Consider the following 119,638-nt stretch of genomic DNA (forward strand, 5'->3'; position numbering starts at 1 on the left):
GACCTGGGCGGAGAACCTGGCAGAGAACAACAGGAGGGGCCACCTGGGCACAGAACTTGGAGGAGAACCTGGAGGAGAACGACAGGAGGAGCGACCTGGGCACAGAACGTGGAGGAGAACCTGGAGGAGAACGAAAGGAGGAGCGACCTGGGCACAGAACGTGGAGGAGAACCAGGAAGAGAACGACAAGAGGGGCCACCTCGGGGCAGAACTTCGAGGAGATCCTGGAGAACGACAGGAGGGGCCACCTGGGCAGAGAACTTGGAGAACCTGGAGGAAAACGACAGGAGGAGCAACCTGGGCACAGAACGTGGAGGAGAACCAGGAAGAGAACGACAGGAGGGGACACCTGGGCGGAGAACTTGGAGAACCTGGAGGAGAACGACAGGAGGAGCGACCTGGGCGGAGAACCTGGCGGAGAACAACAGGAGGGGCCACCTGGGCACAGAACTTGGAGGAGAACCTGGAGGAGAACGACAGGAGGAGCAACCTGGGCGCAGAACGTGGAGGAGAACCTGGAGGAGAACGACATGAGGAGCGACCTGGGCACAGAACGTGGAGGAGATCCTGGAGGAGAACGACAGGAGGGGCCACCTGGGCGGAAAACTTGGAGAACCTGGAGGAGAACGACAGCAGGAGCGACCTGGGCGGAGAACCTGGCAGAGAACAACAGGAGGGGCCACCTGGGCACAGAACTTGGAGGAGAACCTGGAGGAGAACGACAGGAGGAGCGACCTGGGCACAGAACGGGGAGGAGAACCTGGAGGAGAACCTGGAGGAGAACAAAAGGTGGAGCGACCTGGGCACAGAACGTGGAGGAGAACCTGGAGGAGAACGACACGAAGAGCAACCTGGGCGCAGAACGTGGAGGAAAACCTGGAGGAGAACGACAGGAGGAGCCACCTGGGGGCAGAACTTGGAGAACCTGGAGGAGAACGACAGGAGGAGCCACCTGAGGGCAGAACGACAGGAGGGGCCAACTGGGCGGAGAACTTGGAGAACCTGGAGAAGAACGACAGGAGGAGAAACCTGGGCACAGAACGTGGAGGAGAACCTGGAGGAGAACGTCAGGAGGGGCCACCTGGGCGGAGAACTTGGAGAACCTGGAGGAGAACGACAGGAGGAGCGGCCTGGGCGGAGAACGTGGAGGAGAACGATAGGAGGGGCAACCTGTGCGCAGCATCTGGAAGAGAACCTGGAGGACAACGACAGGAGGCGCGACCTGGGCACAGAACGTGGAGGAGATCCTGGAGGAGAACGACAGGAGGGGCCACCTGGGCGGAGAACTTGGAGAACCTGGAGGAGAACGACAGGAGGAGCCACCTGGGCGGAGAACCTGGCAGAGAACCTGAAGGAGAACCTGGAGGAGAATGAAAGGAGGAGCGACCTGGGCACAAAACGTGGAGGAGAACCAGGAAGAGAACGACAGGAGGGGCCACCTCGGGGCAGAACTTGGAGGAGATCCTGGAGAACGACAAGAGGGGACACCTGGGCGGAGAACTTGGAGAACCTGGAGGAGAACGACAGGAGGAGCGACCTGGGCACAGAACGTGGAGGAGAACCAGGAAGAGAACGACAGGAGGGGCCACCTCGGGGCAGAACTTGGAGGAGATCCTGGAGGAGAACGACAGGAGGGGCCACCTGGGCGGAGAACTTGGAGAACCTGGAGGAGAATGAAAGGAGGAGCGACCTGGGCGGAGAACCTGGCGGAGAACGACAGGAGGGGCCACCTGGGCACAGAACTCTGAGGAGAACCGGGAGGAGAACGACAGGTGGAGAAACCTGTGCGCAAAACGTGGAGGAGAACCTGGAGGAGAACGACAGGAGGAGCCACCTGGGGGCAGAAGTTGGAGGAGAACCTGGAGGAGAACGACAGGAGGAGCGATCTAGGCACAGAACGTGGAGGAGAACCTGGAGGAGAACGACAGGAGGAGCGACCTGGGCACAGATCTTGGAGGAGAACCTGGAGGAGAACGACAGGAGGGGCAAACGGGGCGGAGAACTTGGAGAACCTGGAGGAGAACGACAGGAGGAGCAACCTGGGCGGAGAACCTGGCAGAGAATAACAGGAGGGGCCACCTGGGCGCAGAACTTGGAGGAGAACCTGGAGGAGAACGACAGGAGGGGCCATGTGGGTGGAGAACTTGGAGAACCTGGAGGAGAACGACAGGAGGAGCGACCTGGGCGGAGAACCTGGCAGAGAACAACAGGAGGGGCCACCTGGGCGCAGAACTTGGAGGAGAACCTGGAGAAGAACGACAGGAGGAGCGACCTGGGCACAGAACGTGGAGGAGAACCAGGAAGAGAACGACAGGAGGGGCCACCTGGGCGGAGAACTTGGAGAACTTGGAGGAGAACGACAGGAGGAGCGACCTGGGCGGAGAATCTGGCGGAGAACAACAGGAGGGGCCACCTGGGCACAGAACTTTGAGGAGAACCTGGAGAAGAAGGAATGGAGGAGCGACCTGGGCACAGAACGTGGAGGAGAACCTGGAGGAGAACGACAGGAGGAGACACCTGAGGGCAGAACTTGGAGAAGATCCTGGAGAACGACAGGAGGGCCACCTGAGCGGAGAACTTGGAGAACCTGGAGGAGAACGACAGGAGAAGCGACCTGGGCGGAGAACCTGGAGGAGAACGATAGGAGGGGCCACCTGGGCACAGAACGTGGAGGAGAACCTGGAGGAGAACCTGGAGGAGAACGAAAGGTGGAGCGACCTGGGCACAGAACGTGGAGGAGAACCAGGAAGAGAACGACAAGAGGAGCCACCTGGGGGTAGAACTTGGAGAACCTGGAGAAGAACGACAGGAGGAGCGACCTGGGCACAGAACGTGGAGGAGAACCAGGAAGAGAACGACAGGAGGGGCCACCTGGGCGGAGAACTTGGAGAACTTGGAGGAGAACGACAGGAGGAGCGACCTGGGCGGAGAATCTGGCGGAGAACGACAGGAGGGGCCACCCGGGCAAAGAACTTTGAGGAGAACCTGGAGGAGAACGACAGGAGGAGCAACCTGGGCACAGAACGTGGAGGAGAACCTGGAGGAGAACGACAGGAGGAGCCACCTGGAGGCAGAACTTGGAGGAGAACCTGGAGGAGAACGACAGGAGGAGCGACATAGGCACAGAACGTGGAGGAGAACCTGGAGGAGAACGACAGGAGGAGCGACCTGGGCAAAGAACTTGGAGGAGAACTTGGAGGAGAACGACAGGAGGGGCCACCGGGGTGGAGAACTTGGAGAACTTGGAGGAGAACGACAGGAGGAGAAACCTGGGCGGAGAACCTGGCGGAGAACAACAGGAGGGGCCACCTGGGCACAGAACTTGGAGGAGAACCTGGAGGAGAACGACAGGAGGAGCAACCTGGGCGCAGAACGTGGAGGAGAACCTGGAGGAGAACGAAAGGAGGAGCAATCTGGGCGCAGAACATGGAGGAGAACCTGGAGGAGAACGACAGGAGGAGCCACCTGGGGGCAGAACTTGGAGGAGAACCTGGAGGAGAACGACAGGAGGAGCAACCTGGGCACAGAACGTGGAGGAGAACCTGGAGGAGAACGACAGGAGGGGAGACCTGGGCACAGAACGTGGAGGAGAACCTGGAGGAGAACGACAGAAGGAGCCACCTGGGGGCAGAACTTGGAGAAGATCCTGGAGAACGACAGGAGGGGCCACCTGGGCGGAGAATTTGTAGAACCTGGAGGAGAACGACAGGAGGAGCGACCTGGGCGGAGAACGTGGAGGAGAACGATAGGAGGGGCAACCTGTGCGCAGCATCTGGAGGAGAACCTGGAGGAGAACGACAGGAGGGGCCACCTGGGCGCAGAACGTGGAGGAGAACCTGGAGGAGAACGACAGGAGGAGCCACCTGGGGGCAGAACTTGGGGAACCTGGAGGAGAACGAAAGGAGGAGCCACCTGGGGGCAGAACGACAGGAGGGGCCACCTGGGTGGAGAACTTGGAGAACCTGGAGGAGAACGACAGGAGGAGCCACCTGGGGGCAGAACTTGGAGGAGGTCCTGGAGAACGACAGCAGGGGCCACCTGGGCGGAGAACTTGGAGAACCTGGAGGAGAACGACAGGAGGAGCGACCTGGGCACAGAACGTGGAGGAGAACCAGGAAGAGAACGACAGGAGGGGCCACCTGGGCGGAGAACTTGGAGAACTTGGAGGAGAACGACAGGAGGAGCGACCTGGGCGGAGAATCTGGCGGAGAACGACAGGAGGGGCCACCTGGGCACAGAACTTTGAGGAGAACCTGGAGGAGAACGACAGGAGGAGCAACCTGTGCGCAGAACGTGAAGGAGAACCTGGAGGAGAACGACAGGAGGAGGCACCTGGGGGCAGAACTTGGAGGAGAACCTGGAGGAGAACGACAGGAGGGGCCACCGGGGCAGAGAACTTGGAGAACCTGGAGGAGAACGACAGGAGGAGCAACCTGGGCGGAGAACCTGGCGGAGAAAGACAGGAGGGGCCACCTGGGCACAGAACTTGGAGGACACCCTGGAGGAGAACGACAGGAGGAGCAACCTGGGCACAGAACGTGGAGGAGAACCTGGAAAAGAACGACAAGAGGAGCCACCTGGGGGTAGAACTTGGAGAACCTGGAGAAGAACGACAGGAGGAGCCACCTGGGGGCAGAACTTGGAGGAGGTCCTGGAGAACGACAGCAGGGGCCACCTGGGCGGAGAACTTGGAGAACCTGGAAGAGAACCACAGGAGGAGCGACCTGGGCGGAGAACGTGGAGGAGAACCAGGAAGAGAACGACAGGAGCGGCCACCTGGGCGGAGAACTTGGAGAACCTGGAGGAGAACGACAGTTGGAGCGACCTGGGCACAGAACGTGGAGGAGAACCAGGAAGAGAATGACAGGAGGGGCCACCTGGGCGGAGAACTTGGAGAACTTGGAGGAGAACGACAGGAGGAGCGACCTGAGCGGAGAATCTGGCGGAGAACGACAGGAGGAGCAACCTGGGCACAGAACGTGGAGGAGAACCTGGAAAAGAACGACAAGAGGAGCCACCTGGGGGTAGAACTTGGAGAACCTGGAGAAGAACGACAAGAGGAGCGACCTGGGCACAGAACGTGGAGGAGAACCTGGAGGAGAACGACATGAGGAGCGACCTGGGCACAGAACGTGGCAGAGAACAACAGGAGGGGCCACCTGGGCACAGAACTTGGAGGAGAACCTGGAGGAGAACGACAGGAGGGGCCACCTGGGCAGAGAACTTGGCGGAGAACGACAGGAGGAGCCACCTGGGAACAGAACGTGGAGGAGAACGTGGAGGAGAACGACAGGAGGAGCAACCTGGGCACAGAACGTGGAGGAGAACCTGGAGGAGAACGACAGTAGGAGCAACCTGGGCACAGAACGTGGAGGAGAACCTGGAGAAGAACGACAGGAGGAGCCACCTGGGGGCAGAACTTGGAGAACCTGGAGGAGAACGACAGGAGGAGCCACCTGGGGGCAGAACGACAGGAAGGGCCAACTGGGCGGAGAACTTGGAGAACCTGGAGGAGAACAACAGGAGGAGCAACCTGGGCACAGAACGTGGAGGAGAACCTGGAGGAGAACGACAGGAGGGGCCACCTGGGGGCAGAACTTGGAGGAGATCCTGGAGAATGACAGGAGGGGCCACCTGGGCGGAGAACTTGGAGAACCTGGAGGAGAACGACAGGAGGAGCGACCTGGGCGGAGAACGTGGAGGAGAACGATAGGAGGGGCAACCTGTGCGCAGCATCTGGAGGAGAACCTGGAGGAGAACGACAGGAGGAGCGACCTGGGCACAGAACGTGGAGGAGATCCTGGAGGAGAACGACAGGAGGGGCCACCTGGGCGGAGAACTTGGAGAACCTGGAGGAGAACGACAGGAGGAGCGACCTGGGCGGAGAACCTGGCAGAGAGCAACAGGAGGGGCCATCTGGGCACAGAACTTGGAGGAGAACCTGGAGGAGAACGACAGGAGGAGCCACATGGGCACAGAACTTGGAGGAGCGACCTGGGCACAGAACGTGGAGGAGAACCAGGAAGAGAACGACAGAAGGGGCCACCTCGGGGCAGAACTTGCAGGAGATCCTGGAGAACGACAGGAGGGGACACCTGGGCGGAGAACTTGGAGAACCTGGAGGAGGACGACAGGAGGAGCGACCTGGGCACAGAAGGTGGAGGAGAACCAGGAAGAGAACGACAGGAGGGGCCACCTCGGGGCACAACTTGGAGGAGATCCTGGAGGAGAACGACAGGAGGAGCGACCTGGGCACAGAACGTGGAGGAGAACCTGGAGGAGAACGACAGGAGGAGCCACCTGGGGGCAGAACTTGGAGGAGAACCTGGAGGAGAACGACAGGAGGAGCGACCTGGGCACAGAACGTGGAGGAGAACCTGGAGGAGAACGACAGGAGGAGCCACCTGGGGGAAGAACTTGGAGTAGAACCTGGAGGAGAACGACAGGAGGAGCGACCTGGGCACAGAACTTGGAGGAGAACCTGGAGGAGAACGACAGGAGGAGCGACCTGGGCAGAGAACTTGGAGGAGAATGACAGGAGGGGCCACCTGGGCGGAGAACTTGGAGAACCTGGAGGAGAACGACAGGAGGAGCAACCTGGGCACAGAACTTGGAGGAGAACCTGGAGGAGAACGACAGGAGGAGCCAACTGGGGGCAGAACTTGGAGGAGATCCTGGAGAACGACAGGAGGGGCCACCTGGGCGGAGAAATTGGAGAACCTGGAGGAGAACGACAGGAGGAGCGACCTGGGCGGAGAACGTGGAGGAGAACGATAGGAGGGGCAACCTGTGCGCAGCATCTGGAGGAGAACCTGGAGGAGAACGACAGGAGGAGAGACCTGGGCACAGAACGTGGAAGAGATCCTGGAGGAGAACGACAGGAGGAGCCACCTGGGGGCAGAACTTGGAGAACCTGGAGGAGAACGACAGGAGGAGCGACCTGAGCACAGAACATGGAGGAGAACCTGGAGGAGAACGACAGGAGGAGCCACCCTGGCACAGAACGTGGAGGACAACCTGGAGAAGAACCTGTAGGAGAACGAAAAGACGAGCGATCTGGGCACACGTGGGCGGAGAACTTGGAGAACCTGGAGAAGAACGACAGGAGGAGCGACCTGGGCACAGAACTTAGAGGAGAACCTGGAGGAGAACGATAGGAGGGGCCACCTGGGCACAGAACGTGGAGGAGAACCAGGAAGAGAACGACAGGAGGGGCCACCTCGGGGCAGAACTTGGAGGAGATCCTGGAGGAGAACGACAGGAGGGGCCACCTGGGCGGAGAACTTGGAGAACCTGGACGAGAAGGACAGGAGGAGCTACCTGGGCAGAGAACGTGGAGGAGATCCTGGAGGAGAACGACACGAGGGGCCACCTGGGCGGAAAACTTGGAGAACCTGGAGGAGAACGACAGGAGGAGCGACCTGGGCAGAGAACCTGGCAGAAAACAACAGGAGGGGCCACCTGGGCACAGAACTTGGAGGAGAACCTGGAGGAGAACGACAGGAGGAGCGACCTGGGCACAGAACGTGGAGGAGAACCTGGAGGAGAACGAAAGGAGGAGCGACCTGGGCACAGAACGTGGATGAGAACCAGGAAGAGAACGACACGAGGGACCACCTCTGGGCAGAACTTGGAGAAGATCCTGGAGAACGAAAGGAGGGGCCACCTGGGCGGAGAACTTGGAAAACCAGGAGGAGAACGATAGCAGGAGCGACCTGGGCACAGAACGTGGAGGAGAACCAGGAAGAGAACGACAGGAGGGACCACCTCGGGGCAGAACTCGGAGAAGATCCTGGAGGAGAACGACAGGAGGGGCCATCTGGGCGGAGAACTTGGAGAACCTGGAGGAGAACGACAGGAGGAGCAACCTGGGCGCAGAACGTGGAGGAGAACCTGGAGCAGAACGACAGGAGGAGCAACCTGGGCGCAGAACGTGGAGGAGAACCTGGAGGAGAACGACAGGAGGAGCCACCTGGGGGCAGAACTTGGAGGAGAACCTGGAGGAGAACGACAGGAGGAGCGACCTGGGCACAGAACGTGGAGGAGAACCTGGAGGAGAACGACAGGAGGAGCCACCTGGGGGAAGAACTTGGAGTAGAACCTGGAGGAGAACGACAGGAGGAGCCACCTGGGCACAGAACTTGGAGGAGAACCTGGAGGAGAACGACAGGAGGAGCGACCTGGGCAGAGAACTTGGAGGAGAATGACAGGAGGGGCCACCTGGGCGGAGAACTTGGAGAACCTGGAGGAGAACGACAGGAGGAGCAACCTGGGCACAGAACTTGGAGGAGAACCTGGAGGAGAACGACAGGAGGAGCCAACTGGGGGCAGAACTTGGAGGAGATCCTGGAGAACGACAGGAGGGGCCACCTGGGCGGAGAAATTGGAGAACCTGGAGGAGAACGACAGGAGGAGCGACCTGGGCGGAGAACGTGGAGGAGAACGATAGGAGGGGCAACCTGTGCGCAGCATCTGGAGGAGAACCTGGAGGAGAACGACAGGAGGAGCGACCTGGGCACAGAACGTGGAAGAGATCCTGGAGGAGAACGACAGGAGGAGCCACCTGGGGGCAGAACTTGGAGAACCTGGAGGAGAACGACAGGAGGAGCCACCTGGTCAGAGAACGTGGAGGAAAACCTGGAGGAGAACCTGGAGGAGAACGAAAGGAGGAGCAACCTGGGCACAGAACGTGGAAGAGAACCTGGAGGAGAACGACAGGAGGAGCCACCTGGGGGCAGAACTTGGAGGAGAACCTGGAGGAGAACGACAGGAGGAGCGACCTGGGCACAGAACGTGGAGGAGAACCTGGAGGAGAACGACAGGAGGAGCGACCTGGGCATAGAACTTGGAGGAGAACCTGGAGGAAAACGACAGGAGGAGCCACCTGGGGGCAGAACGACAGGAGGGGCCAACTGGGCGGAGAACTTGGAGAACCTGGAGGAGAACAACAGGAGGAGCAACCTGGGCACAGAACGTGGAGAAGAACCTGGAGGAGAACGACAGGAGAGGCCACCTGGGCGGAGAACTTGGAGAACCTGGAGGAGAACGACAGGAGGAGCGACCTGGGCGGAGAACCTGGCAGAGAACAACAGGAGGGGCCACCTGGGCACAGAACTTGGAGGAGAACCTGGAGGAGAACGACAGGAGGAGCCACCTGGGAACAGAACGTGGAGGAGAACCTGGAGGAGAATGAAAGGAGGAGCGACCTGGGCACAGAACGTGGAGGAGAACCAGGAAGAGAACGACAGGAGGGGCCACCTCGGGGCAGCACTTAGAGGAGATCTTGGAGAACGACAGGAGGGGACACCTGGGCGGAGAACTTGGAGAACCTGGAGGAGAACGACAGGAGGAGCGACCTGGGCACAGAACTTGGAGGAGAACCTGGAGGAGAACGACAGGAGGAGCGACCTGGGCGGAGAACCTGGCAGAGAACAACAGGAGGGGCCACCTGGGCACAGAACTTGGAGGGGAACCTGGAGGAGAACGACAGGAGGAGCGACCTGGGCACAGAACGTGGAGGAGAACCAGGAAGAGAACGACAGGAGGGGCCACCGCGGGGCAGAACTTGGAGGAGATCCTGGAGAACAACAGGAGGGGACACCTGGGTGGAGAACTTGGAGAACCTGGAGGAGAACGACAGGAGGAGCGACCTGGGCACAGAACTTGGAGGAGAACCTGGAGGAGAACGACAGGAGGAGCGACCTGGGCGGAGAACCTGGCAGAGAACAACAGGAGGGGCCACCTGGGCACAGAACGTGGAGGAGAACCTGGAGGAGAACGAAAGGAGGAGCGACCTGGGCACAGAACGTGGAGGAGAACCAGGAAGAGAACGACAGGAGGGGCCACCTCGGGGCAGAACTTGGAGGAGATCCTGGAGAACGACAGGAGGGGACACCTGGGTGGAGAACTTGGAGAACCTGGAGGAGAACGACAGGAGGAGCGACCTGGGCACAGAAGGTGGAGGAGAACCAGGAAGAGAACGACAGGAGGGGCCACCTCGGGGCAGAACTTGGAGGAGATCCTGGAGGAGAACGACAGGAGGGGCCACCTGGGCGGAAACTTGGAGAACCTGGAGGAGAACGACAGGAGGAGCAACCTGTGCACAGAACGTGGAGGAGAACCTGGAGGAGAACGACAGGAGGAGCCACCTGGGTGAAGAACTTTGAGGAGAACGACAGGAGGAGGGACCTGGACACAGAACGTGGAGGAGATCCTGGAGGACAACGATAGGAGGAGACACCTTGGTGCAGAACTTGGAGAACATGGAGGAGAATGACAGGAGGAGCGACCTGGGCGGAGAACCTGGCAGAGAACAACAGGAGGGGCCACCTGGGCACAGAACTTGGAGGAGAACCTGGAGGAGAACGACAGGAGGGGCCACCTGGGCGGAGAACTTGGAGAACATGGAGGAGAACGACAGGAGGAGCAACCTGGGCAGAGAACCTGGCGGAGAACGACAGGAGGAGCCACCTGGGCACAGAACGTGGAGGAGAACGTGGAGGAGAACGACAGGAGGAGCAACCTGGGCACAGAACGTGGAGGAGAACCTGGAGGAGAACGACAGTAGGAGCAACCTGGGCACAGAACGTGGAGGAGAACCTGGAGAAGAACGACAGGAGGAGCCACCTGGGGGCAGAACTTGGAGAACCTGGAGGAGAACGACAGGAGGAGCCACCTGGGGGAAGAACGACAGGAAGGGCCAACTGGGCGGAGAACTTGGAGAACCTGGAGGAGAACAACAGGAGGAGCAACCTGGGCACAGAACGTGGAGGAGAACCTGGAGGAGAACAACAGGAGGGGCCACCTGGGGGCAGAACTTGGAGGAGATCCTGGAGAATTACAGGAGGGACCACCTGGGCGGAGAACTTGGAGAACCTGGAGGAGAACGACAGAAGGAGCGACCTGGGCGGAGAACGTCGAGGAGAACGATAGGAGGGGCAACCTGTGCGCAGCATTTGGAGGAGAACCTGGAGGAGAACGACAGGAGGAGCGACCTGGGCACAGAACGCGGAGGAGATCCTGGAGGAGAACGTCAGGAAGGGCCACCTGGGCGGAGAACTTGGAGAACCTGGAGGAGAACGACAGGAGGAGCGACCTGGGCGGAGAACCTGGCAGAGAACAACAGGAGGGGCCACCTGGGCACAGAACTTGGAGGAGAACCTGGAGGAGAACGACAGGAGGAGCGACCTGGGCACAGATCATGGTGGAGAACCTGGAGGAGAACCTGGAAGAGAACGAAAGGAGGAGCGACCTGGGCACAGAACGTGGAGGAGAACCAGGAAGAGAAAGACAGGAGGGGCCACCTCGGGGCAGAACTTGGAGGAGATCCTGGAGAACGACAGGAGGGGACACCTGGGCGGAGAACTTGGAGAACCTGGAGGAGGACGACAGGAGGAGCGACCTGGGCACAGAACGTGGAGGAGAACCAGGAAGAGAACGACAGGAGGGGCCACCTGGGCGGAGAACTTGGAGAACCTGGAGGAGAACGACAGGAGGAGCGACCTGGGCGGAGAACCTGGCGGAGAACGACAGGAGGAGTCACCTCGGGGCAGAACTTGGAGGAGAACCTGGAGAAGAACGACAGGAGGAGCCACCTGGGGGCAGAACTTGGAGGAGAACCTGGAGGAGAACGACAGGAGGAGCGACCTGAGAACAGAACGTGGAGGAGAACCTGGAGGAGAACGACAGGAGGAGCGACCTGGGCACAGAACGTGGAGGAGAACCTGGAGAAGAACCTGTAGGAGAACGAAAGGAGGAGCGACCTGGGCACACGTGGGCGGAGAACTGGGAGAACCTGGAGAAGAACGACAGGAGGAGCGACCTGGGCACAGAACTTAGAGGAGAACCTGGAGGAGAACGACAGGAGGAGCCACCTGGGCACAGAACGTGGAGGAGAACGTGGAGGAGAACGACAGGAGGACCAACCTGGGCACAGAACGTGGAGGAGAACCTGGAGGAGAACGACAGTAGGAGCAACCTGGGCACAGAACGTGGAGGAGAACCTGGAGAAGAACGACAGGAGGAGCCACCTGGGGGCAGAACTTGGAGAACCTGGAGGAGAACGACAGGAGGAGCCACCTGGGGGAAGAACGACAGGAAGGGCCAACTGGGCGGAGAACTTGGAGAACCTGGAGGAGAACAACAGGAGGAGCAACCTGGGCACAGAACGTGGAGGAGAACCTGGAGGAGAACGACAGGAGGGGCCACCTGGGGGCAGAACTTGGAGGAGATCCTGGAGAATTACAGGAGGGACCACCTGGGCGGAGAACTTGGAGAACCTGGAGGAGAACGTCAGAAGGAGCGACCTGGGCGGAGAACGTCGAGGAGAACGATAGGAGGGGCAACCTGTGCGCAGCATCTGGAGGAGAACCTGGAGGAGAATGACAGGAGGAGCGACCTGGGCACAGAACGCGGAGGAGATCCTGGAGGAGAACGACAGGAAGGGCCACCTGGGCGGAGAACTTGGAGAACCTGGAGGAGAACGACAGGAGGAGCGACCTGGGCGGAGAACCTGGCAGAGAACAACAGGAGGGGCCACCTGGGCACAGAACTTGGAGGAGAACCTGGAGGAGAACGACAGGAGGAGCGACCTGGGCACAGAACATGGTGGAGAACCTGGAGGAGAACCTGGAAGAGAACGAAAGGAGGAGCGACCTGGGCACAGAACGTGGAGGAGAACCAGGAAGAGAAAGACAGGAGGGGCCACCTCGGGGCAGAACTTGGAGGAGATCCTGGAGAACGACAGGAGGGGACACCTGGGCGGAGAACTTGGAGAACCTGGAGGAGGACGACAGGAGGAGCGACCTGGGCACAGAACGTGGAGGAGAACCAGGAAGAGAACGACAGGAGGGGCCACCTGGGCGGAGAACTTGGAGAACCTGGAGGAGAACGACAGGAGGAGCGACCTGGGCGGAGAACCTGGCGGAGAACGACAGGAGGAGTCACCTCGGGGCAGAACTTGGAGGAGAACCAGGAGGAGAACGACAGGAGGAGCCACATGGGGGCAGAACTTGGAGGAGAACCTGGAGGAGAACGACAGGAGGAGCGACCTGAGAACAGAACGTGGAGGAGAACCTGGAGGAGAACGACAGGAGGAGCGACCTGGGCACAGAACGTGGAGGAGAACCTGGAAAAGAACCTGTAGGAGAACGAAAGGAGGAGCGACCTGGGCACACGTGGGCGGAGAACTTGGAGAACCTGGAGAAGAACGACAGGAGGAGCGACCTGGGCACAGAACTTACAGGAGAACCTGGAGGAGAACGATAGGAGGGGCCACCTGGGCACAGAACGTGGAGGAGAACCAGGAAGAGAACGACAGGAGGGGCCACCTCGGGGCAGAACTTGGAGGAGATCCTGGAGGAGAACGACAGGAGGGGCCACCTGGGCGGAGAACTTGGAGAACCTGGACGAGAAGAACAGGAGGAGCTACCTGGGCAGAGAACGTGGAGGAGATCCTGGAGGAGAACGACAGGAGGGGCCACCTGGGCACAGAACTTGGAGGAGAACCTGGAGGAGAACGACAGGAGGAGCGACCTAGGCACAGAACGTGGAGGAGAACCTGGAGGAGAACCTGGAGGAGAACGAAAGGAGGAGCGACCTGGGCACAGAACGTGGAGGAGAACCAGGAAGAGAACGACAGGAGGGACCACCTCGGGGCAGAACTTGGAGGAGATCCTGGAGAACGAAAGGAGGGGCCACCTGGGCGGAGAACTTGGAGAACCAGGAGGAGAACGATAGGAGGAGCGACCTGGGCACAGAACGTGGAGGAGAACCAGGAAGAGAACGACAGGAGGGGCTACCTCGGGGCAGAAATCGGAGAAGATCCTGGAGGAGAACGACAGGAGGGGCCACCTGGGCGGAGAACTTGGAGAACCTGGAGGAGAAAGACAGGAGGAGCAACCTGGGCGCAGAACGTGGAGGAGAACCTGGAGCAGAACGACAGGAGGAGCAACCTGGGCGCAGAACGTGGAGGAGAACCTGGAGGAGAACGACAGGAGGAGCCACCTGGGGGCAGAACTTGGAGGAGATCCTGGAGAACGACAGGAGGGGCCACCTGGGCGGAGAACTTGGAGAACCTGGAGGAGAACGACAGGAGGAGCGACCTGGTCATAGAACGTGGAGGAGAACCTGGAGGAGAACGAAAGGAGGAGCAACCTGGGCACAGAACGTGGAGGAGAACGACAGGAGGAGCGACCTGGGTACAGAACGTGGAGGAGAACCTGGAGGAGAACGACAGGAGGAGAGACCTGGGCACAGAACTTGGAGGAGAACCTGGAGGAGAACGACAGGAGGAGCGACCTGGGCAGAGAACTTGGAGGAGAACGACAGGAGGGGCCACCTGGGCGGAGAACTTGGAGAACCTGGAGGAGAACGACAGGAGGAGCAACCTGGGCACAGAACTTGGAGGAGAACCTGGAGGAGAACGACAGGAGGAGCCAACTGGGGGCAGAACTTGGAGGAGATCCTGGAGAACGACAGGAGGGGCCACCTGGGCGGAGAACTTGGAGAACCTGGAGGAGAAAAACAGGACGAGCGACCTGGGCACAGAACGTGGAGGAGATCCTGGAGGAGAACGACAGGAGGAGCCACCTGGGGGCAGAACTTGGAGAATCTGGAGGAGAACGAAAGGAGGAGCCACCTGGTCACAGAACGTGGAGGAAAACCTGGAGGAGAACCTGGAGGAGAACGACAGGAGGAGCGACCTGGGCACAGAACGTGGAGGAGAACCTGGAGGAGAACGACAGGAGGAGCGACCTGGGCACAGAACTTGGAGGAGAACGTGGAGGAGAACGACAGGAGGAGCCACCTGGGGGCAGAACGACAGGAGGGGCCAACTGGGCGGAGAACTTGGAGAACCTGGAGGAGAACGACAGGAGTAGGAACCTGGGCACAGAACGTGGAGGAGAACCTGGAGGAGAACGACAGGAGGAGCCACCTGGGGGCAGAACTTGGAGGAGATCCTGGAGAACGACAGGAGGGGCCACCTGGGTGTGGAACTTGGAGAACCTGGAGGAGAACGACAGGAGGAGCGACCTGGGCGGAGAACCTGGCAGAGAACAATAGGAGGGGCCACCTGGGCACAGAACTTGGAGGAGAACCTGGAGGAGAACGACAGGAGGAGCGACCTGGGCACAGAACGTGGAGGAGAACCTGGAGGAGAACAAAAGGAGGAGCGACCTGGGCACAGAACGTGGAGGAGAACCAGGAAGAGAACGACAGGAGGGGCCACCTCAGGGCAGAACTTGGAGGAGATCCTGGAGGAGAACGACAGGAGGGGACACCTGGGCGGAGAACTTGGAGAACCTGGAGGAGAACGACAGGAGGAGCGACCTGGGCGGAGAACCTGGCGGAGAACGACAGGAGGAGTCACCTCGGGGCAGAACTTGGAGGAGATCCTGGAGAACGACAGGAGGGGCCACCTGGGCGGAGAACTTGGAGAACCTGGAGGAGAACGACAGGAGGAGCGACCTGGGCACAGAACGTGGAGGAGAACCAGGAAGAGAACGACAGGAGGGGCCATCTGGGCGGAGAACTTGGAGAACCTGGAGGAGAACGACAGGAGGAGCGACCTGAGCACAGAACGTGGAGGAGAACCTGGAGGAGAACGACAGGAGGAGCGACCTGGGCACAGAATGTGGAGGAGATCCTGGAGGAGAACGACAGGAGGGGCCACCTGGGCGGAGAACTTGGAGAACATGGAGAAGAACGACAGGAGGAGCGACCTGGGCGGAGAACCTGGAGGAGAACAACAAGAGGGGCCACCTGTGCACAGAACTTGGAGGAGAACCTGGAGGAGAACAACAGGAAGAGTGACCTTGGCACAGAACGTGGAGGAGAACCTGGAGAAGAACCTGTAGGAGAACGAAAGGAGGAGCGACCTTGGCACACGTGGGCGGAGAACTTGGAGAACCTGGAGAAGAACGACAGGAAGAGCGACCTGGGCACAGAACTTGGAGGAGAACCTGTAGGAGAACGACAGGAGGGGCCACCTGGGCACAGAACGTGGAGGAGAACCAGGAAGAGAACGACATGAGGGGCCACCTCGGGGCAGAACTTGGAGGAGATCCTGGAGGAGAACGACAGGAGGGGCCACCTGGGCGGAGAACTTGGAGAACCTGGACGAGAAGGACAGGAGGAGCGACCTGGGCGGAGAACGTGGAGGAGATCCTGGAGGAGAACGACAGGAGGGGCCACCTGGGCGGAAAACTTGGAGAACCTGGAGGAGAACGACAGGAGGAGCGACCTGGGCGGAGAACCTGGCAGAGAACAACAGGAGGGGCCACCTGGGCACAGAACTTGGAGGAGAACCTGGAGGAGAAAGACAAGAGGAGCGACCTGGGCACAGAACGTGGAGGAGAACCTGGAGGAGAACCTGGAGGAGAACGAAAGGAGGAGCGACCTGGGCACAGAACGTGGAGGAGAACCAGGAAGAGAATGACAGGAGGGACCACCTCGGGGCAGAACTTGGAGGAGATCCTGGAGAACGACAGGAGGGGCCACCTGGGCGGAGAACTTGGAGAACCTGGAGGAGAACGACAGGAGGAGCGACCTGGGCACAGAACGTGGAGGAGAACCAGGAAGAGAACGACAGGAGGGGCCATCTGGGTGGAGAACTTGGAGAACCTGGAGGAGAACGACAGGAGGAGCGACCTGAGCACAGAACGTGGAGGAGAACCTGGAGGAGAACGACAGGAGGAGCGACCTGGGCACAGAACGTGGAGGAGATCCTGGAGGAGAACGACAGGAGGGGCCACCTGGGCGGAGAACTTGGAGAACCTGGAGAAGAACGACAGGAGGAGCGACCTGGGCGGAGAACCTGGAGGAGAACAACAGGAGGGGCCACCTGTGCACAGAACTTGGAGGAGAACCTGGAGGAGAACGAAAGGAGGAGCGACCTGGGCACACGTGGGCGGAGAACTTGGAGAACCTGGAGGAGAACGACAGGAGGAGCGAGCTGGGCACAGAACTTGGAGGAGAACCTGGAGGAGAACGACAGGAGGGGCCACCTGGGCACAGAACGTGGAGGAGAACCAGGAAGAGAACGACAGGAGGGGCCACCTCAGGGCAGAACTTGGAGGAGATCCTGGAGAACGAAAGGAGGAGCGACCTGGGCGGAGAACTTGGAGAACCTGGACGAGAAGGACAGGAGAAGCGACCTGGGCGGAGAACATGGAGGAGATCCTGGAGGAGAACGACAGGAGGGGCCACCTGGGGGGAAAACTTGGAGAACCCGGAGGAGAACGACAGGAGGAGCGACCTGGGCGGAGAACCTGGCAGAGAACAACAGGAGGGGCCACCTGGGCACAGAACTTGGAGGAGAACCTGGAGAAGAACCTGGAGGAGAACGAAAGGAGGAGCGACCTGGGCACAGAACGTGGAGGAGAACCAGGAAGAGAACGACAGGAGGGGCCACCTGGGCGGAGAACTTGGAGAACCTGGAGGAGAACGACAGGAGGAGCGACCTGGGCACAGAACGTAGAGGAGAACCAGGAAAAGAACGACAGGAGGGGCCATCTGGGCGGAGAACTTGGAGAACCTGGAGGAGAACGACAGGAGGAGCGACCTGGGCACAGAACGTGGAGGAGAACCTGGAGGAGAACGACAGGAGGAGCCACCTAGGGGCAGAACTTGGAGGAGATCCTGGAGAACGACAGGAGGGGCCACCTGGGCGGAGAACTTGGAGAACCTGGAGGAGAACAACAGGAGGAGCGACCTGGGCAGAGAACGTGGAGGAGAACGATAGGAGGGGCAACCTGTGCGCAGCATCTGGAGGAGAACCTGGAGGAGAACGACAGGAGGAGCCACCTGAGGGCAGAACGACAGGAGGGGCCAACTGGGCGGAGAACTTGGAGAACCTGGAGGAGAACGACAGGAGGAGCAACCTCGGCACAGAACGTGGAGGAGAACCTGGAGGAGAACGACAGGAGGAGCCACCTGGGGGTAGAATTTGGAGAACCTGGAGGAGAACGACAGGAGGAGCCACCTGGGGGCAGAACGACAGGAGGGGCCACCTGGGCGGAGAACTTGGAGAACCTGGAGGAGAACGACAGGAGGAGCCACCTGGGCGCAGAATGCGGAGGAGAACCTGGAGGAGAACGACAGGAGGGGCCACCTGGGGGCAGAACTTGGAGGAGAACCTGGAGGAGAACGAAAGGAGGAGCGACCTGGGCGGAGAACGTGGAGGAGAACGATAGGAGGGGCAACCTGTGCGCAGCATCTGGAGGAGAATGACAGGAGGAGCGACCTGGGCACAGAACGTGGAGGAGAACCAGGAAGAGAACGACAGGAGGGGCCACCTCGGGGCAGAACTTGGAGGAGATCCTGGAGGAGAACGACAGGAGGAGCGACCTGGGCGGAAAACCTGGCGGAGAACAACAGGAGGGGCCACCTGGGCAAAGAACTTGGAAGAGAACCTGGAGGAGAACGACAGGAGGAGCAACCTGGGCGCAGAACGTGGAGGAGAACCTGGAGGAGAACGACAGGAGGAGCAACCTGGGCGCAGAACGTGGAGGAGAACCTGGAGGAGAACGAAAGGAGGAGCGACCTGGGCACAGAACGTGGAGGAGATCCTGGAGGAGAACGACAGGACGAGCCACCTGGGCGGAGAACTTGGAGAAACTTGGAGGAGAACGGCAGAAGGAACGACCCGTGCGCAGAAACTGGAGAAGAACCTGGAGGAGAACAACAGGAGGGGCCACCTGGGCAGAGAACGTGGAGGAGAACGATAGGAAGGACCACCTGTGCGCAGAACCTGGAGGAGAACCTGGAGGAGAACGACAGGAGGGGCCACCCGGGGGCAGAACTTGGAGGAGAACCTGGAGGAGAACGACAGGAGGAGCGACCTGGGCGGAGAACCTGGCGGAGAACGATAGGAAGGGCCACCTGTGCGCAGATCCTGGAGGAGAACCTGGAGGAGAACGACAGGAGGAGCGACCTGGGCGGAGAACCTGGCGGAGAACAACAGGAGGGGCGACCCGTGTGCAGAAACTGGAGAAGAACCTGGAGGAGAACGACAGGAGGAGCGACCTGGGTGGAGAACCTGGCGGAGAACAACAGGAGGGGCGACCCGTGCACAGAAACTGGAGAAGAACCTGGAGGAGAACGACAGGAGGAGCGACCTGGGCACAGAACTTGGAGGAGAACGACAGGAGGGGCCACCTGGGCACAGAACTTGGAGGAGAACCTGGAAGAGAACGACAGGAGGGGCCACCCGTGCGCAGAACCTGGAGGAGAACCTGGAGGAGAATGACAGGAGGAGTATCTGGGCGCAGAACGACAACAGGAGGTAGGGCTAATGCAACTTTTGGTTGTTATTGATGGTGAACCAAGATGGACAGCGAGCGGGTGATGTTTTGCCCGTTTTGTGGGGAACATATGAACCGATTGACGCGGTTTTGTTTTTCGTGTGGTCGGTCTTTAGAGTGTTTAAATGGCGCAGATCAGACCGACAGAGTGCATTAGCCGCTCCTCGTTGTCACTTCCGGTTCAATCCCGGAGTTGGAACATTCCCTTTCCGGTTAAATTTAATTTGTAAATTTGTTTTTGGATTTGTAAAAGAGTTTTGTCGCTTGTAAATTTGTCTTGGAGGTTGTAAAAGTGGTTTGCATCTTGTGAAATTGTTTTTCTAAAATGTAAATTTGTTACAGAACTTGTCATTTTGTTTTATGATATGTAAAAATGTTTTTCTAAATGTAAATTTGTCTCAAGCTTTGTAAAAGTGTTTTGCATTATGTAAATTTGGTTTGCACCTCTCGGCCACCGTATTGTCCTCTATCCTCGATGAATAATATCGGGGATAGAGGACAACCCTAGAGCAATATTCTGCTTTAAGCCTTCCATTAATGATGTATTTACATTCGGCTGACCCAAAGAACCTGAAAAGAATGACCAAGAATCCTTTCCTGAAAAACTCCATTGATAATTGGTATAAAGTGCACAAGCATATTGGAGACACTTCATCTACTTCCCGCTTTGCCCCGATATGGGGTAATATACAATTCAGTGCAGGAAGGGCAGATGGTGGCTTTAAAATCTGGAAAAATGAAGGTGTGCAGAAAATAGAAGCTGTGTGTTGATAATATTCTCTAAGGGCAGCCTCCTTACATCTGAACATTTGCGCCAGGTGCACGATATTCCGAAAAAACATTTCTTCAAATATTTACAGCTACTGGAGAAACTCACTCACATGATCAAAACATAAAAATGTAATGACTGAACCACCACTATCATATTGAAAATGTCATTATTTAAAAGGACAGAAGCAGGTTTCTTTGTTTTACGAGGCCTTGAAGTGTCATGATAAAGAGTCTGCCACTGATAGGCTGGAAGCATGGCAATCAGATATGCAAGAATTGTATATCTGATTGCCTCTGAATGGGAGGCAGCATGTATCAAAGCCCAGAAACAAACTATTAATACCAGAATGAACTTATTACAAAACAAATGGTTAATGAGAACCTGTATCACACCAGTGAAATTGAACCGTTGGTCCCCTGACGTTCTAGATACCTGCATTAAGTGCTCAGAAGAAAAAGGAACTCTGATTCACTGTGCTTGGGAATGTCCAAAAATCTCCAAGCCAAACTGTGTACTTTAGGTATATATCCAGAAAACTTTAAAACAATCGACTCTGATTTTGGACTCCTGCCGGCCAGGAGGACGATATCTTTATCTAGGAAGAAAATGGACATTCCTCCGATAAGCGTATGGGTGAAGGAGATGGCATACTGTACTGTATTGGAGAAGCTCACTCACATGATCAGAGGTAGAACGGAGGAGTCTGAAAATGTATGGAAACAGCTGTTGGAATATCTTGAACAACAAGGTGCTGTGGGATGAACTGCTGAATGTTGAGCGTTGTGTCTGTTGTACTATTTTTTTTTTTTCCAAATGTATTCATTCTAGTTTACTTGTCTTTCTGTTTTGCCTTTTGACACCATATTGTCTGAATGTTTGTATAATGTTAAAATTTCAATAAAAATAGTGTTTAAATTTTTTTTTATCAAGATCTTAATTTCTAGGGCATCAAGGTTACAATTACTATAGATAAGGGAGATAAACTTTGCCAAATGTGAAACCCTGGGGCCTGGACCCTTCCATCCACAAAGTGTATTGGATTCTACCATATCTGGATAGGGTTCTGGACAGCCTGAGATCTTTGGAATTTGTAATTAATTTAGGTCCTTGACTTTGTTTCAGGTGACCTAATAAGAACCGAAAGTGGTAATAAATTGTGGTTGCATTAAAATACACCCCATACTCGGCTATGCATTTATTGGGATTAACTTGTCAGTTCAGCAGTCTATATCATCATCATCATATCACACAGTCTCTTTTTAAAACTGCCTACCAGTTTTAAATGTTCATACAATCAGACAATGTTTGAATTGCCAGTTAGTTTTGAATGGTGTACTAAACGTACAACTGCAATGTTGTGGAAAAAAGAAATGTTTACTTTTGTTTAAAATGAATATCAGTAAATCTAGTCAATGATTAATATAAACACGTTAATTTTCTTACATCACACATCCTGACATTGGTCTTCCACGTTTCTTATCCTCCGAGAAGAAACGTGGAAAACCAAGAAGGGCAGCTGTCCTCCTGTTCTGATTTGTGTCCTACACAAAGTTAGACAAAAGTGAGCTCATGCAATACTACAGTTCTTATGGAAGCTCACATTGACAAATTCACACTATACATACCTCTTTATCCAGGTACTGCATAACACTTTGAAGGGTCAACCTCCTGCTTGAAGAAATGGCTGCTTTATACAACTGCAAGAGAAAAAAAAAACAAAATGAGCTGCATGTTTTGAAAAAGATAATGTGAATCAATTTTTAACCTATCTGCATCATCTTATATCGCATGAGTGAGTAAGAGTGAGAGAAAGAGATATTTTGGGTCCTTCTACATGAAACTGCATTTACGTTATCAAGTATTTCTACAAAGAACCAAAAAATCTAGTACAACATTTAAAAAAAGACACAGGGATTGGATCTAACAAATATTTGATATTGTAAGTTGTATAGAAAATAAATTCCAGAATTTCAATCAATAAAAATAAATTAATTTCCCCAAATTTGCCTTTTACAAGCTCCCAAATTGAAAAAAAAAATGCTCCATTGTTTTGTTTAATGTGACAGTGAAAATAATCTATTTGGGACAAATTTGAGGGTGTCAATATGAGCTTAATGAAGCTGTCATTAGGAATAAGAATTACATCAAACCAGATTTTTCTGACCTTTTATGGAATAATCAATTTAATGACCACCAGATTAACAGTAGACTGTAGGGTAAGTAGTAAAAGTAGAGAAAGATAAACTAGACAAGCCACACAGTTCAGACAGTGCTGCACCCTGACAGAGATCTTCATCCCCAGAGCAGCTGCGGTAGAGGAGCTCTGTTGTGATAGAGCGAGCAAGAGGATGAATAGAGAGAGAGAGCGATGGTAGATAAACAGCGTGAATGCAAGAAATTCACAGTATTTCAGCTCGTTTCATTACTATACGCCGTACAAACACAAATGCCTCCCCTCAAACACTCGGACCATCGACAAATACGTTGACTATATGCAGTAAATATAAGCGTCCAAGTCTTTAGACTTCATTAACTTGTTATTTCACAAGTTAAAACTTACCGTGCAGATGTACAAATAGACAAATAGCGGCCCTTTTGATCCGGGGAGGGGAGGGGGGCTCAGTTTCGCGGGCATACCGGCACAACTTTAACTGTGTGCAAACTAGCTAGCTAACAAAAGGGTAACGTTAGCCAGAAGTTGCTTGCAGGCAAATGTTGAATTCCAAAGTTTTTTTAATTGCTCCTGTCACGTCGGAAGCATTTCTAACCTAAATGAACGCCCCTCAACTAAAATGTCCGCCATTGACAACAGTGGTGTAGTTTACTAATGCGCCATTTCAAACCATGATTAACGCGATGGATTAGCATAGAGAAAAACACGGAAATGTAGTCATATTCGCAAAGCTCTGTCAATGTGCTGATTTTATTCCATTTTATCACAGAAGAAACTGCCATTGTTATTAAATTTTATCAACAAAAACTCAAAAGCACTTTCAGAAGATAACTTACCTCCTCACGGTGTCTCTTCTCCCAGCAGAATGACGTATCCCTCCGCCCTGGTCAGTTGCACTCTGCTGCGTCACTTCGTCAGATTGCAGCTAGCTGGAAAAGGGTGTCCCTCCGCAGCTGGAAGTAGTCCGCCGCTGTTTTCTATATTGTTTTGTCAATAATTAAGTTGGGGTTGAAATACTGTGGTTTGTCCAGTTTAGACAACATGTGAGGTCGACAGTTCTTGTATATCATAGAGTTAGGGTTTTATTTTTGATTAATCCCAAGATTATGGTATTTCTTCAGCAGGGGAGGTGGAGGCGGAGGGGGCCGAAGCACCTGCCCCTTTGCTCCTTGATGCCCAAAGTGCCCTGTTGTCAAAGTTGTTTTTTTAAAATTCTATTTAATTTTGTTTTTATTTGTAAGTGTGTGTGTGTGTGTGTGTGTGTGTGTGTGTGTGTAAAAGTCTCTGAGGACCAAAATAATAAATAAAACTAAACTAAAAATAATTCAGATCTACCGTCGGTCGGTCACGTGATCTACGTAGACGTCCCCCACTGCTCTGAGGGGTCCAGATGTTCCCTGTAGCTCTGCGCTAGCGCCGCTAGTCTAGAAACCGGAGACCCGATGGAGGACATCAACAACCGATGGTCCTGATGGAGAGGAGGTTCTGCAGCGGGATTCGTTTATGTACGGTGTATTTTTGCAAGATGACTGATGAAGTGAGCATCCTGTGTGTGTGTGTCTGACTCTGCACACACACCTGTCATCAGTTCTAGCCGCTAGTTAACCACACAGCTTGTGAGAGGATAAAGTCTGCCAGGCTTCTTTTTGTTTCTGTATGTTTCTGTTGTCATGGGCAAAGTGCATCAGAGAGATGTATTATTTTACTGTCAGTGAGTTGCAGTGTGTTTCCTGTTTCTAGAGGCAATGAGACAGAGGTTATGTTATTTCACTGAAACTACATACATGCATTTTCACATAATTTTGGACTATTGCAGTATAAATACAATAACAATAATAATTAGAAGAATTTGAATTGTGATTTTCTCAACTTCTCATTTAAAGATATCAGTACTTGTTTATAACATTTGTATATATAGACAAATTAAATATAATATGCATAAATATAAAATATAAAACTTTTAGAACGTTGCTGTCTTGCGCAAAGTGGATAGTCAAACTGAATAAAAGTACAAATACATTTAAATACATGATTTCTATATCATTTAATTATTTTTTAAACTTATTATTAGCACTACGAATAATAAAGGGCAGATTATGAATCAGCACCATGGAGCAAATCCGTGGCTCTACAGTACATGTCTGGAAAAGGTATGAAATTTAAAAGCAAGGACTCCAGGAAGAGTAGCCACAGTTAAACAGTCCAGTGTCTAATGGTGATGTAAATTCAACTTCAAAATAATAAATTGTAGGGCCCAATGGTGACCACATCAGGGTTTGAACCACTGACCTTCTGATCAGTAGTCCAGAAATTTAACCATTGCATCACCACTTCCATGTTCGTGGATATGGGTTGCTACAGTTCAGCCAGTTATATTGTCAGGTATGTTTCTGGATGGTGTTTCAAATTGGTGCTCCATGTGCCCCCTTTAACTTTGAGCACCTGCCCCTCCAAAGGTCTCTGCACAGCCCTGATGAATTTATAAATTTATGTAAATGAAAAGTGACGCACAAATTACCAAATGGTTGTTTAAAGAATGGTGAAAGTGACAGCTCATTTAAGAATTAAATGAGACATGATTTATATAAAATTGTCCAGGGTGACATGTCTTCTCAGGAAACATCTACTGACTGGCCTCCTGCTAAATGTCTTCAATGTTCTGCACCAAACAGGACTAACTGCTTTGATGTTCTGCCTAAAAAAAACGTCCCAGTATTTAAAATACAGACAGTTGACAGAGAAAAACCCTAAATTAAGAATGGAGTGATGTTTTAAGATGGATATTCCCACCAAATGACGGAATATTTTTGGAGAGAATTATTTTCCGTAGGAGAAGTAAACAAGGAGAAGTAATGCATGCTTTGTTGGTTTTTCCTTCCTTCGTTGCATATTTGTAAGGATGGAGCAACATCCAACAAGTAAACAAGGAGAAATAATGCGTGCTTTGTTGGTTAATAACAGACATCTGGATGTTTTGTTGCATTCAGGCATATGGGTTCTGTAAAGCATCTTGAGACAATTTGACTGTAATTGGCACTATATAAATAAAACTGAATTAAGGTTTATTCATGAAGTGGAAGTTTTGGATCTTTTTTACATCTTCGAGAACAGAAAGACCCAAAGATCAAAGAAGTGTTGTTTAAAGCGCCTTTTATGTAGAATTTGACTGAACAAATGTACAAATCTGCAGTTAATACAACAAGTGTGAACAGATCAAAGTCATTCAACAAACTCCACATCATCTGTAGCAGCTGTTAAGATTCCCTCCTCCCTGTAAGCTCTTAAATCAGTGGAGTGGGAGTACAAGGACCACAGCATCTGTACGAGAAACTCCTTTTCAGACTGTTTCTAAAGTCCGGTACATGTGTGTCTGGATTAGTTTAAGGCAAAGACATCAGTGTTGAGAACAGACTGTTGTTGAAATCTAACACAGAAAGTGCTGCTGCAGTGAAATGTGTCTTCAGGTTCGTCAGTCTCGTGTCTGAATGAACTCACTTTCCTTTAGTCAGAGCAGTGATCTTCCTATAAGCTGGAGGTAAAACTTTAGCTACATCGCAGCCGTCCTCAGGTGATCAGCTGCTTTTCTGTCCTATGTAGAATACATACCTGACTAACATCACAGTGGTCTGAACGACGAACATTCGTGGAAAAGGAACCCAAATGCTGTGACTGATTAAGCAGCAACCTCAGGTAGATTTAGTCGCTGATTCCATGCTTCTCTGCTACCTGGACTCACAGATACAGATATTCTTTGAACGGTTAAATTTACACAAACTTGAAATAAGGCACTTGGTTTTTAAGGATTACGCGGCCATTTGAAAGCTATTCAACATGATAAATATGAAGCAGCAGATAATAAATATTGGTCTGCTTCAACAGTTTGTACAGCAGTGATTTCTCAGGTCTGTGAGCTCCAACAAACAGCGTTAGACTGTTTGGCTCAGATGTTCACTGAGGCTGCAGCCTCCCTGTAGGTCCTGAGATGCGTCTCCTCACCGTCTGTCTGGTGGACCGGTGGACGAGCCCAGCAGCTCTCTGAGGCTTCTGGCAGAGCAGAGACTCTTCTTCGGCTTACAGAGCCGTCTCAAAGATTACGATGTTACCGTCTGCCGTTTCTGCGTGTCCGTTTGGAACGTTAGCACGGCTTCGGTTGGAGTAAACCTGAAAAGATCATTTAAAAATTTAGTTTGACCGGAGATGGTGACAAAAGCTTATCACTTTTCAACATGTTTAGGAATCTCTGAGTCTGAAACTCACCTGCTCAGCTGCCGACTGCAGAGCTGCAGCCTCCTGTTTGCCCGTCTGCTGGACCATCTTATAAAAGGTCCCGTTTGGATCTTGAAGCAAGCTGTAAGGCTCGTCGTAGGCGTGGATCTCCCCGGCATCCAGAACCTGGAAACAAAGTCAGTTTTGATTGTATGCATGTTTTAAGTTGTAGTATTTAGCATTGACTTTTAGCAGAACAAGACGAGACCTCAGATAGTCAGGTCCATAAATGTTTGACTCTGTTCACCAGAGTGGATTAAAAATGAAACAATCCATATGTGCTTTAATTGCAGACTTTAGTTTGAGGGTATCAGGTGAACGGTGGAGGAACTACGACACATTTTATATGTAGCCTCCACCTTTTTAAAGGACCAACAGTAACTGGACAAACTGCTTCACAGTCTACAACAGCCTGAAGTGTCTGGGTTTGTCCTGGTGATGCTCTACTGCTGCTGTCTTCACTTCCTGCTGGTTCTTGAGCAGTTTTCTCTTCAGTTTAGTCTTCAGCTGGTGAACTGCAGCTCAACTGGATTCAGGTCAGGTGACTGACTTTGTTATCTTTGGTCACTCTGGCAGTAAGGATACACTTGACAAACAACTCATTAGGCTAAAACCCCGTCAGTTATTTATGATGAGTTGCACAATTAATGACTCGGCATCACTTCATCCTCTTTCAACACAAGAGCAGAGGCACTATGTTAACTTTATTTGGACAAATGTAGATATAATGTGCTGTGAAAAACTATTTGCCCCCAAGATTCCTCCATGGCACATGGTACCTTCCTCCAAAGACTGATCACAAACAGTTTACTGCAGTTGTTTCTGCCAAGAGACCAACCACTTATCAGGTTTAGAGGATCAATTACTTTTTCACAGGAGTGATGAATGAGAATCGCTTCCCTAAACTTCCTCAACTCTGGTATTTCATACAAGGACATAAGATTAATGCTTTTGGCAATAATCACTGAATTACCTACTAATATCTCTGTGGCCACAAGGGGGCGCTATTCCAACAGGATTGGTCATGCTGTGAATGTGGACAAAACAAGCATTTCTGGTCTTCTGTATTTCATTTCAGGTTCTGTTCAAGGTTTCTTCCTGTTAAAAGTGAGCTTTTTCTTGCCTCTGTCACCTTAGAGCTGCTCTGCAGGTTCATATGGGGTCTTGAAAGTGTCTTGAGAGAATCTGACCTGTAATTGACGCTATATAAATAAAACTGAATTGAAGTGATAAAGGTTTTCAATAAATTGCCACTTAAAAAACTTTATTTTGCGTTCTATGGGTTACCTCTGTTTAAAATTAAATACATCTAAATATTAGTTTGATGTGGAACATTTAAGCGTGAGAAATAAAATAAAAGCACTGTATGTTTATTCACCCTGCTGGAGAGGAACCTTCACACCTGTTGATCTTCAATAAATGTTCTTGTGTAACATCTGGGTGTGGTCTCCTAAAAGTCCTTCAGTAAACTAACATCAGATTACTATCAGAGTAACTCACCAGAATGCGGTCGCTGTCTATGATGGTGTTGAGGCACGGGTAAGAGGGTTAGTTTGAGCACGGTGCATTCTCTGAACTTGTCCCGTATCGTTTTCTGGATCAGCTCGTCGGTCCTGCAGCCACAGAGGTTTAACAATGAAGAAATGGATTTTCTTTGCATGTTAAGAAGCTAAGTATTCAATAAGAAGCTGACATGTTTGTTGCCCAACAACCCTCTTAAAGCAGGGTTGTTGGGATGTTTTGGTACAAAGTAGATCAAATATGTGGAGTATTCTGAGATGACGTGTTGTGAAGTGGTGCTCGAGAAATTAAATTGAAATGAATTATGTAAAACCACATTTATAATTCATTATCTAGCCAACAAAATCACCAGCACACCACTCTAGGTGGTGAAACTAAACATTTCACCTGGGAATCCATTTTAAAGGTTTAATACCTCCAGAATATCAAACCAGCAGCACATATACTGTTGGAAACCATCGGATGGAGGTCACACAAACAGTTCTGTCATCCATCACTTCATCCAACTACAGAGTCAATCTGACATTAGGACCAACAAAGACATTGAAAAGGCAGTTTGGAATTTCCTTTCTGCAAAAGATTGAAATGGAAATCCACTAACAAATGAGGACCCTGCAGCATTGTTTTCTTTGGATGCTTTTAGGACAGCACTGATCTGACAAAATAAGCCTCGTATGTTGTTCAGTTTCAACACGAAGACAACATGGAGGCAGCTTGTAACAACGATACTAAATATGCCCAATGATGTATAGACGTACATGTTTTTTCTTCATTCATTTACAGTTACAGGAATGTTTCAGCCCAAATACCACACTCATCTGAAGATTTTACACTTCTGAGTCTACAATTCTGAGTGACCAGTGTTTACATTTGAGCCATCTGATCTTTTGAGACTGCTGGAAAAGTTTTTCTCTGTGTCTTCATTAAATGTCTGTGGGAGTTTCATTTCAGGAGATACTGAATCCCTAAAACAGCTACTCAGGTAAAACACTTCATTGAGACTGAAAATACAAAAATTCTCACATCTGAAAACATGCTAATTACCAAAAAATCTGCCAAATTATTCTACAGAACTTAGTTTGCAAACAACAAACAAGTAAATTCTCAAGAGATTTCCTGAATTCAGTGTGAATTAACATGGACTGAATCTGTAGAATTCATTTTTCTTGTCTTCCGCGCTTGTTTGTTTCACGTTTTTTCTTTAAACCCGTGTTTGATGACATTGTAAACTGGAGGTAATAATAATAATGTTGCACACTTAGCAAAAACACACTTCAACATCTGTCAGGCCAGAATCTACAAACACTTTCATTTTCCGAACAGTTTGTGTGAGTCATCGTGGTTCGGTATGTATTGTGCTGTAACTGGTAAAATCATGTCCCTTTGACGCCCTCGTTAACTTGCAGTACCTGGGGTCCACGTTGGCCGTGGCCTCGTCGATGATGAGGATGCGGTTCTTCCTCAGGATGGCTCTGGCCAAACACACCAGCTGCCTCTGACCCACGCTGAAGTTGGAGCCCGACTCAGCCAGAACCGTCTCCAACTTACCGGGCAGCTCCTCCACCGCCGACTTCAGCTGCACCTGCAGGAAACGTCTCAGGGACTCAGTGACAAATAAACTCTGAGTGGTCTACATAGCAGAAAATAAACGTCTACACCGCTGTGTCTGGAGGAGTAAAACTCAATCCTACAACAAAGAAAAACACAATGGGCCTAATCTGTTTACAATTTGGGAAATTAAATCAAGTGAATTAGCAAACAACAGTTTCGTTATAATTGTTGTAGTTTAATATTTTTTAGGTACGATGTGCTAAAAGTAAAAGTTGATATAATTATGGCAAATGCTGTTAGACTGAAGACCAGAGTTACTTGTAAAAATGTACTTAAGGTATTCAAACTTTTACAAAAGCTTAGAAACATAACGATACATAATGGTGTAATATGCATGAAATCTTTTCCAGAGTCTGGGCAGAGAATAAATTATATTTACTGTTGATGACACGCAACAGAATTATACTGTAGAAGTTAGCAGCTATAATTTGACTAAAACATAAATACGTGGCAAAAGAAAATGATAGATACCCAACAAATGTGAACACTGTTTTTACCCCTGTCCCATAAAGCAGCTGAACCAGTGCAATAACTCTGGAACCTGTACATTTAGCATGGCCAGTGCAGTCTTGGGTGGGTTTGTGCAATATTTATTTATATATTTATTTTCAAACATATATAATAGATAATTGGCATAGTATATATCTATATATTTTTGATCTACATATTTTATCTTTATCTGTTGCTATCGTTTTATCCTACGAAGGAGATGCACTCAAAATTTCATTGTACATATGTCCAATGACAATAAAGGCATTTCATTTCATTGATTTGATTTAAACAATAAAATCTTTCAAGCATTTATGGAAATGAGTCAGATCCAGACATGTTTATAGATCCAGTAAGTATCACTTCATCCTACAGTATGTTCTAATAGGAGCAAAGACAACACCAGTACCTTACCATGTTCTCCACCTCGGCACTCTGCCTGACACCCCACTGAAACATGCCGGTCAGAGTGACGGCGTAGCTCAGAGCCAAACCAACGGAGCCGGCATCCAGCTCTAACAAGACCAGGAAAAAGAATTAAATCTTTCACTGAAAACATCAAATCACACCAGAATTCACTCTCCTCAGAAAGAATCTGCTGCCTCTTACATATTACATGTTTTAATTCAACGTGGAGCATTACAAAGTATCAGACACTGGCGACCCCTGGTGGTGGAACGCCAGTAAAGACACCGTGGAGGACAGCCATCAAAGTCTAGTGTTTGAAGTTCAAAGCTTAAAACTCTTCCTTACGGTCTCGGAGCAGCACGCAGCCGAAAGTGGTGATGGTGACGAAAACGGCGCAGATGAAATCGAGGCGGACGGCAAACCAGTGAGAAGTGGTCAGGAACAGGAACCACGCTTCTGCTCAGGAGGGAAAAAAAAGTCAGTGACGCTATAGGAACACAGAGCATTAAAGTTCAGAAAGACCTCAAAGTGCTGAGACTGAAGGGAACCTGAGTGTAGATCCTGATGGGCGTCAAACGTATTCTGGAATCTCTCCTCAGCCCCGAAGGCTCGGATCGTCCACAGGCCCTGAAGAGACGAAGACAGGTGGGAGAAGACGGGACTCCGAGCTGCAGGACAAGCAGTGAAGAGACAGATGTGTCAGAAGATACGACTTTTCATACAGCCTTAAAAACATACAAAGTCTTTTATCCCTCTGAACTCCCAACAGTTTTCTGTGTTTTTTACTCCTGTCCTGTTTTTACTCACTGTGGGTTAATTTTCACTGCAATACAAAGTCCTGCATCGCTATGGAAACAGAAAAAAACACATGACTGGATGTAGAAAGAATTAAAAATGTGACAACAGAGACAGAGACTGAGGTGGAGATAGATATTCACCATGACAGCACCTGTGTCACAGACAGCTTACTGTCATCAGCTCAGAAGATTATTAACAGCAGTCCCAACAGTGCCGGCCATATTAATGTGATTGTAGATCGCCTTTCTATGTACGTGTGTGTGTGTGTATATATATATATATATATATATATATATATATATATATATATATATATATATATATATATATATATATATATATACATATATATACACACACACACATATATATATATATATACACACACACACACACACACACACACACACACGTACATATATAAAAATATCTACTTGAACTTTGAAGTAAAAACAACATGCACCTCATTTCCCTCCATGTTTGTTTTACTTTGTGCCTTCACACGGACACTGACAAGTAAAAGTAAGTGAAGCTGGATAGACTCCGACCAGAAATTCATGTCTCCTCTTAGAAAAATGATTAACTGTCAGTAAAAGGACTGCCACTGTTTTGTTGATGAGCAGCAATCCCTTTCTTCTGTTACATTCATGCAACAATATGTGCAGAGGATTTATTAAGACCTCGTCTAACCTGAATGAAGTCCACAAAAGTCACACTCTGAGGCAAAAGCTGGTCCATCCCAAGGACAAAATTCCAAGGGAGAAACAGAGCAATGTGGTGTACGCAGTGCAGTGCAATGAGGAATGCTCTGACCTGTACATTGGAGAGACTAAGCAGCCATTACACAAGCGCATGGCACAACACAGGAGGGCCACGACCACAGGCCAGGACTCAGCAGTCCACCTCCACCTCAAGGAGAAGGGGCACTCCTTTGATGACCACAAGGTGCGCATTCTAGCCAGAGAGGACAGATGGTTTGAGAGAGGGGTAAAAGAAGCCATTCATGTCAACTAGAACGGCCATCTTTGAACAGAGGAGGGGGCCTCAGACACCACTTGTTCTCCCACTTACAACGCCGTTCTTAGAGCCCTCCCAAGGTGGTGCAGCCATCTGTCCCACTTGCAGTCAGGTGACCCCCAACCACCCTCCTAGAGGGCTGGGAGGGGTAACGACCGCCCATCAAAGGCTAACGACTCACATTAACACCTAACGAGTCTGTTGGTTTCGGGTCTTTGTCCACTTGTTTTTGCCACCACCCTCCTGGTGGATAAATATCTGGTACTCCCCACCAGGCTTTCAGAACTGAAGAAGCCTCTTGGATGAGAGGTGAAACGTTTTCGACTCACACGAGGTTAGTCCAGTTGCCATAACTTATGCTTGCTTGAGACTCCACAAAAGTCCATGGCATGTTGGAGTCCAGCTGGCCGATGTCCTTTGAAAATCTGTTTAAGATTCTTCCTGCAGCAAGACAAGAAAAAACACACTGTCAGAATATGAAAAGAGTAAGTTTAGCTAAAATATAACCTTATCTGGTCTTTAGAGAACATTTTAATTCATGATTGTGTATTGTTCCCTCATATTTTTGACTAATTAAAAATTCTTTGAAGAAAATCAACATTAACAGAACAACACAGAACAAACAAAAGGAAAAATACATCCAAAATTCCCAACTTCAAATGAATACTGACTGATAACTATGACTAAACATTTTCTCTAAACGCTTTTACAACCTCTAGCTTACCGATGGGGTTGACGTCAAAGAAGCGCACGGGGGTTCTGAGTATGGTGTTGAACATGCCGTTGTGCAGGGACTGTGCACACCTCACCAGCACGTTGAACAGAACCAGATTCCTCATGAAGCCAAAAATGATGGTGGCTCCGGTCAAACCTGGCGAGCAGAACATTCTGTTACAAACAAGTCAAAAACCAAACCCTGCAAGAAGAAAGCAACTGTTTACAGATTACCTGCGTAGATTCCCAGGTAGAAATCTCTGTCCAGCTCTTGGGTAGCGTTTTGTGCATTTGTGATGGTGGTGTTGAGAGCATCAAGCTTTTCTTGCTCGTCAGCCCTAAAATGGTACAAGGTTATAAACAAGTGTGGAAAAAACACTATCCAGTATGTGAAGTACACGGCGGTTCCTCGTCTATGGCGGGGGTTACGTTACACACACCCCACCATAGATGAAGATCCACAAAGTAGCCACCATATTTATTTTATCATTCATGTATATTTTAAGGATTTACAAACCCTCCCCACACACCACAGAGCAACACCATCAGCATTCAGATGTCGATGTAAAATGGGCAAGATGCTGAATGCTGCTGAACACGGGAGACAGAGGAGACTGATGCTACGGTCTCTGAGCCAATCAGAGCCCAGCGCTGTACGCAACGCATTTTATTTACATTAAAAATTCTTTTAATATGTTTGAATTATTATTTTTATCATTTTTATATTGTTTTACTTTTTTTTAGGTTAGAAAATGCTTATTTGACTGAAAAAATGATTAAAATAATCCAGGGTTTGTATGTCATTATTGTGGTTTATGTTAGTTTTACAGTGTTAGTAGTGCTTGTGTTTTATTGTGTTTTTGTGGTTTAGACAGCCTAGACAGTTTGGTGAAATGTTATGTAGTCAGGACCGTGAGTTTGATCACTTCCTGACACATTTTGTTGCTGTGGTTTTCATGCTTACCAGTAGGCCAGCCACCAGTCCTGCATGATGTATGCTCCCTAGAAAATAAATACACGGTTTCTGTATTTGATCACATTTATCAATTTATCTTCATCATGTCACTCCTGTTCTACATGTCCTCACTGAGGGAGTCCAGCGCCCTCCAGTGGACTTGCTGCGTACCTGAGCCAGCAGGTTGAGCACAATGGCAGCCAGCAGAGTCACAATGCTGGCTCCAGCTCTCAGGTATTTGACGTACAGCCTCACTCCAATGGTTCCCTGAGCTCGACTCTCCTCCGCTAATGTTTGCACCGGCTCTGCCTGTGAGGAATACATGAACAAGCGCTGTGATCAATCTGCAGCATGTCTGTCGTGCCACAAACTTAGAGGGACGGAGAGCAGAAATAGCTGGAGGAAGAGGGGAAAAATGTCAATCTTCTATTGCTGTTCTGTGTAATCATCTTCTTTTTCAATTATCAAAATGTTCATAATCTGTTTTAAAGTGAAAAATAAACAGATTTCAAACACGAAATTATGGACAAAAATAGAATACAAACAAGAACACAAATGATTATTCAGAACCAAGATGACCAAAAGGGCTTAAAATCACACTGATTCTTAGGGTTCAATCACTCGTCGTCTAAGAGTTAAGTAAAAAAAAATGCAGGCTTCGGAATCAAGGTTTTCTGAAACACTCATGTTTTATGTCTCGTGAGTCTATAGGAACAATAAGCTTGTATCTTTATCAGCATGGCTATCTGCACCACCGCCTTGTTTAGAGGCTGTAAATGCAGTTTTCCTCCTTTTTGCAAACATAACTACAGCCTTTGTGTATGAGGCTCTAGACTGTGGGTGGGCTATGCTCAGCAATACACCTGAACACCTCCTGAATAGACATTAGGCCCATTTCTGGTGAACAAGAAGACACTAATTTAATTCTGAACGTATCTCAGCTTCAACGTGTCTCTTGAGTCGGTGTCGTTTCTGATATCTGCAGCCGATGGGCTAATTTATTTTTTTTGAGATACCAACCAGCAAACTGTCTCCATCCATGACTGACTGGACGGAGGAGGTCTGGGAGAGCACAGAATTCTGGGACAGAGTTCTGCTCCTGGCAGGGATGTCTTGGGCAGGCTGCTGTTGCTCGTCCTCCTCGTCCTTCTTCAGCAGGGAGGTGAAGTCCACTCCAGACTGCTGCAGCTCTGTGTATGTTCCCTTTGCCACCATGTGACCCTGACATAAATACAAACACAGCGTTAGGACACACTGTACAGCAGTTAAGTGTTTACAGACCACAGCCAACACCTGAACACTGTCTCATCATGTATACACAAACTGAGACAGGTTTATGGTCACCACATGTAATTATGCAGGGATGCTAATTTCCTGAAACACAACATTCAGTGTATATTACAGTGGAAAGTACAAGAATTTGTGCATTTCCACTAATCTACAAACAGAAGTACGATTGAATTCTCTGCCAAAAAACCCCAAAATCAGGCATCCACTGATGGATTTAACCCCGGTGTCGTCCTGCGGGTCAAAATTAACCCATTTTAAAGGTTGAAAATGTGGGAAAAAAAAATATTTTCACAGTGAAACTTCTGATGTCCACATTTTCAACATTTTTGGGAAATCTCTGAATATTTTTTGGTGGAAAAAAGAAACGTTAAAAATGTTTCTTAAGAACATTGACGCATAAAAATCTACCAAAATCCAGGGAAATTTGCTGGATTTTGGTTGATTTTTATGTGAATGTTCTTTAATAAAATATTACAAATTTTACTGATATATATGGAATCACTTTAGATATTTTTATTAGATATTTTATTTTTTGAAAGATTTTTACTCATTTATTGACAATATTTACACATTTTTTTCTGGGGGATTTTTTTAAAAATAAAACTTTTAAGGAATTATTGGAATTTTCTTTCTGAAGGTTTTGCAAATTTTCAGAAATTTGGGGAATTTTTTTGCTGAATTTCTGGATTTTTTCCAGACAAGAAAACAATATTTTTTGGTGCCCATAAATGAGGACAACAAGAGGCTCAAGACCGACTGGTTTACTGTTACATGAGTCTTAAATTGTTTGTTTTCCTGATGACCTTTATATTGTTTTGTTTTTATTGTTTTTATCTATTATTATTGTTTTTATCTCTATGTACAGCACTTTGACTGAAAGCACTTTATAAATTTTTTTATTATTATTATTATTATTATTATTATTATTATTATTATTATTATTATTATCATTATTATTATTGTTGTTATAATTATTATTATATTACCCATATAGAATTTTATATGTTGTTAAAATGACGTAAGTTTAAGAGCGTAGGAAGTGTTTCTAAGAGTGTGGGGAGGGTGTATAAAGCCTTAAAATACATATAAATAATACAATAAATATGGTTGCTACGGTGAGGAACGTAACCCCCGAGATAGACGAGGGACCACTGTAAAGCTACATCTTCCTCTCCGTCTGTAGGCAAAATGCATTGACAAAAATGAGTAAAAAGAAGACTGGTGCCATCACAAGTCTGCACAAACACTCACGTAACCAAAATTTGTCTTCCTTGTTAAAGTGAAGTTGTGTACACAGCTTTACTTGAAGGTTGGACACACAAAGATTTCTACACAGACACCGACCTCCTTGAGGACAACGATCTGGTCTGCTGCCTTCAGGTACTGCAGCTGGTGGGTGACCAAGATACGAGGTTTGTTCTTCAGCAGCCCACAGATGCACCTGACACATGCAAGCAGAACAAGTCAAGATGTTATCAGCTTTCTTCTTTAGTCTGCACATCTAAACATGAACAGAGCAGCAAGTTATGGTAGAATGAGAGATAAAAGTGAGATAAAAATCAACAAATATCCTACATCTCTGCTTGCCTCCGTCTTCCCTATCGTAATTGTTATGTAATGCTCAGAGCTGCTGCATTACTCAAGAGGAAGAGTATCACAGGAAGACTGGGGCCAAGTTCAATGGTCTTCCGGACACTGGCAGCACCACACCTCTTCCTGGCTTAGTTCAACTCATGTAAACATTCTCTTGATCTTTGTCTGTTTTCACGTGAGATGCACACATGACAATGCAACGACAACACTATTAAATAACCAAGCACCGCTGATATCCATCGCTCAGGTTGAATAAATGTGGGAGACCAGCATAAAGCGGAATACAAAGTTAAAAGCTTACATCATGTCCAGTAACACTACAGACACATCTCCACCCTGGTTTTACTAGAACTGTCTCCTACTGTGATCAGAAGCTGGAAGATTTTCTACATTTTTCCTTTGTTTTAGTGCAAAAAAATGTTCGTTCTGAAAATGTTCACATTTAAGGAATTATCGTTTTACAAAACCTTATGAACAACCTGAAATTTATTTAGAAAAATTAATTCATTTTCAGCAACATTCAGCCTCAGTTTATCATTTCCACATTACAACTTCCAGATCACAGAGTGTCTACAAAGGAACACAACATTTAGTCACAGCTATCTGGAACTGAATGAGATAGTATTTCACTTTATGATCAAATGACAAAAGTCAGGCAAAAAAAGACAAAAAAAACCCCAACAAAAACAAGACAAAATATTACAAAAATGATACACAAAATGACAAAAACAAGAAACAAAATGACAAAAAATGAGACAAACATGAAACAAGAGACAAAAAAATTTGACAGAAAGCAACAAAAAAATGGACAAACGACAAAAATAAGACAAAAAATGACAAAAGCGAAAAACAAAACAACCAAAAAATAGACTAACAACATAAGACAAAAAAAACAACAAAAACAAGACAAAATATTACAAAACAAGACATGAAACGACAAAACAGCAATGAGCAATCTGGTATTTTATTTTATGATTAAAAGTTGTCAAGGTCTAGAAATTATTTTAAATGTAAAGTTTCACAAATTGACAGTTTTCAATTAATGTCTTGTCTGTAATTTTTACACTTTATAAAGTCATCTTGCGGGCCGGCTTTGACCCTCTGGAGGGCTGGTTTTGGCCCGTGGGCCGCATGTTTGACACCCCTGGTTTAGATGTATGAAGGGAATAGAACCAGTCGGACTGAACGGGTCACATGGAGAGAGACGGAGAGTTTGTGTAACTCTAAAATCACTCACTGTTCAAAGAGGTGTCTTCCAACCTCGGCGTCGACAGCACTTAAAGGATCATCCAGGAGGTAGATGTCTGCATCCTGATACACGGCTCTGAAAACAAGCACATCATCTTTTAGACATTTACTGGCAACATGTGGCTACCATATTATGTGAACTAGGGATGGTAACTGGTTCATTTCCATCAATAAATTAATTGACTTAACCCTCCTGCTGTCCTCATTTACAGACACCAAAAAATATTGTTTCCTTGTCAGAAAAAAAACCCCCAAAATTCAGCAAAAAAAATTCCCCAAATTTCTGAAAATGTGCAAAACCTTCAGGAAGGAAGTTCCAATAATTCCTGAAAAGTTTCCCTTAAAAGTTTTATTTAAAAAAAAAAAAAAAATCCCCCAAATTTGGCAAGAAAATTCCTGTAAATATTTTCAAAAAATGAGCAAAAATCTTCCAAAACAACTTCTAATATTCTCTTAATATTACTCCAACAGCACCGGTGTGTTTCCTCTTCGTGTAAACCTTTGTCTTTTGGTTTACCATGTTAGTAAGAATTGTCCTTCAGGGAGGAAAAAGTAACACCTGATACGCTACTGATCTGAATCAACTGGTTTCAGTGGAGCTTGCAGCCACATGTTGCTTTAAATCAGCACTCGGCCGCCTTTAGGATGATTTGTTTACACTCAGTCTATGGTAAATATTGTATTTAAATGCAGCAGCCTTGTTTCCTGGAGTCCTAAAGCTTTAGAAATGGCTTTGTAACCGTTTCCAGACTGATACATGTAAATTGTTCCTGAATTTCTTTGGATTGTGGCATTTTGTTGCAGCTTTTTGAGATCTTTTGGCTGAATTCATTTAGTCAGACTGGTTCTATCTCTTCATTGAACAGGTCTGGAGGTGATCAGGCTTGGGTGTGGTCAGTGAAATTAAACTCAGTTTCAAAAAAATGTGATTGGTCACAATTAATTCATGATTTAACAAGGGGGGCAATTATTTTTTCCCCACAGGGCCAGGTAGGTTTGGAGAGGTTTTTTTACCCTTAAAACATTAAATCATCTTTTAAAAACTGCATTTTACATTTACTTTGGTTATCGTTGTCTAATATTTAAATTTATTTGATGGTCTGAAACATTAAGTAGGGGAAATGTTCAAAAAATCATTCAAAAAAACAAGAATTCGAGAAGGGGGCAATACTTTCACGGTACTGTAGGTGCAAGCATGACAAATGTGCAGTATGGAAATAAAGGCGTTAATTTTTTTGGCCGTTTCTCCTTTATTACAGTTCACAGTGGAGAAAGAGACAGGAAACGTGGGGAGAAGAGCGTGGGAAGACATGCAGTAAATGGCCATGGGTCGGACTCGAACCCATGACCGTAAACAATAGCCCTTGTTTAAAGTCGCTCGCTCAACCTGTTGAGCTACAGGGGCGCCCAAAGGCTAGATTTTTAGCATTTTTTTTAAACAGTTCCTCATGAGTCCCACAATGTCAGAGAAATGCAGTGCTAAATTGGTGTACTGGTACTCTTTAAAACTCCATGCAGCACTGGATTTTAAACCATCCAGTCCAGGAAGTGTCCTATCAGGGAAATAACAGCAGCAAAGCTCTTAAGCTTTGGCAAGTAAGATCCTCTAAACATGACAGCCTTTAAGATAACTAGGAAAAGTTTAATACTTTAAGACTTTTTGGAAACATTTCTATGCCTGTCATAGAGACACTCATTAAAGAAAGGCAAAGAAGGACACCCAGGGTATATTCACCACTGCTGTTTGCACCCTACCGACTCAACTATTGCTTTATTTAATGTTCACTGAAATGACTCCTTCTTAACCCTAACTTTTGATCTTAATGCTGTTCAGTATATAATTACATCCTCCTTTAACGACCATAAATAAAGGTGGAACATTTATCTCTTCATATAGTAAAACTCATCCGGCTTTCTTTACACTCGTCCTCGTACCTCGCCAGGTTGACTCGAGCTTTCTGTCCCCCGCTGAGCGTGGCTCCTCTGTCCCCGATCAGCATCTGGTCTCCATCAGGGAGCAGCTGCAAGTCCTGCAAAGACAGAGATCAGAGCATTATTACTGCAGAACCCACAGGCACTAATACTCGAGAAGTTGTAGGTATGACAATGTGAGGCCTTTTCCTCCCAGAGTGTCAGCATCACAGTGACTTTTCTTTATACAGTCTAAGTATTTTTGCTAATATCTGACAGTAGGAAGGCGACAAAAATGGGATGAAAAACAAGCTGCAGAAAAATGATGCCACAACCTCATGGTTTGGAAAACAGTTTGATTGGTCATGATTTATATACTTGAGTCACATATTATCATTCTTTCTAATTAAGCATCAGTACAACAGCACAAACTAAAGTGTGTGTGTGTGTGTGGGGGGGGGGGGACACATTATTTAACTAAAATCAAGACGTAATTGTCATGTTTTCAATCACGCTAGTGTGCTCCTACTGTCGAAAAAGGCTACTCTGCATCTGCTACAGAATATTCTAAGTATAGAAACTTGACATGAGGTTTAATCGATTATAATTTAGGTGAAATGTTTAGTCAATTATTCATTTAGCTCACTGACTGACAGCTGAAAGTATTTTACTAAGTGACTGTTTTAGCTACTGTTCAAGCAAAAGCTTCTTAAATGTGTGTATTTTCTGTTTTCACTGTATCATTTCTTTTCCACATTTCCTATCTCTGGATTTTAGACTGCTAATAGAATAGTAAGACGTGGAATCCTGGGGCCAGTAACCTCCTAAATCAATCAAATTAATTAATTAACTATCAGAGAATTACTGGACCAGCTCTCCATCTAACGGGTCCGGTTCCCGTAGCCCATATGGTACAACCCAGATGGGATCTGAGGAACGTTTTTAAGCTGGTAAGCGAGAAAATTCGCCTAGCTTCTAACTGCCTCCATCCAGACGCCTATCCTGCTTCCTCTGATAACTAACTCAACTGAGTAGCCACTTTCCAATGGTCAAATTAATTACCAGTCACGTCTGTTAACGGCAGCTTTTCTCTCATCGGATTCTGCACTTGGTAAGTTGCTAGGTTTAAATTTAGAGGTTAAGGAATGGATAACCCCAAGGATAAGTTTAAAAAAGGCCACCCCCGGCCCCAACGACTAGGCAACCTGACAGAACCAGTTTTAGATGTAATGCACACAGTAACCTGACTTTTTACAAACTGAGAAGATATATGTGGTTAATTCATCATCATGATAAAAATAAATAGAATTTCCAATCTGTTAACTCTAATTGCAGGATAAATGCTTTATTATAAAATTTCAGCAGGAAAATAGCAATAGCCCATAAATCATCAGACAACCAATTAAACATTAATTCTTATAACAATCCTCTAATATGACTCCTAACTGGAACTATGCTTTTATCTAAGAAGAGCAATAATCACCCAAACTATGTAATTTGGAGGGGGAGAGCAGACGGGGTGCACAAACCGGCTGCTCACCTGAAGACCGACGCCCCGCTGGGCTCTGCTCCAGGGAGGAGGTGGAGAGAGAGTTAGATAAGATAAAGATAAAGTTCTTTATTTCTCCCCACTCCAGGGGAAATTTACATTGTTACAGCAGCTTATGTAACAGTAGACATAGTGATAAGAATAAAATAATAATAGAACAATAGTAATAATATTTACAATATATACAAGGGTGACAGATGAGGGTAAAGTGGCTTAACAGAAAAAATAAAAATAAAAATAAAGTTTAAAAGTGCAGAGATGTGCAGTGCAAGAATGTCAGTGCAAATTTTATGGTTTGGGGTGGTAATGATATAGTCCAGTTTATGTTAACATCAGCCAGTGATGCTGATGTTGTAAAGTCTTATAGCAGATGGGATGAAGGACCTGCGATAGCGTTCCTTCTTGCAGGGTGGATGTCTCAGTCTGCTGCTGAAGGAGCTGCTTAAAGACCCCACAGTGTCATGCAGTGGGTGAGAGGGATTGTCCATGATGGATGTGAGCTTTGCCAACATCCTCCTCTCACCCACCTCCTCTATGGAGTCCAGGGAACAGTCCAGGACAGAACCGGCCCTCCTGACCAGTCTGTTTAGTCTCTTTCTGTCCCTTTCAGTGCTCCCTGCTCCCCAGCAGACCACTGCATAGAAAATAGCAGACGCTACCACAGAGTCGTAGAATGTCCTGAGCAGAGTCCTGCACACTCCAAAGGACCTCAGTCTCCTCAGCAGGTGGAGACGACTTTGGCCCTTCTTGTACAGGACCTCTGTATTGTGTGTCCAGTCCAGTTTATTATTGAGGTGAACACCCAGATATTTGTATGTGTCCACCATGTCAATGTCCAAACCCCGGATGTTCACCGGTGCAGTCCGGGGTGTCCTCCTCCTGCTGAAGTCCACGATCATCTCCTTCGTCTTACTGGCATTGAGCTGCAGATGGTTTCGCTCACACCAGTCCACAAAGTCAGAGATGACCGTCCTGTACTCCTGCTCGTCCCCCTCAGATACACACCCAACAATGGCTGTATCATCGGAGAACTTCTGGAGGTGACAGCTCCCAGAGTTGTAGTGGAAGTCCGATGTGTACAGGGTGAAGAGAAAGGGGGAGAGCACTGTCCCCTGTGGGGCCCCCATGCTGCTGATTACCACATCAGACACACAGTCCTGAAGCCTCACGTACTGTGGTCTGTTGGTGAGGTAGTCGATGGTCCAAGCAGCCAGGTGACAGTCTACTCCCGCTCCTTCAAGCTTCACCCTAAGCAGAGAAGGCTGGATGGTGTTGAAAGCACTGGAGAAGTCAAAGAACATGACCCTCACAGTGCTGCTGGGTTTCTCCAGATGAGTCAGTGATCTGTGCAGCAGGTAGATCACTGCATCATCCACTCCAATGTTCGGTTGGTAGGCGAACTGCAGTGGATCCAGATACTGGCTCACCTGGGGACGGAGGTTCTTGAGGACGATCCTCTCCATGGTCTTCATCAGGTGAGAAGTGAGGGCCACAGGTCTGAAGTGGTTAGGCTCCCTGGGGTTCCTGGTCTTAGAGACAGGAACCAGGCAGGAAGTCTTCCATAACAGAGGAACCCTCTCCAGACTCAGGCTCAGGTTAAAGATGTGCAGCAGCACCTGACAGAGCTGGTCTGCACAGTCTCTAAGGAGTCTGGAGCTGATTCCATCAGGACCTGCAGCTTTCCTGGTCTTGATCTTTTTAAGTTCACTTCTCACCTGATCAGCTGTTATGGAGAGGCAGGGGGAGGGTGGCAGGGGGAGGGGTGATGGTGGGGGGTGAGACGAGGAGGGGTGATGGGGCTGTATGCGGAGTCCGGAGGTGGTAGAAGACGGGGATGGGAGGAGGGGTGCTGTTGGTGGTGTTGGTGGTAGAGAGCTGAGGTGTGAAGAAGGAGCTGGCTGGTCGGTGCTTTGATGAGAGGGGGGAGGAGTGGGAGCAGAGTCAGATCTGTTAAAGAACAGATTCAGCTCATTGGTCCACTCCTGGCCTCCTGCTGCAGCTCCCCTCTCATGGCCTCTGCTGTAACCAGAGATGGATCTCAGGTCTCTCCAGACCTCCCTTGTGTTATTGTCCTGCAGGTGAGATTCCATCTTGGTCCTGTAGCTGGCCTTGTCCGCCTTGATCTTCTTCTTTATCTCCTTCTGCACCCTCCTCAGCTCCTCTTTGTCCCCAGATCCAAAAACCCTCCTCTTCTCCTTCAGCAGGGCCTTCAGTTCCAGGGACACCCAGGGTTTGCTGTTAGAGAAACACCGTACTTTCCTGGTCGGTACGATGTTCTCTGCACAGAAGTTAATGTAGTCCGTAATAGTGTCTGTCAGTGAATCAATGTCCTCCCCGTGTGGACCAAACAGCACATCCCAGTCTGTGGTCTCAAAGCAGTCCTGCAGCGCCTCAGTGGCCTCGTCAGACCACTTCTTCACATACCTGGTGGTGGGGGGTTGTTTCTTCACCATAGGTATGTAAATGGACTGCAGTCTCACCAGATTGTGATCTGATTGGCCCAGCGGGGGGAGGGGTGAGGAGCTGTATGCATCCTTGATGTTTGCATACAGCAGGTCCAGGGTTTTACTGTGTCTGGTATGGCAGGTCACGTACTGGGTGAACGTGGGGAGAGTGGCAGAGAGCGATGCATGATTAAAGTCTCCTGAGATGATAATAAGAGACTGAGGGTGAGATGTTTGCAGCTGGGACACTACACTGTGGATGAGTTCACAGGCTGCAGCCGCATCAGCCGAGGGAGGGATGTACACAGTAATGGCTATTACATGTGAATACTCCCGGGGCAGATAGAACGGACGCAGACTGACCGCCAGTAATTCTACATCCTTAGTGCAGAGCTGCTCTTTAACGCTAATGTGTCCAGCATTACACCATCTCTCATTCACATACATCGCGAGGCCCCCACCCTTTCTCTTACCACTCTCCCTCACGTTCCGGTCCGCTCTGACCAGATGGAATCCGTCCAGAGTTAAAAGTGAGTCCGGAGTGAGTTCGTTCAGCCATGACTCCGTGAACATCATGAGGCTGCTCTCCCTATACTCCCACTGCAGCCTGGTCAGCGCCGTCAGTTCTTCCATCTTATTCGGGAGAGACCTCACATTCCCCATAATCACAGATGGAACGGACGGCTTGTAGCGTCTCCTCTTCTCCCGACGCTTCAGTCCTGCCCGGCATCCTCTCCTCCTTCTGCGGAGCTCAGCTGGGATGTCTGGTCTCTCCCACGACGGCAGCCTGGCCTGGCTCAGCGCCAACAGCTGTTCCCGACTGTAAACAATGGAGCCGTGGCTGAACGGTTCACCAGATGCGGATTTAAAAAGTTCCGAAAACAGTAGTAAACAAAGTAGGGAAAACGCTATTTGCACATCCATGTCTGTCCCGTACAAAAGCGTCACCCTACTTGCTGAAAAGAAAAACTTAAAAAGAGAAGAAAACTACAAAAATAACTAAACAGACCTAAAGTTAACCGGAGCTGCTGTAACTAGCTGCCGCTGGCACGGCGCCATCTTGAAAAAAAAAAAAAAAAAAGTTCAGTCCCCATTTAGATCTGCTTGTATCCTTTATGTTGTTTGGCCCAATAAAAGCTTTGTTATAATCCACTCTGGTGTTAATCCTTTGGAAATAATACAGTTCAGTATGTTCCTTCAGTCAGTGTTATTTTTAGATCACAGTCTTTCGTAATCCTCCAACAGTGCAGAAGGATCAGTCCTTAAATCCATAATTCCCGTGGAAAAGTTATTCCTTTACAGATCATGATGAATTCTCTTCCAAGTTACGTGGTAAGATCCCCCATGCTCAGAACATTGCTGCCTGGCTTGCATCCAGCGACTACCTCGTAACTCTCCCAACTCGTGTCTTGATCCAGTGCATTTTATAGCAAACTTCTCTCTCCAGAATTTACATATGCGATGTCAGTATCCAGTTTGCATACGTGATGACAGTACACTTTTAATTTACATACGTGATGACAGCATTCATCCCCCTCCTCACTCGTGCACTGCTCCCACCCACCGACCTCATGGTCTCTGCGTGCTCTGGAGGAACCAAAACCTTGGACTGTTTTGCCCTTTCACCCAGTCTCAACTTTCTATTACTGTATTTGTTCCATCCACAGCTAAGAGCAGACCTCCGGTCAGGGAACAGGAGCAGCTAATGTCAGCGCCTAATAATCACTGACACCACACTGTACATCTCTGCACAGTGCGCACAGACTTACGCTAAAACCCCCAAAATATATTCAGTTCATTAACTTTTAAGGTGACCCAAGTTTGTCTTGTCTCCCAACTTCTCGCTTCACCTCCAAGTCAACAACCTCCCAATTTCACAGGGTGATCAAACTCTTCTGTAAACATCTCTATTTCGTAGTAATCAAAACCTTAAAAGCATTTCCATTCTCACAGTAATAAAAACCTTAACACATCATCTCTCTTGGCAACCCCAGACCTCACTTCCTACAGTGAGTTGCTGCCCCCATGTGGTTACTCCCTATACCAACATTATAAAAGACAAGTATTAAAATAATCAACTCCCCACTCCTCTGATTTTTACACTATTCAAAATAAAGATTGTATAAAAGAGACATATTCAAAAATAATCAACTCACCACCGTTCCCGGTGAGGTACGCTTCTGATTTCTACACTGTTTCAAATAAAGATTGTATATATTTAACAAATATAGGCATTTGGTTAGTTTACACACATTTATTACGTTAGAGCATGAATTAATGGTAAATCACAGGTTATAATATCATACTGTGCCCCCTCATTTATCTGTTATTCTGCCAGAAGCCAGCACCTATGGCTGACTCGGGGATCTCATACCGCTATGATCTTTGACAGACATTATATAGACAAAACAATCAGCTTAATTAATATGATAACAGACTATTATTAATTAACCATTATTTCCATTCCTGAAATTGTACCACTATTTCTAAGCCACTAAGATCAAATATGACAGGTGTGCCTAAAAATACTTGATATTACTGACAGCAGCACCTGTTTCAAAAAGAAAAGGAGCTTTTTCTGAAACTGAATCCTCTGAACAGAGTTACATTTACAATGATTCAGCAACCAGTGTCCCGCTGAAAGCAAACTGACAATAACGGAGTTGCTCAAGAGCCACTTAGTGAGTCAGCACAATCAGTAAACTGTGTGACTGCATGTATAAACATTGACTTGGATTACTGTACACAGGTAAGACAGTACACATTAAATGAGAAGAGCGTCTGCATCACACCAGAATACAGAACGAGTCCAATCATTAAGAGAGTTTGATCTCATAACAGCAGATCAATATGTGTATTTATTATTTGGATAAATCTGCACAGTCACAGGACTAGTGACTCATTAACTGAACACAGCTTCAGTAACCTCTCCTCCTGACAGGCTGCCAGCGAAACACTGACAGCTGAGTGCAATCGTAGCTCAACGTAAGCAATAAATGACCCATAAAACATTAAAAAAAGATTTAGATTAAATTAATACAAGTCTCTTCAGAAGAAGATGGACATTTTGTGAGCTCTCAATCATTCAAAAAAGCAAAAAAGACAACCAAGACAATATTTAAAGTTGAACCATTTACCAGCGTCTTGAGAAAGGCCTCTGCTGTGGAACATCTAGTCCACAGCACTCTGGTCACGTTTCCAGAAAAGTTGCATCGGCAATCTTACTTGTTCAAAACATTTTCGTATCATTCTCTGAATTGGACTGTCACGTTAACAGATAGACCCACAAAGCAGTGCTTTGAGTTGTGTTAAGTGATTTAGAGAACATCACAGAGAGCATTTAATATGTAGCTGGTGTGCCAAAACCACAACACACCTGTCTCACCAACTTCGCTCTACGATTACAAATCCATTTCCATCAAAACTATGAAGCTCTACCTCATGAAGCTCATCCAGAGAAATGCCAAGAGTGAGCAAAGCAGGAATCAAAGCTAAGGTTGGCTATCTGGAAGAATCTAAAATATAAAACATGTTTTCACTTAATTCACACTTTTGCTTACTACATAATCCAATGTGTTCATTCGTAGTTTTGATGCCTTCAGTGAGAATCTACAATTTAACAGTCATGAAAATAAATAAAAAACATTAAATGAGAAGGTGTGTCCAAACGTTTGACTAATCAATTGTCAGACATGTATACAACACAAACACTGAGTGTTTTTAGCAAATGGTGACGTTAGTATTTCTAAATCCTAATATGATGTCACACACATAAGCTAGAGTTAACAGAGGCCGTTAGTATTCAGCTTTATGAGCCTAAATATCCATAACCGTTATTTCAGTGCAGCCAGGTACTTCAGAGAGAGTCTGAACAAAGTGTAATGGCTTTGGGCCCCAATTCTCTGGATGTACAGCCAACTGTCTTTGAGCTTTTTCAATATTTACTTAATCCTTTATCATAAAGTTTTAACTCTAAATCGATTTAATGACTCAATCTGCATCCCTCTAATCTGTAATGTGTATTTGGTGTACAGTGAATGAAATTGAAATCAATCTGAAGTAGGAAATAAATGAAATCTCACCCTCTTTAGAGCGCAGGCCCTGATGGTTCTTTCATACTTCTGGGGGTTCAGCTCTTTTCCAAACAGGATGTTGCTGCGAATGCTTCTGGGAAAAACCCAGGGCTGCTGGGCAGCATAGGTCAGCTGACCTTTCACTTTCAGCACCCCCTTCTCAGCTGGAAGCTCTCCCAGGATGGAGCTCAGTAGGGATGACTGCAGGATGGAACAGGCAGAGGAGAGGTGTGACATGACATGAGCTGTCTGATGAAGAGAGGAAATCTACACATAACTAACTGAATAATTAGCAGATCTCTGACCTTTCCAGCTCCCACTGGTCCGATTACAGCCACCGGCTGATTTGACTTCAGAGAGAAGGAGACGTTCTGCAGAGACGGAGCATCCAAACTCTGAAAAGGGAGCAAAAATATTTAAAGATTCAATTAATAATCCAGAAATTATTCACCATCAAGACTTAAAAATGAGCAAACTTTACACCAAGAGTGTCCAACATAAGGCACGTGGGCCAAAAAATGGCCCTCCAGAGGGTCCAATTCGGTCCTCAAAGTGTAAAAATTCCAGAGAAGACATTAACTGCAGATTGTAAATTAGTAAAACTATAAATCTAAAATAATTTCTAGACTATGACAAGTTGTTTTGATCATAAAGTAAAATACTAGATTGTTCATTGTTCTTTTGTCATTCTGTGTCTCATTTTTGTAATATTTTGTCGTGTTTTTATTGTGTTTTTGTCTTTTTTGTCTCACTTTTGTCGCTTGTCAAATGTTGTTTTGTGTTTCCTTTTAGTCTCGCTTAGGTTTTTTGTCTTATTTTTGTCATTTTGTGTTTTGCTTTTTCTTTTGTTTTGGGTCTGTCTCATTTTTTGTCATTGTGTGTCTCATTTTTGTCATATTTTGGTTTTTTTTGCATTTTTTTGTCTGACTTTTGTCATTTTGATCATAAAGTAAAATCCTGTATCGTTCAGTTCCAGATAGCTATGACTAAATGTTGTGTTCCTTTGTAGACACTCTGATCTGGAAGTTGTAATGTGGAAATGATAAATTGAGGCATAATACCATTGAAATTTCACTTATTTGAAAGATAAATTTCAGGTTGTTCATACTGTTTTGTAAAAAAATATAGTTCATTAGATGTGAATTTTTAAGCACTAAAACAAAGGAAACATTGTGGTTATTTATAGGTTTTTATGCTGTGATTTTACTGTTCCGTTCCACTGGAGATCAAATTGGGCTGAATGTGGAACCTGAACTAAGATGAGTTTGACACCCCTGCTTTACACAACCTTAAATTTTCTTGTTAGCCATAGGGATGGGATTGCTGTTTGTTGAATGGTCCCCCAGTCTGAAATACCTCATCAAATATAGGATGGACTGTTGTGGAATTCACTCATTCTACAGTCACCATGACATCGGCACTTTTGTCAAGTCTAATCGTTGCTTGTTAATGTTTGTGTAACTTGTTATAGTGCTAGCTGTTCTGTTAAAGTTTTACATCATGCTGTCATCCCTCTAGCGAACAATGCATGGCCAATCAGCTTGGGACTTTTCCTAATCTAGATCCCAGTTAGTGCAGGGTGTCTGACCTTGTCCCAGTAGCAGGTCAGATCCTGGACCTCCACGCCTGCGTCCTTCTTCTCATCCTTTGGCAGATTAGCGCTGCTTTTAGTGATCTGACCCAGCAGCAAGAACTCCTTACCAGTGGGGAAAAAACATTGTCATTGCCAAGGGTTATCCAAAAACCCAGCCAGTCATATAGCATTAAAAACATTACAGGTGTTATGTAACAAGCACATGTAAGTTATCCTGGTATGTATATAGAGGAAGTCTTGCTGTGGTAGTCATGTAAATCATTTGTTTTATAACTGCCTGTTCCAACCGGTCAAGGCAGACGGCCGCCCTCCCTGAGTCTTGTCTTAGTCTGTCAGAGGTTATTCTTCATAACTTTGGATTTGTTGGGCTTCTATAATTAAAATTCATATGGTGGTCTGACTATGTGCACTGAGATCACATATATTGTGACTATACATAGAATTAAATAGATTATTTTGGTTTAAAGCTGCATTTAACACCTTATGAGGGGAAGACATAAAAATAGAAATTGCTTTACAGAACTGGACCTTAATGATAAGACTGTGCAAGATCAGCAGTGCTCGAACTGATGAAGTCGTGACATCAGCAGTATAACTGGGTATAGTCACTATAAGCTTTTATGTGCTTTTATACCAGTCATTTCACTGAGAAGCAAACATCCAGACTTAAGATCACACTAAAGTAAGAACAGTCACCTAAAACCTCCAGACAAACATGGAGAGGCAACTTTAGTTCTGCGCTGATCTGCACACAATCAGCTTCACACTGACCAAAGATAAGAGTAATTTCATTCGGGAGGCTGTATCTTTTTATAAATGAATGAGGTGAATTTGTATTTTTAGTAAAGTGGTCTCACCTGAATCCTTCGGATGCCGACACGGCTCTCAAACAGCTTCTCAATGGCATTGGGGAAGAAGAGTGTGACGGTGAGTCGCACAGCTGTGCACAACGACACCGTCACAAAGACACGGCTGGCCGAGATCTTGTTTCCCAAAAGGACATAGAGGGTGAAGGTGACGAAGACGATAATCTTGCTGGCACAGAAAAAGGAGGCCATGTTGAGACCTCACAGGTAGGAGCTCTTCATGATCTTGGAGATCTCCTTCCTAAGACAACACAGAGTTCCAACATCAGCAGCAGTAGGAAACGACAGAAAGAACAAGTATGAGTCCTTCGGGCGTCCCGGGAGCTCTACTGGTTGAGCTGGCGACCCATAAACAGGAGCTATAGTCCCCGATGCAGTGGGTTTGAGTCCAGCTCATCCCCCGTCCTCCCTGCTCTCCTGTCTCTCTCCACCGTCCTATAGGATAAAGACTAAAAAGAATGAGGCGTTTGGCAGGCTGCCTGGTCAGATGTGATGGGGGACATGGAGTAGTGGACGACACATTCTGTTGACCTTCCAGACATTTAGCAGGAATTAAACTGGTTAAAATTCCCACTACTATCATCATAACCTGTCTGTCTGATTAAACTAATTACAGTGACATACACTACCAGTCAACAGTTTGAACACACCTTCTCCTTCACTGGTTTTTATATAATTATTTTCTACATTGTAGATTAATACTGAAGACATCAAAACTATAAAAGAACACATGTGGAATTATGTTGTAAACATAAAAGTGTTCATCTTCAGTATTAATCTATAATGTAGAAAATAAAGTATTGAATGAGAAGCGGCGTCCAAACTTTTGACTGGTCGTGTACAAAAAACACAAATAATTTACATAGAATCTCGCCTCCCAAAAAGCAGTTATTTTGAGTGATGCTTCTTACATATATTCTGTATGTAGGTCTGCATGTGATGCACTGTACGCAGCTTTTCATATTACCAAAAACAGACAACATAAATCTGGTAACTCTAGCTGGGGTTTTTTTGTTTGCTTTTTTAATTTATTCTACCCGAGCATTACAATTAAATTCAATAAAATCGAGAGGATAGTAGAACAAACCCAAGTGGGAAATACAGCGACAGACAAACGGTTAAGGAGACAGAGGAATCTCACAACCTTAAACTGTTTTTTTTGACTAAGATAAACTGCTCACAGCAACGAGAGCTGTAATTTCTTTTTCTCTTTCAGCCGATTTGTGAAGATATGAGCTACTGTAAATATCCAGGTTTTATTCTGTACAGTAGTCATTCCCCACTAATTAGACAAGAGGCCATGAACAAGTCAGGATCACTGGATGTGATTTAAAAACCTGGCTCCACTGTCCTTTAAATCTAGCACACGAAATGGCACTAACTCTGGACTTCTTTTTGGAAACAAACAAAAACTGTTTACATTCTGTTACTCACCAAAACACTTCCCCTTAAAGGTCTAACAAACCTGTCAGGTGCATCTTCTTCCACGTAAAACATTTAGGAAACCATTTATTAAACCTGGTATTGTTTACATCTGTGTTTACTATCCTGAAATGTTCCTCTTCTTGCCTTTGCTGGTGAAATGCACATCTTAGCATGTTAACACGCCTGTACATCACTGTCATAATGTACATCTTCCATCATGAACGCATCAACATTTTTGAAAAGCTCCTCGTCCTGTAAGTGATCTTAAACTTTAGTCACGCAGCAGCGATTTGTCTTCGCAACAAAATGAATGCTGTGAATTTGTAACCTGATGGATACCCAGTAAAACAACATAGCTCACTAAATAAAATCAATAAACAGTAACAGAAATACTTGTGAATAATGAAAAGCTAACTAGGATACACTCTAGACCAGAGGTGTCCAACATGCGGTCCGTGGGCCAAAAGCGGCCCTCCAGAGGGTCCAATCCGGCCCTCAAAATGTAAAAATTCCAGAGAAGACATTAACTGCAGATTGGAAATTAGTAAAACTATACATTTAAAATAATTTCTAGACCATGACAAGCTGTTTTGATTATAAAAGAAAATACTAGATTGTTGTTTTTTTTGGCATTTGTCTCACCTTTTTGTCATTTTGTGACTCATTTTTGTAATATTTTGTCTTTTTTTGTCTGACTTTTGTCGTTTATCTCATGTTTTTGTCATTTTGCCTCATGTTTTTGTCGTTTTGTGTCTTTTTTTGTCTTGCTTGTGTCATTTGTCCATTTTTTTGTTGCTTTGTATCTCGTTTTTTAATATTTTGTCTTGATTTTGTCATTTTTTGCATGATTTTGTCGTTTTGTTTCTTGCTTTTGTTGTTTTGTGTTTCCTTTTTGTCACGCTTGCGTTTTTTTGTCTTATCTTTGTCGTTTTCGGTTTTGCTTTATTTATTGCTTTGTGTATCGTTTTTGGCGTCTGTGAATTTTTTTGTTTTGTAATTGTTTTTTGTCTCTTTTCTGTTTCATGTCTAATTTTTGGTCCTTTTCTGTCTCATTTTTGTCATACTTTGTCTTGTGTTTGTTGTTTTTTAAAGTAAAATACTATACCATTCAGTTCCAGACAGCTGTGACTAAATGTGTTCCTTTGTCGATACTCTGATCTGGAAGATGTAATGTCTAAATGATAAACTGATACATAATATTGCTGAAACTGAATTTATTTTATTTCAGAAATTTCAGTTTGTGCATGTTTTGTAAAAAGACAATTCTTGAAATGTGATCATTTTCAGAATTGTACTTTTTAGCACCAAAACAAAGGAAATATTAGGAGTTGTGATTATTTATAGGTTATGCTGTGATTTTACTGGTCACTGGAGATCAAACTGGGCTGAATGTGGAACCTGAACTAAGATGAGTTTGACACCCCTGATCTAGACACTCTGAACACATTGAAGAACATAGGAACAAGAATATAAAAAACACATGACAACATCTCCTGAAAGAATTACGTTGAACTATTTTTAAAATACTCCTCATGTGGAGAAAATTCCTGAGTATAAGTATCCTTTCATGTTTTTACCTTCTGATGTCAGAGACCAGAGCAGCAAAGGGTTTCTCCCAGGCATACATCTTTATTATCCTGATTCCGGACACCACTTCGTTCATTGTGTGGATTCTGCTGTCGGTGAGAACAGCCGTGTGACTCCTATGAAAGAAAGCAGAAATCTGAAGTGACTACAATGTTGTTCAACAGAAATGGAATACTCACAAGGAAAGTCAAAATAAGATTCCTACACATTTCCTTTTCACAATCTTTTTTCTTTTAACAAGCCCATGATTACACACAGTAACAGAAATGAGTACATCCCTGTGCTTTTACACTTTTTTTTCCAGATGCTCTTCCTTGGAGTTGTGTTGTTTTACCACCACGGTTTACAGCATTACCGGGCCGTCTTTGTGGAAGTCAGCTCAACAAAAATTAAAGCCCCAGTCAGAGACAATGGGTATCATAAAAGTGTTTTTTAGCTTTCTTTGTTAACTCAAACTTTGTTTTAGATTCACTTGAAAGGTGGACTTCAACACGTCATGTAGAGCAACAAGATTCTAAAAATTTATGACATTATAAAGTGCTGCTACTTTGAATGATGCAGGAAAAAAATGCTGTAGAATACTGCTGAACATGTGATAATATATGTATTTTACCAATCCGTGTAGCAGCTTATTTCTCACTGACAGGAGCACATTAAACTTCATATATTCAACCATATTTTACTGAAGTGCATGTAGGTCTGACACTGACTCATAGCAGTGGAAACGGACTTGGACCTCAAATTAGGTCCAAACATAAAATCATATTTTTGTGGTTTCTCCATCACCAGCCGAATACTGTGTCGGGTTCTGTGGCAATGCATATACTGGGTATGATACTGGAAATGTACAGCTTCATTTAATGGTATTAGTAACACACAACTCAACAGGTTTACAGATTTAAATCTCAGGCTCTGAACAAAACCTGTTTTAGATCAGGTAAACTCCACAGTAGGGCTGCAGCTATCGAATATTTTAATAATCGAGTATTCTATCGATTATTCGAGTGATCAGATTCTGCAATTGGCAAGCACATTACAGCATCAAAAGTGGAAGTGAGTACGCTGTGCAACAGAAATAACCATCCTGGTGGAACACGGGTGGACATCTGTGGTGTACTGTACATATATAGTATAGTACAGGAGTATTGTACATATATAGTATAGTACAGGAGTATCGTGTATATATAGTATAGTACAGGAGTATTGTACATATATAGTATTGTACAGGAGTATCGTGTATATATAGTATAGTACAGGAGTATTGTACATATATAGTATAGTACAGGAGTATCATGTATATATAGTACAGGGGTATTCAACTAAAATCCAAAGCCATGGGAACCAGACATATGTTTAGCTGATGATGCAGAAATCACATAAATATGTTATTTATTATGATTTATTACAGAGAATATTCAATCGGTAACATTAATTTCACGTTGATTTGGCCACAAAGTACTCACACAAAGAAAGCCTAAATATGTCAAACTGCCATCGGAGTTCAGCCTCTGTTCTGCTCAACGCCGTAAACACTAGAACAGCTGCACCAATTAAAATAGACGTGCCCTGTCACATATAAAACCCCCTTATAATTTATTGATTATAGGTCCTAGTTTTTACAGGATGAAGTCTGGGTCCAGTTAGTGACCTGGGGTCTAGTATGTTGTGGAATTAAACGAAGCCTCGATTCAAAGAATTTTGCCTCGAGAGATTCTAGCAATCGAATAACTCGAGGAATCATTTCAGCCCCACTCCTCAGCATCAGTTACCATGGAGATCTTTAGGTTCTTGCATCGTAGTACAGCACTTAGGAGGCATCTTGTCAACCACTATTTTGGTGTATCTACAGTCATTCAAGGTCCCGTCTATAAAAGTCACCGATACAACACCTTTCCATTTATGTAGCACCAACACTCTCCAACTCCCTGGTCAGGTTTGTACAAAACACACTGGACTCCACCTGAACCAAGCAGTTTTATTACATGACAAACAGAATACGTGTCAGTAGCTATCAAAGTGCAGTTTTGTACCAAACAGCAAGCACAGGTATTTTTCTTGGATGCTGTCCATAGAGGTTGATGTTGAACCTTCAACTGTCCCATAAACTCTGATTTCCACTGATAACCCCTGTGCCAAGTCTGAAGAACTTGACCGTCTGTTTATAGACCTAGACTGGAAACAGGTGGGAACAGTTAGCCTAGTTTAGCATAAAGACTGGAAACAGGTGGGAAGCTTAGCTTCACGCAAAGGCTGGAAACAGGTGGGAACTGTTAGCCTAGCTTAGCTCAAAGACGAAACAGGTTAGAACTGTTAGCCTAGCTTAGCACAAAGACTGGAATCAGGTGGGAACTGTTAGCCTAGCTTAGCAGAAAAACTGATAGCAGGTTAGAACTGTTAGCCTAGCTTACAACACAGACTGGAAACAGGTGGAACTGTTAGCCTAGCTTAGCACAAAGACTGGAAACAGGTTAGAACTGTTAGCCTAGTTTTGCAAAGACTGGAAACAGGTGGAACTGTTTGCCTAGCTTACCACACAGACTGGAAACAGGTGGAACTGTTAGCCTAGCTTACCACACAGACTGGAAACAGGTTAGAACTGTTAGCCTAGTTTCGCAAAGACTGCAAACAGGTGGAACTGTTACCCGAGCTTAGCACAAAGACTGGAAACAGGTTAGAACCAATGTTCCCTCTAAGCTGCGCACTTGCGCAATCGCGCACTGCTTGCACATACTCAGCGCACAAGAAAATCTATGCAGCGCATAAAATAAAATTCAACAGAAATGTATTAATTAATATCTAATTTTAGACCTCACCTGATATAATCTAATTAATTCGACCAATAATATTGTTTCCTGTACCATTTTGCAATGTAACTCAGTGAGCGACAGGTGTCCAGCCAATGATACGATACGGTTCACTTACGCTACGCAGCCAATCATAGCATTGACAATGCTTGCATATGTGCCCTGCCCATACGCGCCGTGCAGGTTAGCTAGCTAACAACAGTGCGGCGGAGTCAAAAGACGCAAATGCTAACCCCTTATCATGGCGAAACGAACGGGCAGTGACACATCCACTCATCAAGCCAAAGTAAAAAAGAAATGCGGTTCTTTTAAGATGGAATGGCTGTCGGAGCATGTACAAATAGAAGAACAAGCGGTGAAACTGGGTGAGATTTTTTCCTTTTCGAGTGAGAAAGGTGTACTCTGCAAAACATGCAGCGAAGCCAAAGTAGCAAGTGAGTTTTCGGAGGGAAAAATGTGGACTGAATGGAAGTTGGACTACCTCAAGCGTTATATTCAGCAGAAATATCATTTGAAAGCTGTTGGAATTGTACGAAGACTCAAAATGGGACAGGGAATCGGTACATTATTGCGAGAGAGTGCAAAAGACTGAGAGAAAAAGAATGAGCTGTCACACAAAACAAACTCTGACCCCGAGCAAGTTAAAGTTCTTATTGACAATATTTTACTTGCTATCAAAATGAATGTATCAATGCTGTCATTTAAACAAATCCATGATCACATGGCAAAGTATGTGAGTATACCAGAAAGCTGGCGAAGCAAAAACTATGCCTTTGAATTTGTGAACTCAATCAATGAAATAATGCAGAATGAGACTATGTGCAGTGTTAAAAATGCACCCTGGCATACCCTGATAGTAGATGAGAGCACAGACATATCAGTACACAAAATGCTAGTCCTATATATTAAATACAGGGAGGAAAATGATGTTAACTATAAAACTGTGTTTGGTGGCATCGTCCAGCTGACAGCATGCACTGCTCAGGATATTGTGCAGGCAATAACTCAGTTTTACTCCAAACAAGGACTGGACATGCAGAGAATGGTGATGCTGACCTCCGATGGTGCCTCAGTAATGCTAGGAAAACACAACGGAGTTGCAGCTTTGTTAAAGCGCCAAATACCACACCTAACTGAACAACATTGTGTGGCCCATAGAGAGGACTTGGGCATTGATGATGCCTGGAAAAATGTACCTTTGGTGCGAGATGTGGAAACTCTTCTTAGAACTGTGTATTCCACTTTGTCTCGGTCCACTGTGAAGAGGGGCAAAATGGAGGACCTAGCAAAGATTCTTGATGAAGAAGATACACTGTCATTCAGGCCTCTGAACGAAGTGCGATGGCTGTCACGGCACCAAGCTGTCAATGCTGTTCTGAGGAACTACACTGTGCTTCAAGAATTCTGCAAAAGAGAATTCACCGATAACCGAGATCCCCAAAAAGCTGAGTGATTCAAAGTTCAAGGTTACTGTCACTGCTCTGGGAGATGTTTTGGGTGAGCTGGCACAACTCTGCCTCACTTTACAAAGACGCAACATGACTGTGATGGAAGGACACTGCTTTGCTAGAGCAAAGATTGAGAAGTTGCGTTCCCAATACTTGAGGGAGAAGGATGTACAGTGGAGTGACCGTGTCAAAGAGGCAATGGGGACCTCATCAGCTGATTGTCTAAATACTGGTGAGATTACTCTTTTCATTACTAAGCTCTGTGATCACATGGATGCTCGTTTTCCAGAGAATGAATTAAAGGAGTGATCTGCATTTGACATTGAAGCATTGAGCTCAGACATCAGTTTTGACTATGGATCAGCAGACATTGCCACACTGGCAAAGAAGTATGAGGCCATTCTCCACCACCCACAGTCTATGGAGGCCATTAACAGTCAATATGCTGAATTCAAGTACATAATGAAGCAAAAACTTAAACAGGGGTCAATCAGCACATTCTCAGATATGGTTGCTGCAGCACTTAGATGTGAGAAGCTAAAGGAGATCTCACAGCTTGTGGATATTTGTGCTACATTTCAAGCTTCCAGTGCAGATTGTGAAAGAGGATTTAGTTTAATGAATCATATCAAAACAGCATCCAGAAATCGTCTTGAAGTGGCACATTTGGACCAGCTGATGCGCATAAAGTCAAAGCAAGAAGCAGAGGAAGTCATCGACCTGGACAAAGTGTACAAGCATTGGAGAAGCGAGAAGGACAGACGTGAACAATAAGGTAAAATTTAAGTCAGATTTGTGCATATTTTAGCGACATTTATTAAGACGTCATTGTCCAAAATGTGAATGTTTCAATGTGAACAAAATTTTATGTCTGAAAGGTGTATATGTGTCATTTCTTCCAGAACATGACCGTCACCCAGGCCACAACTGGACCTCACCCAGGCCAAAGCAGGACTCTTCCTATGGTTAAAGCAGGACTCTCACATATAACATACTACACATCTCATGAACAACAAGATTTTTGTCTTTTTCATTTCAAGTGGGCCAAATCAATTATATTAAAAGTAAACTAATGAAAATTGCTGCTGTAATTTGATTCTTTTAATAAGCCATGTAACTTGCTATGATCCAAGGTTTTGAACAGGTGTGATACTGGTGTGTGGCCACAGCGTGCACATCTGATGTTGCTCACAGTGGTCCTCAGTGTGCTCAAGGAGCTTGTGTGTCTGCCCAGACACATGAAAAATTAGAGGGAACATTGGTTAGAACTGTTAGCCTAGGTTAGCAAAGACTGGAAACAGGTGGAACTGTGAGCCTAGCTTGGCACAAAGACTGGAAACAGGTGGGAACGGTTAGCTTAACTTAGCACAACGACTGGAAATAGGTTAGAACTGTTAGCCTAGGTTAGCACAAAGACTGGAAACAGGTTAGAACTGTTAGCCTAGTTTAGCAAAGACCGGTAAACAGGTGGGAACGGTAAGCTTCTCTTAGCACAAAGACTGGAAACAGGTTAGAACTGTTAGCCTAGTTTAGGAAACACTGGAAATAGGTGGGAACTATTAGCTTACCTTCGCACAAAGGCTGGCAACAGGTGGGAACTGTTAGCCTAGGTTAGCAGAAAGACACAACAGGTCAGAACTGTTAGCCTAGTTTAGCAAAGACTGGAAAAAGGTGGAACTGTTAGCCTAGCTAGGCACAAAGACTGGAAACAGGTGGGAACGGTAAGCTTCGCTTAGCACAAAGACTGGAAACAGGTTAGAACTGTTAGCCTAGTTTAGGAAAGACTGGAAATAGGTGGGAACTGTTAGCCTAACTTAGCACAAAGACTGGAAACAGGTTAGAACTGTTAGCCTAGTTTAGGAAAGACTGGAAATAGGTGGGAACTGTTAGCTTACCTTCGCACAAAGGCTGGCAACAGGTGAGAACTGTTAGCCTAGGTTAGAAGAAAGACACAACAGGTCAGAACTGTTAGCCTAGGTTAGCAGAAAGACAAAACAGGTTAGACTTGTTAGCCTAGCTTACCACACAGACTGGAAACAAGTGGAACTGTTAGCCTAGCTTAGCACAAAGACTAGAAACAGGTTAGAACTGTTAGCCTAGTTTCACAAAGACTGGAAACAGGTGGAACTGGTAGCCTAGCTTAGCACAAAGACTGGAAACAGGTTAGAACTGTTAGCCTAGTTTAACAAAGACTGGAAGCAGGTGGAACTGTTAGCCTAGCTTAGCACAAAGACTGGAAACAGGTGAGAACTGTTAGCCAAGTTTAGCAAAGACTGGAAAAAGGTGGAACTGTTAGCCTAGTTTCACAAAGACTGGAAACAGGTGGAACTGGTAGCCTAGCTTAGCACAAAGACTGGAAACAGGTTAGAACTGTTAGCCTAGTTTAGCAAAGACTGGAAACAGGTGGAACTGTTAGCCTAGCTTAGCACAAAGACTGGAAACAGGTTAGAACTGTTAGCCAAGTTTAGCAAAGACTGGAAAAAGGTGGAACTGTTAGCCTAGCTTACCACACAGACGGGAAACAGGTGGGAACGGTTAGCTTAGCTTAGCACAAAGACTGGAAACAGGTTAGAACTGTTAGCCTAGTTTAGCAAAGACTGGAAAAAGGTGGAACTGTTAGCCTAGCTTACCACACAGACTGGAAACAGGTGGAACTGCTAGCCTAGCTTAGCACAAAGACTGGAAAAAGGTTAGAACTGTTAGCCTAGTTTAGCAAAGACTGGAACAGGTGGGAATGGTTAGCTGAGCTTAGCACAAAGACTGGAAACAGGTTAGAACTGTTAGCCTAGTTTAGCAAAGACTGGAAATAGGTGGGAACTGTTAGCTTACCTTCACACAAAGGCTGGAAACAGGTGAGAACTGTTAGCCTAGGTTAGCAGAAAGACACAACAGGTCAGAACTGTTAGCCTAGTTTAGCAAAGACTGGAAAAAGGTGGAACTGTTAGCCTAGCTTAGCACAAAGACTGGAAACAGGTTAGAACTGTTAGCCTAGTTTAGGAAAGACTGGAAATAGGTGGGAACTATTAGCTTACCTTCGCACAAAGGCTGGCAACAGGTGGGAACTGTTAGCCTAGGTTAGCAGAAAGACACAACAGGTCAGAACTGTTAGCCTAGTTTAGCAAAGACTGGAAAAAGGTGGAAGTGTTAGCCTAGCTAGGCACAAAGACTGGAAACAGGTGGGAACGGTAAGCTTCGTTTAGCACAAAGACTGGAAACAGGTTAGAACTGTTAGCCTAGTTTAGGAAAGACTGGAAATAGGTGGGAACTGTTAGCTTACCTTCGCACAAAGGCTGGCAACAGGTGAGAACTGTTAGCCTAGGTTAGAAGAAAGACACAACAGGTCAGAACTGCTAGCCTAGGTTAGCAGAAAGACAAAACAGGTTAGACTTGTTAGCCTAGCTTACCACATAGACTGGAAACAAGTGGAACTGTTAGCCTAGCTTAGCACAAAGACTAGAAACAGGTTAGAACTGTTAGCCTAGTTTCACAAAGACTGGAAACAGGTGGAACTGGTAGCCTAGCTTAGCACAAAGACTGGAAACAGGTTAGAACTGTTAGCCAAGTTTAGCAAAGACTGGAAAAAGGTGGAACTGTTAGCCTAGCTTACCACACAGACGGGAAACAGGTGGGAACGGTTAGCTTAGCTTAGCACAAAGACTGGAAACAGGTTAGAACTGTTAGCCAAGTTTAGCAAAGACTGGAAAAAGGTGGAACTGTTAGCCTAGCTTACCACACAGACGGGAAACAGGTGGGAACGGTTAGCTTAGCTTAGCACAAAGACTGGAAACAGATTAGAACTGTTAGCCTAGTTTAGCAAAGACTGGAAACAGGTGGAACTGTTAGCCTAGCTTAGCACAAAGACTGGAAACAGGTTAGAACTGTTAGCCAAGTTTAGCAAAGACTGGAAAAAGGTGGAACTGTTAGCCTAGCTTACCACACAGACGGGAAACAGGTGGGAACGGTTAGCTTAGCTTAGCACAAAGACTGGAAACAGGTTAGAACTGTTAGCCTAGTTTAGCAAAGACTGGAAAAAGGTGGAACTGTTAGCCTAGCTTACCACACAGACTGGAAACAGGTGGAACTGTTAGCCTAGCTTAGCACAAAGACTGGAAAAAGGTTAGAACTGTTAGCCTAGTTTAGCAAAGACTGGAACAGGTGGGAATGGTTAGCTGAGCTTAGCACAAAGGCTGGAAACGTTAGAACTGTTAGCCTAGTTTAGGAAAGACTGGAAATAGGTGGGAACTGTTAGCTTACCTTCGCACAAAGACTGGCAAAAGGTGGGAACTGTTAGCCTAGCTTAGCACAAAGACTGGAAACAGGTTAGAACTGTTAGCCTAGTTTAGCAAAGACTGGAAACAGGTGGGAACTGTTAGCTTAGCTTCGCACAAAGGCTGGAAACAGGTTAGAACTGTTAGCCTAGTTTAGCAAAGACTGGAAATAGGTGGGAACTGTAAGCTTATCTTCGCACAAAGGCTGGCAACAGGTGGGAACTGTTAGCATAGGTTAGCAGAAAGACAAAACAGGTTAGAATTGTTAGCCTAGCTTACCACACAGACTGGAAACAAGTGGAACTGTTAGCCTAGCTTAGCAGAAAGACTGGAAACAGGTTAGAACTGTTAGCCTAGTTTCGCAAAGACTGGAAACAGGTGGAACTGTTAGCCTAGCATAGCACAAAGAGTGGAAACATGTTAGAACTGTTAGCCTAGCTTAGCAAAGACTGGAAACAGGTGGAACTGTTTGCCTAACATAGCACAAAGAGTAGAAACAGGTTAGAACTGTTAGCCTAGTTTAGCAAATACTGGAAACAGGTTAGAACTGTTAGCCTAGCTTACCAAACAGACGGGAAACAGGTGGAACTGTTAGCCTAGCTTAGCACAAAGACTGGAAACAGGTTAGAACTGTTAGCCTAGTTTAGCAAAGACTGGAAACAGGTGGGAACTGTTAGTTTAGCTTCGCACAAAGGCTGGAAACAGGTTAGAACTGTTAGCCTAGTTTAGCAAAGACTGGAAATAGGTGGGAACTGTTAGCTTACCTTCGCACAAAGGCTGGCAACAGGTGGGAACTGTTAGCCGAGGTTAGCAGAAAGACACAACAGGTTAGAACTGTTAGCCTAGGTTAGCAGAAAGACAAAACAGGTTAGAACTGTTAGCCTAGCTTAGCATAAAGACTGGAAACAGAGGAAAACAGCTATCCTAGCTTAGCATAAAGACTGGAAAGAGGTTAGAACTGTTAGCCTAGCTTAGCATAAAGACTGGAAACAGAGGACCATGTTACCCATGAGCCTCTGCTCCTGGCTGGCTCAGAGACACGTTACCCATGAGCCTCTGCTCCTGGCTGCCTCAGAACCACGTTACCCATGAGCCTCTACTATGATAATAATATGAGACAAAAAATGAACAAACTGAATAATAAAATAGCCATTAAAACATGCAAGATGACCCCTAAAGTAACTAAAGTAACAATGTGAGACCAAAAATGAACAAACTGAATCAAAAATAGCCATAAAAACATGCAAAATGACCCCTAAAGTCACTAACATAATAATATGAGACAAAAAATGAACAAACTGAATCAAAAATATCCATAAAAACATGCAAATTGACCCCTAAAGTCACTAAAGTAACAATACGAGGCACAAAATGAACAAACTGAAGCAAAAATAACCATAAAAACATGCAAAAGGATCCCTAAAGTCACTAAAGTAACAATATGAGACAAAACATGAACAAACTGAAGCAAAAATAGCCATAAAAACATTCAAAATGACCCCTAAAGTCACTAAATCTTTACTGTACACATTACTGCCCTCTGGCGGACACAGCCGGTAACGACACTATTATTATTTGAGGCAAAGCTGGCGACATTACAGAGGAGCAACACTTCCTGTTTCAACGTAAAACTATCGTAATGCTATTATGCTAAAACGTGGTTTTGTGAGACTCAGAAGAATCTGCAGTATGAAACAAAATCTATTTAAGGACCACTAGCTTGTCGACAGTCTCAAATTGTGTTTGTTGTCACTATACGTTCAAAAATGAACACGTTATAGCTAATGTACAAATGCATTCGTGACCGGAAGTGTTAGCCGAGCTAGCGGAAGTGCTAACGAGGGTTTGCTATGACACGGACTAATACCTTAATATGCGTAGTTCTAAAATAAATCCTCTGCAAGACACAGCGCTCTAGCTCCTTTTCCTGTCCCAGGTCTAATGTTTCAGCCTGATATCGTGATCAGCACCTTTTAAAGAGACGCTGCTGGTAGCGCTGGAGTTAGCTTGTCACTAACTTCTGATTAGCTGCTAGCTCGCTAACGCTGCCATCACGGAGATGCAGCTATAGATTGTCATTAGCTACATTGTGGATTCATTTCCTGTTTGGACGTGACTCGGACTACAACAAAAGTAATTGGAGCAAGTGGAGAAGCTAGCTGTCGTCAAATACGACTTGGTTTACACCAGAGATCCTTCTGAATCGACCAAAATCGCTTAGTAAAACTTTTGACATAAAATGTACAATAAAGGAAGATGCTTTTACGTTGAAGATTAACAGGAAGTGCTGCGCATCTGTAATGTCGCCAGCTATACAGTTTGTAATAATGTCGTGTCGTTACCGCCTGTGTCCACAAGAGGCCAGTAGCGCCCCCTCCTGTGACATGATCTTACATGAGAGATTAGATGACAGCAGACTCATAAAATACAGTAAAGATACAGTAAAAATACAGCAAAAATATACTAAAAAATACAGTAAACTACTGTAAAATATATAGTAAAAATACACCAAAAATATAGCAAAAAAATCTCATAAAAATAAAGTAACAATATAGTAAAGACAGTGAAAAATATAGTACAAATACAGTAAAAATATAGGAAAAATACAGTAAAAAATATAGGAAAAATACAGTAAAATATAGTAAAAATATTGCAAAAATACAGTAACAATTAAAAATACCTTCAATTATTACAATATCACTGTGATTCTTCACTGTGTATTATGCAGAATTGTAATATGATAGCAATTTATTTGTGTTGTGTTCATTATTGATGCCTTTAACCCTTCCATGCATAGAGGTCATGACAGTGTGCAGCTCTTCTAAAGCTGTTTTCTTGTATGTGCATAAGTTTTGATGGCATAGTTGGACATCAGCCACTACAGCGGATCCTATTGCATCATTTCTTCCACTGCCAGTGATTGGCTAGCCATTGCAAATTCTTTAAAAAAAAAAGAGTCAAACCAAGATGGCCGACAGGCAGCCAGAAACACCAAGTAGCTCATTTTCTTTTGTTCAAACCTTCTATAAAAAAGAGACCTTTGCAGGAAAGAAAAATATGGTGAATGAGGCTGAAATAATTTGTACCCCCCTATAACTTTAGCTGTGATTAATGAAATTAGTCCTAATTCACAGGTGTTGCTAAGCCTGTGGAAAGTGAGTTACAGCAACAACTATTGCTGGCAGTGCTGCAGCAAATGCAGTGTGTTAAAATGCTCACAGTGGTGTTGATTTTACTGTATCAGAAGTTGGACAGATTGATCTAAAGAGTGAATTACAGCGCGTTTGAATCTAGTACCCACCCAAAGAGTATTGAGCCTACGTTTAGTCAGCAGGGTGATCGCTTACACTTTATTACAACAAGGAGAAGGAAAAGACATTATTAGGCAGCGCTATCAATATTATTAATTAGGCAACACGCGATGTATAGCAAAAGCATTTATTTAGGTTGAACTGTCATGTGCTAAATTACCAAACATGGTTGACAGTCAAAGCATGATCGTAACAATCCACATTTTGTTTTATTCATAAACTACGCTGATATCTAAACACAGAATTATAGCTCCACCCTTCCGAATGCATGCGCGCTCCCGCGGCAGGGGATACACTTTCTGACGGGGGTAACTACTTTGGCACGACACCTGTCAGCGTCGGCAACACAGACCCGCGTCTGCGAGACAAACCCACGGAGACAAAACAGCAGCATCTCCTACGTTTGGGACCCCGTGTAGCCAGCACAGCTCCAGACAAACGGCGGCCCGCCAATCAGTAAATTTTGTCCACCACGAGAGAACGGGGAGCAACCGGCAGCCACGGTAACAGCCTAAAATGACAAGCTGTTACACACATGCAACAAAAACACATTATGGGATCGCAAGCAAAGGAAACCTACCAGTAACGGCTCGCGAGCGGCTCACGGCTCGAACTGGACGTACAGCAGCCAGCGAGCGGCTCAGCTTTCTGGCTATGGACACCCAACAGTGACCCTATAAAAATAAACGGCCTCTATAACCACTAGAAATGAACACAGCCTTAAAGAAAGGGCAAACAATGCAGCAACTGCTACCATGCCTGTTAGCAACGGTAAACAGGAAGTGAGGCAAACGGGAAGCGGGGCGTGCCCCTGACGTCGCAGCAAGAGAACGGTGAGGAACCCTTGCCCAGCTTTATAGTGCATCCTCCTGTCATGATTGGTCAAAGCAAGGCATGGTCATTCTGTCACAGGAGCATAACACAGCCAACCCAAAGAGAGTGCAGCATTCATCCTGCTACACATGTTTCAGTCCAATATTTTACTAAAACATTTCACAAATACTCCAAACACTGATAGGACCATTTCATATAAATCATCCATGAAAAAACCTCCAATCTCCAATTATTCTTTATAAATTTATATATTTTTACTGATATATTTGAAAAACATCAAAAAAAGGAAAACATACAGTAGAATTTTTTTAAATAAGTAAAAAACTAAACAAAACACATTTTCACATCTGAGCTCAGAAACTAAAATCATAGTATTTTAAACATAAATCTCACGTTTAGGTCAGATATTGTCCATTTATAAAGGAAACACAGAAAAGTGGGAAATATAAAATAGAAATAGTTTTAAAGAAGTGATAAAAAGCCCTCATTTCACACACATACACACTTATAACGGCCAGAATTACCACCAGAAGGACTCAGATTATCAGCCAGAAACGTTAAAAACAGAAAGAATTCATTAGTTTTCTTTCCATCAGAGAAAATTAAGCATATTTAGGCTTAAAGTCTTGTGAAATTAGTCGTCTGTTACGTAGCTGAGCTGACGATTGTGGGTAAAAATAATTGAATCTAGAGGAACAAAAAAGTTTTTCTCTCTTATTTGATTTTAATGTTGAATTATGGTCAATTTAATTTGGGTTTTTAGACCAAAATGTACCAAAAGGGGACTCTTTGACAATAGAGTCTTTGTTGTTTGCATCAAACATTTATTTTCCTGTCAGTCTTAAATTGTCCAAAACAATCTTTCACTGGAAGTGATTCAAAATGTTATTGAGTTCAAGTTGTATTTGTAGTGGAGGTGTGTATAGATCCAAACTAGTTCCTCCACAAGTGCAGATCAGAACATGTGAGGTTGAATCTGACAGAGGTTTTACAAATCTTTTTAAATCAAATGTCTCTTCAGCTAGAACTAAACTGAACATCCATCCATCATCCAGCTCCTCTTTCTTTTTGTCTTTTTTAATCTCCTTCAAATAATGTATCTGAACTTCCTTCTCCTCCTGCTGTTCCTACTTTTAAACCAATAACCCTCTGATCTCAGTTCCTCCATCAGTGTCCAGCTAAAAACTACATTTAGGAGACATCTAGAATCTGACCTACGTGCCTGTTCGTGTTTCCTTCAGTAGAGCAGACAGTGTTTCACCCAGAGCTTTATATCCTGCTCAGTCGGCATGTGCTGCCAGCGGTTGTATAAAAGGCAAACAATGACTCACACACAATCCCAGATTTTGATTATTGAAAACCAGGACACTCGGCCTGGCAATGAGATCCTCAGATGATGCTGGAAGTTTACCTGGGTTAGTGGCCCAAAGAGAAACAATGAGAACCAGGACATTTTCATCCTTTTCTAAAGAACAACCAGGAGGTTTGGTTGCCCTGCTGTTAAAACTGAAGCACTGTTTAGCGTCCTGGTGCAGGTCTGGACGCTCACAATGATGCAGAGTCCAGTTTAATGGTTTATATATCAGAGATTGATTGTTGAACATCAAAAACAGAACAAAGAAGACAGAAACACTGTTTTTACCACATTCAAGTAGGTCAGATTGTAATATTTTATCTGTTTTTTAACTGGAGCAGCATCCAAACAACCAACCAGACCTTCTGTATGTCTACAGATGATCCCATCACTCTGGATCCAGTGGTCAGGGCAATACGAGTCTCTACCATTGTGGTAGCTGTACAAAACTGTCACGGCATAGAGAATGGAACCCAAGTGAAGGTGCACAGAACATGAGACTGATGAAGGTGAAAAAAATATTGATTTATTCAAAATAATTTAAGCTAAACAAAACCAGATGGGAGAGAATTATTGAACACAACTATGGGAACAAATGGGATTAATTAAGAATTCAATAAACAACTAAGGGAATAAACTAACTTACAAACAGGGAAGGAAGGAAGGAAGGACGGGGAGGGGGGGAGGGGGGGCAGACTTCCAGGAACCGGCAGTCCGGGAGGACGCTCTGCGACGCTGCGGGCAGGCGGCAGAGAGCGGCGGAGGCGTCTGGAGGACGAGCCGGGAGGAAAGCCGATCCTCTTCGCGGGAGGGAGATGCGGAGGTCCGGCAGGCGGCTGGCAAGACAGAGACGGGCAGGGAGATCCAGAGGCAGAGGCAGGATTTCCACTGATGATGCAGTGGGCAGGAGCAGAGCCGGGCACAGCAGCCAGCAGAACTGCGGCGAGAGAAACAGAGATTAGATAGGGTTCACAAAAAACACTGAGCAGAACGTGTGTGTGTGTGTGTTACACATGCCTTATACATGCCTTATACATGCCTTACACGTCTTATACATGCCTTCATATATATATATATATATGTGTGTGTGTGTGTGTGTGTGTGTGTGTGTGTGTGTGTGTGTCTTACACATGGCTTATACATGCCTTATACATGTCTTACACATGCCTTATACATGCCTGTGGTTTAACCCAACTGACACCCGGACCCTTGACAGGTGGACAGTTCCTACCCGGACTTTTAATGAGATGCACACCAAAACATGGCGGCCAATATAGAGCAAATTTTCCAAGATTTTATTTTGAATAAAATCCGAGAGATTGAAGACCAGAATGAAGACAGAGCGAAGTATGTTGGGCTTGTTTCCGTCCGTGTTTTAGCCGCTCACAGTTCTGAGGATTGTTCAGAGAAACGATCAGAAAATATGAGCTCCGGGTTAGAGTTAGCACCGAGCTAACCTGTTTACCCTCATAGTTACCTATTATAGTTATCTGTTAGTTATCCATCATAATTATCTATTATAGTTATCTGTCAGCTAGAGGACAACCTGGAGGAGAGAAATGATCAGAAAATATGAGCTCCGGAGCTGCAGTTAGCAGCGAGCTAAACCCTCATAGTTATCTATTATAGTTATCTATTAGTTATCTATTATTGTTATCCATCAGCTGGAGTATAGAGACATTAGATCAGTCTGGAGAACAGAAACGATCAGAAAATCTAATAATCATCAGTGTGGGTTAGGGTTAGCCCTGCAGCTAGCAGCGAGCTAACCTATTTACCCTTATAGTTATCTATTATAGTTACCTATTAGTTATCGATTATGGTTATCTATTATTGTTATCCATCAGCTGGAGTATAGAGACATTAGATCAGTCTGGAGAACAGAAACGATCAGAAAATCTGAGCTCCGGGTTAGAGTTAGCACCGAGCTAACGTTAGCCGCTAGTTAAACATGAGATTTACCATCAGCTGAAGAGAAACCTGGAATATAGGGGCACTAGATCAGCAGGAGTATAGAGACATTAGATCAGCTGGAACAGAGACATTAGATCAGCTGGGACTGGACAGCCTGAAGTGGGGACATTAGTGGGACTAATAGAGGTGGAAACACAGAAACGGCTGGAAATATTTGGTTAAAGATGAAGCAGTTCTTCTGTGTTTCAAGTGGAAGGGTGGAGACTGTTTTAAAAATATAATATTAGATGTTTTCTGCTTTGTGTGCTTTGTGTCGTTTAGAAGAAGCCAGAGTCCTCCTAGATCTGTATTTTCTGAACATTACTGTCCAATAACAGGTCCAGCAGCAGGTTTATTGTGTTCTACCAGCAGTATTAATGTGTGTTTCTGGATGTTTCTGTGTTCTACCAGCAGTAATGGTGTGTTTCTCTGTCTGATGGTCTTCCAGCGGTGCTGAGGTGGTTCCTTCTGGGGAAATGAAGGCAGCAGCAGCAGAAAAAAGCACCTCAGACAAGCACGAAGACTTCAGAGGCTCACAGAAGAAACACAAGAAGCACAAAAAGCACAAAAGCAAGAAGAAAAAGAGGAATCGAGACAAGGAGAGCAGCTGTGAGTCTGAAGCTGAAGTGGAGAGAGGAAGCAAACATCAGAGCAGGTGAAGCTTCAGAGCATCCATCAGATTCCCATCTACACTTACAGAGTTCCACTGTATCTTCTCCTGTCCCACAGAGAAAACACATTATTTATCTGTAGAATATTAACAGAAATACAGGCCAGTAAGGAATAAAGCTGCTAAATTACAATTGACCACATATTTCGTACAGTTCTGGATAATAACTTGTTTATTATGTGCAGCCAGAAGTGATTCATCTTCGTCGGAGCGATGACTTTGAACAGGACAGAGTTTGTGTCATTGTCATGTCACTTCGTCACTTCGTCACTTCAACCCAAAGGAGGCCCATTTGATGCCTTTTCTTTTCCATCTTTGTCAGTAAACATTAGAAAATGTTCTGTTGTAGCTTTAATGTTCTGTTGAGCTTCATTCAGCTCCACCCTGTAGGTTATTGTTTAAAATTTCATCCTTTCAGCATTTTGTGTTTGAAGCAGATAAACTGCAGCACCAACTTCATTAGTCTGGTCAGCATTTATGCCCACAAATATATTTATGTTCTAAAATCAGAGTTCCAGATACACTTATCTGTTGTTTGTCATCAGATTCCTGCTGGTCCTGAACTTTAGCAGCCTTCAGGCCTAGTCCTGGTTTCTGTCGACTCAAAACTCTGCATTTGCAGCAAATTCTTCTATAAAAACACCAACAGGGTATGAAGACACACCAGGAGACCGACCTGCTGGCAGTCAGAAGAAGAGCTGATTAAAAACAGGAATCTGTGACTAACTAGCTCTTTACCATTAAAGTAGGATTTCAGCTTGTTTCAGTCTGCATATTCCCGTCTATGTGGCTGCTAAGTCTCGCTAACTTTACTCTCTGCTGTTCTGTCAGAGATTCAAGGAAACGAAGAGAACAGTCTTTAGCAGAAGGATCAGCATGAACTTCCTAAAGAGATTAGGGTTATCATCATCATCATCTATCATTTTAAGGATTAGTTTCCAGTTTGACTGAAGGAAAGCACATCAGAAACATAGAATGAGCTAACGTGCTAACCCGATCATCGGCTGATTTATCTGCTTTGTTTAGATCAGACTGAGTAATTAAATGCAGCTGTGGATCATACAGTGGACATTCTGAGGAGGACAGAGGGTCCTTTCAGTGAATTTATGAGGAGATAAACCAAACTGAAGTCAGGATGGAGCCAAGCCAGAGAGACGACAGTAAGTCCTCAGAGATATCGTACCTCTGGAAGCTCATCATGTTTCTGTGCTCTGTTGTTGATGCCTGACTTTAATATCTCCACGTGTCCAGAGAGAAATCCAGCAGTGGAAGTCCAGTTAATGAATCTACAGCTGTAGGAATCACTTTCGTTGTCCCAACACCCAAGAAAAGCAGAGACTGTTCAGACTGAACGCTCAGCTCTCTTTAATAATAATGGATTAGATTTCTATAGCGCTATATAACCCACTAACTAACTAACCCACTCATAGGCACTCAAAGCGCTTCACAATGAATCCATTATTCATTCACTCACACATTCTCACTCAGCGGTGGTAAACTACATTTGTAGCCACAGCTGCCCTGGGGCAGACTGACGGAAGCGTGGCTGACATTCTGCGCCTACGGCCCCTCCGACCACCACCAACATTCACACGCATTCATACTCCAATGTGAGTAGCAGCACTGGAGGCCAGGCGGGTAAAATGTCTTAAAGGACACAACAGCACATGACTAGGACAGAGCGGGAATCGAACCGCCGACCCTTTGATCATTGGACGACTCGCTCTACCACCTGAGCCACAGCAGCCCCAGTCAAAAATCATCTAAAATCTGTTTCTATGGAATCAGACTGACAACAGACGTTTGGGAGTTTGAGCTAAACTTCTCCACTGAACTGTTCTCAGGCAGTTTTATGAAACTCTTCATTTCCCTGAATCTCTGAAGTAAAGAGATCAAAGTTAGCATCAAACTTAGAGTCGCATTAATGGGAAATATGAAAGACTGAAACAAACTGGAATTCTCCTTTAACTCCTACTTTTCAAATGTGCCTAACTCAGGTTTTATCTTTGCCTCATAGAAGAGGAACACCGACAGAAGCCAGAAAGGAGCGAGGTAAGTCTGTTATTATACCGTGAAATATTGAGCTTTCATGTCGGAAAAACTACTTCAGTGAAGTAGCTGTACTACTCTGCAATTTTATTTTGTTTTTAAAGTCAGAGAAATCTGTTGAGTCAAAAGTCTAGTGTGTGTTAGAGCTAATGTGTTCTTTATTAGACTACTTTTCCTGCTTCCGTCACTATAATCATCATCCGAGCCTGTTCCAGCTTTCAGATCAGCTCTGTAGATCCTCTTTCAGAGCAGAAAAAAGCCTCATCAGGGTTATGGACCTCTGAGCAGCACTAAAACTCTCCTGAGCAGCACTAAAACTCTCCTGAGCAGGTCTCAGTGCTGACTGATTAAAACTGGTGAAGACAGATGCTGATTGGTTAAACTAGGAGAGGATAATGATTAATTATGAGCTCCACCTTTCTGCTCGATGGTCCTCACTGATCTTCTCTTCAACATCATCATCTTTACCATAAAGTTCACCAGATAGTCTAAATAATAAACCTAGACTCTTGTACCTCTGGACCACTGACTTATTTGTTGTTTTGACTCACTGTTGGACCAAACAGACTGAAAAGGCCGATTAGCCTCCTGAGCGCCACCTATCTGTGTATTTAATGCTGTTATGAACCTGTTAAACTGATCTGATTAATCTGATCTCATGATTCATTCATGATCATCTGTCTAGGCGCTGATCATGAGAGTAAATCCAGATGCCACAAGCAGCACTCAACAGGAAAGAAGAAGAAGAAGAAGAAAAGGAGGAAAGGTGAAGAAAACTCATCAGATTCCGACTCGGCATTCGTGTCAAAGCAGAGAGAAAGTAAATGTGGTCAAAGCTTACCTCTGAGACGACAGGAGGAGCTTCCAGATATCATCCCCAAACAGGTAAAACTGGCAGCTGTCTTCAGGATGTTCCTCAGATACACTCCTCCATGTTTAGAGGGTTAACCCTAACCCTAGTGTTATATAGTACATACAACATAGTACATAAACACACACATCTAGGATCTGACTCGTAAGTAGATGAAGAGTGAGAACATCGAGGAGCTCATCTGGATGTCTGGATCAGTTTAGTAGAAAGTCTTTCTGTCTTTCCCTAACAGGACAGCTCCAGTCAAGGAAGAGCAGATGAGGAAAGACTCGGTCGTCACTCTCCGTCACATTCCAACCCTCACTCACATTCCGACTCGGTGAGGAGGACTTCTAAACACCTCCACCGAAGGTCCAGGACTCGGTCCAGAACCGGGTCTCCAGGCCGCAGGACTCGCTCCAGGTAGAGAGATTTCTGAGAGAAATGAGGAATATTAAATGGAACCATTTAATATTCCTCATTTGGTCTTGAAGTTTTATTCCATGTGGTCACTCGGGTTCCTGTAGGATGTTCAGATATTTACACAATGCTTTCATGGTGATGATCTCAGCTTGATCTCAGCTTGTCATCCAGGAAATTTAAACCTTCTTCATGTCTAACCTTGTTCTGATGTTTCATCCTGATGTCATGCTGCTGCTGGTAGCTCCTCGGAGAAGAGGAGGGATCTGGATGAAGCTCTCCGGTCCACCAAGAGTCCCTCAGAGCATCTTCAGCCTCAGCTGGACCTCAGATTCACTGAAGCAAACATCAGGCTGGAGGAGATGACCGAGTCCAGAACAGAAGATCAGCCAGAAAAACCAGGAGAGAGCAAAGGAGAAGCAGCAGAACAGCCAGGTAGGACTTGGTTTGTAGCCGATGTTCTTAAAGTAGTTTGTAATGTCTGTTTACACCCTGCTGCTTCTGGATTATTTAGTAAATAATATTTTCCTTTACAGCATTGGATGAATATAGCAGTAGCTATAGTTAGTTATAGTTATAAATGGTTTCCATGTTTATAATGTTCTACATTTCTGCCATAATGTGAACAAAGGGCTCTATTTTTGGTATTTTTCCCTGAAAAAATGTTGTTTTTGTGATGTTTTTACTGAAAAAAAAATATAAATAAATAATAACACAAACTAAAGGATGTCATAAATCAGTAAAACAGACTTTTTAAGTGTGTAACATTTTTCTAAAATGTCCAAAATGACACCATTTATCATAGGCAGAAACTGAAAATTGAAAAGATTCATCTGATTTCCACCTTTCCAACGGTCGTTGAACTAGCTTTGCATTGTGATATTTTATTCTATTTTACATTACAATCTTTAAAACTGCCAAAGAAAATGTGTTTGCACCAAAGAAAAGAAAACCTCTGCAGCACTCAGAGCAGCTGAGAGTTTTCAGATGAACTGCAGGCAGTGTTTATAAAAAACACACAGTAAACAAGGAGACAAATTAAAAATCTAAGTAGTAAAATATCTGTAGCATGTTCAGTCCTGGGAACACATTCTACCTGCTGATTCCAGCTTTTTCAGTTCTTGTAAAATTAATCATGAACTTTTTCATGATTTCTAACATTCTAAATAAGTTTTAATGCAGGACTTTATATTGCAGTAAAACTGAGGAGACAAAAGCACCAGAAACTGAGTTCAGAGGATTAATGGAGTTGAAGGATTAAACAATAATCAGTTATTAAAGATGATTCATCTACTGTGGGTCTTTACTAAAGCAATAGAGCTGATTTTTGTCCACCAACATTTATTATTCTAGTAATATGACTAATATGACTAATATGACTAATATGACTGTAGATTAGATTAAAACTGTGAAATCAGAAGGATGAAACCGAGAAAACAGCTGAGAAACATTCATTCAGAAAATCAGAACAGCCTGAATATGTTGAACACATTTTACAAAAAGTCACATGAAAAACTCACGACACATCCTTCTATCTTTATTATTTTCTGTTGTTTAGTTGAACTGAGGGAAACATTTCCTGATTCATTAACAACCATCTCTGAACAATCCTGATATTTACTGTTGGAAAAACTATTAATGAATGATTTGATGTTCCCAACTAATTCCAGGTTATAAGACCTGACTCTTGTTTTGTGTTCAGACTGTTCACCTTAATGATTATTTTATGGTTTTATAGGTTTAGATGTGCAGACGTTGTGCAGACGTTCTGTAGTAAAAATGTGACAAATATGACTTAAATGTTTTCTGCTGCAGAAACATGGAGGTTTGAACCTTTTATGAGCCTCAGGAACTCCTGGAGAACCTCTATAAGGATAGAAAATAGTATGAGAACACAACAAGCAGCATTTTCTGCCCTGATGAGGTCCTTCTTTTCTCTAACATCTTCAACGTTAATCTTTTCCAAACAGGAACCATATCAAACCCCCAGTGGTCCGTAAAGCTGCCTGAATGTGATCTTTTAGAGGATGTTGTTTACCTCCCAGTTTTTCTAATGTGTTCATGGTGTTTCTGAAGCCTCAGGTTGTGGAACCTCTCAGTCCACCTCCATGGAGCCCAGCTTCCTCCAGAGTAAACCTGCAGAAGGTCCAAAGTGTCCTCCAGCCGGAGTTAAAGCAGTAGCCAAGAAGAAGAGGAAACAGTCCAGGTCTCCACAGAGGAACAGGAAGTCCTCAAAGAAACAGAAGAGGTCCAGATCTCCATGTTGGAGCTACAGGAGGGGATCCAGATCCAGGAGCTCCTCTCTGAAGAAGAGATCCCGGTCCAGGTGGAGTGACTTAGAACTGAATATTAATAATAATAGAAATGAATCTCTGATCTTCCAACAGCAGTGAAGTTCTCTCACATAAATCAAACATCACTTCCTGTTTCCTACGTCGTGTCTAAACGGTGGAAACCAGCAGAGGAACGACTCAAATGCTGTAGTTCTGTAGAATTCAGAGATTTCTGTCCAGCTCTATTTCAGTTAGACTTTTTGTAGTTTTACACATTTCTAAAAGCTACAACGGAGTTAATATTATGTTGAATAACTGAAAAACTTGTCTGATTCAAAGGATGTCGGCTGCAGGAATCAGGTTTCTCCTGTTTTATCCTGCAGGAATCAGGTTTCTGCTGGTTTCTCCTGTTTTACCTGCTATCTGCGTGTTTCCAAATCCAGCAGACAGTAGCCTCAAGACAAAAGACCACTAACCCACTAACCCTGTTTAACCACAGTTTTAGATCCTGCAGGAAGGCAGCTCTGCTTTAATCTCAGTTCTCTTCTCCTTCCTGCAGTAATTCCACCCGTTGCTGTTTAGAGGAAACACTGAAGATTCATCCTTTGATTAGTCAGAAATGATTGATTAGAAGAAATACAGAAAAGACAGATAGTGAGATGTAGTCAGACCTTTAGAACGTTCTGAGAGACTATTAAACAGTCAGCAGGTTTTAAACCTTTCTGAGTTTTTTTCTCCTTTTCGTTATACAAGTCATCATCACAACACATCAGTAGAGATGCACTGTGGAGATGTCCTGCCCAAATAAATCATTTTAGAAGAGCTAATTAGAGGAGCTAATTCTTTCTAAGTAGTTATTCTTCTCATTTTTGTGTTTTTTCATATCATGATGTAGATCGCTAAGTATCTTCTGTCAGAATTACTTCTTTTTTAGCACAGAGATGAAATCATCTCAGCACAGAGATGAAATCATCTCTGTGCTAAAAAAGAAGTAATTCTGACAGCTCCACTACAGTTAGTTAGTTATTTTACAGTAGTAAACTAAGTTTTCTGCTGAATAATGTACCTTATTCAGTAGTTAAATGATACTTTTGATATTTCTGATGTTTTTACTCTGAGATCACAGAAAACTTCACCATCTTGTTCCATTCGCTGCTCATTTTGAGTATATTATTGTTTAGTGTTTTTCAGATCCTTTGTTATGTCATTGATTTCTTCATTTTAAATCCAGTTGTTTAGTTTATAAGGATGAGTAACATCACAGAAAACTCTGGGGATTAAAGGGTAGGCATGTCGTTAGAAGTCTAATTTCAGTGTTCTCCTCCTAAAATAGTGACTTTCTTCCTGGGTAGGTCTGAGTAGAATCATTTATGGGGGATAATCCGTCAGACTCCTTAGTAATCAGCTTCATTAGTGAATAACTGTCCAGGTGAGAGGACTAAAAACAGGATAAGGTGGGTTAGGGTTAGGGTTAGGTGTATAAATATACCTACGTATGTAAATAGAAAGGTCAGATCAGAGGATCTAATGTGGTTTACCATCAATTAATGTGTGCAGGTCGGGAGGCCGGAAGTCGTGGAGGTCTCGTTCTCGGTCGGCGTCTCGGAGTCGGAGGAGGGTCACGTACAGCCAGAGGGACCGCTGGAAACGAGAGCCAAGTCACTCCCCTGTCCTCATCCTCCGCAAAAATAGATCCCCCTCCAGGAAACACGGCAGCTCCAGCACCAGCCCTCAGCGCATCAGCGACCTGGGTCAGAAACCACTCAGATGGAGTTCAGACTGTTAGAAAACCACTCAGATGGAGTTTAGACTAACTGGCAGAAAACCACTCAGATGGAGTTCAGACTGGTTAATCTTTTTGTCCAGCTGTGGTGAAAAACTAACATTATATTTATTTAGTCTGATTTAACTTTATTTCAATGGAATCCCAGAATAATAAACCATAATAATCATAATACCAGCTGGATGCTGGAGTTTTAACTAAAACCTACATTCTGTCTATCAGCCAACAGGGGGCGACTCCTCCGGTTACTACAAGGAGTCGGGTTGAACAGAAGTCAATGAGGAAATGACCCGACTTCTGCCTTGATTTATGGAGACATAAACATTTCATTACCTCAGGAAACATTTTTCTAAATCAAGGCAGAAGTCGGGTCATTTCCTCATTTACATTTTTCTAATTTAGTCGCAGTAGTTTCTCTTTGTGTTCACCACTAAACATTTAACACATTAAACCCGCTGCAGGAACATTTACAGATTTTTAAAGTCAAATCTGACGTTCCTTTGTAGTGATCATTTCTGTTTTAATTTCAAAACTGCATTTTACGTATTTTATGTATGTGTAAATCAGTTCCTTGATGTTTCTGCTCATCCTGTGTTTGTTCCCAGATAAAGAGCAGCTGCTGGAGATTGCCAAAGCTAATGCTGCTGCTATGTGTGCCAAAGCTGGGATGCCCATCCCTGCCAGCCTGAGGTCCACGGTGCTTCCTCTGGCTCTGCCCACCATGGCCATGAATGCCGCTATGGCCAGTATGACTGCTGGTATGGCTTCTGCTACGCTGCTACGCTGCTAAGTTTATTATCCATTATATTAGATTATATTATTAACAACTCAGCTATTCTGTTCAGTTTGACTTGGCAATCTTTGGAGCTGATTCAGAGATCCGGTAATTCAGCTGTCAGGGTGTTTAGGAGGCTGGGATGAGTCCTGCTGCCTGGAAAACTAGTTTATTCCATTATGTTAGGACACTTAGCAGCTAACCCTAGCTCCATCATTTACTCTTTGTGATGTAATATAGTTTAAATGGGTTATTTAGTGTTACTATGCAGGTTATTTCTTAGATAATCAGCTGAGATGTTTGGACCTACTTATTTCTTGTTGTTTTCCAGCCACGGTGACAGCAGCTCTGTCCAACATGGGAACTCTGTCGTCGCTGCTGCCGCTGCCTTCCATCACCAACAAACCTCCCCCTGGTCCGGCTCAGGCCAGCATCACTGCTCTGGAGGTGAAGAGGAAAGTAGCCAAGCAGGCCAACAGCATCAGCATCAAGGAGTTCACTGATGTAAGGTTGCAGATTACAGAACATGCTGGAGATAAAGAGAAGACTGTTCAGTTAGCTGTGATGGTCACAACTGGACTTTTAGATTAAAAACGGACGATTTTTACTGCAGTGTTTCTTCAAAAATACAAGAAAGAACAGAATTCAGCTCACTGATGAAATAAACGGTCACATTGATGAGATTTAGGCGCTGCTCAGATAAAGATTTTTGTGGGGTTGAGAGTTGTTTTTGTCTGGGTTTAACCCTAACCCTAGTCTCTTCCAAATCTACCAAAAACACCTGAGAATAAAACTGAATAAATACCTGAGACTCCAAACCAGTTAGTTAGAACTGAACAAACCTCTAAGAACCTCAAACAGAAGTCCAGCTGCTTTTTTACTAAAACTCTAATCTCTACCACTGTGTGACTTCCTGTGTGTCTGCAGAAGTGTCAGATGATCGTGGACAGTACCGGAGAGCTGCCTGTGGCGCTGCCTCATGTTTCAGATGAAGAGGATGATGGGAAACCGTTTGGAGGATCAGCCCTCCGAGAACAGAAAGTCATCAGCTTCAGCATCAACGTAAGTTTACTGTGATGTTCTGAATGATGGAGATGTTCTACCTCATAGAAGATACATGGGTCCTGTACATGTTCAACAGCAGTACATGTGTAGTACAGACCATGTAACTACTGCAGTATTCTACAGTAGTACATGTGTAGTTTGTCCTTCAGGAGTTCAGTCAGTAATTACTAACCCTCCAACTCTGTTTCTGTCCTCCAGAACACGACGGTTCGTCCAGCGGTGCGCAGTGATGCCGGCATGGCCAAAGAGTTTCCGGTATCTTCAGGATCACAGCATCGAAAGAAGGTCTGAATTAGTCCATGAGGTTTTTATAACAGGTTTTCTAAATCATTTGGAGACTAAACAGCTGATAAAGCAGCTGATAAAGCTGAATTCAAACTAACGTCCTGCTTTGGTTTACAGTTCTCTAAACGGCCACTAGATGGAACCAAAGGTCCCCCTAGTAGTAAAATAAAATCACCAGTTCCTGAATACCATAGAGAAAGTCTGACCAGATGAACGACTGATTCATGACATGTTCTGTGTTCCTCTATCCAGGAGGGAGAAGGTCTGGGCGTCTATGGAGAATGGGTTCCCATCGACAAAACAACAGAGAAAGCTTCAGTTTCCTCCAGGAAGGCTGTGACCAGCGTTACCATGACGACCACCTCTTCATCATCATCATCAGACCCAGCTGAAGCAGTCGTTCTACCAGAAGCTGAACAGACGGAGTTTAACACGGACGATGACAAAGTGTTTCCAGACGCTCTGGTTCAGGTGAGGATCAGCCTGAAGTTGGACTGTTTTAGTGTTTTAGAATCATTTTAGGTCTTTCTTTGGTTTGGAGAGGTTAGAATATTACTTTAGTCCTGATCCTAAAAGTATAACAGAATGTTTGGATAGTTCTGAGCAGTAATGTGTCCCTGAAGAAAGATGTCTCTGGAAGGTGTTGGGCAGAAATACAAATACTGAATGAAATGATCTTAGCAAGACAACGATTCCAAACCCAGAGTTTATATAGAAGAGCTGAAAACTGATCAGAACAGTTCATCCCTCTGACCTGAATCCAACATGAAGGCAACAAAAGTCCATTTAGAGCATCTGACCAGAATGATGAGACAGACACATTAAATATAAAAACTGTAAACCTACTGATTTAAACTACAGGGACTTTAGCTGCCTTTAGTTAATATTTTAAATGTAAAAACTATAAAGTTTCTATATAGTGGACAGGATGTGGAATATTTAAACTTCCTGATGTATCGACCAGGTGTAGTTTTGCTGTATGAGTATATAGGATGTATAGGGGTGTTACTACACCAGTGTTCATAGTTTTGAGAGCTTCTCAGAGTTTGACTCTGTTACCCATGATTACCTGTGATTACCTGTGATTACCTGTGATTACCTGCACTCAACGGCACTTGATTAATTGATTAATTGACTGATTGACCTGTGAATCCTGCTGACTCAGGTCTGTGCTGGTAAACCTGTCAAAGGTTTAATGTGCAGAAACTCATCTACTGCTGAGGTTCTATGCCAAGCTAAGATGCTAAGATGAGGCGTTCTGTTAGAGCCCAGCTGTCCAGAGTGAGTTTATAGGTGTTTCTGGTTATTAACAAGAGGAAATGTACGGAGACTGCAGAGAAAACAGGATGGTGGGTGATAAATCTAATAAAAACTAATAAAACCAAACAACGGCTAACAGAGTTAACAACATAGAAGAAAACAACTAAACTCTTCAGCCAAACTTAAAGACCAGCAACAGCCCGAGTTAACTAACAAACAGGTGTAAACAATTAACTAATAAACAAGTGTAAGCAATTAACTAATAAGCAGTTGTAAACAATCAACTAAACGAACCAGCGTCTCACAGTTTAACCGTCTCTAAACATAAAGGACAATGAGTCACTTCTGACTCTGTTAACAGACTCAATTAACATCATCTACAGACTCTACACGACTGGTCAATGTTTTCCAGTAAAACTCCCACTTTTATCCATGTTCTAACATGACTGCACAACGGTTTTCTAATCATCAATGAGCCTTTCAACACCATTAGCTAACACAATGTAGCATTAGAACACAGGAGTGATGGTTGCTGGAAATGTTCCTCTGTACTGCTGTACTGTTGCTCTGTATTCCATTAAAAATCAGCCGTTTCCAGCTACAGTAGTCATTTACCACATTAACAATGTCTACAATGGATTCATCATTCATTTCATGTTATCTCAGGATGTTTCTAAACGTTAACAGGGTTAACAGGGTTAACAGGGTTAACAGGGTTAACAGGGTTAACAGGGTTAACAGGGTTAACAGGGTTAACAGGGTTAACAGGGTTAGGTTAAGGTTAAGTCTAATTAACACAGAGACAAGCTGCTCACAGTAAATCAGATCCACCATGACTGAGTTTAGCTGCAGATTTAAACTCCAGGTGTGGAGATCAGAGCTCTCTGATTGGTCCACCACCCAGTTACCTCCTCCAATCAGGCAGGAGAAGAATGAATCATCCATGATGTCAGACAGGTGAGCTCTGTAGCTCCTCAGTTAATTTATTAACGATTCATCTCACCAACAAGGATCTGCCACATAAACCCAGCCACCAGGGGGCGTAACACCGTCTGTAACTTCCTGTTTCTCTCTAGCCGGTAGACATCACTCAGGCCGTGACCGAGAGGATCAAAGCTCAGAGGCGATTGGCTGAGAACCCCTATGACATCAGCGCCATCTGCATGCTCAGCCGGGCTCAGGAGCAGGTAAGAGTAAAATCACTAGAAAATCATTAGAAAATAATTAGATCATTAGAAAATCACAAGAAAATCATTAGAAAATAATTAGATCATTGGGAAGTCACTAGATTTCAGTAGAAAAATCTAAAGCTCCCCATTCTGTCACTATAAAGTGTAGATGAGGTCGACATGCAGCACTGATAACAGAAACAGCAGATTTAAACGTAAATTACTGTATAGATTTGATTTTACATATTAAAATACTGTAGTGCCATTTGAAATTACAATTATTAATTACAAGAACAAAATTAGTTATAATATTGGAAAATGTTAACCTGAGGGGAGAATATGATAAATGGATTAATATTAAAACAAATTTTTATTTTTGGTTAATTCGATGAGCTTCCTGTGAGGCTAGAACACTTTTTATTGATAGTTACAGTTTTTCAGTCTTATTTTTCACATGATGCTTTCAGACAGAAGATCTGCTGGATGTTGGAGTATTGATGCAGTCATCAATACTACGATCCTACTGATAAATATGATGAAGATCCTACTAATGACTATAATGAAGATCCTGCTGATAAATATGATGAAAATCTGACCTTTATCTTTTTATCTAACCCTTTCTAAATCTCCATGTGTTCCTGCAGGTGGATGCCTGGGCTCAGTCCAACACGGTTCCTGGTCTGTTTACTGGTTCTACTGGAGCTCAGGTTCTCAGCTCTGAGGAGCTCTCCACCAGCGGTCCTCAAGCCTGGCTGAAGAAGGTGAGACACCAACAGACATGATAAAACCTCCATGAAGCCACTGATGAAAGCTTGAACATTGAACATCCCACAAGCACACAGAGCTGCACTTTGGTTTGTGTTTAGGGTTATGGTTATGGTTTTGGTTGTGTGTATGTTAGTGACAAAAATACCAAGAGGAATGAAGAAAAAGAGAAAATACAGAGAAAAGCAGCATCAGAGCTAGAAGGCAGGAGTTTGTTGTGTAAATAAATACTACAAACCGTGATGTTAAAACTCATCAGCACCTGAAATTTAGCTCCATCAACCAAAGACTGGTTGCAGAGACAGCAGAGACAGCAGAGACAGATTATTAGTTTGGTGGAAAAACCTCCAACCAACATATTTGTGTAGTTACCCTCACCGCCTCCAGGGGGAGACATAAGGTCAGATTCCAGGTTTAGTCCTTTGAGGAACACAAATGTCTTTGTTCAACTGTTCATGCAGTGCAGCTTTTTATTTCTTTAACTCAAACAACAACAAACAGACCAGCTGAACAGTAACTGGGGCTTCTTCTGATGACTTGGAGCTCCTCTACTTCAGAGACCAGTCAGCAATTATCATGTTCTGTGTTCAAACCGATGCCAACTGAAAGCAAAGATAAGTAGCAGTATTATTAATAGTAGTATTATTACTTATTATTATTAGTAGTATTATTATTACCATTCTAAGTAATAATGATAATAAGTAGTTAGTTGATAATAATAATAATAATAATAATAATAATAATCAACCACTTTGGTTGGACGTTTGTTTAAAGTGTTGTTTCCTCTTTGATGCATAAATGTTGAACCACTTTACCTGCACACAGTAGAACAAGGAAAACAAACCTCTGATTTACTTCAGATTCAGTTCTAAACTTGATGTAACTTTACTTCCTGACCTTCAGAATTAATGTTTTCCTGTGGAGTTTTCTCACAAACACTTTGAGTTCACATCACAGAAACACTCTGTGTGGATCCTGAGGTCTGACAGGAGCTGAATGGATTTCCTTCCTCATTAACAGGTTCTAGATAATATAGTATAATATAATATTCTTCTGTGTCCTGATTAGGACCAGTTCCTCAGGGCGGCTCCAGTATCGGGAGGCGTCGGGGAGTTCCTGATGAGGAAGATGGGCTGGAAGACCGGAGAGGGCCTTGGCAGGAACCGCGAGGGCACCGTGGAACCGATTGTTATCGACTTCAAGGTCGACCGCAAAGGTCTGCAGAATACTGAGCCGAGAACTGTGATATAGATTCTATTAATGAACCTGGACAACATGCTTTCAAGGAGATGATAGTCTGAGGGGAGAACACAAACACTTCATGTTTACTAGTAACACCATGAAGCTCCTGGAAGCTCCTCTGGTCAGAGTTATTCCAAACCTTCCCTCTTAGGAAGGGGAAAAAGAGCAAATAGAAGAATTAAATTAACATTATGGAGGGCGTTGACATTGTAAATGTGCTTCTTTAAATCCAGGATCTCACCAAAACGTTTTAATTAGAAAATAAATTAAAAATGTACTGAATTCATCATTCATCATCAGATGGTGGCTGACACTGGAAGACTGTTAACATTGGTTCACTGACTTCTACTGATAAAGAAGACGATTGTGTGAAGTATTAGAATTCTGTCAGTGATATTGATGGTTGTTGTGAAGCTGATGAAGATTGCTGTTTCAGGTCTGGTTGCTGAAGGAGAGAAGCCACAGAAACAAACTGGAGGATTGGTGGTAACCAAGGATCTAATGGGTAAGGGACAGGCAGCATGAAGATACACCTGAACGTCCTGTACAGATGGAATAGAGATGGAATAGAGATGGAATAGAGATAGAATAGAGATAGAATAGAGTTTTAGATGATGACGCTGCTGACCGTTAGCACTTCGCTCTAAATCAAATCATCACTATTTTCAGCCAGCTTTGGAGCACATGTTCATATGGCTGCTCTGGAGTTTATGACAACATTTAGAGACTATTCTGACTTTAGCTCAGAACAGTTCTCATGAATAACAGGAAGAGTTTTCCTGAAGTTTCCTGGGTCGATGGTTGTTTCAATGCTGGAAAAACTGGAAAAAAACTAGCTAGGAAGAATTTATCATGAAGTAACTACTGTAGCTCTCCTACCAGCATCCATAAACCTGGAACCATGGAGTCCCAGAGAGCTCAGTCTTTATAGTGATCGAATCTTTTTTCACCTAACTTTAGTCTATCTTTGTCTCATCTCAAATTAACCTAATAAATCAACTCCTCCAACTCTTAAGTAATGAGTACAGATCACTGAACAGATGTTCAGTCTCACATCTGGATCAGTTGATCCAGATGTGAGACTGAACATCAGAAGATGAGAATGACGCGGCACATTAATGTTAATTAAGTTCTGCATCGCTTAATTATTAATTAATTATTAATTATTTTGTCTGAGTTGTGGTGCTTTTATGAACTACACTTCATGGAGATTTCTGTGACTGTTAGAGCTTCAAAGATCTAAAAAGACATAAAAGTAGAGTTGTAGGAGTTCGAGGTCACTGATGTAAACTATCCTTAAATGTGTTTGATTTTTTTTGACTAAAACAAACTAAAATCATTTCATGAAGGTTCTACTGACACTATTTATTTAACCAGAACTCTAAACCTGTAGATGCGTCAGATTCAGCTCAGCGAATATCGGTGGGAATCAGGTTACAAGACGAAACTTTACTGAAAAATAAAATAGAAGCCCAGGAATTGAAGACTAGAAAAGGAACATCATGACTAAAGCCTTCTCTCAGATAAAGTCCAGCATATTTGAAGTGTCCACGTCACAGTGAAGACATCGTCCTGACAGTGAAGAACATCAGAGTGAGATGATACGGAGCTGCATGAGTGGAAAAGACGTCATTTATAGATGGAACTATTAATATCAGCAGATAAGCCTGCCTAAGCCATAATACTGGCTTACAGGAAGATTCCCAATCTGTAGAAGTTTAACAGGAGATGAATATTCAAGGATGAAAACCAAAGATCAGCCAAAAAAAGGAAAAAGCTGAAAACTTTGAATCTAGTTTTCAGAGAGGAAAAAGCTGAAAACTTTGACCAAGAATGACTTGAATCCAGTAGAACGCCTTCCTCTAATCTCTCTCTGGCATCCATCATGCTGAACAGAGCAGATTCTGATCACATCACTTCTGTTTTAAACTGTAGATCAGAGTCAACTCGAGGTTGATGGGAAATTACTGATCAGTGTTCTGTTCTACGTGAAAACACCATCATGTTCCATGTTCCATGTTCCATCCCTTCATGACAGAAGAGGCAGGAGCTGCATAGATTCAGAATAACAGGACGTTAGGTTTTAATTTGATCTTCTGTATGTCTTAGACTCGTCAGTGCAGCTTTAGAAAATTTATCTGTTCAAGTTCCTCCAAATCAGCTAAATTCTGCTGCTTTTGGAGGTTCAGGTCTGTTCAGGTCTGTTCAGGTCTGTTCAGGTCTGTTCAAGTCTGTTCAGGTCTGTTCAGGTCTGTTCAGGTCTCATAATTTGGACCCAGACCCACATTTGTTTCCTAAAATCAGGAAAAGGTTCAGCTCTCCGTTTCACAAACATCCAGAACACAGATTCTACCTTCAGTCTGATGAAAGCATTTCTGAAACACAGTAAAGCGCTGGGTGGGAAAGTCAAACCGGATGAATATTCAACACGTTATATCAGCTGAACTGATGCAGATTATCCCTGAATCTGAGGATGTTTGTTGGTCTTCTGTCTGCACAGGGAAGCACCCGGTCTCTGCTCTCATTGAGTTGTGTAATAAGAGGCGGATCATGCAGCCAGATTTCGTCATGGTTCATCACAGCGGACCCGACCACCGCAAGAACTTCCTGTTCAAGGTGGGTCATTTTAATTCTGTCATCGTTCCCCTTTTCACACATTTAAATGTTCTCTGAAGGTTAAACTCATCTTTCTTACTTTCTTACTTTATTACTTTCTTCCCTAAAGATTCAGACCAGCTCCTCTGTTAGCCTGAACTGAGACAAGACTAATGCTAAAAAGATAATAAACCCACAAAAACAGCAGCTATGACGTGTTCTACTTGTTCCAGCTGGACTCAGAAACTGGAACGACAGCTGTATAATGACTAAAATGGATTTATTTTACCTAAATCAACCCAAACTCTCCTTAAAGTCCCAAACTGAAGCCATAAAGCAGCTGCTGGAGCTCCTGGAGGAAGCAGGAAAACAAGGGAGGTTTTATCAGCTGAGCCTCTGGATCCCAGGTGTGGATCAATCAGCTGATGACCCAGAAAACACAGAGACACCTGGTGGACAGGTGGAGGGGTCAGCATGCTAACACTGCTAACGCTGCTAACACTGCTAACGCTGCTAACAGTATCCATAAAGCACTGAGCTGACGGAGCTGAAGCTGAATTCATCTCAGATCTTCCTGTTCATTCTGAGTGTGGATCAGGTTCGATTACCAGCAGCCAGTTATTTAAAAATCCACTTTTATTGTTCTGCTTGCCTTAAAAGCTTGGGGGAGTGAAATAAAAGCTCCTCTAGACCCCAAAACTAGATCCAGAGAAGAGTTCCAGCCAGTATCTGTGTAGAAACTAGATTACCACTAAAACCAGCATCATCTCACCTAATTCCTGCTATGCATGAAGACTGTTGTGTTCACTCCTGCAAAAGAATGTTTAGTTGAGATGTTTTAGAGTCAGCAGGTGAAGAACAGGTGAGTACACCTGCTGGATTATGAGACTGAATGACAGTCCCATTTTTAAAACATCCATCCATCTTCTACACACCTTAATCCTCATTAGGGTTAGCTTAGTTAGTTGTTAGTTGTTGTTAGTTAGTTAGCTGTGAGGCGACGGTCTAACCGCTGATCCACCATACAGCCCCCATTTTTAAAACAGATTAAAGTATTTTTAGGTGAATGTTTGAGGTTTACTTCGATGCTTTCATGCCGTTTCTGAATCTCTGTGGTTGTTTCCAGGTGACGGTGAATGGAGTGGACTACCAGCCTCAGACTGCCAGTCCCAATAAGAAGCATGCTAAGGCCATGGCAGCCACTGTGGCCCTGCAGGCTCTGGGAGAGGTAGAAATCATTACCATTTATTGAGTTTAATAACACAAGACAGTTCAGCAGGCATGACCAGTTATAAAATCCCTGATGGAGTGCAGGAGTGCAGTCAAAGGTGAAAAATAGACCATAGATAAATAGACCACCAAATAGACCACCATCACTCGTCTAATTTGTCCTTGTTATTATTTATTATATAATTTGTCCTAAATAACAACTCCTCACCCTCCTCCAATATAATCGACTGAGACTAGATTGTTTTTAGTTGCGGGACCTGGACCCTTCCTTCAGGGAGAATATCTTAATGTTGGATTAAAATTCAGCCCAGATTGTTGTGATAGTTCCTGAAACAGTTAAATTATAGTTGAACAGAATAAAACCACTACCTACTAAAAACCCCATCTACCCGTTCCTTCCACATAAAGGAAGCTTTAGTAATAAGTTTCTGGATTAAACTCCGGACTCGGTGCATGATGACATATATAATAAATAAATAATACCCTCAGAGGAGCTTCTGGGTGATTTTTTCACTGCAATATAAAGGAAACTGCACTAAAAGCTCTAAAGTTCTGATGAAATACAGAGAATCTATGTTGCTTATTATTTAAAATCCTTGTATTTATCTATTTAATGAGGCTGATGTGTTTATTTTAAATCCTAGAACAGCCGGTTGCATTCTAACGTGTTTTATTTCCTCTAAGGTTCCTGTCGATGGACCAGGACTCTACACTGGTCCTGTCTTCACGGCTGCTTCTACTGGACCTCTGTTCTCTACATGAACACCACTGGGACTGGCCCAGAGGATTTTATCACAGCAGACATTTTGATTTGTCAGTCGGGAGAGCACCGGTGTGGTGGTGATGGCCACGGTCGACTTTACAGATCCGAAGGTCCAGGAGAGTCCAGATGGAACAGATTCATCTTCTCTGAGGGCCTGAGTCCATGTGGCGGCTGCTCTACCAGGAAGTAGAGAGTTTACAACCTGCTGGATCCCAGTCCTCCAAGTGGACTCCAGCAAGCAGCAACAGCTAGACCTCAGTGGTGTCCACTGGTGTCCACTGGTGTCCACGTCTAACAGGAGTACCGTCAGGTTTTAATGAAGGTCACGTTCTGTTTGTTAGAGTGGACGGACTGAATGCAGAGTTGTTGCTGCTTCTCTTCATACATGTTCCAGTATTCCACACTATTACCCGTGTAGCGGAGTCCGTCATGGCGTTCAGTTAGTTGGTGCTCAGATTCTTGTGGAGATGATAAATCTGCATCTCTGAGGCTCTTGTGGATCTTCTCCTGAGCCATCAATAATTTAACCTCCGCCTCTCCAGCTGCCAAGGGTCAAAATATCTGTCCTGAAAACCGACTTTTCGGCTTCGTTTAACTTCTTGATCCTAGTTTTTGTTGTTTTTTTGTCCGTCCATTATTTCCACTCTGAGAACAAACTGTAGACACACGATGAGGTTTAGAGTTCACTTGTGACCACAGGTATCACATTTCTTTAAGTTTATGGTGAGGGAGCTTCTCTATTTCTGCCAGGTGGTTGGGATTGGTAGAGAATCGGTGCATTCAGAGTGGATAATGTATGTATGTATGTGTGTATGTATGTATGTATATATGACCCATGTTTGATATGGTAGCATTTTAGCTGATAAATACTAGCTGACCAATCCTTTATTCTGATCTCAGACACTAGTCTCTCTGGTGGTTGGTCTCAGCAGAGCTGGTCTGTCAACTGAAGAGTTTTCTATAAATCAAAATGTTTTGTTCCGTTGGTCTTGATGCGTGTGTGGCCTTAGATGTTCCTCAAACAAAGCTGGTGAAGTTCAGCCTTCTAAAGATATGTAAACAGAAATAAAGAGTATATTTATGTTACATAGTGGAGAAAGTCACATCGTCTTTCTTGGTACCGATGATGTTGAATGTGAATTTTCTTTCTTTCTAGTTTGTTTCTCAGCAGAACTGTTCCCTGATGTTTAGTTGTTTTTTAGTTAAGCAGTGACCTCAGCCAGGATTTGGTTTCTCCTCAGATCTCAATGGTCTGATCTAGAAATGTCATCTAACCTGACATCTTTTGCTCTCACAGCTTCATATCATCACACTACCACCTCTGTTCTTCACTGTCAGGACCATACATCCACTGTAGTCCTGGTATTCTGTTGTATGTTATATTGTAATGGTATTATACATTCTCACCAAACATCTGGACTCCATCTGGACTCCATCTGGACTCCATCTGGACTGACTTATCTTCATCTGACCAAACTATGTTCTCCGAAGTAGGAGCTGTGAAGTTATGAAGCCCAGTAATCTCAGACCTTCATGGTCCAACACCTTCATCTGTTAAAGCTCCTCAGCCGTAGTTCAAGTGGAAGAAGACTTTTAAACTGCTGCAGCACTTTCAGATATAACAGATCTTAGTTCAGTCTAATGAAGCCACTTTAGAAACTCACTGATTACCAACTGGCTCAGAAGGAAGAAACTATCAGACACTTTCACTGAACTGTGGTGGAAGATTCCAACATAAACGATTTCAGAACGTACTAGCTTTATCTACTCTAATTAACCTGAAACATATTTTCATCTCATGAATCGGGGGATAAAACATCTCAGTTCTGGTCCTCACGGTGCTGTCTTTCTGGTGCCTTTTTCACAATCATTCTGAAGGAAGTTCTGCTTTCTGTTCATCTCTGTCCTGAGTGTTTATACATCTGGGAAACATCTACTCTGTGTAGTTTATCTCTGTTTCAATGATGGTAAGCTGGTCATTTTTCAACCTGGGATGTACTTCTTTCGTTATATTATTCATCCAATGAACTTCCAGAGTTTAGTCCTTTTCTCCGTCTATACCGGAAATCTGCTGTAAACTGAAAGTCCATCCTGGAGGAAGGATCACTGCTGCTAACGCTGCCCCTGAGGTTTCCTCCAGTTCTTCCTCTGAGGGTTTTCTTCACCCCAAGAGACAGAAAGAGAGAGGCAGGATGTTTTTAACCCTAACCCTGTTCTACATTTACATCATTATGTTAGAAGACATCAGTGGGAGAACATCAGACATGGTGAGCTAGTTTTCCTATTTTCAGCCCAGAATCAGCAGGTTTTTACATGTGAGGAATGTGACCTGAGGTTTTAAACTGTAACGTTAAAACACTGATGGAGAATTTAAAGTAAATAGGTGTTCCACATCCAGTGAATTATACAAAACAAATATTTACAGTCTGCAGGGATTAAAGGTGAGACTGTTGATTAAAGTTTTGAGCTTCAGTTCAATTTAATATGTTTTTATTGGTGTGAATGTCAGATTATCAGTGTTGCCGAAGCATCTGGGATGGAGGAAAAACGTCTCTTTAGTGCATCTTTACATGTCTGGACAACAGAATGGAAAGTAGAGATGTTTAGATGGATCATTATGAAGCTGAATCTCAGCAGCAGTGACAGCTGCTGGTTTTAGAACTAATAATATGATGCAAAAAGCTGTTAATCTGAATGAAGTTTCTTTAAGCTGCAGAGCATCGAAGCATTTTACACCATTATACTTCACAAGGATGAGAGCTTTTCTGTTCTCTCTGATCGTGATGGTCTTTGTTGAGCTTCTCCATCTCTGGTTTCATGAATGTTCATGAACATCACGCTGATGTTTTTCTCCAGGTTTTACTGGCAACGAGTAAAAGGTCAGAAAGTTGACTTTAAATCTTCTCTGTGGGCGTATTTCAAACGTCTGCAGTCCGTTAACTGTCGATTGTTGATTCTGTCTGCAGTCTGTTTCAGTTAAATCTGTGAGGGGGATAAACAGTGAATTTTAACACGTCCAGATATTCAGTGTGTTATTCTGTCAGTGTGGGCATTCACCAGCTCAAACAGTTTATGGGAGGTTTTTTATTCACCGTGGGCTCATTTTTAACTGCAATATAAAGTCTATATTTATCTAAACATTTAGACTAATACAGATTTTTGGCATTTCAAGAGTCAAACAAAGCTGTTGACAAAAAGTCCTAAAAACTAAACTCTAAATAAATAAACTCCCAGTAACTCCTTCTTTAAACTGAACTATTAAACCCTCCATGCAGACGCCGTTCCTTAAATATCCCCACAGAAGTTAGAGATTTTTTAGAGTTCACAGAATGAACACTTTTAAAGTTATGCCATAAATCACACAATTCATTTTGTTGATCATTTATTTTCCATTTTCCAGACCCCAGAAGCCAGTTTTCATTCAGAGAGTTTATGTTTTATTGTTTTAAATATAACTGTGTAACTGGATGCATATGTATATGGGTTAGGGTTTTGTTTTGTTTTGTTTTGTTTTGTTTGACTGTTTAAACTGAACAGAAGAGTCAGTAAATCCAAACTCAGTCTAGAACTCATGTATGTGCTTTGTGCTGTTAAATGCTCATTGAACTGAACTAGAACATCATTGACCAGATAAACGTCTGTTCTTCTGCAGTATGGGTTCATCAACAGCTGCCTCCAGTCTCTGATAATAGAGAAGTTTGGTCAGGAGATCTGGGACAAACTCAGGTTTGCTCTGAAACATGTCTACTTTTAATTGTAATTAACCGATTGCTGTTAAAGATTATAATTACAGTGGTGTAAACAACCACACGGATTTCATAAAGATCATTGTTTTTGTGAAGTTCTCTGTCAGGAGTCCAGGATTCATTCATGACGTATACGGTATATGATGATGTTCTCACCGTCAGCCTGGTGCAGGAGGTCTGCTCACTAATGGGTAAGATCTAGTTTCTGGATGTGACTTTAATCAGCCTAATTGCAGAAACAGGATTATAAAATGAGCTAAGAACAGCAGAACTCTCAGTTTGGGCTCTATAGACTACAGACTGTCTATCTGCATCATGGTTCCACATGGAAACAGAAAAACATCATGGTATGACTTCTCAAAGATGGAAAAGGATGCAGGAAGATCAGATCAACTGAAAATCAGTTCAGTCAGCACTAATCAGGAGGTATAGAAGGAGTCATAGTACCACTAATCAGAGCTGCACGTGTTTTATAGCTCTGAAAAGCAGATGGAGCTTCAGACGGCGAGTATAAATGGAAATCTGTGACGTCTTATAAAGTCATCCTCTATAGAAGGCATCCAAGAAAAACACAGTCTTTGCTCTCAGCATAAAACTGCAAGATTGATTCATAAAAAGAAGGATGATGAATGTCAGGAGGACATTCTTTGGTCAGAGTAGACCAGATGGATTAGTTTGTCTCAGGTGGAGTCCATCAACCTCTCCAGGACTTTCACAGTTAAAGCATGGTCCCGACAGTGAAGAACAGAGGAGGGAGTGTGATAAATATGGGGATGGATGAATGCAACCATCAGGGAGATGACATTTATAGATAACACTGGTTTTTACACACCTTGTTTTCTGACTATGAGGACAGAAAATATTATTAAGTAGAATTTCTGTTTTGTTCATATCTAAACTGTTGCCAATTGTTCATATAAACTTCATTTATTGGTGAAAAGTTGGGAAGGTGTCAAAAATGTCCCTAAAACCAAATAATTTACAGGTAGCCAATTTGAAATCACAGATTTTCGTGCTTAGAAAAGAAAAAAAAACTGTTAAATGTAAGATTTCTGTAGTAATATGAAGAAAATTTTACATTAATGTATAGTTTTATCTGTAATTTCATTCCTCTTTGTATAACGGCAGCACTGAAATATCTGGAGGATCATGGTGTAGTATAGCTGGGTAAAAGTTTCTACAACAACAAATCATTTATTTATCTAAGTGTTGATCATATCTGCAGACAATCAGTACATTCTAACCACTGGGTCCCCATTAAACAGAACAGGAATTATTTATCCAGAGGACGTCCACATGGTCATCACATGGTACAGGTCTTCCCTAAGGTCTGATTACCTCCACTCTACATACAGCTGGGAATGTGCTCTAATTGAATATTTGCTGCTGTAAGAAGACAAACAGGTGGACTGGGAGTCTGATTACATGAGAACCAGTAGAGTCTGGGACAAACTGCACAAACAAAAAAATATCTGTCAAAGAACTGTTTGTTCAGGAGTGATTGCTATCATCTTCCCAGTGGTCTGATGTTGACTGTCCTGTTGGGAATAAGCTCAAACTACAAACGGGCGGACAAAGAGGCCAGATATATATGAAATAAATATGAATTTAATGCATTTATTATCCAACGTTTTGTGAAAGAATTCTTCTGTCTGTTCTGATGTTGTAGGAATCTCTGCCGATGCATTTCTGAAGCTTTTTGGGGAACATTTTTTTAGTTTCTGTAAGGAAGCAGGTTACGACACCATGCTGAGGACACTGGGAGGAAATCTCACTGAATTCATTGGAAATCTGGACGCTCTCCATAGTTACCTGGCTCTGTCATATCTGGTAGGACTCATCCCTGAAATAAAACTCTGGCAGACGCTTCACTGTTTTATTTTTTAAAGATTAACAGAAAAACATCCTTTCACAGACATTCCCTCTATCTCAAAAAACTACTCCAGTCCAGCATGTTTTCAACCAGCAGCTCTTTACAGTTTTTTTCCTCTTTTTTCTTCTTTATCTGAGCTGGGTCTGAAGCACATCTCCTGTTTTAAAGGAAATGAATGCACCATCTTTTCGAGTGGAGACGACAGAGGATGGGGAGATGTTACTCCACTACTATTCTGACCGGAGGGGCCTGTTCTACATCGTACCTGGTAAAAGCAATGTTCTACATCGTACCTGGTAAAAGCAATGTTCTACATCGTACCTGGTAAAAGAAACGTTCTACATCGTACCTTGTAAAAGCAGTGTTCTACATCGTACCTCGTAAAAGCAACGTTCTTCATCGTACCTGGTAAAAGAAACGTTCTACATCGTACCTCGTAAAAGCAGTGTTCTACATCGTACCTCGTAAAAGCAGTGTTCTACATCGTACCTCGTAAAAGCTGATGACTTCCTCACTCTACTGAACTGATTCTTTATGAAGCTTTGTTTGGATTTAAATAAGTTGTAAATATTGGATAAAAAACTGTAACAAAACAGGGAGACTACAACTGTGTGTCGACTAAAATGGATTTATTTTAACTAAATCAACCCAATCTGTCCCTAAAGTCCCAAACAGAAACCATAAAGCAGCTCCTGGCACAGAGCTGGGATGGAAAATGAGGGAGGTTTTATCAGCTGAGCCTCTGGATCCAGGTGTGGATTGTAGTGTCTGATGTGTTACTTATCATATATACCATATGGAATCTGGGATGTGTGGTCTATCACAATGGAATGTGTTCTCCTTTTAGAAGGTATCCTTATAAGGATTCCTATGTCCAAGATATTGATTGACATTGCTCTTCGGGGCTCTTGTGTCTACGAGAAAGATTGATGGGGTCCTCTGTTTGCTATTTTGGTCTTTTAGCAGAAACCATTTGTTGTGACCTCATACTCGCCCTTCTTGTCCAAAGCATATAAAATGACCACCAGCCCTTTATTCGAGGGGAGATTCATATTGACTGGGGACCATGTCAATTGGCACCATGGTCATTGACCATGGTGCCTGTTCAGATGCTGCCTTATTTATGTAATAAATTACATAACATTTACATTAACATAACAGTGTCAACGGACGTTTTCTTTAACATGTGCACATCCTTGATGGCTAAGAGAAACTACGACAGGATCAATCAGCTGATGACCCAGAAAAGACAGAGACACCTGGCAGACAGGTGGAGGAGGTAGCATGCTAGTGCTGCTAACGCTGCTAACAGTATTCATAAAGCACTGAGCTGACGGTGCTAAAGCTGAATTCATCTCAGTTCTTCCTGGAGGTGGAGGATCAGCCCAACATCTACTTCCTGCACCTGAAGAAGAACTTTAAGAGTGTTGGAGGAGAAACAGATCAGGGACCAGGAGGACTACTTGGAACTAATAAACACTATTTTACAGCCCAGCTTCTCTGGACCAGGCATCAGACACCACATTTTCTGAGCCTTAAATGTGCAGCAGAAGGACTATAGAACAAACCCAGGCTTCCACTGCCAACCCTGGTTCACCAGCTTGCTCAGTCTGAACATTTTCCTCCTTCATGGGACTGATGTTGGGGGAACATGTGGAAGCAGACTAGCATGGAAGACCTGAGCTTCTCCTTTATGCTGTTGTGTTTCCAACAAGTAGTGCTCAGACACCTGACGCACATCTGAAAAGTTAAATTTATCCTTAAATTGAGAACCAACCAGGAGCATCAGGACTAGAACCTGGTCCCCCACCCAGACAGACTTTACCTAAAAATAAAAACAACCCAAACTGTCCTTAAAGTTCCAAACTGAAGCCATAAAGCAGCTCCTGTCGGAGAGCTGGGATGGAAAATGAGGGAGGTTTCATCAGCGGAGCCTCTGGATCCCAGGCGTGGATCAATCAGCTGATGACACTCCCTCAGCTCAGCACACCTGGTGGACAGGTGGAGGGTCGACTCATCAGCATGGTATAATTTGATTAGCACTAATTATAAAAGACAAAACTAACAAAACTAAAGGCCCTTATGTGTAGGCACCCTTTTAAATGGCTGTGGATTAAAGACATCCTGATCTAATCTTCTTCCTGAGAAACTCTTGGGAGAAACGTTTGGATTCTGGAGGTCTGGAATTCTCCTGTTCTGCCAAACATCTAGACTGGCTGTCATTGGTCTACTAGTATTCTACTAGTATTCTACTAGTATTCTGGTTTATCTACAGGCATTCATGTTGCATCTATCAAGTTAATCTCCCCTACACCATTTACAGACATCCAGCTCCATATCATCACACTCCCACCTCCGTTCTTCACTGTCAGGACTATTTATTCACTGTAGTCCTGACCAGGTTCACACCAAACCTGCTGGACTCCATCTGAACTGAACACATTTTTCTTGGTCTCATCTGACAAATGATGTTAAAAGTTGTGGAACACCCCAGTGTTTCCAGGTTTTACTGTAAATTCTGCATGTTAACATCTCTGTTCTCTGAATGAAAGAACAAACAAAAACACTACTTCCTGCAGTAATTCCTGTTCTAATAACGTTCTGGAGGGTTCCACGGTGGGTTCCAACACTACTTTATGCAGAGAGACAGGGTTGGAAGGACTCTAGAAAAGTTGGGACACCTGCAGGATTTCGTAGCTCCAACTTTCAAGGCTTCATCAACCTCCATTACTGCAGAACACCTTTAAGTTGTTAACACATTTCTGTTTCCTGAAAACGGCCTTTTAGTAGAATTCTGAAATGTTCCTTATTGTTCAGTTCTGGGTAACCTGACCTTTACTAACCTCTGGCAGTTCACTACTTACCTTTGGATCATTTCAAGATATTCATTGGACTTGAACTATTTGAATAAAAAAACTTGGGGCATTTTAAAGCTTTTCACCAACAGTATATGTGCTCAGTTTTGTTCCGTGACTTCAGGTGTCTGCACTGTTTTGCACTTCTACTTTAGAGTTTCTACTTTGGAGCCTTTGTTTCCTATAGAGTCCTCGTAAAGTCTTTGTTTTTAATTGTTCCTAGGAGGTAGTACCCATCTGTTCAACTTAGAAATAATGAAGTATTGACAGGCCCTATGATTTTGAGTCATTTATTTATTAAATGATGTTGAACATTGGTATATTAGCTGCTGGTATGAACTGTATGATGACCCCAAACCCACAACTAAAAAAAAACAAAACACTGCAAACTGTAGCCTCAGTTTGAACCTCTCACATGTAGCCTGTTAGCATTAGCAAAGCTGACAAAAGATTTAATTTTTTCCATTCATTTTACCTCTGTCTTTGAATTGTCACTCGAAGATTATTTCAAGTGCATAATTTCAGAAATGTTCATCTTTAGTGATCTTAACTGAATATTATTGTTGCTCTATGACTTTTTTAAATTGTTTTTTATTTGAATATACATATTTATACATATTTATACATATTTAACCTGACCACACATTGATGTCCCACTACTTCCTTCTATCTGTCTCCTGTTTTACCGTCTCCAGGTATCATGGAGGCGGTCGCCAGAGAGTTCTTTGACAGTAATGTGAGCATGGAGGTGTTGAACCAGTGTGAAGAAGATGAGCGCACTGGGAAGAAGGAGCACGTTGTGTTTCTTGTTAAACAAACCAGCAAGACCAAAGACCAGGAGAAGTCCTGTGGACCAGCAGTGGGTGTTGGTGGACGTCCAGTAAGTTCATTGATCAAACCATCAAACCTTTCAGTCTGGATTCTGTTTCCTCCACCGGTGTCTGATCACTACGGTGGCCGAGAGGTGCAAACCAAATTTACATAATGCAAAACACTTTTACAAAGCTTGAGACAAATTTACATTTAGGAAAACATTTTTACATATCATAAAACAAAATTACAAGTTCTGTAACAAATTTACATTTTAGAAAAACAACTTTACAAGATGCAAAACACTTTTACAACCTCCAAGACAAATTTACAAGCGACAAAACACTTTTACAAATCCAAAAACAAATTTACAAATTAAATTTAACCAGAAAGGGAATGTCCCAACTCCGGGGTTGAACCGGAAGTGACAACGAGGAGCGGCTAATGCAGTGTTTCTCAAATAGTGGGGCGCGCCCCCCTAGGGGGGCGCGCCCCCCTAGGGGGGCGCAGAGGCATGTCGGGGGGGGCGCAGGCGACTGGGAGGAAAAGGTCCTTCAACACGGAACTAATTAGCTGAACTATTGTTTTAACGTCGGCCTGTTTTTCGCGACGTACAACAATACTGAAATTGTGCTGGCCCATAGACTGTATATGCCATAGATATAAATAATAATAATAATGATCTTCTGTATATATCTACGGTATATGCACTGGCCGTTCAGACTCCGAAGTGCAGACTCCAGAGAACGGGAGAATGTATCGTTAATGTGCAGTCGGAATACCAGCGTACTCGATCATGTCACATACTTGGCTCATCTCCTCCGATTGTTTTTACCAGCAATGTCAAACATACGGCCTGTGGGCCAAAACCGGCCCACCAGACGGTTCATTTCGGCCCGTGGGCCGACTTTACAAATGATAAAAATTACAACATTAACTGTAAATTGTAAATCTGTAAAACTGTAAATTTAAAATAATTTCTAGAACTTGACAAGTTGTTCTGATCATGAAGTAAAATACTAGATTGTTCAGTTCCAGATAGCTGTGACTGAATGTTTTGTATTTTTGTAGATAAACTGTTATCTGGCAGTTACAATGCATGTGTGAATGATGAACTGAGGCATAATAGGCTACTGTTGAAATTGAACTTGTTTTCCTTAAGAAATTTCAGGTTCATAATATTTTGTAAAAAGATAGTTCATTAAATGTGAACATTTTCAGAATGTACTTTTTTTGAACTAAAACAAAGGGAAAAGTTGGAGTTGTGGTTATTTATAGGTTATTATGCTGTGATTTTACTGGTGGGGCCCACTGGAGATCAGATTGGATTTATGTGGTCCCTGGATTAAAATGAGTTTGACACCCCTGATCTTTACTGTGAAAAACAACAAAATGGAATCAGATAAAATAGCACAGCCCTGCATATTCATGTTTTCACAGATTTTTTATATATATATATATATATATATATATATATATATATATATATATATATATATATGTATGCGCACAAAGTTATTGGGGGGGGTACGAAAGTTTTTTGTCCTCCGAAGGGGGGCCCGACAGGAAAAATTTGAGAACCACTGGGCTAATGCAACTTTTGGTTGTTATTGATGGTGAACCAAGATGGACAGCGAGCGGGTGATGTTTTGCCCGTTTTGTGGGGAACATATGAACCGATTGACGTGGTTTTGTTTTTCGTGTGGTCGGTCTTTAGAGTGTTTAAATGGCTCAGATCAGACCGACAGAGTGCATTAGCCGCTCCTCGTTGTCACTTCCGGTTCAACCCCGGAGTTGGGACATTCCCTTTCCGGTTAAATTTAATTTGTAAATTTGTTTTTGGATTTGTAAAAGTGTTTTGTCGCTTGTAAATTTGTCTTGGAGGTTGTAAAAGTGTTTTGTGTTTTGCATCTTGTGAAATACTTTTTGTAAATTTGTTACAGAACTTGTAATTTTGCTTTATGATATGTAAAAATGGTTTCCTAAATGTAAATTTGTCTCAAGCTTTGTAAAAGTGTTTTGCATTGAGGGTTAGGTTTGCATTGGTTTGCACCTCTCGGCCACCGTAGATCACCCTCTTCTACTGCCTGTTTTGCTGCTTTTTTGTGGCATTATGATTCTGTGTGTGTTTTTTGTCCCAGTTTGATTTTTCTCAGGAGGAATTCTACAGAAAACTGAGAGCCAGGAGTTCATCCCTGGCTGGGAAAAGGAGAGGCTGGAACCTGATCAGAGCCGCGGTTCTGTCACAGAAAGGTCAGAGGTTCTACATGAGTAGATCAACTTTATCAGGAAATAGTTCCACAACTTCACCTAAAGCCATGCAGGAGTGTTGGTAATAATATTATTGCAGAGTAAATCTGATCACATCCTCCCATCGGTAGGTAGAAGTTCATCTATGGTAGGGTTAGGGTTACCCTTGAGTCTGACTGGAAGTCTTTTCCTAACAAACTTTCTACCATCGCATTCATTCAGGTTGAATTTGTTCTTGTCTTTCTCTGCATGCTGCTCTGCTCATTTACTTCGAGCTGTTTATTCTTTCAGATTGTCTGTTAGTTGAATCTGGTTATTCCCTGAAGCTGTTGTCCAGCTCTGTTTCTACCCATAATTATGTGGTCTCTCCAATATCTATATCATCTTCCTACTGTTTTCAATCACAGCTTCTCTATTTTAGAACTTTTTGAAGTTGAGCTCCACTGTGGCGAATGAAGACCAGCCTCTTGCTGACCCTCATTTCATTTGTCTTTTTGATTTCTGCAGATTTCTCCACAGTAATAAGTATTGGTCAGTTATCCTAAACCTCCCAGAGTCTCTAGCAGAGGAACCATGTGCGTCACTTTAACGATGAGCAACTTCCTCTAACTTTTATAACTACCACATTTTAGGAAACAACCTTAAAAACCTCAAGGAAGTTTGTTGATAGTTTAACTTTCTAAATACTTCTGGGGCCATGCTGAATCCACTTCTTCAGCAGATAAAAGTTCAGATCTTTCTTCAGATGAACAGCACTGCAGTGTACAACAGTAATTAAACCAGTAAATGAGTCTGCTGGAGAACAGATGCTGGAGCACAACCACAAGGAAACACTGCTGGAGATGTCTATATTCTGTTCCTTAACTACGATTTAACAGAAACTTTTTCAGCTGTGTCCTTAATTTACTTCAGACATCCTCCAGAGAACCTTCACTCCATGCTACCCAGACAAGCTGTGGATGGAAGAGAAATGTTTCTGCAATGCTTTTCCTTTCCACATCATCTTTGATGCAGATGTAAGGCTTTATGTGCTTCAGTAGATCAGAAGAATGTGGAAGTTTGTTGTTGTTAATTCACTGGTATATTTTAAATATCGAAAATCTTGTTGTGAACCAGCCACCTGAATGTCTTCCTGTGTTTCTGTCCCATCAGCTGAAGGTAAAGCAGACAGGAGTGAACATCCAGAAGTTTGTTCCTAGTCTGAAGGCTCCAGGGGCCAAACTGGACCAGTTCTTCTCCATTATACACCCACAGGTCAGAGACAGACACAGAAGTAGGTAGAATCCATTCAAATACACCAGCAGAGGAAAACACAGGAGTGATGTAGAACAGAACCACAGCTACTGGGGTTATCTAGTGCTAACCTGTAGGACCTTGAGCTTACTAAGACTAGACAGCATCAGTCTATTAGTCCCACGGTGGGGACACCTGCATTGTTACTGCAGCAAAGAAGGAATGTAGTATAAAAGTATACAATAAACCAAAATATACCTTAATACTAGTAAGACTGTAGCACCAATGAGTCTTTAAGACAATGTTTGAATCAACAAAAAGGAGAACTGTCCTCATTTCCTGTTCCCTAGTATATCCAACTTATAGATTCTGAAACCTGACGCTGTGAATAGCTTCATAAAGATTGATTAACTGAAGACTGTCTTCTAAGCCAGTGGTTCCCAACTTGGGGTCCGCGCCCCCCCAGGGGGGACGCCAGAGATCTGAGGGAGGCATGAAGCTTTGTCTGCTCTGAGGCTGTGAGGTTATAAAAAATAGATTTTTACATTCTGGATAAAATCAGAGTAACACACTCACTGTGTCATCACAAGTCTACCTATAAAACATTTTAAAACACATTTATTTGGTCTTTCTTCAAAAATCCTTTGCTGCTTCAATGGCCACACCTCCTTGACCTTTCAACTTCTCTTCACACTTTCTTAAGGTTGGCTCCCAGTTCATCCAGATTCATTAGTTTGTGTGCAGTTAGAAAATTACTGACGGAAACGGTGTCTGAAAAACGCAAAACCGGTGAAGATTCATCAGTACCTAAAAACTCCCGCTATACCTTGACAAACTTTGACAAACAACAGATTCGGACTTCCGGCATCAATAACTCATTAAATATACGTTGTCTAAACATAAACGATGCCTCTTTTCCATCGTTGCAAGGTAGACAATGTGCTACAAGCCCAGTTTAATCAAAAGTCGCTGTCTTTCAAGCTGCAAAAATAACATTGGTGTCTATGAGCAGCCGGCTGTGCGACAAGTGAACAGGGACCGTCTGCAAATAGCAAAACCGCTGCACACAGCGAAGAGACACAAATATTCAACAAATTTACTGCAGCCAGCAACTGTACTAATACTGTAATACTGTACTGTACAATACTACAACTCTTGGTTTGATATAAAAAAAAATTTCATAATTTTAAGGATTTTTTTAGTTAAAAAAAAATATGGGGGTGGGAGGCGCCGTGCTGGGGGGGCGCTGGGGTTGGGGTGCAGCTTATAGGGGGGGCTCCAAGCCAAACAGGTTGGGAACCACTGATCTAAGCAGCTCTAACTCAGTGTAGAGCCTCTTCCTGTCTTTTTAGGACAGTGTTTACAGAAAACACCAGAAGTGAACTCACTGGGACACTAGGACACTAGCAGACCAGTATCTTGGTGCATCCACTGATATTAATTGCATCATTTATAAACGTCATCTATCCAACACCTTTTCCCCTCATACAGCCCCATATCATCATACCTCCACCTCCGTGCTTCACTGTTAGGACCATACATCCACTGTATCAGTCGTGGTCAGGTTCACACCAAACATCTGGACTCCATCTAAGACAAACTGATGTATCTTGGTCTCAACAAACTGAAAAATGTGCTCCCAATGAATCACCAGGCTTCTGTTCATGTTCTGATGAAAAGTTTCGTTTTGCAGTTTTTGTTTTTATGCTCTTGGATGACATCCACTGGGGTTGACATTATGCACTGTTCACAGAATCTTTGATTTCCTCTGATAAATGTCCATTTGGTCCTCTTTAGGACGCTGCAGGTCTGATTTGTGGAACCTCCTGATTACTGCTGCAGCTGTTCACAGATTTTTACTTGCACATCAATTTTTCTGTTGTCTTTTCCATCTTCATGAAATCTCACAATCACATTTTTCTGTAGCTCTCATTAAAAAATGTTTCCATATGAAACCATGATGCAGACATAACCAACAGGTCCAAAACTGAGAAGGTTCTAGTGTTTCTAATCAATGTCTTTTAATTAATCTGCTTGTGGGTTTTTTCAAATAAATATTCTGCACTGTGACTCACGACTCAGATGGCATCAAATGTATGGAGTTTTTGGAGTTCTTCAGCTGACCTGGTTCTCCTTCCTAAAACTATGGGTCAGAAACACTAAACCTCTACTGCATGGCCTCTACCTGTCCTCCAGGTGACTCTGACCATTGAAAGCATCAGGAAATTCATCAACAGTCAGTTTGTCTTGAAGAGCTACAGGGACAAACAGACGCTCAAACTGAGAGGTGGGTTCTAATAAACAGCATCACATTTTAGAAACACTAGCTCCACTGTGAGGATCAATACGAAAATAACTGAACAAATAAAATCAACTTCCTCTTAGTGAAAGTACTTTTTGAGGGGTCTTATTTATTAAAAAAAAAAAAATTTAAAAAAAAAAAATATATATATATATATATATACACACACACACACACATACATACATATATACCCATACATGCATATATATATATACATATATATATACATACACACATATATACACACACACACACACACACACACACACACATATACATAATTAAATAACTTAATTATTGCAGATTTTTTCAAAAACACTTGTGTGAATGAGGAAATTACCTGCAGGATCTGCCTGATTGTGAGGAGGTCGAGCTTTAGGGGGTCCTCAGACTCAAAAGCTACTTGTTAAAATACCTTCTGAACCAAACCAAAACTTCTAAAGTCCTGAGATGAACCCAACTTATACTGATTCTCCACTTGGTGAAAGAGGAACTCATTGGCTTTATGTGTAGGGGATTGAATAAAAGCAGCAAAATGAGCAAAGCTGTGGAGAGGAAGGTCAGGAACCAGGAAAAAGGTCTGAAGTGAGTTCTGTTTTTAACTCACCTGTGTTCCATTTACCTGCAGGTCAGATGCTGTGGATGGAGTCTCTTGGCTGTATGCTGTATCTCTGTTCTCCAAAGCTCAGAAGCCTCCAGGAGCTTCAGGATGTCGGCCTTCACCTGGCTGACCTCGCCCAGCACGACGTCACCAGAGACCTGGTTCTTCTCAACCAGCAACGTCAGGCTGAGATGGCGCTCACCAACCAGCTGGAGAGGAAGAAGGTAGGACAGCTTTCAGTCCTTAGTGGTCCCAGTAGCAGCCCAGTTCAGGATAAGACACAGCTCAGAGGAAACGGTGTTTATGTAGATCTAACATCAGTTCTGGTACTTGAAGTATCAGACATATTATTCACCTCCCTGCTGAGTGTCGGTTCAGTAAATCTGTCAGGAGGCCAACATCGAAACCTAACACCAGCCTGCTGTAGATGGAGTTATTTTACCTGGAACTCACATTTTAATACATTCGTGTCACTGTGGTGTGGAAATCTCACTCAGTTAGGGAGAGGAAAGGTGTTCAGGTAGAAATCAGCTCCACTGAGCACCGTGTTACTGGACAGGTGAGCAGATACACCTAACAGCAGCCCATCTGGTTCATACAGAATTTGACTGATTTTACTGCCAGAACAGTCGGAGCTGAATGCATCAGAGTTGCCAAACAGACATGAGATGTTCTGTTGGGACTGTCAGCTTCACTTCCATCAGCTTCTATCACAGTTTTATAGTTTGGTCCTTCTGACTAAAGTCTCTCATGGTGAAGTTTAACTCGTGCACTGCTGCTGCCTTTCTATTGGTACAGTTACAACAACTAAGATAAAGCAGGGATTAGACCACACACTGCATATAAAAGATGTAGTTCTAAGTCCAATAAACCTGTATTCTGTCAAACAACCAGCAGGGGGCGACTCTTCTGGTTCAGTCTATTAGAAAGTAACTCTACTTCTCCCTTGATTTATTACCAGAATAAATATTTCCCTGATGAGTTTATGGCCTCATTCACTGTTTTTAAGCCTCCTTCACTATAGCATGATGCTCCTTTAGTAAATTAGGGTCCCATTTGGAGTAAAATAGAGGATAAAGTAGGGTATGCTTCAGAGCGGGGCTAGCTTGTGATTGACAGGTCTCTACTGTATCGTGTCCTAGACTTGTCAGACAAATCTAACCCTTGTTCATTTCTGCTGGTTTTAAATGAGATGGTCAATGGAAGCCAAATTCCAAACTAAAGGCTTCAAAATGATAACTCTGAGTGATGCCACGGCGGCTATGCCAGTCGCTGTTCAGTCAGCTGACTAAATTCATCCAGAGAGGCCATCCTGAACCTGACTGATGAGTTAGCATGTCTACAGATGGCTGCCATATTAAACCTGATTATACAGCGATGGAGACGTACACACTGACAGCTGAAGCACTAAAATTCATCGTTGTTTTCATACTACTGTTCTTGGCTGTGGAAGTCTATGGTGCATACATATGCTATAGGTTTTATACACGTTTTCAGCACAAACACTTTAATGATGAGCAGTCACACTAGTGCCTGTTTACTGTAGTCACCACAGGGACTGTCCACGTAGACATAAATTATGTAGAAGTGTCCATGTAGACTCTTGCAGTCCTGATGAGATCATGAAATCTAAGTCCATTCCACCCTCAGACCCTTATGGACTCAGTAGAACACCAGTAAGTCACAACATCTCAGCTCTCCTAGAGGCACTGTGCTGACATTTTACCCTGCTGGAGGCTCCTTATTGGTTCCACTTGTTGCTGACTTTTCCCCAATAAAATATTCATAAATACAGCTTTGTGCAGTGGATGCATTAATATACTGCAACCTTTATTTAACGGAGTACCGAACTGAAATGGAAATGAGACCTAAGAATAGCAGAAAGGAAAAACAAACGTGGTTATACAACACAAAAGGTCAAATACATACAAGAAAACACAAACAGAGAAAAATACCCAGAGGAAGTCTGACATCTCTAATTATACATTTAGATGTCAGCCTGAAGTCTGACTACATATAAGTAAGAAGGAAATATTTGTGAACTTTGTAACTTATCTGAATAGTATTTTTAAAGAAAATGATGAGTTATCTACAAACATTTATTAATCATAAAAGTGATTGCAATGAAAAATGTGTCATTTTTCGAACTAGAATAACCCAAAAACACATTTACTCAGAAGTTATTGTTAAAAACACACCTTCAAAATCTGACATATTACAAAGGATTAGAAGTGAAACTAATTCTCTTAAGATAGTGCATGTCTGTATTGGTTTAAAATAAGCTGTGGATGGATGGATGGATGGATGAATGGATGGATGGACGGAAAAACATGGACAAACGGATGTTGGATGGATGGATGGATGATCTATGGATGGATGGATGGATGGATCTATAGATGGATGGATGGATAGCTGGATGGATGGATGGCTGGATCTATGGATGGATGGATCTATGGATGGATGGATCTATGGATGGATGGATGGATAGCTGGATGGATGGATGGATACCTGGATGGATGGATGATAGAACTATGATGGATGGATGGATCTATGGATGGATGGATAAATATTGGATGGATGGATGGATAAATATTGGATGATGGATGGACAGACGAATGGATGGATGGATGACAGACGAATGGATGGATGGATGGATGGATGGATGGATGGATGGATGGATGGATGGATGGATGGACGAAGGAACGGACGTCGGATGGATGGATGGATCTATGGATGGTTGGATGGATAGATGGATGAAAGGACGGATGTTGGATGGATGGATCTATGGATGGATGGATCTATGGATGGATGGATAAATGATGGATGGATGGATGGACGAAGGAATGGATGTCAGATGGATGGATGGATCTATGGATGGTTGGATGGATAAATGGATCTATGGATGGATGGATAGATGGATGGATGAACGGACAGATGTTGGATGGATGGATGGATCTATGGATGGATGGATAAATGATGGATGGATGGATGGATGGATGGATGGACGGATGGATGGATGGATGGATCTATGAATGATGATGGATGGATGGATAAATGATGGATGGATGATGGATGGATGGACAAACAGATGTTGGATGGATGGATGGATGATCTATGGATGGATGGCTGGATGGATCTATGGATGGATAGATGGATCTATGGATGATAAATGATGGATGGATGGATCTGTGGATGATGATGGATGGATGGATAAATGATGGATGGATGGACAAACGGATGTTGGATGGATGGATGGATGGATGATCTATGGATGGATCTATGGATGGATGGATGGATCTATGGATGGATGGATGGATGGATCTATGGATGGATAGCTGGATGGATGGATGGCTGGATCTATGATGGATGGATGGATCTATGGATGGATCGATGGATGGATGGATGGATGGATAAATATTGGATGGATGGATGGATGGATGGATGGATGGATAAATAATGGATGGATAAATATTGGATGGATAAATATTGGATGGATGGATGGATAGATGGGTGGATGGATCGACGAATGGATGGATGGTTCACCCTAAGGGCTTCTGTGTGAGTGCAGGAGGAACTGAGGATCTTGTCACAGCATCTGGAGACTGAGAAACAGAAGACGGAGACACTTCTGTACGCCATGCTTCCACGCCACATCGCTAACCAGCTGAAAGATGGGAAGAGTGTGGAGGCAGGTCTGTCTGTTTACTAACCCAGCTGTCTACATGTGTCTGTTGATCTGTCAAACTGTAGATTCAGTCATCATGGTAACCCTAAGAGTTCCAGTTAAAAGCTACTGGACGTCTCTTTCTGGTTCTCAATGTTTCACCTCTGATCTAAGAGTCTTCCTCCCTTCTACCCGTCAATAACTCAAGACATAAAACCTGTAGCTTTCCTAACTTTGACCTTCATCGAGTCAGAAACAAGTGTCAGAGAAACTTTCAAAAACACAACATCCTATAGAACTCAGCAACACTCTGAGACAAAAATACATATATGAAGGGGAGATGAAACAGCTCAAAGGAAACCAAACTGGAACAGCCGTCGGTAAGATCTGAGGGAGTTTATGACTCCTTAGCAGGTACTTGTAAAACAGTCCTGACATCTCTACCTAGATAATCACAACCTTTCACGAGTGGTTAACGTGGCATAGTCATGTGATCTGGAGGTGGGAAACACACCTCTGACTCCCCACCAGTCAGTTAGAACTGATTAAAGTTCTGGGATGACATGGATAAAGTCTCCAAGAACAAAAACCAAACTGAGTCGACTAAAAGTTACTTCAAGTGTGTCTTTTCCAGGGGAGTTTGAAGTCTGCACTATCTTGTTCAGTGATGTGGTGACCTTCACTAACATCTGCGCTGCCTGTGAACCCATCCACGTCGTTCACATGCTCAACTCCATGTACTCCAAGTTTGACAGACTCACCAACATACATGACATCTATAAGGTACTGTCATTTCTCAGCTCCACTACATGTTTGCTGTATTGAGCTCTACATTCATAACCTCAGAAACCCCTGAATAATTAATAAATGATCATGACTGACCAGTGAAGCAGTTAAACCTGAGGTTCAGTGGTTTCTATTAAATATGAATCTACATTAAACATTCTTTTTGAATCAGAATAATCTCAGATCATTTAGTGTCACATCCAAGTGAATTTAAGCATTTGATGAACTTGTAATCAGATCTGATCAAACCTGAAGCCAGTATGGTGGATTAGAGATGAACAGCAGGTGTATTTGCATTAACAGGATCATGGTACCTTTGTGTTTTTCATTGTTCAGTCTAATCCTGTCTGAATGTCCTCGTGGTAAATGGTTTAAAGGTTGAGACTATCGGTGATGCCTACATGGTGGTTGGTGGCGTTCCAGTCCCGACAGAAACCCATGCTCACAGAGTGGCCAACTTCGCTCTGGGAATGAGGACCGCTGCCAGAGAAGTCACCAACCCTGTAACAGGAAAACCCATACAGGTCAGGAATCACCAACCATTGATAATAATACCTGGAGAAGGATTATCTCTTAGGACTTTATTTACTGATCTCCTTTGGTTGGAGATGCCAGGTTGTGTCCACTGTGATGGTACAGAGTTAACAAGGAAGAGTAGGAGGTCAATGAAAGAAAGGAGTCTGCTGGGAAATCCAAAATCAGAAGTCAGGTTCCTCCACTACTATTTCCCAGTGTTAGTTTTATTTGACTCTCTCCACCCTCTCAGGCGAGTGTGTTAATATTTCAACCACTATTGTGTTCTTTTACACCAGCTCACATCTACCTGCTGTGTTTCAGATCAGAGTGGGTCTGCACACCGGCCCTGTGTTGGCCGGGGTGGTGGGCCAGAAGATGCCTCGCTACTGCCTGTTTGGAGATACCGTTAACACCGCCTCCAGGATGGAGAGTCACGGTCTACCTGACCACATTCACCTGAGCTCCTCCACGTACAGGTGAGTGACTAAAGCCCAGACAGCTGCTGGGTTTGCACTGGTTTAAATCCAATTGGTCTATTATCTCTATCATTATTATTATTATTATTATTATTATTATTAAGGTAGATGAGGGTTTGTAGCGGTAATCTGAAACGGATATATTTTGCCATTTAACAGGAACTGTTGTGAAAGGCTGAGCAGTAATGGGCTCTAGCGTTTGTGGGTTCTTTCTTGCAGCAGGCAATGCTGGAGTTTATGACGTGATATGAATGACGACAAATGTTCCAGCAAAGGGGTAATTTAAAAGCACTGGACATTCCAGGTTATTTCCAAGTTTCTTTATTGGTCATGTGACCTAGTTGTTTATCAAATACAACTTTCAGTGACTCTCCCAGCTCTTTGTAGCTTCACTGCAGGTGTCATAGTCCACTGAGATGAACATCCAGATCCTCAAAATTCACTATTTGCAGTTTCTAAGATGATATTCAGGTAATGTGTGATCTGTCTGTGGCCCATATTCCATGAATTCTGCTTAAAAAGCAGCAGTTATGATGTCTGCCTATGATTTCAGAGTAAATCAGACAAATCTAACGTGCATTAAGTGGTGATCGTCTATGATGGAGAACTCCAGTAATCATAATATAAAGAGTTATCTTAGAAATGCATCTACTGAGGATCAGGAGGGGATGAATTAAAGCTTTTAGCACATCCTAACAGATAGTATTTAGCGATGCCATGTGGTTTAACTAATGCTCCATCTGTCTTTGAGCAGCTTGCTCACAGTTATTCATCTTTAGTGTAAATAACGTTACAGAGTGAGATCACTGAGATATCCTGCCTCAGACTCAGCTGCTGCTCATTTAAACTCACTAAATCCCTCTGTTTGCTCAGGAAGCTGCTGTGCTCAGGTACAAATCATTCTGCTGAATGAAGGAAGGTATTCTGTAGTCATCCTAATTCTTTTCACCACCTGATCCCATGTTCAGAGAATTAAAGGATGCAGGGTTCGACTTAGAGGAGCGAGGGCAGGTGGAGGTGAAGGGGAAAGGCCAGATGACCACCTACTTCCTACTGGGGAACCTGCTGCTGTCGGACGACGGCATCATGGGAAGAGAGGCGGGAAGGAACCGACTTTACAGGGAGGAGCTTCATGGTCAGAGCAATAAAGGTAACAAAAAATAATATATAATAGTCTAAAAATCACCGTTAAAGTTGCCAGGACAGTACGGTGTAACCCTCGTCTGTGCACGGACATTAACAGTATTAACAGTATTAACAGTATTTCTAAAATACTACTATTCAGAAAATATATCTCAGCAACTGAAGTGGCTCTAATTCAAAATATCTTTCCTTATAATAAACAGAATCCCACAGAAGATGATAAACTGTGACTTACTTCTATAGTTTGGAGAATGAAAGCGTCAAAGCACTGATTATGACCAATGAACAGAATGAAAATCCCACAAACATCAGCTTTAACAAGATCTATTGTTCATGATTCTCTAGAAGAGTTTGCGTGTCCAGAAATTAAGCAGCAAATTGCAGAAATAAATACTGACTTAAACCAGCCTGTGGTATCCCTTAATAATTAAATAACTTTACAAAGCAGTGTCTGGTTTATCTCCTAATGAAGATGGCAGCTGACTGGTAGAACTATCTCTGGGTCCAGTTATTATTATTTCATGTTTTTACCGACATCTTTTTTAGCCTTCATCCCACAATGCGACGAGGAATCATTAATTCACTTCCTAAACCTTGGAAAGACCCCAAAGCTGTTGGATAATGGAAGAAGCATCACCCTTTGAATTCAAATTTAAAAAAAAACAAACACATTTATATCTATATATTTACAATTCTGCTTCAAGAAGGAACTGCAGAATTTAATCAGTGACACAATCTGTGTTTTTTATGGATGTGATGGAATACAGAGAGCTTATTTCTTCTTTTCTTGAACTTTTACAACTTTTAATTCACTTATTTATTCAAGAAAATCAATCTGGGAGCCTGATTTCTTCCTTTTTCGTTCTGCTTTCCATAAAAAACTGCTCAAACTGTTAATCTGCTCTCAGAAATTCAGCTCTTTGGTAGATGTTTGCTTTTGCACATCTTCCTGGAAAAGGTCCCCAACCAACAGAAAGCCAGATCACCTTAAGTTTAACGTCCAGGCCTTCTTCTATCTGCTCCACTTGTTTTCTTGTAGGACTTTTGGTGCTAAAACATCTCCAAGTGTTTGTTCTTTTCACCTTAACAGCTTCATGTAATAGCTGCTCATCGCCTCGCTAGAGTAGAAAATGAGGTCAGTTAGGTTTGTAACGGCCTCCCTGATGGGCAGTTTGTGTTTAACGGGGTTCAGTAGATCACACATCATAATTAACACTTCAAGCTACATTATAAAGAATGGATTCCCCAACAGCAAACAGCCCGACCAATTAAACCTGGACACCGAAAACACTTACCTGAGGTCCTTGATTTGGTTGATTCATGCTGCCAGTGATCTGCTGAACCCCATTAAACACTAATTATGGGATGTATAAGAAGCAAAGTGAGCGTATCAGTCAGGAGGCGGTGAGGATTTCATTGGTCAACATCTGATTAGACGTTCTGATGGTCGGGGATTGTTCCACACAGACCTACAACAGAAGTTTAAAGCAGGAAGAGACGCTCCAACCTGAAGCTGAGAATGTTTTACTGCAGAAACAGGAGATCTAAATGCAGACTAAAGCAGATTTAATGCAGACTAAAGCAGATCTACAGCCGAGCAGAGGCTAACAGAGAGAAAAGGCAGGGTTTGGAGGAAGAACATTGCAAAATCTGAATGGAAAGTGAAGAAAAATGCCACAGCCAAGATATAAAATAACTCCATACAGGTGGAATACGGTTTTATTTTCTACATGTAGCTGCTGACAATTTATTCTGAAGACATCAAGAAGCTTAATGTTTTAATAAGTGAAATATTTATCATCCAACTGGCAGCTGACACGCCTCTGTTTTTAAGAGACAAAAACCAAATCATCCTGAACCTTAATCAGAATGAACTGTCTATACGTGAGCGCCCCCTAGAGGTTATAGCTGCTATCTCACTGAAGTCTGGAATTCAACAAATAATAATAACCTAAATGAATTAAATAATGTTATTTTACATTGAACTCATGGCTCCAAAGAGGCATTTTAATACAAACTGTATCAGAATTATTGTCACAGGAGATGAATAAAATCATAAAAGCCTGATTACATTTGGAGAAATAAAAGGTAAATATGGTCACAGAACTTGTGGGTTCTTTGTTAAACACCATGCCTCCCTCTGTTTCTGTATTCCCTAAAGATAATTTAGTTTTTATTACTCAGATGTTCCACCTTTATCTGTATTTCAAACAGGATCAAATGAGTCCAAATAAAGCCAACAGTTTTAACAGAGTATACTTTGTTTTTCACATGACAAACGCTTCATTCCTCGCTCTGAAACAATCCGTCTCTCCCAGTGATGAGCTCCTCAAACTCTCCAAATCAGGTATGCTGGTGTGTTACCATGGCAACGGGCATCAGTGGTCCAGCAGCATAAACGGCTCAGTAAACAGCTTTATGCAAGGATGTTGGTGTTCACTGGTTTGGTTTGTAAGAAATGTACACTAAAGGAACAGCGCGTCCAGTAATCTATCCTCCTCAGGGAACCCCGGGGAACCAGTACACCCAGTCTGGGAACCATTGCACCCACTGTGGGAACCATTACACTCAGTCTGGGAACCATTACACCCAGTCTGGTAACCAGTACACCCACTGTGGGAACCATTACACTCAGTCTGGGAACCATTACACCCAGTCTGGTAACCAGTCTACCCACTGTGGGCACCATTACACTCAGTCTGGGAACCATTACACCCAGTCTGCGAACCATTACACCCAGTCTGGTAACCAGTACACCCACTGTGGGAACCATTACACTCAGTCTGGGAACCATTACACCCAGTCTGGGAACCATTACACCCACTGTGGGAACCAGTAAACCCAGTCTGGGAACCATTACACCCACTGTGGGAACCATTACACCCTGTGGGAATCATTACACCCACTGTGGGAACCAGTACACCCAGTTTGGGAACCATTACACCCTGTCTGGGAATCATTACACCCACTGTGGGAACCAGTACACCCAGTTTGGGAACCATTACACCCTGTCTGGGAACCATTACACCCAGTTTGGGAACCATTACACCCTGTGTGGGAACCATTACACTCAGTCTGGGAACCATTACACCCAGCCTGGGAACCAGTGGAACAGAGGGAACATCAGTGGTCATGGTGTCAGTAAAATTTGCTGTTTTTGCCGTTTCTGCAGAGTGAAAATAAAGGAAGGGAAAGTTCTGTTCACCTACTTGACTCCTGCTGCTCATAACTGATAACTCTCATGTCCTTATTTAATATCAGTGATCTGTTTTTTACTGAATGTTTCCTGGTACAGAAGAAGCACTAAAACTGAATTCACTGTGTTGCAGACTTTATATGCAGTACTTTGGTCCATTTAGACATAAAACCTTAAATGCGTTTTCCTTTCAGAGCCTGATCTGAAAACTGATGCTGAGTGCAGAGACTCGTCCATCGTCCCAGATAACTCTGGCTCAGATGAAATCACCCCGTTTTTCTGGGATGTCACCCCTCCATACGACACCAATGAGAGCAGCTACAACAAACCGACACACAATAACAGCAAACTCTGTGTCTTACTTTAACTGCTGCTGCCTCGTAGGACTCCTTCAGGATTCAGTTCAGGGTTCTGCTCCTCCAACAACACAAACAAAAGAGACACAGATTAGTTATAGTTCTAAATCGGACTACATTTATAGTGTTTACTCTGGAACACATGGCAGTTAGCAGCACAAACAGCAGCTCTGAAGGTTCATCTGTCAGATTAGAGCTTTAATGCAGGAACACATGATGACTAAATGGAACATGTGCAGACTGAAGAGGTAAAATAACCTTTAATTATGTCCACTTACTAAAGCTGCAACATTCTGAGTAATTAACCTCAAACACGGAGAAAGATGACACCAACCCATTTTTTTTTATTTTATATATATATATATATATATATATATATATATATATATATATATATATATATATATTAGCTGGATACAGATATGAGAACAGTTTATCTGACTGCTGGACATGCAGACGCTGATTCCATCCTTTAATTAAAACTAATGCAGCTACTCTGACTGCAGTTCAACGACACTAGAGCTCCAGCCAGTGGACGAACTAGGAGGGGCTGTTTGAACAGAATGAAGATGATGTTTGCATCCACACACTTTAAACATCTGGATAAAACACTCCCAGTGTGGCTGAAACCATCAGATCTCTGGAGCTTTTTCCTGTTTCCAGCTGCAGCTGAACAGTTTTAGTGTGACTGAGATAAAAACACAGATGTTTCTGTATTGTTGTGAATTCATTGAACCAATTAAAGTAATAATTTCTACGTTATGTTCATCTGATATTTATAATAACTGTCCCCATGCTGGAGTCTGGACCTGCAGTCCTTTAGGTTATTACACCCCCATGTGGTGGACTGGAGTACATACAGCAGAACTAGACCAGAAATAAACCACTGCTCACATGGCAACTATAAGACATCAATATTCAGATTATCATCTTTAAGCATGTCTTATTTTAATATAACTAACTCTAGTGTGTGTCTGCATAGAGAGCTGCTGAACATCAGGTTTTCTTCAGAGCTTCTTCCATTTCAGAGTTAGAATAGTTGTTGTGAAACAGACTCACACACTTCACAGTAAACCTGCTGACAGAGCGAGCATTCTGCTTTATCAGTGGACGTTTTTAGAAATGACTTCAACACCATAAAAGCACATGAGTAATGCGAGTGTGTGTGTACACACAGATAGGAGGACACACTGAGACTCTCTCCACTGTAGTGGGTTGTGTAAGAAGATAATAGCTGTTCCAAAATCAGTCCACTCCAGCCCATAATGACACACTGTTAGAGTCAGAGATGAGGTAGAGTCCTTATGTAAGCAGTTGGATCAAACACACACAAACACACGTTCTTCCTGCTGTAGACACACAGAAAGTAGTCAGATTTATTCACCGTTTGTCTGAATATAATCTCTAATTAATAAAGCATTGAGTATAATACACAGTGGTGAAGAGGTCTGGATCTGAATAAACACAAACTGTCAGGAAACACCATAAAGACACTTTATTATCTGATTTTCTGCATGTCAATGTGATTTTTCATCTCACAACCAGAGAAAAGGCTAATGTGGTGAAGTTCAGACAGATTTAATATATTACTGTTTACTGACTCATTGTTGATGAAGATGAGGAGATAATTGCGTTTCTCAGGCCTTGTCCACACGTAGCAGGGTTTTTGTAAAACCGAATATCCTGCCCCCTCCGTCTAGAAAAAAACTTACGTACACACCTAACCGCATAAGTGCATTTTCATCTCTCACCCTTGTATATACTGTAAATATTATTACTATTGTTCTATTATTATTTTATTCTTATCACTACGTCCACTGTTACATAAGCTGCTGTAACAATGTAAATTTCCCCTGGAGTGGGGAGAAATAAAGAACTTTATCTTATCTTATCTTTTAAGCACATTCATAAGCATGCCGGACCTTTAGGTGGCAGTAGTTCCCCAAATCCTATCCAATCAGAGTAAGCTTCCGTCTCTAACGTCACTTCCACAAAATATGAAACATGGCCCCAGGCTCGTTCGTGTGGACCGATAAGGAGGCAGAATTGCTCTTAAACGTAGTTTTGGAATATAAAGTCAACAAGACACAAGAAAATGTCGATTGGGAAACAGCGCCCAAAACCTTGTGAGAGCATCCATACTGTTACCGAATGTAAACACAGGTCGCATATGTGACGTAAGAACATATTTTGTCGCAGGTGGTGATGTTTCGAAACGCAAAACCCCGGTTACTGATGTCCACATGCAGACGCATAAAACGGAGAATTCGCAAATCTTCACTTTGGTCGGAGTTTTTAAAAAGAATCGTTTTTGATGACGTAAATCTGCGTTTTTGTGTGGATGATAGGCCGAATCGTAGAAAAATATCTTCGTTTTGTGAGATACCTGGCTACGTGTGGACAAGGCATAAATTGTCCCTAGTGTCTGTTTTCCGGAGAACCCAGGGTTGTTGTTCTGCTACTGACTCAACTTTTCAGGAGGAAGTTTGTAAAAACAGCCTCAGGCTTTATGGGGTTAAACTAACAACACACAAACTGTAACACCATTTAAAATTACATACTAAGTTTTGTTGATCTGATAGTCTGACTCAGAGGATGTAGACTAAAGGTTTAAACCTGTCATCTGCTTCACATCTTTCTCCTTCACTTGCATTTAAAAACCCCTTCAGTAACCTGACTTGCTGAACATGTAAAGTTCTAGTTGGTCCAGTAGGAAACCCTGCTGGTTTCTTATGGGGGATTATCCATTTTAACTCAGATTCAGAATCAGAATTAAAATGTCAGTGTCAGTTCTCTCCTCATCTTTGATTGGTTGAAAGAACTACAAACAAATAAAGTGTTTTGTTTTTGTCACCTATAGATGAATGATAAGGACGTGTTGTCAGACCATTCTGTAATACAAAAAGGTCTGACAACAAAGATCAGAGATCTGGTGACTCCATTTTGGTATTTGTCTCGAAGTTTTGGTTTCTTTTTGCAAGGTTTGTTGATTTAATGAGATGTGGTCATAAAGTTTCTCCTTTTTTGTGCCGTTATTAAGTGTAGATGTAAAATCTGAACTGTAAAACCCCGTAAAGAACTTCATCAGTTTAATTTATTATATTTAAATATATGAGTTTTGCTCATTTCTAGTTTTTTTTTTTTTAACTTAAAATGTCAACATTTTTGTTTTCAGACCACATTAGAACTTAAAACATGACTTCTTAAAATGATGAGTTTATTGAATAAACAAATGTGAGTTCATTCAGCTCATTAGATTAAGTTATAACCAGTGGTGGGCTGTGGATTTTACACAGACAGTGGAGTCCTTCCAGAGTCAGACCACCTCTAAATACCCTCATTATGATTCCATGGTTAATAGAAACCACTAATATTATACAGAAAGGCAGAATAACAGGACGACGCATCCTTACCAAAGCAAGAAACCCAATTAAAACACGCAGGAGCATCAATATTAACCCTATAAAATGACATAAATTTATATATTACTGATTTTACTCACCAAAACTTGTGATTATTTCAACACAAAATCTCTTTTCTTTGCTCAGGAAGAGTTCAATCTGACGGTCTCTGTTCCAACATTAAGTCCTTTTTATCCATGGAGGAGCTGAAAGTCTGATCTGAACCCTAACCCTGTATACAGTTTGGTCTGAACCTTTTCTGGCTCCTGCTAGCTAACTAGCTTTGGGCTACTAGCTTTGGGCTTGGTCGAAGTTTCCTCATAATGTCCGGCTTTTCTTGGAAAGTCTGCCGAGAAAAATGGCTTTCTAAGTATATCTGCGACCAAAACCGTATCTTCTCCTCCGTCAGCCACTGTGGGTTTTTTTTTTAAAAAAACAGTTATTAATAGTTCTCCGTTAAAGTTTTAGCTTTAGGCCGCTACAGCTAGGGATTGCTAGCTTTGCCTAAGTAGCTGACCGTCCATCCAATCAGAGGCCGTGAAAATGCTGACGTTATTGCACGTCTGCTCGATGACCCTGAGATCATCAACTCAAAATCTGATTGGTTAAAGCAACAGTTTCATTGTGACGTATTGTAAACTACAGGCGCCTCTGGGCAGATTTCTTTGACCCTGGCAACATATGACGGCTGAAATATGATTGGATAAAAACTCAAATATAAATATACACTCCTGGAAGCGCCACATCTCAGAGACACGCTGTTAAATGAAGACAATAGATTATTGGAAATAATGCGAAAAGATTAATGGGAAAATATAAAAATGTACATCAGTGATTCTGACAGAATTTAGGCCAGCAGATAAGACCCTATATATGTAACCACTGCCCGTTTAACTGGTTGATTCAACTTAATATCTTAGGTCTGTTTAATTTGTTTTCTCATGTTCGGTTCCTTTAACTCTAAGTTGGTTTTACACTTCCCCAACTCATAATATGACTTCTCGAAATGCAGTTAAGTCATATTTTAAAAGGCAGCATGTTATGTTTCTAACCTGAATGAATTTAAAATAATCTACAGTGAGGTAAGTTAGGCACCGAGCCGTTTTTAATGCGTTAGTTCACACTTCATGTGGTTTGGTGTGTGAAGTTTGGATTGTAGTTGAGTTTTTTGATTATTTCATAGTTTAAGGAGGCCTACTGCTGACCCTTTAGTTTAACTTCAGTTTGTGTTTTTGTTGCTGAAATGTTTTACACAGCTTTGTTCAGACACTTAGTGGTGTGTATCAGGACACTAATCTGGTAGCGGAAATGGTTGTTTTAGCCTTCATGCCTTTAAGCAAGGTCTTATTACAGCTGTGCAGTCCACTGGATTTTTTAAAATTCTTGGTAAAGTTGGCATGGCAATAGGTGGAGAAACTTTAATTCATCCTTTAGAGAAAGTGCTCAGACGGCTGAAGTGTTCAAACTATATTCTTCTGTATCTCTGAATACATGCAGCATGATTAAATTATTATTACTGCCTGAGGAAACTCACAAACAATCCTAGTTCCCAAAATATAGGTGATAGCAATTCATTTTAATTGGAGTGTAATGACAAAGAGGGAGAAATAATGATATTTAAATTATGTAATACAATAATAGAAAATTATATGTA

General features: G+C 43.7%; 3 protein-coding genes across 5 annotated transcripts; 2 read left to right on the plus strand and 1 right to left on the minus strand.

Moving 5' to 3' along the window:
• Positions 1-25,382: 25,382 nt before the first annotated feature.
• Positions 25,383-68,684, minus strand: LOC111570747 (ATP-binding cassette sub-family C member 4-like). The gene is given in 30 exon segments (XM_055008714.1): positions 25,383-26,410; positions 26,507-26,641; positions 28,016-28,054; positions 28,056-28,128; positions 29,446-29,618; positions 30,551-30,651; positions 30,890-31,000; positions 31,093-31,238; positions 31,352-31,390; positions 32,156-32,296; positions 32,689-32,800; positions 33,084-33,230; positions 33,308-33,411; positions 34,038-34,075; positions 34,200-34,337; positions 35,049-35,249; positions 36,663-36,759; positions 38,149-38,235; positions 40,095-40,189; positions 48,146-48,337; positions 48,442-48,531; positions 49,725-49,832; positions 50,588-50,837; positions 53,599-53,724; positions 59,429-59,466; positions 62,893-62,922; positions 65,841-65,950; positions 66,020-66,113; positions 68,278-68,564; positions 68,672-68,684. Coding segments are annotated over 30 exon segments (3,405 nt in total). The 3' UTR covers positions 25,383-26,320.
• LOC111579044 (protein SON) lies at positions 68,360-89,860 on the plus strand. Of its 3 annotated transcripts, none has more exons than XM_023286114.3 (20): positions 68,360-68,974; positions 70,029-70,235; positions 72,268-72,302; positions 72,985-73,184; positions 73,403-73,572; positions 73,814-74,004; positions 75,646-75,895; positions 77,400-77,593; positions 78,231-78,383; positions 78,732-78,904; positions 79,328-79,462; positions 79,664-79,750; positions 80,003-80,221; positions 82,087-82,197; positions 82,824-82,940; positions 84,013-84,160; positions 84,623-84,691; positions 86,687-86,802; positions 87,908-88,009; positions 88,696-89,860. In XM_023286114.3, exons 1-20 carry the CDS (start codon positions 68,889-68,891, stop codon positions 88,771-88,773), a joined length of 2,841 nt encoding a protein of 946 aa, XP_023141882.2. In that variant the 5' UTR covers positions 68,360-68,888; the 3' UTR covers positions 88,774-89,860. The 3 variants fall into 3 exon arrangements, with proteins under 3 accessions (XP_023141882.2, XP_023141883.2, XP_035811284.2); XM_023286115.3 differs by having other exon boundaries at positions 68,883-68,974; positions 69,992-70,235; XM_035955391.2 differs by having other exon boundaries at positions 68,888-68,974; positions 69,995-70,235.
• Positions 89,861-91,005: 1,145 nt separating this feature from the next.
• Positions 91,006-114,900, plus strand: gucy1b2 (guanylate cyclase 1, soluble, beta 2). Its single transcript, XM_035955392.2, has 17 exons — positions 91,006-91,041; positions 92,427-92,500; positions 92,617-92,711; positions 94,190-94,350; positions 94,562-94,661; positions 97,944-98,128; positions 100,200-100,311; positions 101,221-101,324; positions 101,461-101,562; positions 103,738-103,828; positions 104,474-104,670; positions 108,015-108,138; positions 108,745-108,893; positions 109,274-109,420; positions 109,734-109,888; positions 110,857-111,038; positions 114,422-114,900. The coding sequence occupies exons 1-17, from the start codon at positions 91,006-91,008 to the stop codon at positions 114,592-114,594; spliced, it is 2,187 nt and encodes a 728-aa protein (XP_035811285.2). The 3' UTR covers positions 114,595-114,900.
• Positions 114,901-119,638: the final 4,738 nt, after the last annotated feature.

The sequence above is a fragment of the Amphiprion ocellaris genome, chromosome 24 (assembly GCF_022539595.1).
Source record: "Amphiprion ocellaris isolate individual 3 ecotype Okinawa chromosome 24, ASM2253959v1, whole genome shotgun sequence".
Classification (NCBI taxonomy): domain Eukaryota; kingdom Metazoa; phylum Chordata; class Actinopteri; family Pomacentridae; genus Amphiprion; species Amphiprion ocellaris.

What these genes read in the sequence shown, in the direction of transcription:
- LOC111579044 (XM_023286114.3), top strand. Translation starts at nt 68,889, where the DNA reads ATGGCGGCCAATATAGAGCAAATTTTCCAAGATTTTATTTTGAATAAA. An exon ending in GGAAGCAAACATCAGAGCAG is followed by an intron (nt 70,236 to 72,267) that starts GTGAAGCTTCAG and finishes TTTGCCTCATAG; the next exon opens with AAGAGGAACACCGACAGAAG. An exon ending in CTCAAGCCTGGCTGAAGAAG is followed by an intron (nt 82,941 to 84,012) that starts GTGAGACACCAA and finishes TGTCCTGATTAG; the next exon opens with GACCAGTTCCTCAGGGCGGC.
- gucy1b2 (XM_035955392.2), top strand. Translation starts at nt 91,006, where the DNA reads ATGTTAGAAGACATCAGTGGGAGAACATCAGACATG. An exon ending in CGCGGTTCTGTCACAGAAAG is followed by an intron (nt 100,312 to 101,220) that starts GTCAGAGGTTCT and finishes AATTTACTTCAG; the next exon opens with ACATCCTCCAGAGAACCTTC. An exon ending in ACATCATCTTTGATGCAGAT is followed by an intron (nt 101,325 to 101,460) that starts GTAAGGCTTTAT and finishes CTGTCCCATCAG; the next exon opens with CTGAAGGTAAAGCAGACAGG.